The sequence below is a fragment of the Schistocerca piceifrons genome, chromosome X, assembly GCF_021461385.2.
Source record: "Schistocerca piceifrons isolate TAMUIC-IGC-003096 chromosome X, iqSchPice1.1, whole genome shotgun sequence".
NCBI classification, from domain to species: domain Eukaryota; kingdom Metazoa; phylum Arthropoda; class Insecta; order Orthoptera; family Acrididae; genus Schistocerca; species Schistocerca piceifrons.
In genome coordinates, this window is record NC_060149.1 from 109,203,192 (window position 1) to 109,325,087 (window position 121,896).

General features: G+C 40.5%; 1 protein-coding gene across 3 annotated transcripts; it reads right to left on the minus strand.

Annotated features, from left to right (window-relative positions):
* Positions 1–5,270: 5,270 nt before the first annotated feature.
* LOC124721503 (putative transmembrane protein 183BP) lies at positions 5,271–114,213 on the minus strand. Of its 3 annotated transcripts, none has more exons than XM_047246519.1 (7): positions 114,006–114,213; positions 78,175–78,267; positions 76,348–76,497; positions 73,309–73,622; positions 29,723–29,912; positions 28,421–28,558; positions 5,271–6,584 (listed from the first exon to the last, which is right to left on the minus strand). In XM_047246519.1, exons 3-7 carry the CDS (start codon positions 76,372–76,374, stop codon positions 6,549–6,551), a joined length of 705 nt encoding a protein of 234 aa, XP_047102475.1. In that variant the 5' UTR covers positions 76,375–76,497; positions 78,175–78,267; positions 114,006–114,213; the 3' UTR covers positions 5,271–6,548. The 3 variants fall into 3 exon arrangements, with proteins under 3 accessions (XP_047102475.1, XP_047102473.1, XP_047102474.1); XM_047246517.1 differs by lacking the exon at positions 5,271–6,584 and adding an exon at positions 7,077–9,926 and having other exon boundaries at positions 114,006–114,211; XM_047246518.1 differs by lacking the exons at positions 5,271–6,584; positions 76,348–76,497 and adding an exon at positions 7,077–9,926 and having other exon boundaries at positions 114,006–114,211.
* Positions 114,214–121,896: the final 7,683 nt, after the last annotated feature.

The following is a 121,896-nucleotide window of genomic DNA, read 5'->3' on the forward strand; positions in this document are numbered from 1 at the left end:
TCCTGGGAATTTGTCAAGAATGTGACACTGCTCTTCATTATGACTTTTGTCGTGACCGTTTCTCATTGTAGTTGTCCCTCTTGACCATATTCCTTATGCCATATCTGTAATTGTTGAATTGTTCAATAGTTTGCAGAAGAATGTAACATTTCAGTTGAATCATGCCATGAAATCCTGACACAGCATCTTGGAATGCATCATGTTGGTGCCAAGTTTGTCCCATGACTCATGAGTCATGCCCGACTAGTGCACAAAAAACAAAATCATTGTGCTGCCTCATCCTCCGTACTCTCCAGACCTGGCCCGGAGGACTTTTCTTTATTTTCAAAGTTGAAAACCTGATTGAAAGGATGAAGATTTGCAACAACAGACAAAATAGAAAATTCACAGACGGCACTTCGCGCGATTGAGAAAGAGGTGTACCAAGACTGCTTCCGGATGTGAAAATGGTGTTGGGAGCGGTGTGTCAATTGTATAGAAGAGTATTTCAAAGGAGACCATACCCAATAGTAAAATGTAAGTGTAGTAAAATTTTGTGGACAAAGTTAAGGAATTTTCTGAGCAGACCTCGTATATCGACCTGCAATGCACAAGAACTCTCTGACAGTTAATGAAGAAACCCCTTATATTAAATGTTCAGTTCGCGATTCCATTTGCATATTAAAAACTACTTTCTACATGGGCATTTCTGATACAGACTGAAGGCATTTGCAAATAAAGTTCCTGAGTTTTTCAGAAATATAGCTCCCAAAGGAAGGAAGGGAGGTCACACTTTGTGAAACTTTGATTAACTGGGCACATCAGCCTCGTCAATTGATGGGTCTACGTCGTCAGTTACTCACAGCTTGCATTTTAGATGGCCCTGAGAATTTGTAGAGGTGTCTTTCATCATATATTTTCCAAGAGTAAAACTGTAACTATTGCTAGTCAACATTCCTTGCTTGTCTCTCTCTCTACAATGTCAGACCACTACAGCAAAGGAAAATACAAAATACAGTGACACTATACCAATGGCAACAAGATTAATTCCGACAGTCAGAATTCTTACTACTAGGGATGTTTACCACAGTTTGAAGTTCCAGCAGGCAGTCTTTAACCTATTGGAGGCTCTGGGCACATTAGGATAGTGGGGGTCCCTATGACCTTGCAGAGCACTATTTTGTTAGAAAAGCCAAAGAAAGTAGATACGCAAGGTTCTAGATATATTTTTATTTCTTTACAGTCTTATTAAATGAACAGATAATATAACATAATCCACAAAAGTAACTCTTTTAGCATTCACAGGTTAGTGCTTAAAAATCTATGTTGACTGAAGAGGTACCATTCTAGGTTTGATATGGGCACAAACGTTAATCACTTCCCCGAAATCTATATTTTTGAGCATATCATATTCTATGGACATCGTTGATAAACTGGTTACTCTCTCCTGAACCATGAAATTATTCTTTTCAATTTGGAGGAGCAGCATTCCACACTGCAGTTGGTTACCATCATGCTTAAAAAGATTCTCAATGCAATTTATACATTTGGAAACGTGTCTTCAATTTTGCTTTCTTTCAAAAGGTGATATATTTCCAATATACTATTAGTTCCCCCACATTTACTATGAACAATTTTCAAGTATTCTGTTAAATGCAGACATTCCATTTCCTCTTGCTCATTAACACATTCATAATAAATTTCAGCAAATTCTTTGCAACTTTATCTCAGCTCTTAGGAATTCAGAGTTTTCAAGCAAAAGAATAAACCAAAACTTTGACTAATGTTCTCATACGAACTTAATCACTGTTTTAGATGAACGTCCAGGGTATCAGTTATGGGAAGAAAGGTTTTTATTTTGAATTTCTCTTTTCCATTCAGTTGGACTGACTGTCCAGAGCCATAAAAAAAAACTCTGGCATGAGCTAAGTTTTATTCTTTGAGATAGGTCCTTATCAGATTCCGGGTTTCTTTCTTAGGCAGACAGTTCAAAGTCATCAAATTTATCCCCAAGGTTAATGATAAAATCGTTAAGTGAAGTGAACAAATTAGTTACAATGTGCAGTGTTATTGTTTCTTTCTGAAGATAATTACTTGTTTTTTCTATTCTTTCCAATATGGAGCTCCAAATTTCTGTTAGCATTATAAATTCTAGCTTTTCCATTTTGATGGACAGGCCAAGGACTGTCTCTAGCTTCTCTTGCCTGTTCTGAATCTTCTGCAATGGACACCAAAGTTTCTATAATTTGTTTATGACCTTCATGCAAGGCGCTTACTGCATTGCGCAATAGGGGGTGAGAGTGTCACTTATATGATACGTGAGTTGGGGTGGCAGTCACTGAAACATAGGCCGTTTTCTTTGCGGCGAGATCTATTTACAAAATTTCGATCACCAACTTTCTCTTCCGAATGCGAAAATATTTTGTTGACACCCACCCATGTAGGGAGAAATGATCATCATAATAAAATAAGAGAAATCAGAGCTCGAATGGAAAGATTTAGGCGTTCCTTTTTCCCACGCGCTGCTCGAGCATGGAATTGTAGAGAAGTAGTATGAAAATGGTTCGACAAACCCTCTGCCAGGCACTTACGTGTGAATTACAGAGTAACCACGTAAATGTAGCTGTAGATGTAGATACTAAGGTGATTTGTTTATACCATTTCATTTGTATTTTTCTCGTATGTTCTTTATAGTCATTCAAATGTTTCATATAATTGTACATTGGCAAGTTATTCCTGTGTCAGTTGTGTGCAAGAGCATCTAAGTCTCCTGGGTTACTGATGGGTTATCTATATGTTAGTACATGTAACAAATGTCATGCAGTCTCTGAAGCCTTGCCACAAGAAAAGAAAGAAAGGAATAAATACGACTGCTGTTGTGAAACTAGCACAGTAGTTCTAATGTTCATACGAACTTAAACACCCATTCATTGCAACAAGTTGTTAACTAAAGCCCTGTTCACCATTTTAAGTAGCTGCAAGCACTGCTGATACAAGATATACAACAGAGTAGCCAATAACATTCGGAACTTCAAAGAAGACATTTTTTCTCTCAGGAATAACTGAAATGATACTGAATTGGGAACATTTCTTTATTTCCCCCTTCCTCACCAAGGCAGGTGATTTAGGAATTTGTTTTGAATTTGCAAAGCTCAATCAACTACTATGAACATGTAGAAATTTTTGAGAAATAAATAGCCACTTTTGGGCTAGATCCAATTTAAGAACCACTCTTGTCATTTCATTTCATAGTGTCTGCTTCCATCTCCATCACTTAAATTGCAAATTCAAGCATAACAATTTTTAATTACACAGGGTGTCCCATTTATCTTGACCACCCTAAATAACTGTCTGTTCAGATGCAGATTACAAAATATTTCAAGTAAATGTTCTTTAGCCGGCAGGGGGACATCAATCAGCATGATTGTAAAAAACCAAAGCTACAATGAAGGCAAAGATATGAACAGTGGTATGACTTTTTTAAATGGCACCCTGTATTTTTTATTCGGTAATTCATTTCCTCTCCTAAAGACCTATTCAAAAATGTATCACAGTGTACCATTCACTGAAACACAACGTTATTAATTACATAACACAACATTGACATTGAGCCCGGGATCACAAACTCTTCCACTTGCTGGAGTTGTCAGAAAACAAATGAAAACCATATAAAAATGTAACAAAATTGACTTTCCTGTACCATTGCCCAGGAGTAGAACATTCAAAGGTGCTCAAAGTGGTAACCCTGGACACCGATACACTGGTGCACTCGATGAATGAAAGAATTATTTACTGCTTCCAGTGTTGCCTGCTGAAGAGAATTACAAGCAAGCACGATACGTTCCTGCATGTCCTCTGGAGTTGTTGGAATATCGCGATAGACAATGTCTTTAATGCATCCCCAAAGAAAAAAGTCCAGAGGATTTAAATCATGGGACCTAGCAAGCCAAGTAACTGTTCCTCCTTGACCAATCCATCTGGCACAATACCTTCAGTTCAGAACACGACGTGCCCACAAGGCATTATGTGCTGGACATCCATTGTGTTGATACCGCATAAGCATTCTGGTTCTTAACGGCACTTCATCCAGAAGAGGAGGAAGAATTCGTCTGAGGAAGTAGACATATGCTGTGCCATTTAGACTACCATTGATGAAATAAGGGCCAATAATTGTAGCACCAAGCATCCCACACCAGACGTTAACTCTCCATTGACGCTGATGTTCCACCTGTCTAAGCCATCATGGGTTATCGCTGGACCAATAATGCATGTTCCTTGTATTTACCTGTGCTTTGTTTGAGAAGGAACATTCATTGGTAAATAGAACCTTGGAGAAGTAGTTCGGGTTGGCGAGGATTTGGTGCTGTGCCCACTGACAGAACTGAACACGATTCTGGAAATCATTCCCATACAATTCTTGATGCAGGTGTACATGCTACGGATTGAACCAGTGAAATGTAAGAATACGATGTACACTGGTTTTAGAAATGCCAATCTCGTGTTGAAGCTGTCGTGTGCTCACATGTGGAAGCAAGAACAGTAACTTCAGCAGCTTCATCTGTGAGTGTGCTACGACGATTGCATTGTCGAGGGTTGAAACTTCCCGTTTCCTGAAGCATCGCAACAAGATGAGAAAACATCCGTTGGGAAAGTGGGTTCTTGTCAGGATATCACTCTCTGTACAGGTCCGCTGCCTGCATAGCATTTCACCTACCTTCAACAACAACAATAAAAGAAACATTATGTCAATGCAATTTGTAGGAAGGACAGCCTTTACTGTATGCCTACTCTACACAATAATATTTAAAAGGGCTAAACTACTGTACTAAATGTACCCAGACATAAGAAAACAGTATTGCAATTACTGTTCCACTACTTCACATTCCCCATAGATAAGTAGCATTTTCTACCTTCTCTTCGTTGGTGTATATTCTACTCACACAACTCTCAACTGACGATGGTTGATGGAATGTTGGGTGTGCATTCTACTTATGTTTACACTTGTCCTCTGTCAACAACCCCGAGTACCTGCACTAAGTGCTGTGAGAGTCAACGTCAATGTTGTGTTATGTAATTAATAATGTTGTGTTATGTAATTAATAATGTTGTGTTTCAGTGAATGGTACACTATGACACATTTTTGAATAGGTCTTTAGGAGAGGAAATAAATTATCAAATATAAATTCCAGGTGTCATTTAAAAAGTCATACCACTGTTCATATCTTTGTAAAAAACAAAGCTACAATGAAGGCAATCATGCTGATTGATGTCCCTCTGATGGTTAAAGAACATTTACTTGAAACATTTTGTAATTTCCATCTGGACAAGTACCTCAAAAGCACCGTATTTTTGATTTTTATCTTTCATGTAGAAATCTGTTCAGGTATTAAGGGGTTTACGTTAATATCTTGTGCACCATTAACTCACCATATTCGCTAGTCTGTGTGCAGGAGCTGGACAAAAATATGGAAAACAGTGGGAAATGCATGGTTGAACTTAAATGCTGACACTAGCTAATGCTACAGGTTGCACCGTTTTATTTGACCATGAGCAACACCTGTGCAATGTCCTCAATATGTTACAAGTGTCGGTTGTAGTCAGAACAGTTTTCCGTGTAGTTGGGTATGCATTACATTGGAGCTCAGTGCATTCAAACATTGACAATTGTTGGTGCTCATTTGTGGGTGCTTCCATAACCAACGTAGTTGAAGTGTTTGATGTTATGAGAGGCACAATATCAAAGATTTATACTGCATACAGGGAAAGCAGAAAATATCTTCCTCTGTGTCACAATGTGAATAATAGTGTGGCATGGGGTGTTTGTGATGGATGGTCACTGAAGAGGATTGTGCTGAAAAATAAGAGGACATAGCTGCAAATTCACTGCACAACTGAATGTTGCACTCTCAGATCCTGTCAGCACCAAAACAACATTAAGGGACCTCCTTATATTGGGAATTGCTAGGTGAACTCTAATTCTAAAACCACTCATCAGCGATTTAAATGTCCATAACAAAGGTGTGATGCTGAAGCTATGAAACCTGGACTATGGAGCAATGGAAAAATGGCATTTGGTCAGTCACTCTTGTTCCACTGGTATAACACACACTTGAAAACCATTCAGGATCCACATTCATCCATTCCAAGAAAGCTGGAAGCTGTTTTGAATGCCAGCGGGTTTCTTACGCAATATTATGCATGGAAATGTGATGTATTTTTGGTGTTTCCATATTTTTGTCCACCCCATGTATATAACTTTTGCTACATCCATTGCTACGCTAGTGATTGTTGCTGCACCATATCAACCTAACAGCAAATTTCTATTAGTGTTTTACCACCACCGGCTACTCCGTGTCACTGTATTCCTGACAATGTGCACATCGTGCATTTCCCTTTGTACGCATTTCTATCCACTGTTATTGCTTAAATAAAGTTGTACCACAACAGTAACACTGGTAATTGATAGAAAAAATGAACACAATAAATTATTAATCCCTGTAGATTTTGTTCTTCAAACACATCGTTTTTTAAACATTGTGGTCAGCACACTCTTGCACTTGGCTGCTTGGTTACTTCAGTGTGACGACTTCATTTACCTTACACACCTAGAACAACACAAACAACAACTCAACATGTAATCATAAGGATTACAACTTATTTTCTGACAACCATCAACATTTACACATCAAATTTATTAATTGTTACAATATTTCTTAATATTCTGTTGCAAATAAATATGTAATACATATGGTTATACAACACTTAACATTTGGATAATTAAGTCTTACAGAATAAAATTGTTACAGATATACATTCATTTACTACCTGAAACAATCATACATGGAATTTAACATAATCGCTGCTGCTACCTCTAGCTACTACTTTAATTTTCTCCAATACCTTAACAATCAAAATTTACAGACTTAATACTCAATGGATGCAAATACCAACATAATTTACATCTGATGATTGCAGATTCAACAAATATATAGATAATTTATGTAGCTGTAGGATAAACTTTCAGATCATTTTGTTCCAAGCCTTTCACACATTCTTTATTCACTACTTTATCTACACACTGAGTGAAAAGAGGGTGGGGGGGGGGGGGGGGGGGGGGGGGGGGAGTTATCGCACCTTTGCATATACATTGCATTCATCTGGGTTTGCACAACATGGGTGCAACATTGATTGAAATCGATATGTATGTGAAAAACATGGATGACAAGTCTGTCATTTGTACACTAATGACTTTGTTAAGGACTATGATTATCCTGGGTGGTGATGCAATATAAGTATTACCCACACTAATTTGACTGAGTAACATATATGTGCAGAACTTGCGTACTTGCAGAATGAACATTTTTTGTGCCCGAATTGTGGCATGTACAAATGAATCCAGATCATTTTGTTCCAAGCCTTTCACATGCACATTATTCACTATTTAATCTACACATTGAGTGGGTGGGGGGAAGGGGAGGAGGTGCCTCGAATGAATAACACTTATGCACAGAACTTGTGTAACTGCAGAATAAACATTTTTTGTGCCTAAACTGTGGCATGTACAAATAAATTCAGATCAGTTTGTTCCATGCCTTACATACACTTATTATTCACTATTTTATCTACACACTGAGTGGGAAGCCAGGTGTTACACCTTTGCGCACACACATTTTATTCACATAAACTTGTGATTAACCCAATAATTAATCTGGGTCTGCAAAGGATGGGTTCAACATTGACTCAAATGGATGTGTATGTGAAAAACATGGATGACAAGTCTGTCACTTGTACAGTAATCACTTTGTTAAGGACTATACTGATCCTGAATGTGATGCAATATAATTTTAACCCACACTAATTTGACTGAGTAACACATACATGCAGAACTTGTGTACCTGCAGATGAACATTTTGGTGCCCAAATTGCAGTATGTACAAATGAATCCAGATCATTTTATTCCAAGCCTTTCACATGCACATTATTCACTACTTAATCTACACATTGAGTAGGTGGGGGGATGGGAGGAGGTGGCTCAAATGAATAACACATATGCACAGAACTTATGTAACTGCAGAATAACATTTTTTGTGCCTAAACTGTGGCATGTACAAATGAATTCAAATCAGTTTGTTCCATGCCTTACATACACTTATTATTCACTATTTTATCTACACACTGAGTGGGAGGCCAGGTGTCACACCTATGCATACATATTGTATTCAAATAAACTTTTGATTAACCAAATAATTTATAAGAGTCTGTACCCTTTACTGAAATGGATGTGTATGTGGAAAACATGGATGACCAGTCTGTCATTTGTACAGTAATCACTTTGTTAAGGACTATACTGATCTTGTGTGGTGATACAACAATTATCACCAATGCTAATCTGACTGAGTAACACATATGTGCAGAATTTATGTACCTGCAGAATGAACATTTTTGGTGCCCAAATTGTGGTATGTACAAATGAATCCAGATCATTTTATTCCAAGCCTTTCACATGCACATTATTTACTACTTTATCTACACACTGAGTGGGTGGGGGGAGGGGGATGGCTTGACTAAGTAACACATATGTGCATAATTTATGTACTTTCAGAATGAACATTTTTGTGCCTAAACTGTGGCATGTACAAATTAATTCAGATCATTTTGTTCCAAGCCTTTCACATAATCATATTCATTACTTTCTCTACACACTGAGTGTGAGGCTTGCGATTAACCCAATAATTCATCTGGGTCTGTACAACATGGGTGCAACATTGACTGAAATTGAGGTGTATGTGAAAAATATGGATCACCAGTCTGTCATTTGTACAGTAATCACTCTGTTAAGGACTATGCTGATCTTGAGTGGTGATGCAATATAATTATCACCCACAGTACTTTGAGTAACACATATGAGCATAATTTATGTACCTGCAGGATGAACATTTTTTGTGCCCAAATTGTAGCAAGTGCAAATGAATTCAGATCATTTTGTTCCAAGCCTTTCACATAATCATTATTCATTACTTTATTTACACACTGAGTGTGAGGCTTGTGATTAACTCAATAATTCATCTGGATCTGCACAACATGGGTGCAACATTGACTGAAATGGACGTGTATGTGAAAAATATGGATGACAAGTTGTCATTTGTACAGTAATCACTCTGTAAAGGATATACTGATCTTCAATGGTGATGCAATATAATTATCACCCACACTAATTTGACTGAGTAACAAATATGTGCATAATTTATGTACCTGCAGAATGAACATTTTTTGTGCCCAAATTGTAGCACGTGCAAATGAATTCAGATCGTTTTGTTCCAAGCCTTTCACACACTCATTATTCATTACTTTATCTACACACTGAGTGGGAGCCACGTGTCACATCTTTGCATACATATTGCATTCAAATAAACTTGCAATTAACCCAATAATTCACGTGCACAGCGTGGATGCAACATTAACTGAAATGGATGTGATGATGTAATATAATTATCACCCATGCTAATTTGTCTGAGTAACACAAATGCACAGAATTTATGTACCTTCAGAGTGAACCTTTTTTTGCCCAAATTGTGGCATGTACAAATGAATTCAGACTAAGTTCTTCCATGTTTTTCACACACTGAAGGGGTTGTCACACCCATGCATACACATTGTATTCAAACAAACTTGTGTTTAACCCAGTAATTCATCTGGGTCTGCATAGCATGGGTGCAAGATTGACTGGAATGGGTGTGTGTGAGAGAACATGGGTGCCACCAGTCTGTCATTTGTACAGCAATCACTTTGTTAAGGACAATGCTGATCTTGGGTGGTGATGCAACATAATTATCACCCACACTAATTTGCACATGGGCACCTGGATCTGCAGGAGTAGGAAATGTGATACTTCGCAGTACCAGTCCAATGAGCACTAGGGGTGGAGTTGTAATCTGTGAACAGGTCAACTGGGGGAAAAAGAACACAGATTTTATTTACATGACAAGATTTCTCACATTAATATAAGCAAAACAGAGAAAATACTTATCAGTAACCTGAAGTAATGAATTACACTGATAAAAGGCAACCAAATCCTTCAGACACAGAAACTGAGGGAATCAAATATTTCTCCACATTAAAGTTAGCTGGAATGCAAACCTAGCATAAACTGTGAATCTTGTTATGCACTTGAGAAGAAAAATTCAAAGACTTTACGGCTACAGATTTTGTCATTAATTTCTAATGTATAAATGGTGCCATTATTTTCTTTATTTAAAAAATTAAAAGCATTTACAGGGTGATCAGAAAAGGTATGAAAAGCTTTTAAGGGCACTGCAGGGTAGGCTGCATTGAGAAATAATTGGCAAGGGAAAAAAAATATGATATGTTGCACCATTTCCGATTTCATAAGCACTGAAGTTAGTCAGTCAGGTCATTTCGTGTGCAAATTCAAGCAACCTGCCAGAGACAGTGTTGCCAAGTGTGTTCTTGGCTTGGTTCCCTCAAAATCAACAAGAGTGATGCGAAAATTGGACAATGGATGGTAGCAAAATAGAACACTTTTGGCACCACGGCCTCTGGCAGATCGCTTTGATTTGCACCACACAATGACCTGATTGGCTAACTTCAATGTTAACTAAATCAAGAATGGTGCAATATATCAAACTTGTTTTTCTTAACAATTATTTTGCAGCACAACCTATGCTGAAACACCCTTAAATCTTTTCAGACTGTTTCTGGCCACTCTGTGTATAATGAATGGTATCTAATATTGTCTGATACTATTTTATATTCTGACTAAAGCAGCACAAGCCACTGTAACATAACAATTACTCCACAAATTTTAAGATACACACCATTTTTTGTTATTGTTGATCATATGACATGACAAAGTGGCAGTACATAGAGAAAGACCCTGAGCTGCAAGACATAACATGAGCCAAGACGCACAGGATGCCAAGATGAGAAAAACAGTGAATGGGCAGCCAATAGGGCTACACCAAAGGGTAAAAGGTGGAGCTTTAGTGCAACCAGAGGTGGTTATTTTTGTAACATCATTTGCAAGTGTGCCAGGCTGGGTTCTCTCGAGGGAGAGGAGGAAGAGGAAGAGGAAGAGGAAGAGGAGGAGGAGGAGAAATCTGAGTTCTGTACACACTGTCTACAGAAAAACCAATATGTAGCTTTGATTGTTGTGGTAGCATCCATGAAACTCAAGTTTTGTATGGTACATCAATGCTATGAAAAATTTGAGTGCACATTTTTATTTGTATTGATTAGATGAGCTCATCAACACTCCACGATCAAAACTGACAACGTTATGGCATATAAAGTAAATAAATTATTACACTAATTAACAAAACTTAAACTACTGTTACATCTGAATATCTAAAAATGTGCACACTGTATCAAATAATAGCTACTGGTAACAGCTACATTCAGCCAAAATATCTTAGTCATTCATGAAGCACTTCAGACACAACAAAACAATTTAAAAGTAAGCAATAAACAAACTAAACCACAATGCGTGTACATGTAAGATGACAACGTGATGTAGGTACTGCATTACCTGTCTTCCTATGTAAACTTCTTCCTTTGTAAACAGAAGATAAATTTCTTGGTAAAATAAAGATTTAATTGAATTGGCAATTCTGGAAACTGACTAATTGAAAACTGGCAAGAAATGTGTAAAGCTTGCAGCATCAATAAAAAGTGCATAAGTAGCTACTCAAAATGATGTGGACCCTTAATCAGTCAAATAATATTTAGGCAGGTTTGTGTTGTTTCATATAGGTTGATCAATTTACCATTTTAGAGATTAAAATAGATACAGTATATGTAGAACTGACTAAGGTCTCAAAATGACCGACATGGGAAGAAGGAAACAACTGTTGTAGTAACCTTGATGTCATGATTGTCAAATTTACATAAATGTCTTTTTCTAAATTTTACACAGGGCAGTTCAAGATGGTAGTGGATTTGGGGAGAGCACGTATAAGGTGGTGCACCCATGCCTCCCAGGCTGAGTGTTTTTGTGTACACACTGCGTAAGAGGCAGTAGAGGCATTCATGCAGCACGAGAGCTCTGTTTTTTGAGCAGGACTGTCAACACACAAATTTTTCAATTGCCACAGTTTGTACAAAGCCTGTGTTTGCTGACACACAAATTTTCAGAAGAAACAGACTTTATGTTGGTAATAGACTAAAAATTTGCAGGATTCTGTGTTCTCAAGGCCTGAAACCTGAGATTCATGGTACAAAGGATTAATTGCTGGTATACTTGACTACACAAACACTGTTGTGGGTGAACTTCCTTGATACAATATATTACGCACTGATCCACGACTACTTGATGCAGTGATATAAAACATTTGCTCACTAGGGAATGTGGAATACATTTAGTTAAACTGAACTTGATATCATGTTACCAAATTATTACCTGAGAACTTGCAAGTGGGTGTAATCAATAACCTTTGCCTGCACTTACAAGTTGTGGATTATTACTTGTTGACTAGACCTCATGAACAATAACATTAATTTGTAGAATACGGATCTACTGGTAAGAAAAGGGATATGACCTGAATTCATGCCATATGGCACCCCACACCACTATGCCTAGCGTTGCCTGGGTATTCATTTAGTCCAATCTTCTATTGGTCAATTTCCTCTTTCGCCTGTCCCCCCCCCCCCCCCCCCCCCATCTATTCTCCTCTGTGCCTCTCCTAAACATTTGAAGAATGGGGACCTCTTGCCAGGTTGCCACCATATTTGCTGATGATAGTCATCTGTGGTAGTGCAGAATTGTGATTCATCAGTGAACACACAGTGATGCCATTCATCATTACCTGTTTTATACTTCCCGGCCATGGGACCACTCAAATGGCAGCCTAAACATTTGATGGTAACTCCCTTGCCCAGTTGCTGCTAGTCTCTGGCTGACAGTGTGGGACGACGCAGAAGGTTGCAGGAAGTTCATTACTCATTCTTGGGTGACAGGCACAGATGTGAAGGGATTACAATGTGTTTCGTGCACAGTAAGGCACTCTTCCCTTTTGGCAATCGGCCATGGTCAGCCAGAGACTTTATGACAAGTATGCTTACCCCTCATATTCCCATGCAGTCCAACATCAGATCACTGTCACATCTCAATGCCCCACAAATCTGTATTCTGATGATTCAACCAGCCAGCCAAATGAAAACCCACAATGAGGCCCATTTCAAACTCTGTCAGATATTCATAATGCTGTCTCACACGCATATGTGGAATCTCCATGTCCTTTCACAATGATCACTCAATATCTGATGCTGTTCATGCCCCTTTTAGACCCTAAATTAAACACACAAAACTCTAACACACTTTGTTGACCTTTCTACCAGTCTCAGAGAATTGCAACTCTAATCGTTTATATACCCACTGCATTGCAACGCATGTGTACATAAACGAAGCTACAAAGACATCCATGTCTTCTGGATTCTTCACTTTTGGGGTTCCATGCCTCAATAAGTCAAAACAGGATTCTTATAGGTCCACTTTGTTGTCTGTCTGTCAAGACCCCATTTTCCTCAGTAACACATAGAGGTGCTTATTTGAAATTTATGTGAAACTAGCTGAGCCACCCAGCATTGCCTGGGTATTTATCAAGTCCAGTCTTCTATAGATCCACCTCCTCCTCCATCTGTCTCCTTCCCTCCCTCCCCCTCCCCCCCCCCCCCCCGCCCCGCCCCATTCATTGTCTGTCCATTTTCTCGTCTTCCCTTCTCTCTCCATATTATCACACTCACCCCAATAGGAGGCTGGTGGTTCTTACCCCTATAATATTTCTTTCCAGATTGTAACTAGTGTGTGTTCCAAATTGCATTGAAATCATTATAGGGGTTTAGAATGAGTTTTTTACCCATGGCATTGCTCTCATACACAGGTCAAAGATATTTCACATGTATTTGTACACATATTTCACCTCTATGTCTAGTGAATTTCGCCCTGCAGTTTTACTTTCACACAGCTTAACATTTATGACATCATATCTCCTGAACTATATGTCATACAATGATATATTTTTGTTGGTACATTTAGCAGCATATGTTGATACTGCCTGTGGTAAGTGCTGCAAATAGAGTTAGTAGCAACACAGTAATAGAATTAAATGTCTAGCATGATGCAGTACTTTTTCATGCATTCAGTGTTTATGACATTGTATCTCCTGAACTAAGTGTCATACAATGATGTAATTTTTCTTGTACATTTAGTGGTATATGTGAATATTGTTTGCAAAATGTGTCATGAACACTGTCAGTAGTAAGGAAGCAATAAATTAAAATGTCATGCTTCATGTGGCAGTTTTACTGCATGAACAGCAAAACTGTAGTATGCAATAAACTTTTCTTCCTTTCATCATTTTGTGGGGGGTCGTCAGCAAGAAAAAGTTTTTTAAAGCATTGAAATTATGTGTACAGTTTGCTGCAAGTCTCGAAGTGTTCTCATTATCAAATACTGGATAACTGAACCATGAGTATTCTCACATTGTGGGCTACACTGCTTTTTCACCCCCACCCCTCTGAGAGGTGGGTGGTTGTTATCTCCATAGTGACTCTCTCCAGATAGTAAATGATATGTGTACCAAGTCTGGTTGAAATCGTTCCACAACATGTGTGTGCCATCTGAAGATGTTAAGTTATCATAACATGAAGTGGTGGACAGTAATAAGTCTGTTCATAAATTACTCAGCAAAGGAAGAACATAAACTGCTAAAAATACTGAAAAAATTGAAAATAATTTAAAAGCATGCTATTCCCTTCACAAATTATTTGTATTTTGAGACAGTTGAAAATTAACCAAATAGAATAACTGAAAAAAGTGAAAGTTTTTTAAATTTTAAATTTGAATTTTGAATTTTCCATGGCTTAGTAGGCCCAGTTGTAAATCAGAGCTTGCTCCAACTAAGGCTGACAACCTTCGAAAGTCAAAAATGGAAAGGTCCTTCAGTAAAAAAATTCCACCGTCCTGCTCGAAAAGGCAGGAAAAGGTTACATCGGATTCGGTGGGTAGTCAACTAGAAGACAGCAACGAATCGGAGCATTTGCAGCCATCAAAATGCACACTAAAACACAAAAAGAAGATTAAACATGAGCAGATAAATTATATAGCAACACACAACATAAACTCACTACTTCAGACCGGAAAACTCAAGGAGCTCACAGATGAACTAAATAAACAAAAAAATTTAATAACAGGGATCCAAGAAATGAGAAACACCACAGAGGACCCATTCGAATCACAAGGATACAGAATTTATAATGGGAAACCAGGACCGAGGGCACTGAAACAATGTCCCCAGTTTGGAACAGGGTTTTTAGTAAACATAAAAACAACAGATTCAGTAACGGATTTCCAAGCAGTATCACCAAGAATTGCGACTAAGCTTTAAAACAATGAATAAAACCAATACAATAACAAATGCTCATGCCCCAACAAATGAAAAAAATTGTCTAACAAAAACAAAGGAAGAAGTAGATAAATTTTGGGACCTTATAGAAAAAAACTGTGAACAGAGTAAATAAAAAGAATGTAAAAATCTTATTGGGAGATTTCAATGCTCAGTTGGGAGATGAAAGGAAATATAGAGATATAATTGGAAAATGGAGTCCACATAAATTTATGAACAAAAATGGTCAAAGACTTGTAGAACTCTGCAGAGAACACAACCTTATATCTAAATCAACATACTTTAAGAGGAAGCCAAGTAAACTTAAAACATGGAAACATCCAGACTGGAGAAAGGGGGAGTGGCAGCTAGACCATGTCTGTATGGACAAAATTTTTCATAAGGAGATCCACAATATTAAAGTACTGAGAGGAGTATACAAAGGCTCAGACCATTCTATAGTTAAAATTAAAATCAAATTCACTCCGCTAAAGAAGAGGACCGAAAAAACTAATAAAATAAAAAGGAGGTTTGACCCACATCAGCTAATTAAAAATAATAAATACCAACAAATAACACAAACCATCGAATTAACGGATGATCTAGAACAACTAGTGCCTAATCTTAAAAAAGAAGCAGAGAATCTAGCTTCCTTGAACCCATGAAGGAAACGTGCATGGTGGACATCAGAATGTGACAAATTCCATGAAGATAGACACCAAGCATGGTTAAAGTTTCAAACACATAAAACTGAAGAAAATGCCATCAACCTAAAAAATAAAAGAAAAAAAATCACACAAAATATTAGACGAATCAAGAGAGGATTCCATAAAGATATTATAAACTCTGTAGAAGGTAATTATCATAAAACCAACTCCAGGAACTATTATAAAATCTTTGGAAAACAAATACAACAATATGAAGCCCCTACACTAATACTCAAAGATGAAGATGGAAGTATGACACACAGTAACAAGGAAAATGCAGAAATCATGACAAAAGCATTTAACAAACTTCTGAATTGTGAGGAACCCAAAGAACCCTTACAAACCAACATAAATACCCCAATAAAAACCAAACCTAACAAACTAGACCCTCCAAGTTTCCAAGAAGTAGAAAAAATTCTTAAAGAACAAAAAAATTATAAGGCATGTGGAGAAGATCAGGTTTTTGTTGAAATGTGGAAATATGCGAGTGACACAGTCAAGACCTCCTTACACATGGCTCTAACAAAATTTGGGTAACAGAATGAATTCCCCAAACATTGGACCAAAGCTATCATCCACCCACTACACAAAAAGGGAGGTAAGAGCAACCCAGACAACTACAGAGGAATCTCTCTCCTAGATTGCACATACAAAATTCTATCCAAGATCCTATATGAAAGAATCAAGGAGCAATTAGAGCACGAGTTAGGGGAATATCAGGGAGGTTTCAGACCATGGAGAAGCTGTGCAGAGCAGATAATTAGTTTAAAATTGATTATGGCATACTACAAGAAACTGAACAAACCTCTGGCAATAACATTTGTAGATTTTAAGAAGGCACATGACTGCCTCCACAGACCTTCAGTATTAAAACTTTTAAGAAATCTCGGACTCCATCCAAAACTAATTAAAATAATACAACTCACTCTAACCAACACCAAATCAAAAGTGAAGTTTAGAGGAGAAATTTCGGAACAGTTCCTCATAAAAACAGGCTTAAGACAAGGTGACTGCCTATCAACATTACTGTTCAACTGTGCACTGGAATACACAATGAGAGAATGGTACAAGGACAACCTAAAGATGATAAGAATTGGAAGTTCAAAAGATGATATTAGCCTAAACTGCTTGGGATTCGCTGATGATCTTGCTCCCCTAGCCAACACCGTTCAAGAAGCCAGACAACAAGTGAAATCACCACAAGAAATAGCAGAGAAAGTAGGCTTTAGAATATCATTTGAAAAAAATGGAGAGTATGCTAACTGATCCACCACTTGCAAACAAAATTACAATAGGAGGACAGGAAATCAAAACTGTTGATAAATCTAAATATTTAGGCAAAATAATAACATACAATCTAAATGAGAAACCATCATGGCAGAATTGTCTTGTGACAGCCAGAGCGAGAGCACCAGCAGCAGCGAGTACTGTTTGTATAAAGCGTTTATTTTGCATTTTGTTTACGACCATCCACTAAGGAAGGGATTCTATTTGTGTTTATCTGCTCTGCATAGTAACTAACAGTTCTTGATAAATCTTTACGTAGTTTTCATGTTAGATTTCTTAGTGTTTTCTTGATCGTTTAGAACAGAAAGCGCCCTAAAACCGTCTTTTGTTTGTTTTGCGGCCGTTAGCCACTAGTCACTTGAATCAGCAGTTGTCTTGTAACAGCCAGAGCGAGAGCACCAGCAGCAGCGAGTACTGTTTGTATAAAGCGTTTTTGTACTTATTTGCTGCACTTAGCTTTTAAATAGTTTTTCTGGGAAAACCTAGCGTAGTTTTCGCGTCTCGTATTTCAGTGAGTGTTTCTTGATTATCAGAGTAGCTCATCAGAAGATTATCTTGGGAATTTGTCACCGTATAGAGTAGGGTAAACATAGTCATGTGTAGGGACTGTGGTTGTTGTGAGCGGACGCAAGGAGAATTGGCCACTCTTCAGGGGCAGCTGGAGGCTTTGTCTGTTAGGCTCATCGAGCTCGAGGCGCAAGCGTCGGCTCGTAGTGGCGTTGGGGCAACTGTGGTGAGACCTATGCCTACTTCGGTGGCCTTGGAATCACATGGAACCCCTGATGTCGCTGCGTCTTCCGGCAGTGAGCATCTTACCGGTCAGCCATCACTCCAGGGTGAATGGCGGACAGTGGTGGGCTCGCGTGTGCCTGGCCGAAAGGCAAAGGTGGGATCTGGCCGCGTGGCAGCTGCCTTACCCCTTTCCAACAGGTACGGGGTGCTTCCTAGTGGTGATGACATCGTTTCCGAGCCACCACAGGATGCCTCGCCTGTTGGGCCAGTGGCCGATTCTCCGGCAAGGTCCCGACAGTCACAGAGGGCGGGCCTATTAGTTATAGGGAGCTCCAACGTTAGGCGGGTTATGGAGCCCCTCAGGAAAATAGCGGGTAGGTCGGGGAAGAATGCCAGTGTGCACTCGGTGTGCTTGCCAGGGGGTCTCGTCCGTAATGTGGAGGAGGCCCTTCCGGCAGCTATTGAACGCACTGGGGTGTGACCGGCTGCAGATAATAGCACATGTCGGAACGAATGACGCCTGCCGCTTGGGTTCTGAGGCCATCCTTGGTTCCTTCCGGCGGCTGGCTGATTTGGTGAAGACAACCAGCATCGCACGCGGAGTGCAAGCTGAGCTTAATATCTGCAGCATAGTGCCCAGAGTCGATCGCGGTCCTCTGGTTTGGAGCCGTGTGGAGGGTCTAAACCAGAGGCTCAGACGACTCTGCGACTATAATGGTTGCAAATTCATCGACTTCCGTTATTGGGTGGAGAACTGTAGGGCCCCCCTAGACAGGTCAGGCGTGCACTACACACCGGAAGCAGCTACTAGGGTAGCAGAGTACGTGTGGCGTGCACATGGGGGTTTTTTAGGTTAGAGGGACCCCCCCCTTGGGCGAAACGATAAAATACCTGACGGCTTACCAGAGAGGACATTATCATCGTTGATAAAGAACGTCCGTCCTCAGAGACCAAAAACAGGAAAAGTTAACGTAATATTGGTGAACTGCAGGAGTATCCAGGGCAAGGTTCCTGAATTAGTATCTCTTATTGAAGGAAATAGTGCGCATATAGTATTAGGAACGGAAAGTTGGTTAAAACCGGAAGTGAACAGTAACGAAATCCTAGACACAGAATGGAATATATACCGCAAGGATAGGATAAACGCCAATGGTGGAGGAGTATTTATAGCAGTAAAGAATTCAATAATATCCAGTGAAGTTATTAGCGAATGCGAATGTGAAATAATCTGGGTTAAGTTAAGTATCAAAGGTGGGTCAGATATGATAGTCGGATGCTTCTATAGACCACCTGCATCAGCAACCGTAGTAGTTGAGCGCCTCAGAGAGAACCTGCAGAACGTCGTGAAGAAGTTTCGTGATCATACTATTGTAATAGGGGGAGACTTCAATCTACCAGGTATAGAATGGGATAGTCACACAATCAGAACTGGAGCCAGGGACAGAGACTCTTGTGACATTATCCTGACTGCCTTGTCCGAGAATTACTTCGAGCAGATAGTTAGAGAACCAACTCGTGAAGCTAACGTTTTAGACCTCATAGCAACAAATAGACCGGAACGTTTCGACTCCCGTGAATGTAGACGAGGGTATCAGTGATCATAAGTCAGTGGTTGCATCAATCTCCTTCATCATAACCAACATGGATTCCGCAAACAGAGATCATGTGAAACTCAGCTCGCCCTATTTGCCCAAGAAATTCACAGTGCCGTAGACACTGGCGAGCAGATTGATGCCGTATTCCTGGACTTCAGGAAGGCATTTGATACGGTTCCGCACTTACGTTTAGTGAAAAAAATACGAGCTTACGGAACATCGGACCAGGTTTGTGATTGGATTCAGGATTTCCTAAAAGAAAGAACACAACATATCATTCTTAACGGTTCAAAATCTGCAGATGTAGAGGTAATTTCGGGAGTACCGCAGGGAAGCGTGATAGGACCTTTATTGTTTACAATATACATAAATGACTTAGTTGACAACATCGGTAGCTCTGTGAGGCTATTTGCAGATGACACGGTTGTCTACAAGAAAGTAGCAACATCAGAAGACTCGTACGTACTCCAGGAGGACCTGCAGAGGATTAATGCATGGTGCGACAGCTGGCAGCTTTCCCTAAACGTAGATAAATGTAATATAATGCGCATACATAGGGGCAGAAATCCATTCCAGTACGATTATGCCATAGGTGGTAAATCATCGGAAGCGGTAACGACCGTAAAATACTTAGGAGTTACTATCCGGAGCGATCTGAAGTGGAATGATCACATAAAACAAATAGTGGGAAAAGCAGGCGCCAGGTTGAGATTCATAGGAAGAATTCTAAGAAAATGTGACTCATCGACGAAAGAAGTAGCTTACAAAACGCTTGTTCGTCCGATTCTTGAGTATTGCTCATCAGTATGGGGCCCTTACCAGGTTGGATTAATAGAAGAGATAGACATGATCCAGCGAAAAGCAGCGCGATTCGTCATGGGGACATTTAGTCAGCGCGAGAGCGTTACGGAGATGCTGAACAAGCTCCAGTGGCGGACACTTCAAGAAAGGCGTTACGCAATACGGAGAGGTTTATTATCGAAATTACGAGAGAGCACATTCCGGGAAGAGATGGGCAACATATTACTACCGCCCACATATATCTCGCGTAATGATCACAACGAAAAGATCCGAGAAATTAGAGCAAATACGGAGACTTACAAGCAGTCGTTCTTCCCACGCACAATTCGTGAATGGAACAGGGAAGGGGGGATCAGATAGTGGTACAATAAGTACCCTCCGCCACACACCGTAAGGTGGCTCGCGGAGTATAGATGTAGATGTAGATGTAGAATAGAATAAAAAAAAAACTGAACTACACATATTACATTACCAAAACTACATACAACAAAAAGAGCCTATCTATAGATGTAAAATTAAAACACTATAAAACAGTTACACAATCAGAAATAACATATGCAGCTGAAACTATCTTCAAAATAACTAATACAGCAGAAATTGACAGAATACTAAAAATAGAAAGAAGAATAATTAGGACATGTATAAATAAACAGTATAAAATAAACAGACATTGGAGAATAGCATCAAATGAAACAGTATATAAGAAAATAGAACCAGTCATGAGCATGATGAGGAAGAAACGCACCTCATTCTTTGGACACCTGATGAGAACTCCAGAAAACAGAATTAGTAAAAAAATAATACAAAAATTGTGGAATAGCAAGAGTGACATTAAATGGATCACAGAAATTAAGGAAGATATAAAAGAACTCCAAATTACAGTAGATGACCTAAAAAACAAGACAGAGAAAACCAGAATACTGCAAGACCCGCAAACAAGACTACAAATGAAAATCAATAAAAGGAGTACAGGAAGAGTGGTTTCAGATGAAGAAAGAAAGAAAATATCTGAAAGAATGAGGAAATATTGGGCAGACAGAAGAGCAAAACACCTTTCATATAAGAATAGACTAATAATTATATTACCTTAATATCATATTAAGTTATTGTTGAGCCAAATTGTATCCCTGTGTAACAACTTGTTTACAACTTTGTATTTTTGACTAGAGTGGTCCAATGAAAGCCATAAAATAAATAATAATAATAATAATAAAGGCCCAGTTGCAAAAAATTTATAAAAATACAGCAAAATAAAAATTTTATATATTTTTTTTTATCTGTACATTAATGTTGACACATTGCCTAGCCTAAAGCTGTTGCAGTAAGTCAGTAAAAGTGCACGAGGTGTGCTTGTTTTTTTTTTTTTTGTGTGTGTGTGTGTGTGTGTGTGTGTGTGTGTGTGTGTGTGTGAGTGTGTGTTTTTTTTATCATTTCTGAAGGAGGCTTTGGCTAAAAGCTCAACATGTAAAAGTCTTTTTGTTGTATGGTGAGTAGCAATCTATCCTTTGATTTTTTCCAACCTGGACTTTCCACTGTTTGAATCATCAATTATGTCAGTTAGAAATTCAGAGCACCTGGAGGAGGTTTATAATAGTAGCCGATTGATAATAATGCAAAAATAAAGAGAGTAACACCAAACACAGAATGTTAATTTACTCTATACCTGGTTTCACATTCCTGAAGATTTTTCATCATGCTGAAATATACAGACTACGGTGCTCAAGTAAGAAACTAATCAACCTGGGGTTCTCAAGAAGACAAGGTAATGACTTACAACCCTACTAATGAATAATCACGTTCAATGGCTAGTCCTGCAATGATCAAAATGCTCAAATTTCGAACTATGAAATTGTTTTAAAAATTATGGAAGGATTTTTTCACACCTGGCAAGAAAAAGCTAGGGAATCTGAGTGTATGTTCTACAGGATGTCATATGTACATTAAAAGCCCCATCCAATAACTTGTGGCTGTGGTTAGGTGCATGCCCTGTTGTATAATGTATGCCAGCCCCCAGCCCTTAATGTAAGTTGTCCTTATTGTTTTCATAAGGTAAGAACTATGTATCTTGGAAAGTTAGGGTGGCTTGCATGCCTCAACAACACAGACAGCTATGCCATACTTGAGAACCCCAGGTTGATTAGTTTATGGCATACCATATTGGAGAGGTATCTGTAGAGAGGCCACACTGACATATGGTTCCTAAAGAAGGGCAGCAGACATTTCAGTATCTGTATGAGCAAGTCAGGATGATTGACTAACTTGGCCTAGTACCAAAGTGGCCTTGCTATGTTGGTACTGCAAATGACAAAGCATGAGGAAACTACAGCAGTTATATTTCCTGAGGACATGGAGTTATACTATAAGGCTTAATGACGATGGCACCATCTTGGCTAAAATATTCCAGAGGTAAAACACTCCCACATTTGGATCATGAGATGGGGACTATTAAGGCGGTACTTGTCATCAGAAAAAAGAAACCCGATATTCTAGGGATTGGAGCTTGGAATGTTAGGTCCGTTAGCAGGATAGTTAGATTAGAGAATTTAAAAACAGGAATGGATAGGTTGAGGTTAGATACAGTGGGAATCAGTGAAGTATGGTGACAGGAAGAGCAGAACTTCTGGTTGTGAACACAAAATCAAATAACGGTAATGCAGAATCTGGCCTAATACGGAATGTGAATTTAGGAATATAGGTAAGCTACTGTGAACAAAATGGTGACTCCATTTCTGTAGCCAACTGATACAAAGCCAACACCCACCACAACAGTACAAGTTTACATGTCCACCAGTTCCACATACAAAAAAGAAATTTAAAGAATGTATGATAAAGTAAAAGAAATTATTCTGATAGTTACTGCAAATCAAAATTTAATTGTGATGGGTACCTTGAATTTGATAGTATGAGAAAAGGAAGTTAAGGAAAAACAGTATGAGAATATGGACTGAAGAAAGGAATGAAACCAGAAGCCCCCAGGTGGAATTCTGCACAGGGCACACTTTGGCACAAACACTTGTTTTTAAAACCGCGCAATGTGGCTGTATATGTGGAAGAGAGCCCTGCACACACGAAGGTTTCACATAGATTATGAAATGGTCAGACACGGATTTTGAAGCCAGATTTTGAACTGTAAAACATCTCCAGGAACAGATGTAAAATCTGACTATAATTTATTTCTTATGAACTGAAGATTGAAACAAAATGAAATACAGAGAAGTAGGAAATTAAGGAGATGGGATCTCGATAAACAAAAATAACCAGATGTTCTCGAGAGTTTCAAAGAGAACATTAAGCAATGATTGACTGACAAATAAGGAATGAATACAACAGAAGAAAAATGGGTAACTTTGAGAGATGAAATAGTGAAGGCAGCACAAGTCTAACATGAGGAAACGACAAGGTCAAGTAGAAATCATTGATAATACACATGATATTGGGTTTAACTGCTGAAAAGAAGAAATATAAAAATGCAGCAAATAAAGCAGGCAAAAGGTAATACAGAACTAAAAAACGAGATTGTCTGAAAGTGCCAAACTGTAAAGCAAGAATGGCTGGAGGACAAATGCAAGGGTGCAGAAGCATGAATACCTACCAGACAGATCAATGCAACCTATAAGAAAATTAAAGATACCTTCAAAAAGAAGAGGAGCACTTATACAAAATAGCTCAAATCACAAGCTAGTATTAAACAAAGAAAGTAAGGCTGAAAGGTAGACCCTGAAGGACTATCCAAGGGAACCAAACTTCAAAACATTGTTACAGAAAACAAAGAAGCAGATAAAATGAGATGGGAGATATGATACTGTGAAAAGAATACAACAGAGCACAGAAAAAAAAAGTTAAAACAGAGTTCCTAGAGTAGATGATATTCCTTCAGAATTATTAAGGTCCTTGGGAAAGCCAGATATGACAAAACTATTCCCTTGGGACACAAAATATATGAGATAACCACAAACTTCATGAAGACTGTGATAATTCAAATTCCAAAGACAGGTTCTGACAGCTGTGAGTGTTGCCAAAATATCAGCTCCATAAATCATGGATACAAAATACTGCCATGAACTGTTTACAGAAGAATGGGAAAAATTTGTATAAGCCAACATTGGGGAAAATTAGTTTTGGTTCCACAGAAATATATGAGTACATGAAGCAATACTGATCCTACAAATCATCTTAGAAGATAGGTCAAAAGGAAGCACACTTATGTTCATGGAATTTGTAGACTTACATAAAGCTTTTTACAATGATGACTGGAATGCACTCTTTGAAACGCTCAAGGTATAATGGAAATACATTGAGTGAAAAATTATATACAACTTGTACAGAAACCAGACTGCATTCATAAGAGTCACACGGCATGTAACAAAAGCAGTAGTTGAGACCAGAGTGAGTCAGCACGGTACACTATTCTTGATGTAATTCAATATTTATACTGATTAAGTTGCAAAGGAAACCAAGGAAAAGTTTGGAAAGTGAATTGCAGTTCACCAAAAAGAAATTAAAACTTTGTGGTTTGCCTATGACGACATAATTCTGTCAGAAATGGCAAAGGACTTGTAAGAGCAGATGAACAGAATGGGCAGTATCTTGAAAGAGAGTTTATAAGATGAACACCAACAAATGTAATACAAGGTTATTTGAATGCAGTCAGATTAAATCAGATGACACTGTGGGTATTAGATTGAGGAATTACACTTTAAAGGCAGTGAGTTTTGTTATGTGGGTGGCAAAATAAGTGACTTACCAAAGTAAACAGAAGGATGTTGAAGGCAGACTGACAGTAACAAGAAAAAAGCTTCCAAAAAAGATAAAGTTATTAAAATTGAATAAAAATTCGTATGTGAGGAAGTCTTCTCTTAAAACATTTGTTTAGAGTGACGCTTTGCACGGAAATGAAATGTGGATGATGAACAGTGTGGCCAAGAAGAGAATAGGACCTTCTGAAATATGTCGCTACAGAAGGATTTTGAATATTAGATGGGATTGGTTTCGTTATTTTGTTTTAGGGCACAAGAACAACTAGGGTCATACATGCTCATTATTAGATGGGATGATCAACTAACTAATGAGAAGGCACTGAAGCAAATTTGGAGTGGGGGCATGGGGAAATATGGCACAACTTTACTAAAAGAAGGGACTGGTTGATGGATCACATCCTGTGGCATTAAGGAAATATCAGTTCGGCAATGGAGTGAAGTTTTGAGGGAGGATAAACTAGTGTGGAGAGCTGCTTCAAACTACTCTTTGGACTGACGACTATCACAACATCAACAAAATTTAGCTGAGCAATGTACAAAGCACAGCATTGACAGATAGATGCAAATAAAATATTTAATGAATGTAAGGGACAGAATTTAAGTCCTCTGGTTGAAAATCTTTGGAAGTCCAAATAACGGAGATGGTTTTATTTTCACATCCTTACGTGAGGCAAAATCATAAGTTGAATAACCTCACAACATCTTTAAAATTTGGAAAGATAGATTGCTACTCACTGGAAAGAGGACACATTGAGTTGCAGACAGGTACAATGAAAAGACACGCATTAGCTTTCGGCCAAAACCTTCTCCAGAAAAGTAAAAACAAACAAACAAACACATATATATACACTCATTCACACAAGCAAGCATACCTCACACACATATGACCGCTTGTTTGTGTGAATGAATATATCTGTGTGTGTGTGTGTGTGTGTGTGTGTGTGTGTGTGTGTGTGTGTGTGTGTGTGTGTGTGTGGTTTTGTTTTTCCTTTCCTGAAGGACGCTTTGGCCGAAAGCTAATGTGTAAGTATCTTTTCACTGTGCCTGTCTGCAGATCAATGTGTCATCTTTACAGTGAGTAGCAATATCTTTTCCTTGTTGCTGTTGTGGTCTTCAGTCAGAAGAATGGTTTGATGCAGCTCCCCATGCTATTCTATCCTGTGCAAGTCTCTTCACCTCTGAGTAACTACTGCAGCCTACATCGTTCTGAATATGCTTACTGTATTCATGTCTCTGTTTCCCTCTACAATCTACATACATGTCCTTTCAAGACATTGTCCATTCCATTCAACTGCTCTTTTGAGTCCTTTGCTATGTCCGACAGAATTACAATGTCATTGGCATACCTCAAGGTTTTTATTTCTTCTCCCAGGTCCCATTTCCTTATATTCCTACCTTTTTGCATTTTGTTGAGTTATAATCTACAGTTCATAACCAATAAATTGTGGTCAGAGTCTACACCTGCCCCTGGATATGTCTTGCAATTTAAAATCTGGTTCTGAAATGTCTATCTTACCATTATATAAGCAATCTGAAACCTTCCGGTGTCTCCAGGTCTCTTCCATTTATACAAACCTCTTTCATGACTCTTAAAAGAAGTGCTTGCTATGATTAAATTATGCTCTGTGCAAAATTCTACAAGGCACCTCTTTCATTCCTTCCCCCAGACCATATTCACTTATTATTTTCCCTTCTTGTCCTTTTCCTACTATCGAATTCCAGTCCCTCATGACTTAAATTTTCATCTCTCTTAACTATCTGAATAATTTCTTTTATTTCACCATACATATTTCAATCTCTTCTTCATCTGTGGATCTAGATGGAACAAAATATTATTACCGTGTTGGGTGTGGGCTTCGTGTATCTTCCCTACAATAATGCTTTCACTATGCTGTTCATAGTAGCTTATCCACACTCCTGTTTTTTTTAAATTCATTATTAAACCTACTCCTGCATTACCCTTATTTGATTTTATATTTATAACCCTGTATTCACCTGACCAGAAGTCCTGATCCTCCTGCCACCTAACTTCACTAATTCCCGCTATATCTAACTTTAACCTATCCGTTTCCCTTTTTAAATTTCCTAACCTACCTACCGAATTAATGGATCTGACATTAAATGCTCCAATCCATAGAATGCCAGTTTTCTCTATCTTGATAATGACAGCCTCCTACTCAAGAGGATGTCACCATCATTTAACCATACAGCAGAGCTGCATGCCCTCAGGGAAAAATTATGGCTAGTTTCTCCTTGCTTTCAGCCATTTGCAGTACCAGCACAATAAGGCCACTTTGGTTGATGTTACAAGATCAGTCAATCATCGAGACTATTTCCCCAGCACTAACTGACAAGACTGCTGCCCCTCTTCAGGAACCACATGTTTGTCTGGCCTCTCAACAGATACTGTTTCATTGCAGTTACATCTACAGTAAGGCTATCTGTATCACTGAGGCACACAAGCCTCACCACCAATGGCATCCATGGTTCATTAGAGGAGCTGGAATCTTTTTTTTCTTTCCTGAATAGCAAAAGTTTGTATTGATGGTAAACGCCTTAGTATGAGAAAGAAAATACCTACCACCATTCATCGAAGAAATTGTAGCGTCAACCAGTCAATCAAATTAGAAAGTCTAACAAGGAACTTCTACAGCTAATCGTAAAAATATAGCAACACACTGAGAGGTCCTACGTGAAACACTGATAGGTTGTGGTGTTTACTAGAACAAACCTTTGAGGTGTATTAAAATTACATCAAATTGAGACTTGTGGCCTAATCATAACTGTGTTGGAATAGCCGTCAATGCTCAAGGTCCAACTCTCCCAGAGGTTCATGCTTTGCGACATTCAGCTGTTAGCATGTGTTGTGGGTATCTTAAAAGTGGGACTACAAAGAAGCTGCTAATAAGACTACAAAAATTCCAACTCCCACACACAAAAAGTGCTGTTGTGTGCTTCATAGTGGCACTGCAAGTGTTTTTGAACTTCTATATTCATGGAAAACCTTGAACACACACAGCTTCATTTATTAATACTAAGACTACAACAAAAAAATTAAAAAGGAAAAGATGATGATTTTGAGCTTACCATAGAAAGTAATGATACAAATAACATTTATCAAGATAACCAAATAAAAAGCTACTACTTAGTGCTAGAATTTTTACCTTTAATGTTATGGCTCCCTCATCACTATTTGCATAAATATCATCTTCCTTTTCGACAGGTTCTTGTCCTCGTACAGGTATATGCTTCACATCTTGAAACTTGAAAATGAATGTAGAACACCCAATTGCAAAATGATACTGCAAAATAAAACATGCAAATGTTATTTTATTGCTGCAAAGATAACCATATTGTTGACACACTTCCATATACAGAAAGAACTTCCAAAAATTGTGTTGTGTGTTGGTACCGAGTGCTCTGAAACATCAAGGAATGGGAAGAGAGGAAAAACGAGTCACATTAACTTTAAGAAAATTATAGCGATACAAGAAAACGCACCCAACATTAACTTTGTATTTGACATTCAGCCACGTTTTTCTTAATTTAATTACAAAATGCCAACGAAAGAGGAAATTCAGACCTACAATAATAACAGAGTAACAAAAAACCTAGGGTTGGCTTAAGTATTATTGGTAATGTAATAAACTGTACACATGAACTTTCAGAAAACATCAACTTTTTTTAATAAAGGGGAATTTATTGCAAAAATACATGATGAAATGGAAGAAAGTATACACAAATATGACTGCACAGGTAAGGAACACAATAACGGTTACACATAATGGAGGGAGGCAGCTGTGAGAGGTATCACTGGTAATGCTTGTGCACATTACAAGGGAGCTGGAATACAGAAATTCAACATAAGCTGAATGAAATTGTATCCATAAAATTCAGTCACACATAGCTGAGGAAGGTACCAGATGACTAGTGTGAAAGAGCTGCTAAAGCCACAAGTATTTAATGTGCACTAAGTTTGTTACTAGAGATGCCAAATTTAACTGTTCCTTAAAGTGAGCATTCACTCAATAAGTCATGAATTTTTACAATGTTCAGAGTGGGGCAGCATTTGCAAAGTATGTCAGAGCTAAAATCGTTTTACACGTGCAAAAAACCTAACAACAGTGGTGACTGGAATGAATGTTTTTACTGAGCTAGATAATTTTAGGTTGAATTGGACCACTTTAATATGTCATGTGGACAGAGGTTTTTAAAATGTAGTGCAGGCATGTGACACTGAAGGTTACAGCATCAGACTGAACTGAATAGTGTAATTAATTATGCTGCATTATATATGAAATAAAGACAGTACATAATTACCAACAGAAACAATTTGAGTTATGTTCCAACATATCATTTCCAGATAGTAGACAAACATATTAAATTACAAATTGCACGGTGGTGGTGACAGCCCCTCACCAAAACTCCAATGAAAAAGTAATTTTACAATATTTTAAAAATATTACCTTGTGGCACTGCTGCACACACATCTTGTCTAGAAGCCTCGACTCAGAGAGAGTAGGATCCTGAAGCCTGCGAGTCATGGGCATATACAAAAAATACAATGCACGGATCACTCTGGTTCTCAATCCATGTCGCCGAGTCATTGCTGCAGGCTGCAGATATGGCGGCAAGGGAATATCTGACCTATAAAACCTGTCAACATATGAACGCCACCGATAACATGAGTTCAATGTGAATCTTAACATAATGTTTCAGAATATGCATCTAGATTATGACTGCAGAGAAAAAAATCTGTAATTTTCTATGACAGCAGCATCAGTGTCTTGGCAACACAATAAGTCATTTAGTTATAAAAATGAAAACATAAAAATATAATTCTTATACAGGTAGTAAGGAAACAACTTTTCTGAGGACGTGACAGGCAATTATCATTGGACACAAATACAATGCTGTTTGTGACAGAGTTATGAGTATAACAAGAATGCTGAATTACTTAATATAAGGAAGTGATCATTTAGGTAATGTCAGCAACTCCATATGGTAGGTAGTTATAATCATTATAATATTGATATTCTTAGGTTCTGTAGTGATCAGCATGTTGAAGGTTGTGTTATAAAAGAAGAAATTCACAGAAAGTTAAATCACCAGAACATTAAGTATTCTTGTTGGTAATTTTGAGACAATCTGCTCTGCTTTTTAGATACTGAACAGTATGTCATAATACTACATTGAAATTTAAATTAAAATTTCACAAGCATGGATAGTCCATACCAGATTCTTGCCAGTTAATACACCAAAATACATCTAACACCATTTGTACAATTTGAAATCAGAGTTATGGGAGCCAGCAGCACAGCTAATGACAACATTTTTACACTCATCTGCAACAGCAAAATCATAATTTAAAAAATCAACAGGGAATGGTTTTTCAGATAACAATACTCAATGGCTGGCATTTATCATCATGCTACCTGCTAGATATTAAAAGGATTTGGAGTACTGTAAGAGTAATAAATACCTACTGAAAAGATATACACACCTGGCACAAATGAAAAATATAATGTTTTCTGCAGAAAAGTCATATGCTACTTTGAATACTGTTAGCCTAAAAGGAAGGAAGATAAGCATTTAATGTCACATAAGCAACATTGTCATTAGAGATGGAGCTCAAGCTCAGATCTGGAAAAAAGAGGGAAAGGATATCAACTGTGTTCTTTTCAACGCAACTATCCCAGCATCTGCCTCAAGCACTTTAGAAAAACCAGGAAAAACATAAATCTGGATGGCTAGAATGGGACTTCAATCACTCACAAATGCAAGTCCTGTGCCTTACCACTGCACCATCACAACTGGTCATCATAAAAAAAAAGCAACAGGGAAAACAAGCAAGGCAAGAGAAAATTTCTTTAACAGCATACAATAAAATCCTCCCCTTGAGGGAACCTGCAACCCCTAGAGGGTGCATCTCCAGATTGTGGATAGATGAATGAGTGTGTGGTAGGAGGGAAATGAAATACCTCCCACGGACCAACAGGCAATGCAGCATCTGACTCAGGGCGAGGGGCTACATAAGCCATCTGTATCCCATGTTAAGCTGCATTCACTGTCACTAGATGTCGTCCGATAGCATCACCTGACAGAGCATGGTCACGGGGAGGTGGGACAGGGTCAAGAAGGTTAGGTTAGGTTAGAATCTATTCTATGTAGAAGTAGGTTAGCTTTCAACTTCCTACAGTGGGATGGATACCATGTTGCCCCTGTTCTTGGAAAGGAGTGCTGCACTGCAAATTTTGCTATTAAGAAGATGCTGAATGGATGTGACAGCTACATCTGTCCCCAAAAGAATGTGGCCAGTACTGCAACCTCTGTCCTCAGTTATTGGAATTAACATAAAAGTTTTACGAGTATGTGAGATGAGGGGAGAAACTTTCTGTAACATACTTGGCATGATTCATGGTGACCTTGAAAAGCAAGATTACAAACACATTATTTTCCAGAATTTATCTATGAAAGACAAACACCACACTTGCAAACCACTTCATGTAACTGCAACACATTTCTAGCATAAAAATGACAATTTGTAGACAGCTAATGTCAACCTACCACATCTCAAAAACAAAGATCCACAATAGTAACTTTAAGCATCCATTCTCACTTTAACATATTATTTCTTGAGGTTATAATTTACAGGTAAAATATCCAATGAAGATTTTGCCTACTGTTGGTTTTCAATAAACCAACGATTTCAGCATATACATTCTGAACTATATCCCAATATCTTTCATCCTCACAATGCCACAACCTCCTCTTTTTGATTGGACTTATCAGTTCTTCACAGCCCATATTTCTTATCGTTTCGGCTGAAGTGACCGAAGAAAACAACCTGATTCGAATTTCATTGATTGTTGTCCAAAGTCTGTATGTTCAGGTGATGATCTTGGCTATATTGTGACTGCATGTATTGGTTTACAGATCTGGAAAAATCAGCCATCTTGGGCCAATGTCGGTTGTCAGCAGAATCCACTGATATGGGTGCCACTGTGACTGCAACCTTAGAGGCGGCCTCCAGAAATGCAAAAGGCAGCAGATACCACCACAGATTATTTCCCCCACATAATGCAGTTTCAAATTCAATATTCAAAATATGGCTTCCTCTCATCTTACATCAATATCAAGAAGTAAAATAGCCCCCACTCATATCTCTGGAAGAGGGGGAGGGGGGTTAGACACAATGACAACACGACAACTTGAAGTGAGGTACAATATCAAAACAAGGATTGGTACCCAGAATTTCATAACACTGTTACAAGCAGGAAGAAAAATAAAATAGAGACGGAAAAGAATAATATGAACATGGTGGGAATTGCTGAGGTAAGATGTTATGGACTTTCAGACAAATACATTACATACTACTCAGGGGGACAAATAAAAGAAAGGAATGGAGTAGGTGTGATTATGACAAAGAAATTGGCTAAGTGTGTGTAAAATATAGACTATGCAAGTAACAATGTTATTGGTGTAAGGATGAATGGCGTGTAAAAAGATATATTGATTATCTAGGTGTATATGCCAACTTCAGAACATGATGACCAAATCTTAGAAGAAACATAACACCACAGAGAAGATAGTGGATTATAATCAAGGATGATGCAAAATAGTAACAGGTGGCTGGAATGTCATTTTGAAAGAAGGGAAGGTGGGAATCATAGAAGGCAGCCACAGTCTTGGAAGGAGGAACAACAGAGGTTAAAGGCTCATTGACTTCTGCAGGGAAAGACAACTGGTGGTGGAAAACATACAGTTCAAAAATCATAAGAGGATGATCTACACTTGGAAATTACCATGGGCTAGATATGGAAACCAAATCAATTTTATACTGGCGGAAGAAAGGTACAGAAATGGAATCGAGAAAGTGCACACATTACCAGGTGCAGATATTAACAAAAACCAAAATTTACTTATGCAGATGTAGAAATAAGAATGAAAAAGCTGAAAAATGCCGCCATGTTGAAGGTGTGAGAGCTAGAGAAGGTAAGACAGGGGAGACCGAATTACAGAAATTCTATGACTTAATCTTACTAATACATTACGAGACAAAGAACCACCTAGCAATGTCAATGAGTACTGGAATATGTTCAAAGAGAGGACAATAAAGCAGGGCAGAAAAGTATAGCATACATAAACAAGAAAAGGCCAAAAAAGCCACGGGCTACACAGGAAATGATATAAAAGATGGAGGAGAGAAGAACATTCAAAACAAGAACAATGAAGATAAGAAAAATGTACAATGTTGAACAATGAACAGTGTGGAGAAACAGAGAAAGCTAAAAAAAAAGAGAGAGAGAACTGGAGAGACAGGGAAGGAAGATATAATTTACTATACAACAGGGTAAAGACAAACTTGTAATCAAAACAGAACAAGAAGTGCTACTACAGAACACTGAAGATGAAAATATAGTGTGCATAGACTGTGACGACATCCTGCAGAGATGTAAAGACTATTTAAAAAGGCTATTTGACACAGATCACAAACTAACAGCTCTGGAACTTGAATCCATGAAGAGCATAAACGATGACAAGGAAGGATCAACAATCATAATGGAAGATATAGAGAGTGCAATAGCTGCAGTGAAAAATAGGAAAGCAGTGGATACCAATACAATATTAGGAAAAATGCTAAAATGTTTGAACCAAGACAGATTAAGAAAAATATTGAGGTTATGTAACAAAATATATGACAGTGGTGAATGGCCAGAGGACTTTTTGACAACAGTGATTCTGTGGGTACTATGACCCACAACTGAATAAAGGCAGTATAAGTACTAAACAACTACAACAGATGCAAAAATCAAGGGACAAAAATCTCAGAAGAAAACCAGAACGATAATTAAAACAAAGTCATTAAATATAACCAAAGATGCTGCTAGATTGTCCATCACATAGCCACAACAATAGTGCATACTCAATTACATGTTCAAATGCTTGCTTCACCACACAGCCCCTCTCCTGTAGTGTAATTTCTGGGATAAAAGGGAACTTGTGCCAAATTGTCCTACCCATTCTTGTGTGAACTGGCACCAATATTGGTAAGTGGAAGCACTCGGCGAGAGGAGAAGGGCGCGGTGCCATGTGAGCATCTGTGTTGGTTGACTCCATTGACGATGATGGCGGGGAGGCGGGTTGATCCACAGAGTGGAGGCTTGCTCAGCCAGGGATGACCTAGAAGCAAGCGGCAGTCAACAGAGGCTGCCATTGCGCAGTGTCATCTGACAGGAGAGGGTATGCTGGTTTCACCCATTCATTGGAAACCCTGTTCGGTTTGGCGTTAATCAAGAGTATCATTCTTTGACCATCTCTTTCCAAGACTGGAAAGGGGCCAGTGTAAGGCATTTGCAAGGGTGCTATAACAGCACCAGTGCAGAGCATGACATAGGTACAATGAGCGAGATTGTCAAGGAAAAAAAATTGGGTGCATTCACATGCCGAGACACTGTTGAAGGTCAGGAATTTGATATGCAATTCCTCACTTTTAGCACCAATGAACAAAGATCTTCAGGGCAGCTTTCTTGGTGCATGGAGAGTGAGCCCAACAGAAGTCTCAGGGTTTCACTGTGCATAATTTCAGCTGCAGAAGTACCAAGGTCGATTCTGAATGCAGTACACAGCCCAAGAAACACCAGTGGCAGGTAGTCAACCAAGAAGACTTGGGACACATCAACACTGACTTGACTGTCCTGTGCCAGCGTTCCACCATGCCATTGCTTTATGGATGCTAGATGGTGGAAAGATGATGATGAGTGAACCAACATAAATTAGATAGTTTATTGAACAAAGGTGACTCAAATTGTCAACCTTGATCCATTGCCACACCTGTCAGGAACCCAAACCTCAAAATAAATGTAGTCAAAAAGGCATGTCTAACAATCTCCGTCTTAATGCCCATAATAGGCACGATTTCAACCCACCGGGTAGACCTGTCAATAGCAATGACAATATATTTGAATCCTTGCACCAGGAATACAGGCCCTACAAGGTCTATGTGGACATAAAAAAACATAGCATGTCAGCTCTACAAAGGAACTGAGAGGCTTGATGATGTGGCGCCTGACTTTAGCCAACTGCCAAGATAAGCAAGTTTTAACCCACAAATGACAGTCATGATGGACCCCAGCCTGAAACAAATGCTCACACTCTAGTTTAGTACTACTTTTAATCCGTAATGGCTCTAAATGAGAGTAACTGATTACTGTAGAAACAACCATGGCTGCTGTATGAGCAATGAAACCGATGTTATGGTGAGTTTAATTAAGAGGGGCAAATCAGAATTCAGTTAATGTCGAGAATGAGGCAAGCCGGCGTGGATCATGCAGTAGCAGTGTCAAATGCTTCTGGAGTGAGCAGAGTTTGGTGTCGGCATGGGGTCGCAGTGACTTACCCAAGTGAGGAGGTGAAGGAACACAGCCACAGCAGAGGCAAACAAAAACTAGAACACAGTATCTACACAGGCAGACACCTCTCCATTTGGGAAAGATGGACTGGTCATACCAGTGCCCTCCAGCCAAAACAAAATAGCTTTATCACTATTCAATTAAGGTGAGGCAGATGAAAGCATAATTACATAATTTGAGTGATAGAGTGTCAATAATGGCAAGTTACACTCGAGCACGGTCAGTTTCATGAAAAAGATGGTGGTTGATGTCACAGAGGTGCAGAGAGAGAAGGAAGGAGACAGAAAGACCATTGTCATAACTTTGAGTTCTGGTGGCGAACAGGAAGGATGGGCATCAGCAAAACCTAGTCCAAATCTCATAAATAAGCTTTGCATTTCACTCAGAGCCAGAGTGTGTGCAGCCACTTGCACATTGGTTTTGGAATTTTATAATAGTGAATTAAAAGTTTGATTTGGACTTTGATGATGACAGAGGCATACATGAACATAGTTCACTTAGCAAAGCTTATTCCACATAACAACATGGATGCCGCCAGACATAAGTCAGCTGCTGCACTTGCTCCTGTTGCTGTTGCTGTACTTCTTTCTTGTGGTCAATCAATGATTGATGGTAACCTGTTGGTTACAATAATTAACTGTAATACATCTGACCATGGCCACTGTCGCCAACTCACTGCAAGCAGCCAAGGAGAGGTGGGGGGGGGGGGGGGGGGGGGGACACCCTCGGGTGAGCCCCGAGGAGAGGATACTGCAACCATTCTGCAAGCACACAGCGGGAAACTGGGCAGACTCCCTCGCCTTGCTCAAGGAGGGACATGTTGCGAAGGGCCTGTCTGACAGTGAGAAGCGTGCCGAGAACTGATTGACATCTGCAGCCATTAGGACTGAATGCCAAGAATGTATGCATGAAACCATTTGAGTTGTTCTGGCCCTAGCAACAGTCATTTTACCGGCCTTAGAAAGCATGAATGTGCCGACAATTCCAGCACCCCGTGGCCACAGGGAGGAACATACACAAAGTGCGGGGATATGGTGCACGGAGGGACATGAAAGTGTCAGCGTTCTTACGATGATGTTTTTCTCAACAGTAAGGACATTCCTTATAAATCACAGACGCTGGCAGATTTTGAGACGAAGCCCAAACATGAGTGTGTCCCGGCCTCATGCAGAGAGAGCAGTGTTGTGTAGCTGCTCTCCCAAGAGCCTCAGAATGTAGGAAAACACTGTAAAATATGAAATCTTGAGGAAGATGCCGATTCACGAGACACATGCCAGATAGGAAATTTTCATGCAGCACGGAGAGGCATGGCTATGAAATGGCGATCTGTCATTGGGATGCACTGAAAATTTTGACCGCCAATGACAATGCCAAAAGGAAGAATATTTCGAAGAGGAGCTTACTGAGAGATGGAGGAGAAGCAAGGGAAGTCGTGGAGACACCGTGGAAATGAGAGGATGTGGGCACTCTTCCACTATCGCCAACATCCGCCTTCCGACACCTTGGTGGCACAGCTTCAGCCACAGGGCTGACAGTCAGACAACATGGAGATTGTACCTGGGACCCGCTGCAATGCCGCGATTGCTGATGAGGGCAGCCGACTCATGCCACACAGTCCTGAGGCGACATGCCGAGATTTATAATTTTGTATTGGTTTGGGTAAACAGCACGAAAATAAATATATCTCTTTCATGTTATGATCGGACTCCTTAATTTTTTACCTTGTGTATTTGATTTCATTTAACTGTTGATATCAATTAATTATTGGCTCCTAATGGGGGGTTTCTCATCAGTTATCTGTTCATCATTTCACATCTGACAGCAAAAAGAAAAAAATCTCAGTTCACTACATTTTTGGTGCCCAACGTGGGGCGACCTGATCGGTAATTTTCATGGTATCTGATGTCAGAAAATAATTTCTCGAGATCACAACATTTTGGTGCACAATGTGGGGCTTCGATTGGACTTCATTCTCACATTGTTGTTAGTGTGAGAATACCTAAGTTTCAAGGCATGACTCAGGAAGAATTACCATTCCATTATTAGCATATGTTAAACTCGTGTGAGATGCCAGGCGTGCATGCTAAGTGCATTGCAAATGAACATCTAAAGTAGATACAGCAGTAGCTAGTGTAGTCAACTTTGGTTCCCACAGCCTCCTCATATTGTTATGTAGTTTTAGAATGTGTAGTTTGTTGTTGTAAATATTCTGTTCCACAATTTCAATCACTCTGTTTGCTGTTACCAGCATTGCCATTAGCACTGTACTGTATCTGTTCGTTCTGTGGAGAGATTTTAGTTTTTAGTTTAGTTTTTCTGTGCAACTGGGGTGCAGGAGACTGATAAATATGGAAACAGTTAAGCAAGATGAGGAAAGTTTGGGGGCAAGCAAGAAAACACAAGGCATGTTTATGGGGGATACGCGAAGTGAGAATCCATTAGATCAAATTCTCGCGATATTAGAAAACCACACATCACAGTTAACAGCCGTAAGGTGGAACAAACATGGTTTGAAAGACTGGAAACTGAACTAAATTTTTGCAATCAAAAACTATCGGCAGATTGCTGATGTTAGGCACAAATTGGAGACCGAAACCAGAACGATACATATGGAGGTCACCAACAGCCTGGACGAGGCAGGTGAAGAGAGTGAAACAAAGGTTGGCAGCTTAGAAATGTGGGTAAATGTGAAGATGACATAGGTCTTTGTGTGTAGAAGAGGAAAGTAAATCATCCAAGGAAACACAAACATGAGTGTCGGTCCTCGGGCAAGAAGTGTCTGCAATGCGACAAGGTAATGTCCTTGTAACGCAGGTCACACTGACAAATTTGCAGGTCGCATTCCCGACGCAGGTGGTGGACATACGACTGCCCAAGTTTGGCCGAATGTGCAGTACTCACCCAAAGGCATACCTAAAGAATTTAGAAGAGTATCTGCATGCAAAAGGAGTGGCAGAATGTAATGCTTTACTCGATGCACACCAGATGCTCGATCAGGAGGAGGCTGCCTGGTTTGACATTACAATTTGCGAGAAGAGTAGTTACAAGGATTTCTGCACTAAGTTTCTGGCAATGTACTGGATCCTGGCCACACAGGCGAGTGCAAAGATGAGTATATATCATGGACACTACGCGCCAAAGTCACACCAATCCATGGCAACATATGCTGCTCACTGTCATTCTGGCAAGATACTTGGATGACAAAATGTCAGATGAGTACTGGTGCAGTGCGATGCACTCACATTTTCCTGCTCATGCACAACATGCACTCATCGAGGCACTATCAAGAGAGCAGTTCCTCGATACTTTAAGGTCCTTGGATGACTTCGAAGAGCAGGAGAAGCAAAGAACAGCAAATGAAAATGCAATTAGAACAGAAAATGGGGTGCTGCAAAGGTTTGTACATTGCAATGACAGGTGGAATTGGTGCAACAACAGACAAAGGAGAGAAGAGGAGAACAGGTCAGAGCGATATGGACGTCATGGTCCACACCATGGAGAACAAGGCAGGAACGAAATGCCAAACCACAGATGCTATGTTAACTGCATGCAAGCATCACACAATGGGAGAGACCGTGTGAATAATGGAGGTTCACCACCTCTGACCCACCTCACACAGAGGAGTGTGATATTACACAAATGCATTATCAGAGAAAATGAGATATCGCAGAGGACGCCACAGTAGAGAAGGGCCATCACATACTCAACGTGCGGTACTGGCAATCACAAACACAAGACGACACTGATGAGTACTGTGATGACACAGAGTTGCCAGAAAGTGGACAGCCTGTGTCCCCTCATTGAAATAACCATGGTAGGAATTAAGACAACAGCACGTCTACATTCTGGGTCAGAAGTGACAGTACTTTCAATGTCTTTTTACTCAATGCTGGAGGAAAGTGGTAGTAAAGTAGCTGAGATAATCACTAATTGGATATATTTTCAGTTGTAGTAATTAGTACTTATTTACTGTGTTTACCATAGACAGACATTTTCGTGTACCTGAGGCTTGGGACACTTTGTGTGAATGTGGAGAGATGATATGAAGGTTGCATGCGTGTGTATGTGCGCGCGCGCGCCTGTGTTCCGTGCACTGTCACAACGCACAGCACAAGGCGGAGAGGAGCCGCCTGCATTCAACAGTATGCTACTTCCCGTAGCGCGGGAGTATCAGGCAGTTCATGCAAGTGTATTGCCATTTCTGCGTCTTTCAATTTTGTTTGTTTGTTGTATATACAGGGTGATCAAAAAGTCAGTATAAATTTGAAAACTTAATAAACCACAGAATAATGTAGATAGACGGGTAAAAATTGACGCACATGCTTGGAATGACATGGGGTTTTATTAGAAAAAAAGTTCACAAAATGTCCAACAGATGGCGCGTGAAAGATCTCTTGCGCGCGTCGTTTGGTGATTATCGTGTGCACAGCCGCCACTTTCGTCATGCTTGGCTTCCCAGGTCCCCAGACCTCAGTCCGTGCGATTATTGGCTTTGGGGTTACCTGAAGTCACAAGTGTATCGTGATCGACCGACATCTCTAGGGATGCTGAAAGACAACATCCGACGCCAGTGCCTCACCATAACTCCGGACATTCTTTACAGTGCTGTTCACAACATTATTTATAGTCTACACCTATTGTTGAGGAATGGTGGTGGACATATTGAGCATTTCCTGTAAAGATCATCATCTTTGCTTTGTCTTACTTTGTTATGCTAATTATTGCTATTCTGATCAGATGAAGCTCCATCTGTTGGACATTTTTTGAACTTTTGTATTTTTTGGTTCTAATAAAACCCCATATCATTCCAAGCATGTGTGTGTCAATTTGTACCTCTCTATCTACATTATTCCGTGATTTATTCAGTTTTCAAATTTATACTGACTTTTTGATCACCCGGTATTTAACTGTAATGCATTGTAATGGATCCATGTTTTACCATATTACCATGCGAAGCGTGAAAGGGAAAAAGTAGACACGGATCAATATTTGATGAGATATCTATAGCAGCATACAGAGGCATACCAAAGGTACCTTGCAGTTGTCAGAGAAGACATTTTACCTTTGCAAAGTCATGCAGGAAATGTTGACTGAAGCATGTTAGAATTATTTTTCATGTTAGAATTTAAGGGCTGGGTAAAGTATCATGAGTGTACAAAGTACGGTACACAAAAGATTTGTTTTTAGATTATTGATATTCTAGGCATTCTCATGGCTTGCATGCCATATTACACGCCAATAATATCTGTCCATTACAACCCAAATAGTAATTGCATCAAAAACCTGTTTGCTACAACATAAATGTCAGGATCAGCTCTGAGAATCATGAAGCCAGACAAGGAAACTGCCCATAGGTAATTATTTCACTTGCATTCCTGTAGTTTGTTTCATTATGAACTCGTGTCGGTCCTCATGTGCTTCCAATATCACGGCTAGCTGGGTTAGACCCATTCTTGCAGAGAGCACGTTGATTCTTGAGAAATAGTCAGCAACAACATTGTCATTTCCTCGCAGGTGATGGAAATCAATGTGGAGTTGTGCGATAAATTCCAAATGGCAGAATATCCAAGGAGAGAAGGAATTGCAACAGTTGTTAAAACACCAAAGAAACAGATCTATGGTCTGTAAAGACAGTGAACTGGCATGTCTCAACTTGTAGTCACAAACATCTAATTGATTTGTACACCACTAACAGTTTGTGGCCATAGTCATTTCATTTAGTCTGAGCATCTGATGACTTATGGATGACCACAGCCAGTGGTGCTGAAAGCAGGGGGTGAGCAAGAAGTACTGCCTCTCACAAGGAGAACTTGACTTTGTGAAAAGCAGACGACATTTCAGTTGTGCACACAGAGCATTTTCCCCACAAAGTGATACCAGTAAGTGCTGTGAGCAGAACCCGGACTGTTCCTGCATGTGGCAGGTAGTGCCTGAAGAAATTAACCATGCCTAAGAAACAGCAAAACTGCTGATACGTTTCAGGAAGGGGAGTTGATTGAAGCAAGTCCACCTAAGATTGTAAGGGCTTAATACCTTCAAAAGTCACTTAGTGTCCCAGAAAGTCCACTCCCTGCTTGTGAAGCACACACTTGTCAATGTTTATCTTAACTCCATAGTCAGATAGTCTTTCAAAACTATCCCACAGGCGAATTTCATGCTTGATATCAGATACAGAAAAAAATCAACACTTTGTCTAGATATGCAAAGCAGAAATAAGAGCCACAAAGGACCTCATCAATGAAACATTGCCATGTTTTGTGGCATTCTCAAGTATAAATGACATCTGTACATATTCAGAGAGGTCAAAAGGCACGATTACTGCCATCTTTTGCACGTCGACTGGTTCCACTGGAATTTAAGGATATGTCTTTTGGTAGTTACTTACAATAAATATTACAGAGTGTGTCAGAGCAGTTGTAAATTATGACAGTGGGAGACAGGATAGTGATTTGGCTTGGTGTGTGCATTTAGGGCGCAATAGTCCCCACACAGATGCCACACACTGTCTTTCTTTCAAACTAGATGTGGGGGAGACGCCCAAGGACTGTCAGAACATTTGATAACCCCCATAGCCAGCAATCCTTCAAACTCTCTTTGCGGAAGCACACACATTAGGAGCCAGCCAACAGCCTATGAAAGCAACCAGTGGCCCTGGCATAGTGGCAGTATGTTGTGCAGTGTTATGTTGTACTTTTAACTGTGGTGAGGCCTAGGAGTGACGTGATCCTTTAGTCAATGTAGGTGCTCTCGAGCCGTAGCAACTGCTGCTACTATCCCAAACACAGGAGCATAGGGATTCATTGTCTGCGAAGATGTCCATATTCTGTTCATCCACCAACATAACTTTTGAAATTAAATCACTAACACTGTACAGCAAGATAAGGAGCTCCTTTAACAGAGGCATCTTTGCCTCTATCACTGAAGACACTTAAGTTGTCTTACTTGGGGGCTGGTTGTTGCAGACATGGAAGCATCTCTTAGGGTTATATGACTGTGTACACTTCCATAGTTTGTGTCAAGAGTAATGCAAATGTACAAATGCTGGCATCATCACAGTTCCAATACCAAAGAAATAATGGGTCAAGAAAATCAGTAGGCATAGGACAATTAGCCTAATTCTACAGGTAACCAAAGTTTCATTAAGAATAATTAATAAAAGGGTGACAAAGTTAAGGAGGAGAACATGGATGAAGAGAAATTTGGTTTTAGACAAAATACAAATACAAGAGATGCAATAGGAGTCTTGCGAATTTTGGGAGAGCGGTTTATTAAAAAGGGAAGAGATCTATATACATATTTTATAGTCCTGGAAAAGGACTTTGATAATATGGCTTGGAATAAGCTTGCGAGTATAATGAGAGAAGGGAGAATGGACTGGAAAACCAGATGACAAAGATTCATTACAATTAAATCAAAAAGTGTCACTGAAAGTGAGAGGAGAAAGTACGGAGAAGATAGAACTAGGAAAACGAGTAAGACAAGGCTACTGTCTGTCTCCTACCCTTTTCAATCTTTACTTAGAAAATATGACTGATCACTGTCCACTAAATGACAAGGGGGTAAAAGTTGGAGGAAGAAGAATACGGTGTTCGAGATTTGCACATGAAATGGTTCTTCTTGCAACAGGTGAAAAAGAATTACATGATATAGTGCATACTATTGAAGCTAAAGTAAAGATTTATGGAATGAAAATCAATATAAAGAAAACAAAAGTAATGGCATTAGGAGGAAATAAAAAGGTAAAGATAATGCTGAATGGAGTGGTATTAGAACATGTGCAAAGTTTTAAATACCTCAGAAGCAGGATGAAAACCAACTGGAAGAGCAACATAGAAATTAAAATCAGAATAGCAATGAAGAAAAAGAGGCATTTTATAAGAAAAGGAGAATTTTCTGCAGAAATATTGGCAAAGACATGAGGAAAAGGATAATAAAATGTGTGTGGAGTGTCCTACCATACGGTGCGGAAATGTGCACACTGAGAAAGAAAGGTAGAGCAAAGGTTGATGTTTTTGAAATGCGGACATGTGTGAAGGATGGAAAGTAAAAGTCAGATGGATGGAGTGAAAAAATGAAAATGAAAAGAGGTACTGAGAATAATGGGAGAGCAAGGACAATTACATGATATAATAAAAAGAAGAAAATGAAACTGGACTGGACATATATTAAGAAAGATGGTAGGGCTTCTAGAAACAGTCTTAGAAGGGTATGTGGAAGGAAAGCGTATGTGAGGGAGGAAGAGATTTCAGATCCTGGTTGATGTGATGGATGGCAGCAGATACAGCAACATTAAGAAGGAAGCAATGGATCACACAAAACTGAGAGGCAAAGGACCTGTTATCACTGCAGAAAACTGAAGATGTGAACAAAATCAAAGGTAGGCCCCAAATTGCACATAACGCTAACAGAGAGAGAGAGAGAGAGAGAGAGAGAGAGAGAGAGAGAGAGAGAGAGAGAGAGGTAGGTGTGAAGTGTGAAGAAGAGGTAATTTTGAGAATCTTCTAGAAATGAAAATAACAAATAGATGCTGGTGACTGGATTTGAACTGGTGACCCGCTGCATGCCAGCCATTGATGCTAAACACTACTTCACACTGCATGCTGCACAACTCACAGCATTGCTCCCTCTCTTGGAGAAACAGCAACCTGCTTTTTCATAAGTTCATACTGGAGCAAACTACATTTTAGAGCTAAGCCTTTTCAGTGGTCCTCTGTACGGCAGCACTGGAGACTCCTCTTCACTTTGATGGACATCAAAGGTGAAACTTCGTGATCATCAAGCAGTCCTTCAGTTTCCTTGAATGAGAAACCTACACCATAGATTTGCACCTAATAACTGTAGTAGGGCTTCAAAGATCATGTTGACGATTAGTCACAATCCTCAACTTCGTACATGAAGTCCGACAAGTGACAAAGTATATGATATGATCCAAAGTAATATTTTAGTGCCTTTTCCAATAGTCTCACTTTATACAAAGGCATAAAAATCCATACCATGTCACTTGGAGCTATAGGCTCTCGGTCCTCCTCCTGGGACAGTTTGCAACCCAAATGACTTGCTTCTTTGGTCCTGGTGATGTGTTTCCTGCTGTCTTCCTGAGTATAATCCACTTGAAATAGGAACACTCTATTCACTGTTGTTTTGGCCTCATGACCGTAGGGCAGAAAGAACTGTGTGAAGCCTGAAAGTCTTCCTTCGTTGTGTTGTATGTGAATTTAACAATATAGAGAGTATTGTATGCCAATCTCTGTGTTCAACATCAACACACATTAAGAGCGTATCTGCTTATGTTTCATAAGCCTTTAACTATGGGTGCCAAGACAGTAGTGGGCAACACTGTGGATGGCAGACATGGCTGACCACTTGGTTCCCCTGAATGGTTCACAGAGACGTGTGCAGCCCAATTTGATTTTGCCAGTTATGACTGCATTAATCGCTGATATCTTAACTGTTTGCTAGTTGTTTGGTATTTTGTGTTGGTGACATCTTGTACTTACATTACATTTTATGTTCACCATTGTAAGCACTCATTTATAGCAGCATTCAAAGTTTTTCTTTTTTCCCTTTTGTATTCATGTTGTCCGCCCCGATAGCTGAGTGGTCAGTGCAGTGGTCTGTCATGCCAAGGGGCCCCGGTTCGATTCCTGGCTGGGTCGGAGATTTTCTCCGCTCAGGAACTGGGCGTTGTGTTGTCCTCATTATCATTTCATCATCATCAGTGGAAGGCAACGGGAAACCACCACTGAAATCACTTCCCTAGACGCTCGTGGTGGACCTCTCTGACGAGGCTTCCCCCACAACAAGACCTGCCGTAAGGCAGAACACAAAGCTTTTTTTTTTGTATTCACATTGGTGCTGTAGAAAGATTAAAAAACAGTACTAAAATGACACTCAGTTCTGCTGGGAAACCAAGCATACTGTGTAAATAAATGTTATTATTGTGCTTACGTTCATGCTCCGATTTGAAAACTATCAACAATTACATTATTAACACTCGCGCTTTATCATCAGCATCAGATAACACATTTTTCAAATTTTACAAAGTGCTGCATAAGAAATCTTGCCACTTGCAGAAATGAACTTTTTTTACCTTTTTGTTTCCATTTCAAACAAACAATAGGTATATTATTTATGCTAGTCATGAATTTGCACTTTATAAACAAACTCAGTTTCTGCAATAATTTTACACACATTGTTTGCATGATTATGTATTATTTGAGAATACAAAAATACAATGTCTGCTGCTTATGTTTCGAATTCATACAAAAATACAGGCTTAATATTTAGACACATGACATTATCTTACGTATCGTCACCAGGGAATATGTTTTTCGCTTCATGATACATAGCAAAACAGGGAAATTCACATAGTGTCTGCTTTGCTGGTAATACAATGCAAAGTGAATTCCCATGAAATTTAGTGGCTATAAATGTTCCAGCAAGCCCATTAGATATCACCAGGGATGTTCTTTCAATAACACTAACTTAGCAAAATGGTAAACATGAACAGTAGGCCAGACTGCTACAGCAGTCCACCGGAGGGAACGTCTGTCTCCCAACAGACTTCTACAGCAGTCCACCATATGCAAGGCCCAATTACAGTGGACTTCCAGAGAAGTCAACCATACTTAAAGGGTTAAAGTATTCTGTGAGGGCATTCATCTGTGGCTGGTAAGCAGTTGTCATCCTATAGGTTATATCACAATACGATATTACCTCTGATAACAGCCTTGATTGGAGAACGTTTTCATGATCAAAGATCATCACACAAGGTTCTCCATCTTTCACAATTATATCTTCTTCAAGGAACTTTTCAATTTCTGGAGCTTCAGCAGTCAGCACAATTTTAGTTAAGTGTAGTAGGTGAGGAAGAAGTGCAGACCATTATCTACCAGTTCCATATGTCTACTCCAGGAACCTCCCGAAAGGTCTATACCATGTCCTGGAATGGCACTGCTGCAGGCGGAATTGGTATCGAACGACCCTGAGGTAACTGTGATATGTGCTTCCACCACTGGCATTCTTTACAGTGCCTCAGATAGTACCTCACGGATTTATGAAGACCTAGTCAGTGATACATGCTTTTAATTATGTCTAGAGTCTTTACGAATCCCAGGCGACAAAATGTTGGAGCATTGTGACAAAACTTCACAATATCCAGCCATAGATGAGCTAGGATGATGGTCAACCATTTCTGTCCCATCAACAATTTCTGCCCCACCTGATCAGAATTCCTCTTATACAATATTCTGTTCATTAATTAGAATTCTCTTTTGGCTGATTCCTCCTCCAAGGCTTCTATGGTTTTCAGCAGTCCTGGGGCTGCTCTTTGTTCAGCAGCAATGTCATTTAATGCAGTGATGACTCAGATTTCACCCACACCTAGTGCCCTTGCATGTTGTGTCTGCTTCTGTATACCACTGTGATGTGCTCCTGAAGCTTTCGTGTCCATGTGGCCATTTGAATCGGCTGAGACTTCAGACTAGTCAGCCTGCATAGAGAATGGTGGGTTATGGTCTGCAGAATGAATGTGGCTGGAACTTGTTTATGGTCCGGACAACTGCAAGGTACTCTTTCAGTCATAGAATTGTTAATCTCAGACTGAGAGTACTCTGGAAGCATAATTTACTGACTTTTCAGCACCTTCCTGGATGTGCAGTAGAACTGCTAATATCCCATAGCCACTGACATCAATGTGAAGCTATCTCAGCATTCTTATCATACACGGATGCCTTGGTCTGAACACACTTTGACATAGCTTCTTCTTAAAATGTTTTTCAAAACAATGACAACAATGACAATGTCATTCAGATAGCAGAGACAAGTTATCCATTTAAGGTGTCTAAGCATGTTGTCCATCAAACACAAGACAGTGATTAGATCGTTACAAAGTCCAAAAAGCATATGTGAACTCCTAGAGGCTGTCAGCTCTTACAAAAGCAGTCTTTTACCGGTCAGCCTCATGAAACTCAGTTTGTCAGTAGGCTCTCTCTATGTCAAAATCTGACAAATACTTTCCTCCTTCCAAGCAGTATAGGGTGCCCTCAGTGCACAGAAACAGTTAAGACATATTTTTTCACGATTTTGTCTAATCATCTGTAGTCAATGCAGAAATGCCATGAAGGATTTTCTGAAGGTTCACTGTCATCATCTTACAGTATCATCTCCACTTTCTCCTGAACTGGGTGTTATTCAGCTGGTGATATCATACACAAGTGCTGACTGACTGTTGGATAATCCCAACTGTTAATATGGTGCTCTACCACGGACAGCTTTGTCTGTCCTCTCTCGATTTCAGATCTGAGCACATCTGGAAATTGACATAGAATGGCTAACACGTGCCTACATTATTACTTGGCCACGATAGATCCTATTGACAGTCTAATGGTTGCTTCCTCCACTGCACTGTCTGTAGTGGTAGTAGAGTACTATTCTTCATTGATGATGTCCATCCTGGACTGGTCTGGCTGACCCTACTCGTGCACCATTAGGGATAGATGAGTTATGGCTGCTTGTGACAATTAGTGATCCAAATTTCTCCTTTTCCCCATGTAATGTTTATGTTCATTACTAGAATGTAGATTTCTTTTATGAGCTTTACACAATTGAAAAAATCTTCACCTTTAAATGAGGACTGTGATTGATGACTGGCACTTGTCTCTACGATGGTTGGATAATGACATCAATGGCAAACAACAGCCAGAGCAATGTGTATCATATTTGCTTGTTGGAAAAGCTTCAACAATCTCCAGCTACAATCTTCCACAGTCTATTACTGCTTGTGATGCTTGCAAAAAGTTCCATTGGAGAATAACGTTATGACTACATTCTATTAAAATGACAAATGTGAAGGTCTGTGTTCTGTCACTGATAGTTATTATTGCAATACATGTTCCTATCGGCTGTGTGTATTTCCCATTGTGACCTTCAGCACAACAGCTTTCATGAAGATAGTCTTCTTTAGCTGGTGATGATAAGCATTCAACATTACAGGAAAATAAGCGCTCCCCCACCCCCAAGTCAACTAGTGCCCAGACACATTAGCAAGTGTCTGGTATCTCTGTAAAGCTACAGGGAATGGCTATGGCTATGGCTATGGCTTGTTGGAGAGAGGCCTTGTCCAGAGTAAGGTCATGATCTTCATCCCACAAGTCAATTACAACTGTCTGCTCTTGATTGGCATGAGTAGCACTGATGTGTTCATTGATGTTGTGCTGTATTATAGTCATTCAACACTCATCATCTTTCTCTGCACTAATGAACGATGTTGGACACATTGTACATTACTGCAGAGAAAGATTATGAGTGTTGAAAGACTATAATAGTGAAAACATACCACTGTGTTGTTCTACTTCCTCCAAATATATGTTCTACTGCACAGCATTATACCTGGTGGAGGAGTGGGTTGCACCTGCATTGATCAGATGTTGGGTTGTCATTTAATGGCTGTGGTCTAAGTCCAAGTTCACCAGTTCATTCTTCATGGAATGTTCAACTGGTGATGGATATTGGTGCTAGAGACTGATACAACACTTCAACAGTCTCCGTTGCCTACTGAAGTATGGGGTCAACATTCATGGGTTGTATCCGCTGTGTACTCTATCCAACATTTCTGACTGCCATTAACTGCTGCCTCTCTTCTTACGATCTCTCATACGAGAGGGGCTGGTCATGGTGGCCTTCCACAACTACTATAGGGATCACGTTCAGGAGCAGGTCATACCTCTTTCCTGAGAAACTTTTTTGTTGCATTTCCTCAATACATTGACACCACTTGATTAATTCTTCTGTGGTTGTGACATTCTTTACCAGAACAGCTTGGTACATCTGTTCTATGACTCCTTTTATCAAATGTGAGATTTTGTTTTGTTCTTTGATTGTGTGTTCTGCTGCCATATAGTTACAGATCCAATTTAAAAGTTTATAAAATCAAACAATTATAAACAAAACCAGAAATAACAAATCTCCCATACATCAATAAATGCAAAATTGTTGGTTGTTGGGGGCAGATGGGGGAGTGGGGGGGGGGGGGGGGAGGAAGGTGTGTTAAGGGACTAAACAGCAAGGTCATTAGAAATCTCAGAAATTGAAACTGTGGTAGTGAGTAGGAGTGGTAATATTGAGGTACAGAAAGCAATAGTGATGCCAGAGACGACAAATAATTGAATGAGAATTACAAGTATGTGTGTCGGACTGGTCTGGAGTCTGAGAGCAACCAAGTCTGGAGTTGTATTCATATGCTGGAACATCTGATTATGAATTTTATTAGTTGGTTGGTTTAAAGGAGGGGGGAAGGGACCAAACAGTGAGGTCATCGGTCCCTTGTTCCCGGTAAAATAATTACACAAGGGAAAGAAGAAAAGAAAGGAGACATACAGCACAAGAACACGACAATGGAAGAACCAGAACAACAACAGGGATAACAACAGAGCAGATGACCGTGGCTGGCCGACCACGAGAATAAAAATGAAAAGCCAGCCACTCTGTGACGCATTAGAGTGGAGAACACAAAGGGACAAAGGACATAAGCGAAAACTTACGTAGAATGATAAAACCCAGCGTCATGTATAGAACATAAAAATTAATTACCTTATGAGGCACTGTCAGCTAAAATTAATGACAACAAGTCCAGTAACTGAAGAGTCTGTCGCAGGGCAGTCAAAGGAGGACAGCTCACCAAGATATGGGCCACTATCAGTTGGTGCCACATTGACACTGAGGTGGGTCATCACGGTGCAGGAGGTAGCCATGTCTCACCCAAGCGTGGCCAACAAGGAGCCAACAGAGAACCACAGAGTCCCTGCGAGAGGCCCACACAGAGGTCTTCCATACATTCATAGTCTCCTTAATGGCACTCAGTTTGTGGTGCATACTGAGGTTATGACATTCCATTTCCCAAAGCTGTAAAATCTTGCAGCGTAGTACTGAACGCAGGTCAGTTGCAGAGAAGCCGATCTCCATAAGCGGATTCCACATAGCCTGTTTGGCAAGCCTGTCAGAAAGTTCGTTGCCTGGGACCTGGGGTCCAGACAAACACGACTGAATGACTGGACCGTTTCAGGTTGGTTGGTTGTTTGAGGTTAAAGGGACCAAACAGCAAGGTCATCAGTCCCTTGTTTCAAATAGACTCCATTCTGCTAACGGGACATCTCAGAAAAGTCAGAACAATAAAACGGAAAAAGGGGAAACGTAAAAGGGCAGTCACGTTGTCAATAGTAAAAACAAATGAGGGAAGTTGGCAAGAGAACGAACCCAACACTATGCTGAAGCAGCATAGGCAAGACCACCTGTGACTTAAAAGGTATAACTGCTATAATGCAGAAAGTACGTATGGGAATAGAAAAACTAACCAAGCCTTAAAAAGAAGGGGTAAAAACAGAGTAAAAGGGAAAGAAAAGAGGATTCCGGTCAGGGAGGTGAATCGGGAATCTCTGAACACTGCCTACAGTCGGAGACACCCAAACACTCACCGCCCTGCCCCAACACCAGAGGGAGATTAAAAACTTTAAAACTGAGAATAAAAACCACTCTCCCGGAGGAAACCTAGAACCAGAGAGACCATCCGGGAATCGTCAGCCAACATCAAAGGTAAAGTGTGGGGGAGTCTGTACTTAGCACGCAGAGCCAAAAGAAGGGGGCATTCAACCAAAATGTGGGCCACTGACTGGAAGGCTCCACAAACACATAGCGGGGGTGGCTCATCACGCAAAAGGAAACCATGGGTCAGCCTGGTATGGCCAATGCGGAGACGACACAGTGTGGTCGAGTCCTTGCGGGAGAGGCGAAAGGAAGAACGCCATGGGCCTGGATTCACCTTAATGGCACGAAGTTTATTAGACAGTGGAGTAGCCTCCCAAGAATTGGCCCACGACTGTGCAAAGTGGGATTTGATGTGAAGCCGTAAATCCGCTGCAGGAGGGGTTACAGAAAACGGGGGGTAAGTAACTGCTCCCCCAGCCAAACGATCAGCGAGCTCATTACCCGGGATACCCACATGGCCCGGGACCCATAGGAAGTCAATGGAACAAGCAGCACGGTGAAGATCAGCGAGATGGTCATGGATGGCAGAGACCAAGGGATGGCGCGAAAAACACCGGTCAATAGCAAGAAGGCCACTCATCGAGTCCGTACATAACAAAACGCGGTTGTGTTGGGATTGTTTAATAAAGGTAAGGGCCCGGGAAATTGCCATCAATTCCGCAGTAAACACCCCACATGAGGGTGGCAGTAGATGATTTTCCGTTCCAACAAAGGACGTGAAGGCATACCCAACATGATCAGCAGATTTAGAGCCATCAGTGTAAAAAACAACAGCATCCCGAAACTCCCATAAAATTTGGCGGAAAAAGGAACGGAACACCACCGGGGGGGGGGATGGAATCTTTCGGACCGCGGCGGAGATCCATCCGAATTCGAGGCCGAGGAACTAACCAAGGAGGGGTGGAGGGGAGGGAGCGAGGAAGACAGGACAAAGAAGGAAGCCGAAAATCACGGTTAAGAGACGCAAGGCGCAGTCCAACCGGTAAACCCGCCCGAGGGCGGGAGTCAGGCGGGCGACATCCATGGTCTGGGAATAGGATAGAATAGGAAGGATGAGCGGGAGAAGAACGGATAGTAAGAGCATAAGACACCAGAAGCTGGGACCGCCGAACAGAAAGGGGGGGGGATCCCAGCTTCAACCAGGAGACTATCAACAGGGCTAGTAGGGAAGGCACCGGTGGCCAAACGGATACCACGATGGTGGACCGGATCCAGCACGTGCAGCGTGGAAGGGGCAGCTGAACCATAAACTTGACAACCATAGTCCAAACGTGACAGAACTAGAGCACGATAAAGACGGAGGAGGAGGGAACGGTCTGCACCCCAAGAGGAGTGGGCAAGGAAGCGAAGGACATTGAGTTTACGGAAACATCCTACCTTCAGGAGTCTGATATGGGGCAGCCAAGTGAGCTTGTTGTCGAAAAGAAGACCTAGGAAACGAAACTGTGGAACCACAGGCAATCTTTGTGCAGCGAGATAGAGCTCTGGATCAGGGTGGACCGTAGCACGGCGACAGAAGTGGACCACCCGCGATTTTGAAGGAGAGAATTGAAACCCGTGTGAGAGGGTCCATGCAGAGGCACGCCGTATAGCCACCTGGAGCTGCCGTTCTGCAGATGGCATCGAGGAGGAACTAACCCAAATGCAGAAATCATCCACATACAGGGCAGGGGCGACCAAGGGACCGACAGAGGCCACAAGTCCATCGATAGCAATGAGGAAAAGAAGGACACTCAAGACAGAACCCTGTGGGATGCCCGTCTCCTGGGTCCGTGGAGAACTAAAAGCAGTACCAACTCGAACTCTGAATGACCGATGGATCAGGAACTGGCAGATAAAAATCAGGAGTGGGCCCCGAAGACCCCACTGATGAAGGGTTAGTAAGATGTGATGGCGCCAGGCCGTGTCATAGGCCTTGCGAAGGTCAAAAAACACTGCAACCAAATGGCGGCGCTGGGAAAAAGCCTGCCGAACTGCGGATTCCAAGCAAAGTAAATGATCGATTGGAGATCGTCCCTCTCGAAAGCCACACTGGTAAGGAGACAATAAATCCCGAGATTCGAGGACCCAAGTGAGCCGACGGGCTACCAGCCGTTCAAGTAACTTATAACCAACATTGGTCAAACTAATTGGCCGATAGCTGTCAACAGATAGGGGGTTCTGACCAGGCTTAAGGACAGGAACCACAATGCTATCCCTCCACTGAGAAGGGAAGTCACCCTGGAGCCAGATACAGTTAAACACCCGAAGAAGATGGTGCCGTTGTGGAGCACTGAGATGTTGAAGCAGCTGGTTATGAATGGAATCTGGGTCAGGGGCCGTATCGTGAGAAGAAGATAGAGCAGAAAGAAATTCCCATTCAGTGAAAGGTTCGTTGTAAGATTCTGACTCACAAGTGGTGAAACATAAGGTGACAGCTTCAGCCTGCTGTTTTTGATGAAGGAAAGCAGCTGGATAGGAGGCCGACGCTGATGCCACTGCAAAATGGGTCGCAAGATGTTCTGCGAGAACTAATGGGGCCGTACAAATGCCATCTGGGAGGTGAAGGCCTGGGAGGGTGGACTGCCGATGGCAACCTTGGAGAGAGCGAAGTGTAGCCCATACCCGTGACAGAGGGACAGTGGAACCAAGGGAAGAAACGAATCGTTCCCAACATATCCGCTTGCTCTGTTTGATTAAATAACGGGCTTTAGCGCGAAGGCGCTATAAGGTAGAAAGGCTGGCTACAGATGGGTGCCTCTTAAAGTGTTGCAAGGCTCGACGGCGATCACGGATGGCAATGGCAATGGCCGTACTCCACCACGGGACTTGCCGACGACGAAATTGTCCAGCGCGAACAATTGCGTCAGACATGTCACGTAGGACGTCATCAATACAACCCGACAAAGAGGGAGAAAACTCGACCTGTGCAGTATATAGAGGCCAATCGGCGCGGTGGAAAGACCAACGAGGTAACCTCTCCATCGGGGAGCGGGAAGGGAGCGTGATAATCAACGGGAAATGGTCACTATCACAAAGGTCGTCGTGTGGCGACCAGTGTAATGAAGGGAGGAGAGAGGGAGAAGAAAGAGAAAGATCAATGGCAGAAAAGGTACCATGACCAGCACTGAAATGAGTAGGGGAGCCATCATTAAGAAGGCACAGGTCGTGGTCTGCAATAAATTGGTCTATAAGAAGACCTCGTCTAGATGGAAAGGCACTGCCCCACAAAGGATGATGAGCATTAAAATCCCCAAGGAGGAGGAAGGGAGGAGGAAGTTGCTGAAGAAGGGTGGTTAAGGCAGCAGGTGTAAGAGTCCTGTCAGGAGGGAAATAAAGATTGCATACTGTGACTGCAGAGTCTAAGTGGACCCTAACAGCAACCGCTTCCAATGTAGTTTGGAGAGGAATCCACGTGCTAGCAATGTCTGTACGGACCAACGTACAAACGCCACCAGAAGCCCGCAAGGGTCCGACTCGATTTCGACAGAAAATACGGAACCCACGGAGGGTCGGTGAGTGAGCATCAGTAAAATGAGATTCCTGGAGAACCACACAAGCTGCTGAGTAGGACGAAAGAAGGGATTTCAATTCCGGAAGGTGACGATAGTAGCCATTACAATTCCATTGGAGAACCACAGAACGATGGTTTAAATGAGGGCTGAACACGCTAAATCCAGTCATACCGCCGGGTCCCCACCCGTCACCGACAAGGAGGGGGCGACATCCATGAACGACAGGTCAGAATCCGGTTGTGAAGTCGGGGAAGGGACCTCCGGTGACACCAGAGGCTCTGTCCCGGGACTTATGTTTCTTCTTCTTTTCAGGCTGAGATCGAGGAGGGCTGTGTGGCATAATGGAGCCAGCTGCAGCAAGATCAGGAACAGAAAGAGACCGGGCGACCTGGGGGCCGATAGACCGCGGCTCTCGCGGTCGCCGCGCTGCAGCAGACCTTTGACCTGGAAGGTGCCGGGAAGGGGCATCCCGGGAGAGGCGCCCTTGATCGGCAGACGCCGAAGGAGTGGGACACTTCTCCAGCTGGGGAGGGGGAGCAGCGCCCAGAGGAGAAGGTGTGGGAGCCGCAGGGGAGGGGGGAAGGAGAGGGGTCCGGGATGGGGGTAAGGAAGGGGGAGGAAGGGATGAAGATGTAACCAAGGCGTAAGTAGATGTCATGGACACAGGGTGCAATCGTGCATATTTCTTACGGGCCTCTGTGTAGCTTAAACGATCAAGGGACTTATACTCCTGTATCTTTTTTTCTTTCTTATAGACTGGGCAATCTGCTGAACGTGGAGAATGACTACCATGACAATTTACACATACAGGAGGGGGAACACAGGGACTCCCCTCATGGAGTGGACGTCCACAGTCACCACAGAGAGGGTCCTGGGAACAGCGAGAAGACATGTGGCCAAAACGCAAGCACTTAAAACACCGCATAGGAGGTGGGATGTACGGCTTCACATCACAGCGATAGACCATAATCTTAACTTTCTCAGGGAGGGTATCCCCTTCAAAGGCCAGGATAAAGGCACCAGTATCAATACGATTATCTTTAGGACCCTTCTGAACACGCCGAACAAAGTGAACACCCCGCCGTCCGAGATTGTCCCGAAGTTCCTCATCAGTTTGAAGGATGAGGTCTCTGTGAAAAATCACACCTTGTACCATATTTAGAGACTGGTGAGGGGTAATGGACACGGGAATTGTGCCAAGATGGGTACAGGCACGAAGGGCCGCAGATTGGGCAGCCGAAGCAGTTTTTATCAGCAACGAACCCGACCGCATCTTGCTCAGGGAGTCCACTTCGCCGAACTTGTCTTCAATGTGTTCCACAAAGAATAAAGGTTTGACACTGGTGAAAGTATCTCCATCAGTCCTGGTGCAAACTAGATAACGGGGGATAGGTTTTGCCCCTAGAAGACGGGCCTGACCCTCCTCCCAGGGGGTAGCCATGGAAGGGAAGGCCGAAGGGGCAAGAGAAGCAGCACTTGAGGAATCAGTACCATGCAGAGAGACGGCCACAGAAGAGCGGCCAGAGTTTTGGACCCGTATGCGTTTCATCTGCATAGCGTCCGCCCTGATACCACCCACTCCGATCAGGGGCTCTCCTCACGGGCGCCACCCAGCCACAGCAAGGGCCGTCTGGCACGGCGGCCATTGCCGGGAGTTCCGATGCTCCAGGATGACGAGCAACCACTCCAAGGCATGCATGAGGAGGTCACAGCTCAGGTATCAGAAGTGTGATCCCTGTGTGTTCAGGGGGCTCAACCAAAAGGGTACATAGCGATCCCACCACACGGGCTGGCTACTGTGCTGGCTATGCACCCTAGCATCAGACAACGACGTAAAAGAAAAGGTGGAATGTACTAGGAGGGCACACATCGGAGACACTAGGTAAGGTGCTCTTCCCCAAATGGCTCACACTACGGAAGAGAAATTTTGGAATGGAGGTCAAACCCCAGAGGGGGACCAAGGAATGCCAAAAGGAGGAGATGATTACGCAACAAAGCCGGAGTGTAAAACCAACAGAACCAGGAGGATAGCGGGGGCCAACATAAGCAAGGACACCAATAGAGGGAGAGGAGAGGGCGAGGGGAAAGGGGTATAGAGGGGAAAGGAGGGGAAGGGAAAGGAAATGCAGCCCGGGAGAGAAAGAAGGCTGCAATGGCTCGGGGCCCCGTGCTCGCCACGCACGTATCCACAAAAGAGTTGTGGACCCCCTGGGGGGCGGACCGTTTCAGGGCATAGATGGACTCCTGGATGGTCGCTACCACAGGATGACAAGGGTAGCATTTGTCAATAGCTTGTAAGCTGCTCAAGGAGTCAGTACACAGAAGAAACGACCCCCCAGGGCATGAGCGGATGTGCTCAAGAGCACGAGATATAGCCACCAGCTCGGCAGTGAAAACACTGCAGTAATCGGGCAAGGAATGTTGTTCAATATGTCCTCCATAGACATACGTAAAGCCAACATGATCATCAGCCATCAGACCATCTGTGTAAACCACTTCATGGCCTCAGTACATGTCAAGAATTGAGAGGAAGTAGCAGGGGAGAGCCGCAGTGTTAACTGAGTTCTTAGAGCCATGTGAAAGGTCCAGGCGAAGCTGCAGCCTAGGTGTACACCACGGAGGTGTACATGAATGTAACTCAATTATAGGTGGTAAAGGCAAGGATCTCAGTTCAGAAAGAAGGGATCGGACATGAACTGCAATTGGAAGCCATGACCTGAGCCGCCAATGCGGAGGTGAACTGTAATAGGTGGGAAAAGGAGCCGGTAATTCAGATGAGCAGGAAAACTATGAACGTGTGCAACGTAACTGGCCAGCAGTTGTGCACGCCTAACTTGCAATGGAGGGACTTCGGCCTCCACCAGGATGCTGGTCACTGGACTCATACTAAAAGCTCCTGTCACTAGGCGAACACCACAGTGGTGCACTGGGTCATGTAAACACCACCGAACCATAAACCAACAGAGTACATGGCAGCCCTACCCCAATGTACTGGCTACCGTGCTGGATATCAGGTGCAACCAAGCAATGGCTACCGTGCTGGATATCAGGTGCAACCAAGCAAACAAGTCAATTATCATCGTCAGCATAGAAAACGATATTGCACATCTGCTGGAGAAACACACACTCAGGAGGGTGACCTCACCCAACACAGTTGGAGAATGAGAGGAAGTGTAGATCCACGTCAACGAAGGATGCAGTAGATCTCAGCACATGATGGACACGATGCACCATGTAAGGTGCCCTTCCCCAATTGGCCCACTCTTCAGGAAAATTTTGAAAAATGGAGGTCAAACCCTACAGGGGACCATCACATAAAGGCCGAAACATGTGAGACTCCTTTTAGTAGCCTCTTACAACAGGCAGGAATACCATGGGCCTACTGTAACCCCCGGACCCACAGGGGGTTATTTATTAGTGCCTGTGGCCACATTGTGATGAGTCGAGACCCTGACGTCATTCCCAGTCAGTTAAAGGTTCATTATACATGGATCAGCCACATTAATCTGACCACTGCCTATCTTCGATGTCAACATGCAAAAGCTACTCACAGACATCAGGTGGAGCGCTAGCAGTTGAGGGTACATAAAGTGTGTTGCGGGCTTAGGGGGGGGGGGGGGGGGGGGGGAGATGGAAAACACTGAAGTCATCATTGTAATGTGAAAACAAAGCAATTTATCTGAAGACCAAAAGGGCATGACCATTTGTTTTTGTGCCAAGAGTGGAAGCATTTCCAAAATGGCTTAAAATCATAAACTGTTAACAGGCTGCTACGGTTAACGCATACCATGCACGGCAAAATGGCACTATCCCAAACAAGCACTGAGGCAACTGTGGGGCACCTTGGGCCATAAATGACAAGGGTGAACACAACTATGGAGACATGTACAGGCGAATGGATGTACAAATACTGAGCAACTGACCGACCAGATGAACCAAGGGGGCTACAAACTCTGCCTCCTCATCGACTGTTCAGCAAGTGTAGTTGCATATGGGCTTCCACAGTAGGCACCTAGTTCACGCACCCATGCCGACTGCTGTTCATTGGCAGTGAAGGTTTGAATTTGTGTGATAATACTGCAACTGAACATCCACTCAGTGGCAGCAGTGGCCTTTTTAGATGAATCACATTTTATGTGCGTGTGGTATGAATCGCCTGAAAGCAAACTACCTGTAACAATCGTTGGAAGGGTTCAGGCCAGAAAAGGGGCATTATGGTCTAGGAAATATTTTTGTGCATTCCTTGGATGATCTCACTGTTCTGGAAGGCCCAGTGGATCAACACAAGTAAGCAACTATCCTTGGGGACCATGTACATCCTACATGCAGTTCGTTTGTCTCGGCACGATGGCATCTAGTAGCAGAGCAATGAAACATGTCACACAGCTCACATTTGAACTGCTATTGCTTCCAGTAGGTATGGGAGAATCTCCACTCACTGATGACATCTGGGTGAACCAAGATATAATCTGCTCCAGATGTTCTCACAGTGCCAGTACATTTCAGACAGAAGGCATATGAACTTCAGTGGGGTTGGAAAATGGTCATCAATGATATGCATCCCTTGGATAGCAACAAAGATAGCAAAAGAGAACATTAGTTGTTGCAGTTCTTGCAAGTGACAGTACAGTCCATTGCAGTTCCACTGAATTATGTTAAGGGTGGGTTTGTTGGTTGGCTGGATGGTTTAATGAACAAAGGGACCAAACTATGTGGTCATCAGCCCCTTCTACCTGAAACAGACAAAACTGCACACCAAAGAAAGGCCTAGTGTGCAAAACCCAAGGAAAGAAAACCCCAATATCTACCTAAGGTCAACAATACCTAGAGAAAGGAAGAAGGAAAAAGAAAAGGGGGGGGGGGGTGGAGGGAAGAAAGGCGGGTAAGGTAAAGGTATCAAGTCCTGGGAGCAGCCAGAGGCCATCAAAGATAGAAAATGTGATGGGGGCTGTGCCTCCACCACTCACCAGAGGCACCCCACCCAACAACACCCAGAAAAGACTAGTGACATGGACAGGACAAGAGAAGCACAGGAAAACGGAGGAACGAAACAGCTGGTAGGGTGGGGACTGAGGCAGACCACCAAGCCCAGACAGCCCCTGCCCGTTTGCAGCAGAGGTGTCAACAGGGTGCCCTGCCAACCCCTCCATGGGCTAACAATGCCGGGGGGGGGGGGGGGGGGGGGGGCTCACTTAAGAAAGAATGGTACAAAACCCCTTCATGAATAAACCATAAAACCACGTCAGCTGGTGAGGCATCATCCACAAACACCAGGGGTAGCGAGTCAGAAAGATTAAGAGTCCATCGCAGGGTCAAATGAGCACCACAATGACAATGGGGATAGATCCTCGCAACAACAGAGATGATGACCATGTGTCAGCCAAGTATGGCTGATGCAGAGCTGGCAAAGAACAATGGAGCCCTTGCAATAGGCCCACATGGAGAACCTCCACAAATTCATGGTCTCTTTTATTGCTCATAGTCTGATCGGCAAAGTCTGAATATGACATTCCGTATTTGAAACCTGTAGAACTTGATGGCATAATACCAATCAGAGGTCCCATTCCAGAATATCAATCTCAAGAAGGAGCTTGCCAGTAGCCAATTTGGCCAGCCTGTCAGCAAGTTCATTCCCTGAGGTCCCAACTTGACCCAGGCTTCAGACAAAGATCGATTGAGAAAGGGAATTCTGGGTAGTCAGGAGCAAGGGACAGTGCAGTTAACACTGGTTAAGAGCTTGTAAACCACTCAAATGGTGACTACTGCTAAGGATGGACTCACCTGTGCAGGAACGGATATGCTAAAGACCTTGAGAGATGGCTAACAACTCTGCAGTGTTTTCACTGCAGTCATACAGGATGGAGCGAAGTTCATGAATGTAAGCAAAACTAGCACAACTGGCAACCACTGAGCCATCAGTCTGGACTACTTCTGAACCCCTAAACACACTGAGAATGGAGAAAAATTGGTGGTGAAGGGCCTCAAGATGAGACGAGTCATTCGAACCTTGTGATACATCATGACAGAACTGTGGACTGGGGATGCACCACAGAGATGTATGTGAGTGGACCCAGAGAAAAGGTGCTTGAGGGGAAAGCTGGAGTTCAGGAAAAAAAGGACTGGATGTGGCTGGTGATTGTAATCCCAGACCCAGGCTGCCAGTTTGGAGGTGGATCTCTGAAAGATGAGACAGCAGTTCAGGTGCTCTGGGAGTAGCAGATGCTTAACACATATGTGATCAACTGTTGTTGGTGCAGAAACTACAACAGTGGAACCCCTGCCTCTGCTAGGAAAGTGAACACAGGGCTACTAAGAAAGGCACCATTTGCCAGTTGTACTCAACAATGGTGTATCGGGTCCGCATTCCTAACACTGAAGGTTATGCCAAGTCGTATGTGAGACTCCTGTAATCTAGATGGGACTGGACCAAAGCTTTGTAGACCCATATCAGAGTTGATCAGTACACACCTCAGTACTGCTGAGGGGAAGCGATGTCAACCTGGCATCAAAGACCAGTCCCTCCCCTCCTCCCCCTCCAAAAAAAACAAAAACCGATGATGCTCCACTGCCCCCACAGTCCACATTCAGCAACGTCCATCACAGAATAACAAAAATAAATGCAAAATCATCAGCATACAAAGAGGGGGCACCGTAGGCCCCACAACCATCACCAGACCACTAATAGCCACTAAAGACACCTTCAAAACAGAACCCTGCACAATCCAGTTCTCCTATAGATGGGAGGTGCTATGGGAAGTGCCACCCTGTATCTGAAAAGTTTGACATGAAATAAAGTTCTGGATAAAAATCTGGAGTGGACCACAGAGGCCCCACTCATGTAAGGTGGCAAGGATGTAGTGGTGTCATGTGGTATCACAAGATTTATGCACAATGAAGAAGAATGCAAGAAGGTGTTGACACTGGGCAAAAGCCATTCAGATAGCAGACTCCAGGTGGACTAAATTATTTGCAGTAGAGCACCTTTACAATTAGGTTGCAATTGGTATTTGCCTCACACCAAGTGCCACTAAATCATGCTTTCTGTGATCCACAAATGTCCTCATTGCTCATAGCTGATTTATGAAAATCAGCTCTGTAGACAGGTGGGTACCAGTTTAGCATGCCATTGATTCTGGCACAGATATGCCTGACACATCATGAGGATGGATGGAAAGTGGTAGCTCCCCAACATCAACAAAGAATATGGATATAGGGCTGTTTAAGTATTTAGACTCACTCTCTCTCTCTCTCTCTCTCTCTCTCTCTCTCTCTCTCTCTCACTCACTCACTCACTCACTCACTCACTCTCACACACCTGCAGAAAATTATAATTAGTTTCTTCAGCCCTTCCTCCATCATCTTCCCTGTTACTCGCAAGCGAGGAGCTGCTGTGGCAGGATTGGAGGAAGAAGAAGTAACTGCAAAATTATTCATAAATAAAAGGCATTGCACCAGACTCACTGCTGCTGACATCACACTATTTGTGTAAATGGTAAAGATGGTAATATTTATAACACTTTCTTCACTTTCCTGATCAAATCATTACAGAACTTCAACTAGGTATTTAGAAAAAATGTAGTCACAATGAGGGTCAAATAAATACAGAAAGGTGACCACAAAAGCCTCATCTATGAAGGTCTCCTACAATGCTGAATTTACAAATGGTGCATCAAGTACTTTCTAAATCAAAAACATTTTCCCATTAATTGCTGTATATGTAGGAAAAGTCTGTTGAATAGCTGCCCCGAGCAATTTATATTTCTACAAAAGGTCTGTGGACTATCTGATCCCAGTAGTTTGTAATTATCAAGAGCTGATCATTATTTCCTAGACACTTACATTGCAGCTATGGAGCTATGTGATCTCAAGTAACCAGACCAAGTGAAGGCTTATTATCCCCACTCCAAGGTCTATCAATTATTTAGTTAATAGAGTAAGTTTTATGCTTCCTTGGTTTGAGGGGGTGCCAAAATTGCCTCCATCCACAAGACGGGAAGCTGTCTTATGTGTCATACTGAGTTTATTAGTACGAAAGCTCACCACACAAAATGTAGTTTACAACAGCACACTGGTCTCTCGAGATGGTACGGAACTGGTGCCATGTGGTCATGTGATGCTCCACCACTTACATCAGTCGAGAGAGAGAGAGAGAGAGAGAGAGAGAGAGAGAGAGAGAGAGTGTGGACGCACATGCGCGTCAAGTGTGAGGGGAGTGGGGCGAGGGCGGAAGGGGGCACACCGCACGCTAATCAGTTGTATGGAATCAGTACATCAAGATGGGTCACTCATGGAGAAGTGACACCACCACACTGCACAAGTGATTACACTCAATTTCTTAGTGTATGAACACAAACTGTCCAACATGTCTACAAGGAATGGTTTATCACTCACAACCACGTAACATGACATGAGAACTGTGGTCATAAAAAGATCCTAACAGACGAGGACCAGAGACTAGTCTCATGCTTGTGAATGACAATTTCAAACCAGATATGAAACACTGCTGTCAGTAAACTTATATTCACCTCATATTCCAAGCTAACATTATATAAGAACTGCATTCAATGGTCAGGTGGAGTCAGGTAGCTCACAAATGGCCATTGCTCACAGTGTCATTTAAAATTGCCAGTCTTCAGTGGACCAAACAACACAGAAACTGGATAGTTGCTGACTAGAGGCACATATTATTCAACAAATCTAAATTTTGCCTCTTAAAATGATGCAAGATGTCTAGTGCACCGACAGTGCAACGAGTCGTTTGACCGACACTGAGTGGACGGCATAGTTCTGGCCACAGATGGGTCTCTGATATTATTGTATCATGACTTGGATGTTTACTTCAATATTCTTGGTGGACAACTGTTGCCCTTTATTCTACACACTCACAATGAGTATGCTGTGGACACTCCCATCTTCCAATGAGCAGAGAGGCAAAATTCAGCTCCATCATTGAAAAGGGGCATTTTTGGACCTCACTATTTATGGACCTAAGGTTTTACCCATCCCTTTCATGGTGCCAGAATAAGACTGGGAGTTGGCCAGTAGAGGTTATCTCCACTGAAAAATGCTGTACTATTATCTGAGCAATGTCTTCAGCTGTTGTCTAGAAACATCCCTGCCTCAGCACAGGTACTGCATTTACTATAAAGCCTTCTGAAGGATTACCATAGAGCTAGTACACTGGTTGCTTTATTTCAGGAACACTTGCTATGACATTTTCTTACTCTACACGACTGTTACTAGGGCTATTGCCTTTGTCTAGAGCTGCACACCTAGCCCAGATTGAATAGTGGTACTTGATGATGGAAATGTGATCACATCCAGGTTTGTACTCTATCTTGGCAGCTAACAGACAATTGGCTGTTTAATGTTTAAGCTCAGTCCACTGATTACACACCCTGGCCACTTCATTTTGGGGACTGTTCTGTCTGGTAGAGATGTCCAGAGTGGAAAGTTGCCACTGCAATGAGAGTCATCATTAAGTCCCAACTGAATACAATCTGAGAGGGCTGCAGAATGGAACTAAGAGTCCACGACTGAAAATGACCCTGCGGCAGTGCTGAAATGACAAAGTGTTGCAGGTATATAGGTCAAGAGACACAATGAGGCTGTCAATAAGTTGCCCCATGCAGAAATTTTGATATGAGCCCCAGAGCACATTGCAAAATTATGAGAAGTTTGTGCACAGCACAAGAGGCAGTGGTGAGGGTTTTTAACAGCTCGCAGCAGTTAGCTGACTGGGCAAGAAATGTAAAGAATGCAGGTGGATGATTGCTGGATCTACATTTTCTCCAAGGCTGAAGCATGCATGCTTCACTAAAGGGTGGAGATTAAACAATAGTCATTAAGGTGGTCAAAATGAAAGACAAATATTCCATTTGAATATTCCATTTTCAACAAAGTTATATTATAGACCCTACAAACACGATACAGGAAAACCAGGTGCACCAGGAAGTACACAGCAATGAAATGAGCTCATTGCTACTTCAGGCAAGATGTTAGGTTTAATATTAAGAATGCTGAAATTGTTTTAAGTATGACAGATTATAAAATTAATAACTACTGAACTATTGGAGAAATCTGATTGTATGATGTACCACACAAAAGTTGACAACATCAGCAAGTACCATATCAAACTACTTTCCAAATCATGCACATGTATAAAGAATAAGAGAGAGGTTTATAAAATGTTTACAAGCAAATGCACCAATACTATAAATCCTCCATAGTTACAAATAATATTAATGCAGTGCGAGTTCCCCAGATTTCTAATTAATATTACTAGAGGACGAGTACCCACAGTTTACTATCTGATGTAGCAATGCTTTGTGAACATTGTCAACAACTCATTTAATACTGTATTTTTACACTCCTGGAAATGGAAAAAAGAACACATTGACACCGGTGTGTCAGACCCACCATACTTGCTCCGGACCCTGCGAGAGGGCTGTACAAGCAATGATCGCACGCACGGCACAGCGGACACACCAGGAACCACGGTGTTGGCCGTCGAATGGCGCTAGCTGCGCAGCATTTGTGCACCACCGCCGTCAGTGTCAGCCAGTTTGCCATGGCATACGGAGCTCCATCGCAGTCTTTAACACTGGTAGCATGCCGCGACAGCGTGGACGTGAACCGTATGTGCAGTTGACGGACTTTGAGCGAGGGCGTATAGTGGGCATGCGGGAGGCCGGGTGGACGTACCGCCGAATTGCTCAACACGTGGGGCATGAGGTCTCCACAGTACATCGATGTTGTCGCCAGTGGTCGGCGGAAGGTGCACGTGCCCGTGGACCTGCGACCGGACCGCAGCGACGCACGGATGCACGTCAAGACCGTAGGATCCTACGCAGTGCCGTAGGGGACCGCACCGCCACTTCCCAGCAAATTAGGGACACTGTTGCTCCTGGGGTATCGGCGAGGACCATTCGCAACCGTCTCCATGAAGCTGGGCTACGGTCCCGCACACCGTTAGGCCGTCTTCCGCTCACGCCCCAACATCGTGCAGCCCGCCTCCAGTGGTGTCGCGACAGGCGTGAATGAAGGGACGAATGGAGACGTGTCGTCTTCAGCGATGAGAGTCGCTTCTGCCTTGGTGCCAATGATGGTCGTATGCGTGTTTGGCGCTGTGCAGGTGAGCGCCACAATCAGGACTGCATACGACCGAGGCACACAGGGCCAACACCCGGCATCATGGTGTGGGGAGCGATCTCCTACACTGGCCGTACACCACTGGTGATCGTCGAGGGGACACTGAATAGTGCACGGTACATCCAAACCGTTATCGAACCCATCGTTCTACCATTCCTAGACCGGCAAGGGAACTTGCTGTTCCATCAGGACAATGCACGTCCGCATGTATCCCGTGCCACCCAACGTGCTCTAGAAGGTGGAAGTCAACAACCCTGGCCAGCAAGATCCCCGGATCTGTCCCCCATTGAGCATGTTTGGGACTGGATGAAGCGTCGTCTCACGCGGTCTGCACGTCCAGCACAAACGCTGGTCCAACTGAGGCGCCAGGTGGAAATGGCATGGCAAGCCGTTCCACAGGACTACATCCAGCATCTCTACGATCGTCTCCATGGGAGAATAGCAGCCTGCATTGCTGCGAAAGGTGGATATACACTGTACTAGTACCGACATTGTGCATGCTCTGTTGCCTGTGTCTATGTGCCTGTGGTTCTGTCAGTGTGATCATGTGATGTATCTGACCCCAGGAATGTGTCAAAGTTTCCCTTTCCTGGGACAATGAATTCACGGTGTTCTTATTTCAGTTTCCAGGAGTGTATTTTAATAAGAGACAGAAAAATGACCACAATAATTTTCTGTATTCTACCACCTAACAGGAACAATCTAGTATCTTACATGTACAATTAATTATTAATTTGAGTGGTGGTCATTATTTGTCTAGTTTTTATTCAATAGCATGTGACGTCACAAACGGTATTTAAGAGCAGGTGATATGGCATGGGCACATGAGGACTCTTTTTGTTGGTCTGGGTTCTTCTGTCAGTGTCTTTGTACATTGGTTGGTTGTTAGAGGTGACTGTGTGTTGCTGTGCAACCAAAACGCTGCACGAGTTAAGAACTCTGACTTATCATGACCTTTGGGATAATTTTGTGAGCATGAGTTGCAGACGTAACTTTTCACTGAACTTAAATTATATGAATGTGTCTTCGGCAATAGAGTTAGCACAACTGTATTAATTTTAAGTTCTTATACAAATCACCAGATAGCTGTGAACTGTAATTATTTGCTGCAGCTGAAACTTATATTTGTATATGATGGACTTGTTGCACGTTTTTCACAGTGGTTATTCAGTATAACAAACTTTATTTTGCAGTTGATAGCAGGAAGCTGCACATTTAGACTTTGAATGTTTGCTGTCGATTTCCTTGAATTACTTTTGTTGTGGTCTTCAGTCCAGAGACTGGTTTGATGCAGCTCTCCATGCTACTCTATCATGTGCAAGCTGCTTCATCTCCCAGTACCTACTGCAACCTACATCCTTCTGAATCTGCTTAGTGTATTCATCTCTTGGTCTCCCTCTATGATTTTTACCCTCCACGCTGCCCTCCAATACTAAATTGGTGATCCCTTGATGCCTCAAAACATGTCCTACCAACCGATCCCTTCTTCGAGTCAAGTTGTGCCACAAACTCCTCTTCTCCCCAATTCTATTCAATACCTCCTCATTAGTTATGTGATCTACCCATATAATCTTCAGCATTCTTCTGTAGCACCACATTTCGAAAGCTTCTATTCTCTTCTTGTCCAAACTATTTATCGTCCATGTTTCACTTCCATACATGGCTACACTCCATACATATACTTTCAGAAATGACTTCCTTACACTTAAGTCTATACTCATTGTTAACAAATTTCTCTTCTTCAGAAACACTCAGCTTGCCATTGCTAGTCTACATTTTATATCCTCTTTACTTCGACCATCATCATCAGTTATTTTGCTTCCCAAATATCAAAACTCATTTACTACTTTAAGCGTCTCATTTCTAATCTAATACCCTCAGCATCACCCAATTTAATTCGACTACATTCCATTATCCTCGTTTTGCTTTTGTTGATGTTCATCTTATATCCTCCTCTCAAGACACTGTCCATTCCGTTCAGCTGCTCTTCCAGGTCCTTTGCTGTCTCTGACAGAATTACCGTGACATCAGCGAACCTCAAAGTTTTTATTTCTCCTCCATGGATTTTAATTCCTACTCCAAATTTTTCTTTTGTTTCCTTTACTGCTTGCTCAATATACAGATTGAACAACATCGGGGAGAGGCTACAACCCTGTCTCACTCCTTTCCCAACCACTGCTTCCCTTTCATGCCCCTCGACTCTTATAACTGCCATCTGGTTTCTGTACAAATTGTAAATAGACTTTCGCTCCCTGTATTTTACCCCTCCCACCTTCAGAATTTGAAAGAGAGTATTCCAGTCAACATTGTCAAAAGCTTTCTCTAAGTCTACAAATGCTAGAAACATAGGATTGCCTTTCCTTAATCTATCGTCTAAGATAAGTCGTAGGGTCAGTACTGCCTCACGTGTTCCAATATTTTTACGGAATCCAAACTGATCTTCCCCAAGGTCGGCTTCTATCAGTTTTTCCATTCATCTGTAATGAATTCGTGTTAGTATTTTGCAGCCGTGACTTATTAAACTGATAGTTTGGTAATTTTCACATCTGTCAACACCTGCTTTCTTTGGGATTGAAATTATTATATTCTTCTTGAAGTCTGAGGGTATTTCGCCTGTGTCGTACATCTTGCTCACCAGATGGTAGAGTTTTGTCAGGACGGGCTCTCCCAAGGCTACCAGTAGTTCTAATGGAATGTTGTCTACTCCCGGGACCTTGTTTCGGCTTAGGTCTTTCAGTGCTCTGTCAAACTCTTCACGCTGTATCATATCTCCCATTTCATCTTCATCTACATCCTCTTCCATTTCCATAATATTGTCCTCAAGTACATCACTCTTGTACAGATCCTCTATATACTCCTTCCACCTTTCTGCTTTTTCTTCTTTACTTAGAACTGGGTTTCCATCTGAGTTCTTGATATTATGCAAGTGGTTCTCTTTTCTCCAAAGGTGTCTTTAATTTTCCTGTAGGCAGTATCGATCTTACGCCTAGTGATATATGCCTTTACATCCTTACATTTGTCCTCCAGGCATCCCTGCTTAGCCATTTTGCACTTCCTGTCGATCTCATTTTTGAGACGTTTGTATTCCTTTTTGCCTGCTTCATTTACTGCATTTTTGTATTTTCTCCTTTCATCAATTAAATTCAATATATCTTCTGTTACCCAAGGATTTCTACTAGCCCTCATATTTTTAACTACTTGAGCCTCTGCTGCCTTCACTATTTCATCCCTCAAAGCTACCCATTCTTCTTCTACTGTATTTCTTTCCCCCCATTCTTGTAAATCGTTCTCTAATGCTCTCCCTGAAACACTCTACAACCTCTGGTTCTGTCAGTTTATCCAGATCCCATCTCCTTAAATTCCCACCTTTTTGCAGTTTCTTCAGTTTTAATCTACAGTTCATAACCAATAGATTGTGGTCAGAGTCCACATCTGCCCCTGGAAATGTCTTACAATTTAAAAGCTGGTTCCTAAATCTCTGTCTTACCATTATATAAATCTATCTGAAACCTTTTAGTATCTCCAGGCCTCTTCCATGTGTACAACCTTCTTTTATGATTCTTGAACCAAGTGTTAGCTATGATTAAGTTATGCTCTGTGCAAAATTCTACCAGGCAGCTTCCTCTCATTTGTTACCCCCAATCCATATTCACCTACTATGTTTCCTTCTCTTCCTTTTCCTACTACCGAATTCCAGTCACCCATGACTATTAAATTTTCGTCTCCCTTCACTATCTGAATAATTTCTTTTATCTCATCATACATTTCATCAATCTCTTCGTCATCTACAGAGCTAGTTGGCATATAAACTTGTACTACTGTGGTAGGCGTGGGCTTTGTATCTATCTTGGCCACAATAGTGTGTTCATTATGCTGTTTGTAGTAGCTTACCCGCACTCCTATTTTTTATTCATTATTATACCTACTCCTGCACTACCCCTATTTGATTTTGCATTTGTGACCCTGAATTCATCTGACCAGAAGTCTTGTTCCTCCTGCCACCAAACTTCACTAATTCCCACTATATCTAACGTTAACATATCCACTTCCCTTTTTAAATTTTCTAACCTACCTGCCCGATTAAGGGCTCTGAAATTCCACACTCCGACCTGTAAAACACCAGTTTTCTTTCTCTTAATAAGAACGTCATCCTGAGTAGTCCCCGCCCGGAGATCCGAATTGGGGACTATTTTACCTCCGGAATATTTTACCCAAGAGGACGCCATCATCATTTAACCATACAGTAAAGCTGCATGCCCTCGGGAAAAATCACGGCTGTAGTTTCCCCTTGCTTTCAGCCATTCGCAGTACCAGCACAGAAAGACCATTTTGGTTAGTGTTACAAGGCCAGATCAGTCAATCATCCAGACTGCTGCCCCTGCAACTACTGAAAAGGCTGCTGCCCCTCTTCAGGAACCACATGTTTGTCTGGCCTCTCAACAGATACCACTCCATTGTGGTTGCACCTACAGTTTGGCTTTCTGTATTGCTGAGGCACGCAAGCCTCCCCACCAACATCAAGGTCCATGGTTCATGGCAGAAGCTTTAATTACTGTGCAGTTATATTAACTTTGCTCACACTTGTTTCTGTGTTTGGTGTTCTGCTCACACTACGTACATTAATTATTGGTTAATTATTTTTTCATTTGAACCCATAATACATGTGGGGTCACCATTCAAACACGTGCACATTATTCAATAAATATTAACTTGGTTTAAAATATAGAACTCTGGCTTCATCAACAATATTAATACTATGGGATTTATCCAATCATTTCACATACTTTTATATTACAATGAAGAGCCAAAGAAACTGCTACACCTGTGTAATATCATGTAGGGCCCCTGCCAGTATGCAGGAGTGCCACAACATGACATGGTATGGACTTTACTAATGTCTGAGGTAGAAATGGAGGGTATTGACACCATGAATCCTGCAGGGCTGTCCATAAATCTGGAAGAGTACAAGAGGGTGGAGATCTCTTCTGAACAACACGTTGCAAGGCAGCCCAGATATGCTCAATAATTTTCAAGTCTTGGGAAAAAATGAGACAAGCGTGTGGCACTGTTGGCCGGGAGCCCCAACCAAGGAAGTTTGGCCGCAGAGTGCAAGTCTTATTTCAGTCGACACCACACTGGGTCACTTGCATGCTGGTGATGAGGATGAAATGATGACAAGGACAACACAACACCCAGTCTAAAAGTGGAGAAAATCTCCAACCTGGCCAGTAGACGAAGCCGGGCCCGCTGAATGGGAGGCAGCAAAGCAGGAGGACATGTTTGGGGAGTGGCAGTGTTTAAACTCAGAGGAGATTTCCTGGAGCCACTCTGTAGCAATTCTGGATGTGGGGTGTAGCATTGTCCAGCTGGAATTTCCCAAGTCAGTCAGAATGCACAATGGACATGAGTGGATGCAGGCAAACAGACAGAATGCTTATGTACGTGTCACCTGTCAGAGTCTTTTCTAGACATATTAGGAGTCCCATATCACTCCAACAGCACATGCCCCACACCACTACAGGGTCTCCACCAGCTTGGACAGTCCCCTGCTGATATGCATGGTCCATGGATTCATGAGGTTGTCTCCATACCCATACACATCCATCGGCTCAATAAAATTTGAAATGAGACTCATCCAACATGGCAACATGTTTCCAGTCATCAAGAGACCAACGGCGATGTTGACGGGTCCAGGCAAGGCCTAAAGGTTTGTCTCATGCATTCATCAAGGGTACACAAGTGGGCCTTCGGCTCCAAAAGCCCGTATCAATGATGTTTTGTTGAATGGTTTGCACACTGGTTTGTTGATGGCTCAGCACTGGAATCTGCAGCAATCTTCAGAAGGGTTTCATTGCTGTCACACTGAATGTTCTCTTCAGTCGTCACTGGTCCCATTCTTGTAGGATCTTTTTCTGGCCGCAGGAATGTCAGAGATTCGATGTTTTACTAGATTCCTGATATTCATGGTACACTTGTGAAATGGTCATAAGGGAAAATCCCTACTCCATCACTACATCGGAGATGTTGGGTCATGCGGCTTGTGCGCTGACTATACCACCACATTCAAACTAACTTCAATCTTGATAACCTACCATAGTAGCAGCAGTAACTGATCTAACAACTGCGCCAGACACTTGTTGTATTATATAGGTGTCGCCAACTGCAGAGCCGTATTCTGCTGTTTCTCTGTATTTGAATCTGCTTGCCTATACCAGTTTCTTTGGCACTTCAGTGAATTTGCTAATTTGCATACTTACTAAAAATGGGGTGAGGATTAATTCTGTATTAAGTGTATAGGCTTTACAGTGATGGTACACAACTGACACCACCAGCAAATTAGGTTGTGCGTCATTCAAACTGATAGCAGCCTAAAAATCCACCAGTGCACTTATAGCACAGTGTGTTCTTAACTGTCCAAAGACATGAAATGTTTGGTGAAATTTTATTATGGGTTTCATATGAGCCCTGTACTGCACAGCCTCTTGTGGTGGTGTTATCCTATACAATGTGTAAGTTGTACCAGTGACTTCTCTGAAGTCTGTAACCTGGGGGACAGCAGTGCATTGGTAAGAGTCTTTGGTAAATACAGCCATCACATATTTGCCTTGTTATCAGTCAGGACACCCTTGTAGCAGAGGGTTTAACCCCATAGACAGGATTGTCAGTAAGTTTAAAGCAGGTTTCCTGCAAAACCAAAAAAGGGTGGGGGATTTCTATGCCAGGATCTTCAGTTCCTCCATGTGTGTCCTAAAATTGATGTTCCATTGTAAAAAGGGAGTCAGCTTCTTTTTGTGTTTACCTTTACTCATATTGTTAGACTGGAGGTAAGGGGTTTATGGTTCCATGAGGAAAAGATCACCTGCCATTATGTTGTGACAAAAAGTTATTATCAGTTCCATCAGCCACAAACAGTGTGGTGTGGACTGGCTATTTTGGGCCCCATAATATTTTCTGTCAGTTCCTTTTTTTATTAGGAATGATATGGCAGGGAAGAGGATGAAGGCAGTCACCCCGATGAGCATCCATACCACAAGTAACACATTTGGCTGCGTTTCAACAGGACATTTGAGAGTGGTTGTAAAGATGACACTGGTAGCAGCCCATCAGGTTTGGAATGTACTGTCGGACCACAACGACTTCATAGCCTGCTTCGATCTCTGATGGAAGCATGTAAACAATAATGTTGCATCAACCTTTTTTCATTACCCAATGGCCTGCAGTGACGCCCTGACCAGAGAGGTAAGTTTGGATTTCTCCCTCAGTCAGACTACCGAACGGTGTAGTGCAAATGGCCTCGACAAAAACGGGATAGCCATGGAGCAGCAAAGCTCCGAGAGCAGTTGTTGGGCTTGAGAATCACAATTTGTCTCCAGAAACAAGTAGCCATTACGTACACGAGAGAAGGATATCAAGAGGCAGGCAAATCTGTAACACATTTTATGGTATTATCCTTACCTCTTGTATAATGACAACCAAAATGATGCGGATCTCACAATACTGGCACAGTGCTTACAGATTCTTGCAAATCTTTCCACATCTTCTGGATCAATGTAACTTGAGATTTGAAACCAAAAATCTAGAGGATATGGGCAACTACAATTCATGTCAATTACATGATCTTGATCTTGTTCTTGCTCTTGTTCTTGATCTTGCTCTTGTTCTTGATCTTGTTCTTGATCTTGCTCTTGTTCTTGATCTTGCTCTTGTTCTTGATCTTGCTCTTGTTCTTGATCTTGTTTCTGTTCAGGTTCAGCAGGCTGTTGACAACTCTGGAAAAAGAAAAAAAAAACACACACATCACAAAGATTTGGACAAAGGAAGAAACACAACACTCACTCCCTCTGACAACAACCTGACACACACACACACACACACACACACACACACACACACACACACACACACACACTCAACAATAAATGATAACATGAAATTGAAGACTGTGCCTATGTGGTTGAAGGAGTGACCGAGGAAGGGGAGAGGTACTCCAGCAAATAGTCTATAACTAGCTGCACTGCTGAATTTGCGAACATTTTTCAAAGATAGTGTTATGATAACTGATGGGAACCTTCAACAGTAAACAACTCTGTAAATGGAAATCAAACAACATTCTGTACAATAATAATAATAATAATAATAATAATAACAATAATAATAGGGCTGTCCTGTAAAGCAGTGCCCAATTAAGTATATACAAATTTAAGCTAAGGTTTTGCTAATTTGAAAGTTCCATCAGCAGAAAAGAGAATATAACAACTTACATTTCCACATCAGCAAACTGTTCATCCCTCTCACATTAAATTCTCAACTTTCCTGTTGCATTTTACAGAGTATGGACATGAGACATTGCTGGTGATGAACCTTCTATCACACTGTAATAATAAGCTTTGTCAAACCCACAATCTTTGGAGATAAGTAGGCCATGTGCTGACTCTAGGATGAACCCTAACATTTCTTTAGCTCCATACCTTACCATAACTAACAGATACACATGACAGCTGTCCAGAAAGTAAGGACAACACTTTAAAATTAATGTAGAATTATTTTTCCACAATGAGCAGCACTGTGGTTTCTTCTATGGCTTGCATAATGTGCCACATTTCCCCAGACCTGAACTGTTATACTTTAAAAGGGATCTCAAAATGGATATAACAGTTGCAAATTCTGTTAAGTGCAAACTTGACACTATTTTTGGTACATGAAGAGGAAACTGCTGCCAAAATTCATTGGCAGCATATTTCTATTTATGGTTAAATATTTGTACATAAACAAAATTACAGGAAAAGTGATGTCACGTACCTCAAGTGGGAAGATATGATGATGATGATGATGATGATAATAATAATACAAACAAGCAGTAAACAATAGATATGATCACTGACAAAGGAAGGAGAATAGATTACTGTTTAATTGCCCATTGAAGATGAGGTCATAGATGTTCAGCACATGGTCATATGGGACAAGTATGAGGAAGGAAACTGACTGCATCCTCTTCAAAGGATGCAGCAAAGCATTCACCTTAATTGATTTAGGGTAACAATGGAAAATATAAATCTGGATGGGAGGAGGAGACTTGAAACCCACTCCTCCTGAATACAAATCCTGTGTTATAACCACTGTACCACTACTGTTGGTACTGCAAATCAAAAAACTTCAAATGATTGATGTGAGCTGTGAGAGAAATTAATTTCTTTGGAGAGGAAAAAAATCCCTCAGTACTGTCAAAAACTCATGTTCAAGAAATGGTTAAACATAGACTGAACTATCTTCAATTATGCACACACAAAATGCCAAAATAGCTAACAAAAAATTACATATGAAATTGAATGGATGTAGCAGAGGCACTACTTTGCACGTCATTACATGCAAGAAGGCAATTTTGTCATTTTCATTGTGACAGGTGACTTAATCTTAGTAGCTCACGATGCAGCTGATAATTAGCTACAACAAACAGAATAGTGCCACATATTCACCAGCAAAGAAATTAATCAAAATTCCAGCAACATGTCAAAGAACCATTGAAAATTTTTGTGGAACAGAAATTACTTTTTGTATTAAAAACTCACTATTTTGTTGAGTATGATATATAATGAAATTCTTTATGGCTGTAAAAAATAGACAAAGATAACTGTTGTAATGGGAAATTTGTCAATTCTGTGGCAGTGCCGACCTACAACTTGTGCAACACAGTGACCATTGCTGTATTCTGGAGGGGAAGTATTGCCTTATACATCATACAGCCCAGTCCTCCTTCCTTAAAGTTGAAAGAATACGTGAATGGGAGCTTTTTTGCACACAATTGAAGAGGTGGTGAAAAAGTGGTTTTGAGATGATATAAGAAGGGTGAGAAAGCAGGAATAACACTACTACAACATTGGAAAGCTCTTATTAAAGCTCACACAATATTAACACAATATGCACTACGTGGAAACTAGCTAAAGATACGTGCTCACCATACATTAAATTAACACAAAAATAAAGAACCCCAGAAATATTTTTTGTGAGTTTTATCTTTACTTTCTCTATAACCATTCATATTAAATTGCAAAAGCACTCTTACAACCATCCACAGAACAAAGTTACGTCCACAGGTTAGTGGATAATAATTCTATAGAATCTCCAATCTAATTTTACCAAGAAAATTATACAAGACTTGCATTGTTTTCTAAGTTTATTAGTGAGTGAAAATATGAGACTACCCTACTATCTAACTATTTAATATGTGCAGCCACTGATGTTCAAAGGCTAGCATAAAGTGTGGGCAGTGAAGTGAAAGGAATGTAATGCTTGTCACACCAATAATATGTACTGTGATGGTTAGTGTTGCAGAAGAGATTACAGTTACAAACATTCTGAAATGTATATTAGTTAAATTGAAACTAATCACAGAAAAAAAACAAGCAGTATATATTAATAATCTCATTTTATATTCCTTGTTAGTCCAGTAAGTGGATTGCCTCCATTCTTCCTGAATTGTTTTCAGTTTCTTTCTACCTGTAATTTGTGTGTAAATTGCAGCATTTATAGAGGAACTCTCCCCTCCATCTTTTCACATGGTCATATCATCACATTTTTGCTCCTGATGTCTCGGGCATATCTCCAACTCCGTTTCAAGTTATGACACTTTCTTTCACCCCCTCTCTTCTAGTAAACAAAAACAAAAAAGATTAAATTATTTTTTAAAAAGAAAATAATATTTCAAAAGTAAGACTTCCAGTTTATATGTTAAAATCTAACTAGTTCACGACAGATGATAACATAATATATTTTGAAGTGAAATACTTTCTCAACAACTAATAATGATGCCGTACAGGGTGAGCCTGAACTTCAGCGACAAAATTTCAGAGGTTATTCAAGGGCACTTTCTGAGTATTTTGACACAAGACACCCTTAGGCTCTGGTGGTTCATTAGAGAGTAATTGCATTTTGTTCAATTTCTTACCCTCTTTCACCTTTGCATTTTTATTACACTGAAAATATCTCTACTACAATGCAGATGTCAATAGTATGTGCTGTATGTCTTACTGGGATTGAACTTGTTAGACTCACACATGGTACTTCTTGCTGTAAATAGCAAGGCCCACTTTATTCTTTCCTCCAAGCTTGCATTCAGTACTGCCGAGTTCTGTCTCAGATTTGTTGACAGTGTTAGTTTTGTATTAACTCTGAAACACAGCAGTACATAGAGGTTTAGTAATGAAGAGTTGGCTGATACGACCTTGTGTAATGATTCGTTGAATGTGGTAGAAGAGCAGCGTGACAATGCTGTGCTGAACTATTGGTGCAGCAATGCCAACCACATAACAGAACTTTTGCATCTCCACATAGGTGCATTACTCTGTTTTGGGTTGTACATTGTCATGATGCCATATTACAGGCTTTTTCACTGTTATAAGGGAATTTTCACAGAAACAAAGGTAATTTTGGTAACATACTGAATAAATTACAATTACATTATGACTCTGCAATGAGCTACTAGAGACTCCAGGTCCTTAATACCAAAATAACCAGAAAATATCCTTGAGTAAACACAGAAATTTTGTCCTCAAAGGTTGAATTCACCCTGTAGACAACAACTGTTGTAATAACGGACAACATATTGTCATGAGAAATTCCGCAACTGTTCAATTTTTTTTAAATATCCATTATAACAGTGTCAGCTGCAAACAGTCACATTTGATATCTACTTTCAATAATATGGAATGACCATCTTCAAATCTAATTAATCCCAAGTTGTGAAAAGTCGGAAGTTTTTTAAAAAGAACATTGTCAGAGCTGTAGAAGATAGCGCAATAATGCACTTGTGGCAGCATTCTGTGGTATCTAGCATTTTACTTAGAGCGGGAAAATGCTAGATGCTGTCGAATGTTGCCACAAATGTACTGTTATGCTGTTACCTTTATTTTACAGATTTGACTATGTTCTTTTCTTAAAGAATTTTGATTTTTCATGACTCATGATTACTCAGATCTAAAGATGATCACTGCTTGTGACAAACTAGCTATAAAGTGTGATTATTCGGAACTGAGACTGTTATAATGAGTATTTTAAATAACTGTTGTGGTGGGGTTGATGCATTCTTTGATTCAGCGCAAGTGACTAATGTATTTGAATTGACTAGAGACAACAACCACCACCTCCCATTTCCCTTGGCCCCAATCAGTGCCACCACCCTCTCCCATCCCATGTACCAATACACATGTAGTATTAATGAAATGTATTACCATACTGTACCTGTATGGTCTGGGCAAAGAAAACTCAGAATAGTATGACACCTGAATGACAGATGTTATATTTCATGAAATTTGTTTAGATTATTACCATCACGGTCCTGCAGTCTTCAGATGATGAATCACACCCAGACTGTTGTTCTCTACACTATTTTTGGCAAATACCTCAGTATTGGGATTAGACCTGTAGACAAATGTATAATGTAAGTTATCATTGAAACATAATTGGAACTAAATCAATGGCAATGCTATAACAAGAAAGAGAGAGAGAGAGAGAGAGAGAGAGAGAGAGAGAGAGAGAGAGAGAGAGATTTTTTTTTTGGGGGGGGGGGGGGGTGGAGGAGGGGAGGAGGAGTGAAAGGAATACTAAAAAATCCAACTATGTCACTGAGACAATAATTAAATTCAAGTCTATTAGAAAGAAATTGCTGAGCATTCCATTTTGGGTGTGTATGTATATAAGAGGAATGGTGGAAGGGGGAGGAATGATTGACCAAATTAAACATGGCAGATGACTAATAATAAAACAACTTGTTTTTAATGTGGCTTTACGGCAAGGGACTTCCCCTTAGCTTTTTTAAAATACTAAATAACAGTTAAATATACTTTTGTTAATTAAATGCTTGCAGTACTCAAATGGCTGACATGGAAAGTAAAAATAAATAACCCTCCACCCTAAATCTGCAGGAGAACTGTGCTAACCATAGACTGCGTGGCTGGTTGTAACATAATTGCATTGCTTGCAGTGGAGGATAAATGTGGTGACTGGAAGTCTGGCCTCACCCATTTGTCCCAGGAATGAACAAGTGGCTGCTCCTTCAGCAGGGTCCGGACAGGCACATGCAGGGAAAAGTGTACTAGTTGTCAGGAGCTCACATGTTAGGCACTCTGATCAGGGTCCTTTGATTTGGAGCTGAGTGCAGGATCTCAACCAGAGGCACTGTCAATTTTTTGACAGTCTTGGCTGCAGATGATTTCTGGACCTGCATTATAAGGCAGAGAATTGTAGAATTCTCCTTCACATATCAGGGGTGCACTACAAAAATGAAGCAGCTATTCAGGAAGCAGAGTACTTATGGAGTGCACATGCAAGGCTAGGCGATAGTTTGAGGTCCCCCCAATGAACACAAACTAGTCAATACACAGAGAGTGAAATAAGATCAGGTATAAAGTGAAGACACTTCCAACATCAAAGTTTTAACTTTCTATTTAGACAATAAATTAACATAATTTCGCTCCAATACGATGGACTTAGAAGAGCTGTGGGCAAAGTTTATACTGACTTCAAATTGTGCTCTGCTGAAGTAGGTGCCAAGTAAGTGAATTAAGGAGGGAAAATATCATGGTGGTTTAATAACAAAATTCAAAAAATTTTAAGGAAACAGATTGATGCAGTATTGATTGAAAAAAGAACATGGAAATGTCAACAGGCAAAAGTTGGTAGAAATTTGTGTGTTAATAGAAAGATCGATGCATGAAACATACACAACTTCCACCACCATATGTTCGTGAAAAATCCTGTGGAAACTTGAAAAAATTCTGGTCCTATGTAAAATCATTAAGTGTAAGGCTTCTATCCTGTCACTTGCCGATCAGCTCCTTAGAACTCCTGAGGAGATATACAACGAGTTTCTCCAACAGGAGGCTGAGTCAGAGGATGGCAACAATATTGATGCAGAAAACTGTTCAGAAACAGAGGATAATGTATTACCTAATACTGATGACGAGGATGATGTATTTCATTGTGCAGCAGGAGCAGTCAAGTTTGATAATTCTCCAGCAGATGTAGATGATGAGAGAAATTTTGAGCTAGGTAAAGACTTAGAGACAATATGGACCAACAAACCCATCCATTCAAAATTTTCTAGGACACCAGCATCAAAAAACTCATCTCCCTGGTCCACGTGGGGAAGCAAGGGGGGGGGTCACTAGTGAATAGGAAACATTTTTATTATTTATAGATTCTAAAATTATAGAAAAAATTGTTTTGTACACAAATCTTTAAATCGAGAAATCTAGGCAAACGTACAATATGGTCCAGTGATGGGCCTTCTCTTCACGAGTGGTGTCCTAAAAAATTCTATGCTCAGTGTAGATGAGATGTTCACAGCAACCTATGGACCTCCGGTATTCCATTGCACTATGTGCAAGAAAAGGTTTGCATTTCTTCTAGAAAACCTCCGCATCGATGATAAAACCACCAGAGAGGCCACAAAAATCAATGGCAAATTTGTGGCTTTCAGAGAAGTGTGGGACATGTTTAAATCTAACAGTGAAAAAAACTTATAGTCCATCTGAATATGTCACAGTAGATGAGAGTCTACTAAGTTTTCGGGGTGCCTGTCCATTCAAAATGTATATCCCATTGAAACCCAACAAATATGGGTTGAAAATAATGTCACTATGCAATCTACATCTACATTTATACTCCACAAGCCACCCAACGGTGTGTGGCGGAGGGCACGGTTTATGTGCCACTGTCATTACCTCCGTTTTCTGTTCCAGTCGCGTATGGTTCGCGGGAAGAACGACTATCTGAAAGCCTCCGTGCGGGCTCGAATCTCTCTAATTTTACATTTGTGATCTCCTCCAGAGGTATAAGTAGGGGGAAGCAATATATTCGATACCTCATCCAGAAACGCACCCTCTCGAAACCTGGCGAGCAAGCTACACCGCGGTGCAGAGCGCCTCTCTTGCAGAGTCTGCCACTTGAGTTTGCTAAACATCTCCGTAATGCTATCACGGTTACCAAATAACCCTTTGACAAAAACGTGTCGCTCTTCTTTGGATCTTCTCTATCTCTTCCGTCAACCCGATCTAGTATGGATCCCACACTGATGAGCAATACTCAAGTATGCGATGCAAAGACATTCTATTTTTTGCGTGGCATTCCATACACTGGCAAGGACAACAGAATAAAGAGGAGACCTGGAGATTTGTCTTTACCTGCCCAGTATGTTTTGCAACTGACGGAATCTATCAGGGGTTCTAAAAGAAACATTACAGCGGACAATTGGTTCTCCTCACTGGAGGTGACTGACGCCCTCCCCCAAAAGAAACTCACATTTGTAGGTAGACTGAGGAGGAACAAACCACAAATACCACCATCAATGCAGCTTTCCGCTCCAGTAGGCTCTTCAACACTTACGTATCAGGACGAAAAACTTTGGTGTCATTTACGCCAAAGAAAAATAAAAAAAGTTTTACTGATATCGTCTATGCACTTCTCTGGAGAGAGAATCTAACTAAAGGAGGGGTCAGTGTATTAGATATGCTTTGCCACAGCAGGACCACAAAAAGAAAAATCAAGAAGATAGCCCATGCGGTACTTTTATGTTATTTTAGACATCACTGGTATAAATAGTTTTATCATTTACAAAAGCAATAGCAAAATGGACAGCTTTTCAAATGACGCGAGAATATCATTTCTCAAAAATCTTGCGCTCTCTTTGACAAAAACTCTTATGGAAAAGAGGATGAATAACACACATCTTCCCCGTGAGCTTCGTTCGTCTATTGGAAAACTTTTAGAAGAAGAACCAATCGAATTACACAAGCCTACCCAAGCACAGCCACTAAAGAAAAGAAGATGTGATTTTTGTGACAGATCAAAAGATAGGAAGGGGAATGCTTTTTGTAGTAAGTGTAATCGTTCTATATGTGGGGAGCATAAAATTATTATATGCCCTGGCTGTAAAGAAACTGAGATGTGATAAATTGTGCCAAATATGTATTTTCAAGGCTGTATGTGATCATTTCCAGGATAACATTATACATTTATTGTTTGTTCCTACTACATTATCTGTACAAAGACATTTATTATTGAGAACTTTATATTTCGAAACTGCTGACACTATAATTATTTTCTACAATTAGTAAGAGATGTTTCTCATTTAGTTCCTATCTTTAGGAATTCTAAAGCACTCAAGTTCCTAGTTGATGACTGAATCTATTGATTTTTACTATGTTTTCAATAATTTTATAGAGAATATTTCTATTAAGGTATTTTTTTGTAATCAAGTTCCTATTTCTTTCCAAAGTACTTTATATTCTTACTTATTGACTATAAACAAATATTATATGCAGTTAATTGATAATAAAACTTTTTCCCATTATTAATTTTTTATTTTACCTCGAAAAATCGATATTTGGAGGGTGGGGTCTGATCCAACCCCACCTTTCCGTTTATGTCAGGAAACTTCACCTTACCGTTAGAGGGTTAATGACTGCACAGCACAAAGCTTTATGCCTCGCCTAGATCCGTCGACACTGACATTGGACTGTTGATGACTGGAAACATGCTGCCTGGTAGGATGAGTCTCGTTTCAAATTGTATCACGGGGATGGACGTGTATGGGTACCGAGAGAACCTCATGAATCCATAGACCCTGCATGTCCGTAGGGGACTGTTCAACCTCTGTAATGGCGTGGGGCGTGTGCAGTTGGAATGATATGGGACCCCTGATACATCTAGTGACAGGTGACACATATGTAAGCATCCTGTTTTATCACTTGCACCCATTCATGTCCATTGCGCATTCCGACGGACTTGGCAATTCCAGCAGGACAATGTGATACTCCACATGTCCAGAATTGCTACGGAGTGGCTCCAGGAACACTTTCCTGAGTTTAAACACTGCCGCTGACCACCAAACTCCCCAGGCATGAACATTATGGAGCACATCTTGGATGCCTTGCAACGTGCTGTTCAGGAAAAGATCTCCACCCCTTGTACTCTTATGGGTTTATGGACAGCCCTGCAGGATTCATAGAGTCAATTCCCACCAGTGCGAACCATTCAACAAAACGTCATCGATATCAGCTTTCAGAGCTGAAGACCCACTCGTGCACTCTTAATGACTGCACAACACAAAACTTTATGCCTCGCCTTGGTCTGCTGACTTCAGACATTAGTCGAGTCCATGCCATGTCAGGTTGTGGCACTTCTGCGTGCTTGAACGCGCGCGCGCTCGCATGCAAGGGGGGGGGGAGGGGGGAGGGGTGGAGGGGGGAGGGGGGGAGGGAGGGGGGGCTTACATGATGTTAGACAGGTGTAGCAGTTTCTTTGTCTCTTCAGTGTAAAAGCAAATGTTGGGTGACAAATCACTTCTCTAGCCAGATGGTTGGTCAGTTCATTCTTTGGGATAACCACATGACTTGAAACCCAGGGATAGCAAACAGAGCAGTTGCATCATCTAAGATAGAGAGAATATCATTTATTTAGTTATTTATTTACAAATCAAGTTCTGTAGGACCAAATTGAGGTGCAAATCTCCAAGGTCATGGAATGTGTCAATACATGGAATTAAAACATAAAAGTAATAACAGATTAAAATAAATGTTAATGAACCCAAAAAAAGTCAATCCGTAAGTTTAAGTAAACACAATCAACAATACAATAAGAATCAGCTTATTTTTTCAAGGAACTCCTCGACAATAGAAGGAGTGACCCATGAGGAAACACTTAAATTTCAACTTGAAAGCGCGTGGATTACTGCTAAGAGTTTTGAATTCGAGTAGTAGCTTATTGAAAATGGATGCAGCAGTATACTGCACCCCTTTCTGCACAAGAGTTAAGGAAGTCCAATCCAAATGTAGGTTTCATTTCTGGAGAGTATTAACCGAGTGAAAGCTGCTTATTCTCGGGAATAAGCTAATATTGATATCGAGAAATGACAGTAATGAATATATGTATTGAGAGGCCAATGTCAAAATACCCGGACTCGTGAACAGGGGTCGACAAGAGGTTCATTAACTTACAACACTTATTGCCCGAACAGCCCGTTTCTGAGGCAAAGATATCCTTTTAGAATGGGAAGAGCTACCCCAAAATATTATACCATACAACAAAAGCGAATGAAAATAAGCAAAGTAAACTAATTTTCATGTTGAACAATCACTCACTTCTGATACTGTTCGAATAATAAAAATGGCAGTATTAAGTCCTTGAACAAGATCGTGAATGTGGCTTTCCACGATAGCTTACTATCTATCTGAACACCTAGAAACTTTAACTGTTCAGTTTCACTAATCATATGCCCATTCTGTGAAATTAAAACATCAGGTTTTGTTGAATTGTGTGTTAGACCCTGTAAAAATTGAGTCTTACTGTGATTTAACGTTAGTTTATTTTCTACAAGCCATGAACTTAGGCCATATACTGCACTATTTGAAACCGAGCCAATGTTGCACGCAACATCCTTTACTACCAAGCTAGTGTCATCAGCAAACAGAAATATTTTAGAGTTACCCTTAATACTAGAGGGCGTATCATTTATATGAATAAGGAACAGGAGTGGCCCCAACACTGATCCCTGGGGCACCACCCCACTTGACAGTACCCCACTCAGACACCACATCACAGCCGTTATCAACATTGTTAATAATGACCTTTTGCTGCCTGTTGCTAAAGTAAGAGGAGAACCAATAGAGAGCTACTCCCCATATTCCGTAATGGTCCAACTTCTGGAGCAATGTTTTGTGATCAAGACAATCAAATGCCTTCGTTAAATCAAAACATATGCCAAGTGTTCGAAACCTTTTGTTTAGCCCATCCAGTACCTCACAGAGAAACGAGAATATAGCATTTTCAGTTGTTAAACGACTTTTAAAGCTGAACTGTACATTTGATAGCAAATCATGTGATATAAAATGATCAATTATCCTTAAATACACAGCCTTTTCAATAACTTTTGCAAACACTGATGGCATAGAAATAGGTCTAAAATTATCTAAATTATCCCTTTCTCCCTTTTTATAAAGCAGCTTTACTACTGATTACTTTAATCGTTCAGGAAACTGACCATTCCTAAAGGAAAAATTACAAATATGGCTAACATGTGCAGCACAGTTCTTTAATATTCTGCTAGACACTCCATCATAACCACGAGAGTCCTTAGTCTTCAGTGATTTAACTATTGACTCAATCTTCCTCTTGTCCGTATCACAGAGGAGTATTTCAGACATCAATCTTGGAAAGGCATTTGCCAAGAAAGTTATATGATTTCCTGTAGAAACTAAATTTTTATTTAATTCACCAGCAATATTCAGAAAATGATTGTTAAATACTGTACATAAATCTGATTTATTGGTAACAGAAATATTTTTACTGCGAACTGACTTTAAATCGTCAACCTTGTGTTGCTGACTTGACACTTCCTTCACAACTGACCATATGGTTTTCAATTTTATCCTATGAATTAGCTATACTACATACTCTTTGCCTTCCTAATAACATTTTTAAGCAACTTATAATACTGTTTGTAATGGGCTACTCTAGCTTGATTGCGACTAGTTCTAACATTTCGATATACACTCCTGGAAATGGAAAAAAGAACACATTGACACCGGTGTGTCAGACCAACCATACTTGCTCCGGACACTGCGAGAGGGCTGTACAAGCAATGATCACACGCACGGCACAGCGGACACACCAGGAACCGCAGTGTTGGCCATCGAATGGCGCTAGCTGCGCAGCATTTGTGCACCGCCGCCGTCAGTGTCAGCCAGTTTGCCGTGGCATACGGAGCTCCATCGCAGTCTTTAACACTGGTAGCGTGCCGCGACAGCGTGGACGTGAACCGTATGTGCAGTTGACGGACTTTGAGCGAGGGCGTAGAGTGGGCATGCGGGAGGCCGGTTGGACGTACCGCCGAATTGCTCAACACGTGGGGCGTGAGGTCTCCACAGTACATCGATGTTGTCGCCAGTGGTCGGCGGATGGTGCACATGCCCGTCGACCTGGGCCGGACCGCAGCAACGCACGGATGCACGCCAAGACCGTAGGATCCTACGCAGTGCTGTAGGGGACCGCACCGCCACTTCCCAGCAAATTAGGGACACTGTTGCTCCTGGGGTATCGGCGAGGACCATTCGCAACCGTCTCCATGAAGCTGGGCTACGGTCCCGCACACCGTTAGGCCGTCTTCCGCTCACGCCCCAACATCGTGCAGCCCGCCTCCAGTGGTGTCGCGACAGGCGTGAATGGAGGGACGAATGGAGACGTGTCGTCTTCAGCGATTAGAGTCGCTTCTGCCTTGGTGCCAATGATGGTCGTATGCGTGTTTGGCGCCGTGCAGGTGAGCGCCACAATCAGGACTGCATACGACCGAGGCACACAGGGCCAACACCCGGCATCATGGTGTGGGGAGCGATCTCCTACACTGGCCGTACACCACTGGTGATCATCGAGGGGACACTGAATAGTGCACGGTACATCCAAACCGTCATCGAACCCATCGTTCTACCATTCCTAGACCGGCAAGGGAACTTGCTGTTCCAACAGGACAATGCACGTCCGCATGTATCCCGTGCCACCCAACGTGCTCTAGAAGGTGTAAGTCAACTACCCTGGCCAGCAAGATCTCCGGATCTGTCCCCCATTGAGCATGTTTGGGACTGGATGAAGCGTCGTCTCACGCGGTCTGCACGTCCAGCACAAACGCTGGTCCGACTGAGGCGCCAGGTGGAAATGGCATGGCAAGCCATTCCACAGGACTAAATCCAGCATCTCTAGGATCGTCTCCATGGGAGAATAGCAGCCTGCATTGCTGCGAAAGGTGGATATACACTGTACTAGTGCCGACATTGTGCATGCTCTGTTGCCTGTGTCTATGTGCCTGTGGTTCTGTCAGTGTGATCATGTGATGTATCTGATCCCAGGAATGTGTCAATAAAGTTTCCCCTTCCTGGGACAATGAATTCACGGTGTTCTTATTTCAATTTCCAGGAGTGTAATTCCCACTTTGTTCTATAAGATATCCTTATCCCATTAGTCAGCCACCTGGGATGCCTATTACTGCTAGTACCTCATTTAGAATGTTCTAATGGAAAGCAACTCGCAAAGAGCACGAGGAATGTCTTAAGGAAAGCATTGTATTTATCATCTATGTTATCGGCACTATAAACATCCTGCCACTCTTATTCCTTGACAAGATTTAAAAAACTCTCTATTGCTGTTGGATTAACTTTCCTACATAGTTTGTAATTAAATATGACATTGGTTTGAGGAAAAAAGCCTTTTAGTGTTAAAATTTGTGCATCATGGTCTGAAAGGCCAGTTACACTTTTACTAACAGAATGCCCATCTGAAAATGAAGAATGAATAAAAATATTGTCTATGGCTGTGCTACTGTTCCCCTGCACCCTAGTTGGGAAAAAAAATCTGCAGCAGATCATATGAATTTAGCAGATCTACCAACATCCTTTTTCTTGCACCATCATATACAACATTTATAATGAAGTCACCACATATAACTAAATTATGGTACTTCCTACAAAGTGAATCAAGAACCCCCTCTAGCTTGAGCAGAAATGCTCTGAAGTTGGAGTTACGGGACCTATAAACAACAACAACTAGAAGTTTGACTTCACTAAATTCAATTGCCCCTGCATAACATTCAAATATCTGTTCTGTGCAGTGTCGTGATACGTCTATGGACTCAAATGGAATACAGTTTTTTTTATGTAGATAGCCACTCCCCCACCCTGCAAGGAACTCCTTCAGAAACAGCCAGCTAATCTGTATCCTGGTAAAGAAAGCCTCTGAATTGTCGAATTATTTAAGTGGTGCTCTGATATACCAATAATTTCAGAGTCAATATCTAAGCAGTTCACTAACTTTATATCCAATACCTCTTATATTTTGATGAAATATGCTAATTCCTTCTCTACCAGGAAACATTACATCCTCGGAAGGTGAGTCCTTAGTTAGAGGGACTTCCTTTAAGCAGGTATACTTATCAGCTGACTTCAGTCTAAAAAAGGTGCGTCTCTAACACCAACTACTACAGGAATTTTTCCATGAGTGCCACCACCACCACCACCACCACCCACTACACTGTCACCTATAAGCTTAGCCAGCCTCCCATTCCCATACCTATTAAGGTGCAGGCCATGCCTAGTGAAACCCGATCTACTGATAGACACAACTGGCACCACTGAGATGTGACCCATGCGCTCTGCCATCATTGCCCTCCCCAGCCCCACGTTAACGTGCCCTACAGCCACATTAAGGTGAGGCTGATCATGGCACTCAAACAGTTGCACAAAATGCACATTAGTGCCACCGGTTTGAGTAGTTATCTTTACAGGGTCACCACTTACATCATATTCCCCGTCCCTATCAAGATTGTTTCCTGCTCCACCCACTATCACTACCTGATCCTCCTCTGTAAAATTCCTACGTAACTCCCCTATGCTGTCAGTCACTTGAGCCAACCCTGCACTAGGCTTCACAATGCTGGTGACCTGGTACTCACTCCCCAACATTTCCTGCAACTGCTGGCCCACACCGCTACCATGGGAACTACCTAGCAGCACAACCTCCTCCTTTCTGCTAGACTTTGCAACTAACCTAGGCCTCCTAATTGCTGAGGACTGCTGCATGTTCCCTACATCTACAGTTACACAAGGCTCCTCTCCACTCAACACTGACAGTTGGTCAAATCTATTGCATATATACAAAGTAAAACTGTCTGAATACCTTCTCTTCCTAGCTGCCTTCTTGCCCTCCTTTGCACGTTATAATTGCACCTGAAGGGCACAGATCTCCTGCTCCTCTATCAACTTATTTCTACGACAGATTCTGCATTCCCAGGAGAGAATCTCACTAAAATGACCACTGGCTTCTCCACTGCATTCCCCCCAATTAAAATACTTTGAACAAATTCCACACCATAACCCACGACTCACAAACCTACAACAGACCCCACACTTCTCACTCATGGTAAAATTTTACAGTTACTGAGAAAAACTCTACATCTACGTTACCAAAGTTCAGTTACACCAGTAGAACTATTTATAAAGCTAACAATAATGATCTCTAAATTCTCTGCCTATTAAGAAAGCAACTGAAGTGTTGGCAGAAGTGCCAACACCGTGTTGCTAAAGGAGGCCGAAATGCACGCTTTTAAGCTCACGCAGATTGGCGTGAGGTCTGGAACAAGCTAAAGGAATTAATAGTAGCAAATAAAGTACGTAGTTGATGTAATACTTAACTTTAATCCATAATTGGAGAACATCGCTCTTGATGGTACATGCATCACACGTTAAATATCTATTGATAATGGCGCCTTGCTAGGTCGTAGCAAATGACGTAGCTGAAGGCTATGCTAACTATTGTCTCGGCAAATGAGAGCGTAATTGTCAGTGATCCATCTCTGGCAAACTCTGCTGTACAACTGGGGCGAGTGCTAGTAAGTCTCTCTAGACCTGCCGTGTGGCGGTGCTCGGTCTGCAATCACTGACAGTGGCGACACGCGGGTCCGACGTATACTAACGGACCGCGGCCGATTTAAAGGCTACCACCTAGCAAGTGTGGTGTCTGGTGGTGACACCACAGCAACTACTTGTATTAACACTACTACACAACAGCTAATAACAATACGAACAAAACTTCACAAAATTGTTAGCTAAAACCAACAAAATTCGAACGGCCACTGGAACACTAAACGAAGTTTAAACACTGAACGAAAATTTTACTTAAATATTTCACTAGAAACAATAAGAAATGTCAGTTGAAGAACTAAAGCATGAAATTCAGTAAACAACTTCAGTGCACAGAAAACTAAAAAAAAACACAGCGAGCGAACATTTCCAAGAGTTTATTAAATCGTTATTTCGCCACAAACAGCACCGGACACCGCTGAAAACTATTATTTTTAATGACTGTATAACAGCGCACAAATAAGTTTGACAGTACTTAGCTATATAACCACTACAGCTGCAGTGCACGCCACAAAATGTTAACACACTACTGAGGCGTGAGGCTTAGAGGAACGACGTAAGCATCTGGATTCTAATCATGCTGAGGAGGGATGGAGGTGTGGGATAACACAGAGAGCACATTCTAAGGAGGTTAGGGCGTAATCCCTTGTGTGGAAAAGGAATTTGAAGTTGGAAAATTATCTAATCGTTGAGTGGTGATTGCATAGGTACCCTCAGAACTGAAGAGGGAAGATCCTCACTTCAGCAAGGAGGCTGACTGTGGAATAATTCTGGAAGACACCAATAGCCACACTTACTACATGATGATAAACTGTGTCCAACAATTTCAAAGCTGAAAGTTCCTCTGAGCCATAGACATGGCAACCATAGTCAAATTTGGATGAGACTATGGTCCAGTAAATGTGGAGGAGAGTAGTGTGATGTCTGCACCCCAAGGTTTTACATGCCACTAGTATTAAGTTGCAAATACTACACAATCACAACAGCTATTTATCAATGAGTAACCATAAAAATCTGGATTATGCAACGATGTCCAAGTGCTATGTACCAAGACAGAGTTCTGCATCAGGATGGACTGTGGTAAAACAACAGATATGCACAACTCATATTTTCAGAGTTATGCATAAGCCATGTGAAATGGTCTGAGTGGAAGACCCTTCGGACGACACCTTGGAGCTGGCATTCAGCCAATGATATATTTCAAGCTAATCTAAATACAAAAGCTATCACCATACAGTGCGGAGTTGACCAGTGGTCTGATGGATGTCACTAGCTCATTGATGGCGATGGGGATGAGTGTAGCAATCAGCATGGAGCGCTATGTGATGCCCTTCTCTCTGACACAGAGCTGAGAGCTGTACAATCTCTAACCTGAAACAACAGGCTGGGAAAAAACTGACTAACAAAAATCATTAGGGAGTCTCGAAAGTCCCAGTCACAGAGGGTAAGTAAACTGTGATGGTGCCAAGTGGTGGTGTATGCCTTATATAGGTCAAAAAAGGCTGCAATGAGGTGTTGGCACTTAGAAAAAGCTTATCAAATTGCTCTTTCTGACCTAACTAGATGGGCGGTTACACTGTTAGGGGGACAAAAGGCTCTGTGATTTGAGAACACACCACCACCACCACCACCACCACCACCACCACCACCAGGCTACCATCTTTTTCAGAAGTTTGCAAAGCATTTTGGCAAGGCTAGCCACTTGGTAGCTGCTGATGGATATCCAGTTTTTGCCAGGTTTAAGGATTGGAAAAATTATGCCAAGGGGTTGAAGAATGGGGGAATGTCTTCAGCTTATTGTTTAAGCATTTAAAAGGTTGCTGGGTAAGAACAGGATGTCGAAGGTGTCTCAAAGTAGGTTGCAAAGAGTTCAGCAAGAACTGACACATCAGTACAAATACCACCATGAAGAAAGAGACCCAGAACAGTTGTTGACCTCTGGAAGATTACTGAGCTTGACCCACAACTGGGGCAAAGAGATTTACATTCTCAGGGAGTGCTTCCAATATTCCTTCTTATTGCATTTAATTGGACAGCGAGCCATAATGCAAAGCCGATTAAAAGTGAGGAAGGTGGTCTTTGAAGTATGCGACTTGATATGTTCCACGGCCATTGAATGATCCTGAAAAGTAGTTGTACTGTTTTTGGCCCACCATGGCACTGACTGGCAATGGAGGGGCCTCTGTAGAAAGGAAAATAGTAGTACCAGCAGATCGAATTGTCATGTCAGAGATATGTCCCACAACCTTGTTGATTCAGTCTGACAGACGGGGAAAAGGGGAGAGCAGAGGTATACAACTGCCAGCTGGCTCTTCAAAGAGCCCAACAGGGTAACTGGTCTGTCGAGAAGTGACAAGGAAGTAACAGAGCCATTGGGAAGTCGTCACTGTCACAAAGATCAATGTGTAGCAACCACTGTAGTGAAGTCTTGAGATTCAGGGATGAGATCTTAAGGTCAATAGCTGATAAGGTGCCATGGGCAGTTCTGAAGTGGGTAAGACCACTACATCACCACTGAGGAGACAGATCAAGGTTGGAAAGAAGCTGGTCAATCAGAAGTGGTACTTTCACATAGGGGGTGGTGCATACTGAAACCCCAAAATTGAATAAAAGGAAGAGAGTTGTCGGATTAATGTGCTCATCTCAAGGTAAGTAGGTACCCTGCCCAGAGATAAATAAACATTACAAGTCACTGGGGTCATCTGCACACTTACTGCTATTGCTTCCAGTGTGGTGTGGAGGGAAATCCATTCATGACAACATCTGTGTGAATCAGTGTCCAGACACTTCCAGGTGCTCCCTTGGGGCCAGTATAATTCCAACAAAATGAACAGTTACCTCAAAGGGTTGAAGAATGGTCATTAGTGAAGTTTGTTTCTTGGAGAGAAAAAGAGGAAATGAGATGTTTCATTCCAGCGTGTGACAGTAACAACTACTGCCATTCCAGTGGATCATCATTTTAAGGGTGTCCAGGACAGGTTATCACTGAGGACCACTGTCACTAGTACAGAGAAGCTGGGCAGGGAGGGGGGGGGGGGGGGGGGTCATTTCACCAGGGAGATGAAACAGTGTAACAATGACATTGAAGAAAAGCCAATCAGTATCATTAAAGAGCTATAGGAGTCCCTTTACTAGGTCTCCATCACCCCCAATTTCTTCAGGAATTAATGACCCAAATATAGTGTGTTTTGCTACTGAAATGTGGTGCAGTCAGCCCCCCCCCCCCCTCCCTACCAGATAGGCTGCACTTAATGACTTCATTCTCTTCTCTGTTCCCACAGTGTGCACATATTTCCTGGTGTGTGTGTGTGTGTGTGTGTGTGTGTGTGTGTGTGTGTGTGTGTGTGTGTGTGTGTGTGTAGGGGGGAGGGGTTAGGGGCACTCAACGACAAGATAATCAGCACCCATACGGAATTAGTAGAAATGAATGCGGTTAAAAATGGAAAAAAAATTGAGAAAAGGGTTAATCTGGGATAAAATTGCACTCATTGTCCCCCATTCTCACCCACGATCACCTATACAATCTCACAAAGTCATATCATGGAAGACAGTATAAAAATTGTTCAGATGGTCTAAAACTTAAGTAAATCTCAGTCAGTCAAGATGAAAACTAAAACAGATTTCCATAAATGTGTGGCTGGCTGATCACTTAAAAAAAATTGGGGAACAAATTGGGCAATTTCAAAAACCTTAAAGTCCACCCACATTCATCTGATTGTCAATTACAATAAAGGTTAAATCTGTTGGCAAAAGAGTTGCTACCATTGATCTGAAAATAAAACAGCCTAGTAATATGTGGCGTACTGTGATCTGTACGCCACAAGTACCACATATCGCAGGTTCCTCTTGCCGGAGCAAGAAGCCTTGCACCATAGGGCTGTAGACCATGCAAAGGCGAGTAAGGAGGACCTCACATAGCACTGGTGTGGCTGAAAAGAGGAATGCCACATTGTATATTTTACTAGATGCAGCTTATGGTTTGTCACTTACAGCCACTATTCTTACCATTGACGTATGACACACTACCTCAACAGCAAGACACTAGCATGCTTCTTAATGCCCACTGTAGAACTGGTGCTGGTCTTTTCTGTGGCAGCTGCTTGGATTGCTTTATCCTTACTCGCTTTGCCTTGGCATGTTCACATGCAACTACAGGTGTTGGTGGTGGATAGTGGCACACTAGATGTCGTCTGTAGCAAAGCGTCAACCTTGGGAATAGATGTGTACCATGTAAGAACACAAAATGGCACAGACAGAGGGTTTCATTGCCTTACATTCTTTTTTCTTGGCTCCAGACTGGGTGGCTCCCACAGCAGTTGATGCAGATCGTCTGAGATGGGTAGTCACTCCCAGTGTCATGGGCTGCTTTTCCACCCTTCCTGCAGGTTGCTTCATCTCCACAACTCATGGCAGTATAGCCAAAACATGGACATTTATAGCACCACATAGGGTTTAGTACATAAGGTCTAAAATCAAGTCAAAGGAATCCTGCCAGAATATGTTCCGGCAACATCAGATTTGAACGTGAAAATGAAAGTGGCAATCTTTCCACTTCCTCCATTATTCCTTTCTTTTTGTTGCTCCACATTGACTATCCCCTAAGATGACTATTCTTGCTCCAGTTCTGCTATGTCCATGTCCATATCTTCACTGCACGGGGCCAGGCCCTTGCTGGAGTTGAGAGAAGTGTGCATAACAACAACCACCTCATATTCACCCAGTTTGTGCAGTTTCTTAATAAGTTGAATCTGCTTTGACCAGTTAGTTCTGATTAGCAAGGAACCATTATATAAGCATTTAGTAGACTAAGCTGTCAGCAAGTCCTTCCAAGTCTTTATTGATATAGAAAGGAGACACTTTTTTCAAATGTTCCCTCCATCCTCTATCACCAGAAACACATTATTATTTATGATTCCATGAGCCCTGTTACTTTAATTCAGCCTCTCTCTTTGTTTCGTATGAATGGGTGTGAATACTCCCAGGCAGTACACCCATCACACTGGGAGAAGACGAAGATTTCAAAGGTTCCATCTCAGTCGCACAAGCAGCTAGGGAAATAACGGTACACTCAGACAGAGCCTTATACAACTAAGGCGTGGCAGGTTCCCCAGAGGTTGCCCGCTAACAACTGTTCCACCTCAACAGCCATGCATCTGATTAGTGCACAGCACACATTGAGATTGGGGGTTTCTTTTATACAGGTTTGCTCCATCCTTGCGATCTGGGCGGTCAAGCCAAGATCCCTGTGACACACAACATTCCACAGCCACGCCATACAGTGGTCACTGAAGTGGACCCAGAGATCACGTGACAGGGGACTGGCGATGATTATCAGTCCACATCTCAGGAACCCCGGGGTCGCCAAGCCCACACTCGGCAAATGAATGTTAAGCCCCAGAGGGCTAGGATGAAAAGTTATATCAGAATGAAGCATGAATCGATATGACACATTTAGATGCTATTATGTGAAATATCTCAGCTTAAATAAATAGAATAAAATCTGACTGTAGTTTCTCTGTACATGGCAACTGTATCAGTACCTGTAGTTGTGTGTAAGGTACATGTGGACTTCCATTTATTTTGGCTTTATAGTCTGACAGTATCTGAGCCAGTAACATAGCAAAGAAAGACAATATATTTGCTCGCCATTGTTGTATAGATGGAAAATAATGGAAAGTCACAAGATAAAAAATCAATAACCTGAACATAATGCCAAGACATTACAGAATGTGAATTACATGCTCTCAATTTTTATCCTGAAACTATTCTCAGATGATGCTAACTAACACTCAGAAATTTGTTTCAGACCAGACCATTAAGCCAGTAACAACATGTTCAGCCTGCAACACTCCACAAATAATGTGGGCCTGGCCAAATGACAATGCCCATTTGCTGATTTCCAGGGTGATTACATCAGAAAACAAATATAGGAAGCATTGAAAGGTTATGCACTGAACCATCAAACAATATTAGAGTGATTCAATCATGCATTCATGGTTCCCAAAAAGGATTCAAATTTTGAACAGTTACATTCCAAAAGTTCTTCACTAAAACTGGGTCGGCAGAAGGTGATTTCCCACCTCTATTCTTGAATTTAGTGTTATGGAAGTTAGTACAAGAGAATAAAATCATTAAATACAAGTGTATCAACCTACGTACAAAATTCTAGATTGTGTAAATATAGTATTGATCAAACATACCAAAGAACTGGAAGAAATATGCCACACTAACGAAAATAGACTGGCTCACAGGTATCGCAATGAAAAAATGAGTGCTTAAAACTTCATATGAAAGGAAAACCAGTCAAATCCTTAGAACTAGGTAACTGTTTCAGATTCAAGATTCATAATCAGTTAAAATCCTACAAATGAAATAACTTCAGAGACTTTACTAGTCTCTTACAGATATGATTTTATGTATATAGACTGAAGCAGCAAATGAAAATTTGTACCAAGGCCGGGAACTGAAATCAAGTCTCCCGCTTACCATGCAGGTGCTTTAGCCACTAAGCCACCTCGGCACAGGAGTTCACATAACTTCACAGATTACCCTGGCTAACGCACCTGCCTTCTAAGCAGGAGAGACAGGTTCAATTCCCAGCTTTGAAACAAATGTTCACTTACCGCTTCAGTCAACATACATAAAATCAAATCTGTGTGAGACCAGTAAAGTCTGTGAAGTTGGGTCATTTCATTTGTGTAAATACCTGCACCTGGGTTTCGAACTGGATCTCCCATTTACGTTCGACACTGAAGCACTATTCCAGAACGTGTAGACCTTCGGCAAGTCTGTTCATGTGTAATACAATAGACTGGGGCAGCAGTGAGAAATTGGATCAAGGAGGAAGGGGGTGCCAGGGTAATCCTTACAGTTGTGTGAACTGCTGTGCCAAGGTGGCTTAGTAGTTAATGCACCTTCCTAGTAAGCAGGAGACCCAGTTTTGATTCCCGGCATTTGTGCATATTTTCACTCTAAGTGTTTCAGCATCAAGATGCTTTTCTACTCTAACAGCACACCTACACCTAAAATTCTATCTAATGGTATCACAACAAAATACAGGATACATTTGCCTGGAAATCCAGAATTGTTCAGAAACTTGCACAATAATCAAGGATGAAAACAACAAAATGTTTCCACAAGAAGAGCACCGCGAAAGAACTGTGGATCAGTATATAACAAAAGCACATTGAGAATCAGAGAAAAGTGAGTTCTAAAATTGTTAAACAATTTAATATCGCTGGCAAGTGAAAGGCTAAACTGTGCAATACATTAGATAAAATACCAGAAAATGTGATTCTCAGTGTTTGTATTTTATCAAAAATTTGGCATTATTTAGTCACTATGGAGATTGGAACATGAATGCAAGATGAAGTACCCTCAGTCCTCTTGTTTTGTATCCCTGTCTCCAGTTCTTTCTCATCTTGACATAATACTCCCCTTGTCTTTCTCAGACTGGATTTTGTAATTAGTTCCATTATCAAGCCAAGTTTTGCCACTGCTTCTGAGAGCTTCATGTGTGACTTTACCTCATCCCTCAACACTTCCCTGCACACTTCTTTCTGAACTAGGCATTTCTTGTACAACTTTTCACACTCTTAAGTTAACTAATAATAAAATATTTCACGAGTAATTTTCATATGTATGAAAGTTAGCCAAAAAATAGCCACTGTCAAAAAGTATGAAGGTTAGCTTTTTATATCCCCCAACACTAAGAGTGCAATAAACCTGGAACTTTGCATGTTGTGACATACCAACACAAGGTCTTAGAATATAAAATTTAGTTCTCCTACAGTTTTCCAAGAGTTTAGAAAAATTAAGGTCAAAGTCGATTTTTGTGAAATGCCAAGAATAGGTACTTTTGGCCCACTTTTACAAGAAAGTGTATTCTGCAAACTCCTTTAAACTATTTTAACTGGAAAGACCATGTTCCAAACCACCTAAAATGTTGGTTTGGCTTTTTAATTCAAACAAGGCACTCAAAGGCAATAACCAAGTGGAGACATTATAAAAGTACGTCCATATTCTGCAGGTACTCAAATCTGACGTCTTTTATTATATTTTACAGCTGTTTAATACTCTCTGAGAAAGATAATATCAAATCCTGATGAACAGAAAGTGAGGTCGAATCAGAAGAATTGAAAAAGTAAACAAAGGTAGGGCATCTTTTGTCACAACCCACCATCACATACAGAGTTTTTTCTGCTGTAATAACTATAGATTAAAACTATCTACAAACTTTAAAATTTAACTGTACATTACCAAGGAAACAGATCACGGTAGTAAAATCTCTGCAGACCAGCTGCAACACACATTCTATAAAATGCCTTCTCAAATTTTACACCATTGTTGAAGAGCGCAAATTTTAATGAAGTCCATAGCAGTCTGCTGACATCTTTTGGAGAGGATTTGTGTTAATGAGAATTTTGAATGCGTGTCTTTATCTTGCGATTCTATCGATGTGTTAGTTTCGTTCCAGTATAAAGTTTAGCATATTTTGCGTTCATAGAATTTGTGGTTTATGTGAAATTTAAATGTACTGATGAAAAATTGTATAAATGTGTTACTACAGTCCACAGTGACTTAACCACCCCTACTTTTTTATATGAGAGAACCAGCATCCTCATTGTCACAGGAGCCGTGCCCAAAGCTGTGGAACAGTAGCCATGGGAGGTTTCTTTTGTGATCTTAAACTTATGTTTACTCCATGCTACTTGAATTTTTCAGAAGCTTCATTAATTTTCTGTTGAACATTGTCGTGTTGTCTGAACAAGACACAGACACAGCCAGGGAAAAAGCACCACAGGTGCAAAGATGGAAGCTGGTGCTAGTGCCATAGAGACTTGGCACTTGCGTGAGTTCCACCAGTGCTACGGGTAGCACTGAGGCTGAAGATATCTACTTTGCCTCAGCCAATTGCCGGCTGAGTACAATCCACCAATGACCAGGCGACAATGCACAGAAGCCCACTTGGAAGAGAGAAGATCGGCTCTTGCCCACTTGGTTAAAGATCATCATCCAGGGCTGACTTAGATGGGAACATTGTTTAGTGAACTCTTAGAAGTTAAACAGAATGTTTTCGCAAAATTGCATTTGCTACGTACCATGACGGTTACCTACAATTATTTGTACTTAGCCACTGAGAGCCTTTTTTGTGTTATATTACATGCAGTGACAAGTCACAAAGATAAGTAAACCTTTTTAACTCATTTGTGTGACTTTGTAACTAATTTGTTGGAGTGTTGTAGAACCTTTGTTCTCATATCCTGCTACCTGATCCTAGTGCATAGCTGTGTAATAGTGGCACCAAGAAATTGTCTTAACAGTATACTGCACCAGAAACCGTTTCATGAACTCACAAACTTGGGCTACCGTAACAACAGTGGCAACTTGGCCACCTCGGCAGTAATAATGAGGCCTTTACAGAAAATATAATTGTAACTACACAGCCAGTCAGACTACATCAGTGATGGAGTTGGAATAACCACAATAATGTGCTGTTCTGGAATCCAACAGTTGTCACTCTTTGATAGGCAATAAAATGAATATGGTGACCCGTGTGGGTGCATAAAGGTTATTAAGGTGTCATCCTGCTCAATGGATGCCTTCCTGCTGTTTCCAATGCACCACTCTTTCTTCATAAACGAATGCAACATATTGTCCTGGCTGGAGGTATCATATTACTATACCTCCTTCACTATTGTCACTAATTTTGGCCAGAAAATGTAATGCGTTATTTCAAATTTTGCTGACCTGAATTATTGTTTCATCTGTTAGCAAAAAATCTCTAGTTCCTGCTAAAGTATACTCAGGTTTAGATTTCTCCTCTCTTAATGATTTATTTTGTTCAATCTCTTTCTTTGCTGTTGAAACCAAATTTAATGCCATTAATGCTCTCTGTGCAGAAACAAAACAATAGATGTAAGAATCTGCCTATAAACTGGTGACTGCAAGCTTGCTCCTGCTGCTAGTTCGTTGTATCTCCAATCTCCAATGCCATAATATGGTGACTTTCCACTCTTGTAGCAAAATATTCTGTTCCGCCATCATTCCCATCTCTTTGATGGTACCACAAACACAAAATTTTTGGAAGTTGTGCACTGAGCACTAGAGCCATCACTGAAATAACAGACGTGGGAAATTTGAGCAAACTGTTTTTGCATACTTTATCAGCTCCTTGATAAAAACATGAACAGTAATTGTGTCATGTCACAGATAGTTACTGACAACACAAAACTTTGATTTCACCTCGTCATTTTGGGGGAAATAGTTGACAAATGGATTGATTGTTGCTTGACTGTTTCCCCAGTGGAAATCTTGCACTGTATCGTGAATGAGAAATGATAGTTTTGGGAAAATCTATTAGGATAACAAGCTCATCTTAATGGCAAATTTTTGTTCCTACTTCTTCAATACATTCATTCATTGCCACCTGGTTTGTGTCCAGGGTGTCACGACTGGTATGAATCCATTGCTTACACAGTATAATTTCCTGTGAATCGTGCTGCAGGAAATGGGTAGCAATTGCAGGTGCTATAGCTAGGATACTTTTCATAGTGATGTAGCATGCATTCTCTAAATTACAGACTACAAACTGCCATGCTAAGAAGCACAAGTATTTACCTCAAAGTATTAGAGACACAAAGAAATAATACTATCCTTATTACAGGATACTTTATGCCCTTTCACTTTTACAGTTCAATATCTCATTCAGTAAATACAGAACCCTTACAGGATTACTTTGTTGTCCGTCCGTTAAAACCACTTTTTATCACAAATGGGCAGATGTATCAAGTTGAAATTTATGTCAAACACCAAGGTTTACAATCCCTCGGTAGAATATACACATTTAAGCTTTCAATTTTGATACTCGCAAACTTTCTCACCTCAAAACCTACAGGATGAACTACTTACACAATTAAGTTCATACGAAAGCCTCAGAGCACAAATCCTACTTGCAATTGTCCAGTTTTTCTTTTTTCTTTTTTTATATAAAAAGAAATTTATAGAGCTGAATGCTTTAGAAACTTAAGACAACTACTTTTTTTACAGTTTTTAGAATTATTCTGTTTCATGTTTGCTTCCTTATCACTTCTGATTTTCTTTCTCCAGACACTACTAGCCTGTGTAACATAATAAAAATTGAAACTTCCTGGTAGATTAAAACTGTGTGCCAGACCGAGACTCGAACTCGGGACCTTTGCCTTTCACGGGCAAGTGCTGTCACACCATTTTAAAGATGAATGAATGATGTGGTTATCCGTACTTGTGTTGCTGAAACTAAACCAAAGTTACTAAAACTTAATGATGCCTTATCTACATTATCTGTACGGGTTCTGGCCAGAATTTTCAAGTTAATTAGCTCCATTCCAAATTAACAAACAATTGTTCCCAATAACTGAAAAAAAAAGAGTACAGGCCACACCTGCCTATAAAAGAAACAGCAGAAATGATCCACACAACTTCCACCATAATCAGCCCTTCTGTAGGGAGTAGAATTTTAGAACATATTCTGAGTGCAAACCTAATGTCCAGTCTGGCACAAAACAAAGTTCTCTATGGGTTCCAGAACCTTTTTAAAAAACATTCATAGACAGAGGTAACCCTGTTGATTCTGAGAGCTTTTCATTTATTACTCCAAACCCTGATAAATAAAATATTTTCCATGCAGGATACAAGTCTTATTTGTGGTTTAGTTTTGAACCTGTTAATAGACAGAACACAACATGTGATATGATATTTTCCTGGATGAACAGTCATTCACAGATAGAGAAGATACTAGGTGCCTAGTATAACAGATGTAGTGGCGGAGAAAATACAGTGCCATATGTAGTTTTACTTATGGCTCAAACAGGCTTATGTCTGTTGAAGTTATTTTATTGATTTTAACTCAGCCGCTGGGCTAAGACATTTTTCCATTTTTAAAAACTTATGACTTCTGAAGAAGGCTATATTACTATAGCAGAAACCATGGTCAAGGTTTAGAATAAATTAGTGCAACTGTAGGCTGTTTTTCATTCGAGACAACTTCGTAACGATTGCTGATGTTGCTGCCACGATGAAAATAACATCACGGAAAGACTACTGATGGAGGACATATATCCATCTTGGGAGTAGGTTCATTTTATATCTAGTCAACAAGCATACTCATAGTCAACAAAGATGAGAAACAAAATCTCAAAACGTGTGACAGTGGACAGCTTGAATCACAGGAGCATATTACCATGCTGTGTGCAATGCATGCATGCATGCATACATACATACATACATAACAAAGGTAGAAAGGCACTTGTTGGACAAAAATACACATGATACTAATTATTAGTTGGTTTAATCATTGCCAAGTGTTGTAACCTCATTTCTTACATCAGTGCATCTTTGACTACACATCTCTGTACACAGTGACCTTCAACTGTTTTTAATTTCATGTGACAGGATAGGCTGGTAATCATCTTTTCTTGATCCATCCACCTACTAGCTGATCTTTCTCGTGGTCTTGTGCCTTCAGCTTTGCCTAGCAAGATGTTGTTCTCTACATTATCCCCTACTCTTTTCAAAATGTGCTCAAGGAACTGGAAGTAGCTTTTGCTGACAAGGAAACACAAACGTTTTGCAATGCTCAGTTCTTCTATAATGGAAACATTTATTGTTTTTTCTGTCTTTGGAACACGTATCATCATCTTCCAATGCCGAATTTTGAAGGTTTCAATTTGCCTCATTACTAGCTTTCATGGTCCAGGTCTCTTAGCACACAAGAACCCAGAGAATACCAATGATTCCACCAATTGCAGCTTCACTGTTTTGGATATCGCCTTGTTATGCCAGTTCTTAGTGAGTTTAATTTGATTGTCAGGATAAGAGGTGTCATCACACAAGTCAGAACTGTATCTATCAGGGAGACATGAAAATTTATGACATGGAATGCAGAGGACAACACAGAAAGAACAGTGAGAGGAAAGAAGACAACAACTGATAAGAAGGCACAGAAGTGCAGCTGATGCCCCAGGAAACAAGAAAAGCTCACACAAGATAACGGAACATCATGATAAAAACAAAAATATCAACTGACTAATTCTGTGGGTAACAGGTGTTTATTTATTTATTTATTTAGTCATGTTGATTACATATTGTACAACCAGTGTACAAGTAATATAGAACAAGTAAATTGATACAATACAGTAGTACATGAACATTAATACATCACATTGCACAGACATTTGTTTATTTACCAAGAACAATTACCCGCATGCAGTATTAAAGCCTGCATAATGCCAAAAACAGTTTAAAATAGTAGAATAAGTGATAGTGCATATTTTTATGCTACTGACATATATAAGCAGGTATACAAATTTTAACTGCATTCTTTAAGACGAGGTTTAAGTGAATGCTCAAGAGTGTGGGATACATGGAAGTTCACATTTTCTCATAATGACATAGAAAAATTTACATTTTATCACCACAATTTCAGTTAAACTACAAATAACAGCATCACACTTTTTCTTTAAGGGGGTGCTTTCTCAGGCAGTTTCCCCCACTCTTATACCTTATAACTAAGTATTCTTTCATTTTATAGAAAGTTTGTCCAATGAGGAATAATTTTAGTTTCCTTTTCAAAACCTGTACATTATTTATTTCCTTTTTTATATTGATAAGGAGCTTATTGAAGACCTTTATACATGACTCCGTGACTCCCCTGTGTACTTTAGTGAGAGTTGCAGAGTCTTGGTGAAAATTTTTCACTTGTCTTGTGTCATGGTTGTGAATGTCAATTTTTCTGAAACCATTCCCTGTTGTTGGCTACAAATAACATCAGTGAGTATATATACTGACCTGTGATGGTAAGTATCCTGAGAGATTTGAAGAGACCTCTACAAGATGGCCTATTAGGGACCCCACATATTAGTCTCACTGCTCATTTTTGTATTCTGAAGACTTTTTCAACACCTGCAGCATTTCCCCACAAGATTATGCCATAGGAGATAACAGAATGGAAATATGCAAAGTATGACAACAACATTATGTCTCTGTCCACTAAATGATTGAGAGCTCTTAGTGCAAAGCACGATGAGCTACGTTTCTTGACCAGCTGATCAATTTGTTCTTTCCATCTTAGGTGACTGTCTATCCGGATACCTAGGAATTTTGTAAGCATGGTTTCATTAATTTTGTGATTGTTAACGTGTATTTCAGGAACTTTATTTTTTTTAATTTTTTGTCAGAAACTGTATCATATTGGTCTTTGAAAGATTTAAGGTCAGGCTATTCGCAGTGAACCATTTGTGTACTTGAGTAGAAACTGTCATGGCTGTATCCTGCATTGTGGAGTTTGGTCCTTTTACGAGGATTCTTGTATCATTGGCCAACACTACTACTTTTGCTCTGTTATTAATTGTTATTAGTAGATCATTAATGTAGATCAGGAAAATTAGTGGCCCAAGAATCAAGCCCTGCGGGACTCGATACTTTATATTTCCCCAGTCTGATTTTAATGCTGTACCTGTCCCCCTTAGGACAACCCTTTTCTTCCTGTTCTGTAAGTATGATTCTATCCAACTCAAAGATTTGTCTTCTTTAATGCCATAATGTGGAAGCTTTAAGAGTGTGTTGTGATCTACACAATCAAATGCCTTGGCAAGGTCCCAAAATATCCCCGTTGGATACCTTTTGTAAGGTAACAGGAACCAAACATATTCAAGATTAATAGAAATCTGTTGAAGTGTGATTCTCTGCTCAGATGTCCTTGTATGTCCCAAGAAACTAACTGATGTACCAATCTCATGTGCTACAAACTGTTAATAGAAAGTTGAAAAGATACATTTATGTTGCATCATGTTTAAGAAACACCACATATGAAGGATATGTGGAGAACAGAGTGCCCATGTAAGGTTGCTTGTACTAATACCATGACATGATAAGGTAATTAAGTTTCACATTCCACGGATGAATTGTACGATAAATCTTAATGATGTGGAATGAGTATTTTACATTCACATTGCAAATTAATTTGTACATATGGCTACATGCTGAACATTTGTAATTAAAAAAATGTTGATGTCACTAATTCCTACCCACCACCTTGCACACATTACAATAAGAGAAATTCTTCTACAGAATAGAAATTAGAGTCCTCTGCAGTAAGATCAATGAACTTATAATCAATGTCAATGAGCCACGAGGTATAGGTTAAGCCCATGTTCTGTGCTTAAGCGAGCACCATATTAATTCTAGTATGGAAATACTTGTGATAAATAATTATTACTTAACAAAACCATTCTCTAGAAAACAAAGAAAAAGGTGGTGTTGCCATCTATGTTAAAAACAATATCACCTGTAGGGCAACTGATGTGCTGAATTATTATTTAGAACAATATTCGGAAGTTTGTGCCATAGGTTTGTCTTTAAAATAATTCTTGTTTATCAATAGTAACAATACACAGTGGACCTTTGGTGAACATTACTCTCTTTTTTTATGTAGTTAGATGCTCTCTTAATATACATGTTCAATCACAGAAGAGATGTGATAGTTTTTAAGGACTTCAATGTAAACTTACTAACAACCTCCACAGACAGATCAGACCTAAGAAAGTGACTTCTGGGACGACTCTGGGCCGAAATATCGTGGCAGAATGTCGACGGGATCCGGCTGCATACCCGGAAATTATTAGAAGAAGACCTAAGAAAATTTGATATCCACAAACAATCTTGCTTCTGTAGTTATTTTCCCTACTAGAACAAATTCACGTACAAGAACACTAATTGATAAAATATTTATAGACCAGGCCAAAATGGGTGACAACTATCAGATAAGTCCTGAATGGTCTCTCTGACTATGATGGACCAAGAATCACTATTAACAGTGCAAATATCAATGAAAATGAAAGCGGCCCCACTGGAAAATAGCTAGTATAATTAATGAAGAAATCATGAAGACTTTGAAATCACATCTCCAAGACACAGACTAGAGATCTGTGTATAATTTAGATAAGCCAATTCCAAGTACATTTTTTTCAGTAGTGAGGTGGCAGTTACATTTTAAAGTACCACCCCAAAAGGATATGTAAGACCCAACTGAAGAAACTCACCAAAAAGCCATTGATAGCCATTGGTATTAAGATTTCATGCAAAAGAAAATGTGAGCTGTACATCAACTCAAAAAAATTCAGACAACCCCAACCAGTTAAATCACTATAAAAAATATTGTAATGTACAAAGTAAATTTATTCAGTAATCAAAAAGATTTTATCCGTTTCAAAATTAATAAATCTAGACACAAAATCAAAACTGTATGGGAAGTGTTAAGGAGTGAGAGTAATGCAAACTGCCCAGTAGGACCTAAGGCATTGTTCTCAACAATGAAGGTAGACAAAACCAAGAGAGGGTGGCAAAAATTTTTTAATGACCACTTTTTAAGTGTTGCTGAGAAAACAGGACACAAAGGCTCCTAAGAAAAGGAAATAAAAATACTGAAAGACCATAGCCCACATTCTTTAAAACAGATAGGTATAGCCCCAATAACAGCACAGGAAGAAAGAAAAACCATAATTTCCTTTAAAAAGCAAAAATTTGACTGGGGTTGACAATATTTCCTGCTGCAATCAGTTCAGTAAGGCCCTAGCTCATATATTCAATGTCTCCCTCAAACAAGGTATCTTCCCTGACAGGATGAAGTATGCTATTGCAAAGCCCCTCTACAAAAAAGACGATTTCTCAGATTTTACAAACTATCGTCCTACCTCTCTTTTGACTGCATTTTCTAAAGTCCTCAAAAAATTAATATATGCTATGATAGTCATCTACAAACATTGTAAAGTTGCTTACTATATATTGCAGGCACCATTTTGTGTTTAGCATTTGACGATGCCACTATGGCATGTAATATAATGCGCATACATAGGGGCAGAAATCCATTCCAGTACGATTATGCCATAGGTGGTAAATCATTGGAAGCGGTAACGACCGTAAAATACTTAGGAGTTACTATCCGGAGCGATCTGAAGTGGAATGATCACATAAAACAAATAGTGGGAAAAGCAGGTGCCAGGTTGAGATTCATAGGAAGAATTCTAAGAAAATGTGACTCATCGACGAAAGAAGTAGCTTACAAAACGCTTGTTCGTCCGATTCTTGAGTATTGCTCATCAGTATGGGACCCTTACCAGGTTGGATTAATAGAAGAGATAGACATGATCCAGCGAAATGCAGCACGATTCGTCATGGGGACATTTAGTCAGCGCGAGAGCGTTACGGAGATGCTGAACAAGCTCCAGTGGCGGACACTTCACTTCAAGAAAGGCGTCACGCAATACGGAGAGGTTTATTATCGAAATTACGAGAGAGCACATTCCGGGAAGAGATGGGCAACATATTACTACCGCCCACATATATCTCGCGTAATGATCACAACGAAAAGATCCGAGAAATTAGAGCAAATACGGAGACTTACAAGCAGTCGTTCTTCCCACGCACAATTCGTGAATGGAACAGGGAAGGGGGGATCAGATAGTGGTACAATAAGTACCCTCCGCCACACACCGTAAGGTGGCTCACGGAGTATAGATGTAGATGTAGATGTAGATGTAGATGGCTCCAGTATAAAAGTACATGTTCTTATGAAACATATCTGAAGATGGTCATTATTGAGCAAAACCGGTAGTCTGATGACAAAAAATTTGTGACCATCGATGTGAAGTAAAGGAAATGCAACAAAACATCTGCCAACACAGAGTAAAATGATAACCAATTACTTGCAGATGGTCTGAAGTGGTTCACAATAAATCCTCGTTCAATAAATCTCAGGCAAACCGATTACATTCATTTCCATTCTGGTCACAAAAGCCCACAGAGATAAACATCGCACACTGAGAGCCAGTAGATACAGACCGCACATGTTCAAAATTCTTGTGCATTCATATAGATAGCAAGAATAACTGGGATCACCACATCCACCAAACCCTGTAAAGTCTTAGCTCGGCAAAATTTGCCATCCAAATAATAACCAAAATCGAAGAAGTCGATGTTTTCAAAATCTGCCTGCTTTGGCTACCTCCAATCACTTATGCATTATGCAATAATCTTCTGGGACAATTCATCGCTCTTGAAAAAAGTCTCTGCAAGCCAGAGAAAGGTTGTTTGAATTCTGTGCGGAGTGCCCTCTAGAATCTTATGCCTTAATCTTTTTAAGTAAATAGGGATACTAACCAGTACTTCACAATATATCTCTTCAGTCACGAAATTCATGCTTCACAATCCTTCTCAGTATAAATTGATGAGTTACTCCATCATAATGCAAGCCAGAAATGTGACACATACTGTGACCCGAAAAATTTGTCTCTGGTGCAAAAAGGTACAAAATATACAAGCACGAACATCATCTGCGCACTTCCAAGTAATAAGTGTTTATGAGGTAATAATATACTATTTAAAGTAATCTAAAGGCGTTCTTGCTTGAAAAAAGTTTATATTGTCTAGAAGAATTCTTTATCAGCCATAGAATGGATTATTTCCCATGTATTTCTGTGTATTCCCACTAACATATATTGCCACTTTAATTACAGGAATTTGTGTTCCTCAAGTCAAGAAGATGGTCTTTTTACTTTACAAACAACAGTTTAGAGAATATTTGAAAAAATTATCTTGATCTCTGTTTGTGAGTATAATTAGAACTTATTGATTGTGTTTTTGATCATCATTTTCTAACTTGTATTCTTTATATTTGCTTGTGGTTCTTAACGATCTAAACACAATAATGAATTACGTGTTTTGACTTGTTCCACATAAATGCTTTACCACACAAAAATGGATCTATGGAATATATATCACAATAAATAAATAGGGTTGTCAAGGAAAAACTTTTTCAGTTTGTTTTCAGATTTTATTTTGCTGTGTGTAAGACACTGTATATAACCAAGTGATCAAAAATTTTACTTTATGCATTGTGCACTCCGTTTTGTGCTAAAAACACCTTAATGTTGAGTAATTAATATCATTTTTCCTTCTGGTGTAGGCATTATGAACATCGTGGTTCTTTTTGAACTGCTATGCATTATTTAAAGCAAACTTCATGGCAGAATAAATATACTGTGAAGTAGTAGTCAGACTGCCCAACTCCTTAAACAGATGTCTACAAGATCATTGGTGAGCACCACATATTATTCTTACAGCACATTTTTGCACAATGAAGACTTACTTTCTTAAACATTAGTTACCCCAGAACCTTATTGAACGAAAATATGCAAAATGTGTCAGCTTACTGATTTGTCTCATCAAGATTTGCGATTATTCTAAGTGCAAATGTGGCTGAACTAAGTTGTTTCAGGAGTTCTGAATGTCCTTTTTCCAATTTAAATTCTCAAATATGGACACAAGAATTTTGAAACTTCCAACATATTTATTATTTCCTCACCATGTTTACACTTATCATTGCAGTAGCGCCCCTAGATGTGGAGAACTGAATATATTTTTATATTTAAAATTGAGGGCGAGACCATTCGCAGAAAACCAGTCAATGATATCTCAAGAACATTGTTTACAATTTCTTCTGTTTCTGAACTGGATTGATTGCAGTATTAGTATCATCCACAAAAAGAACTAATTGTTGTTGTTCTATATTAGATGGAAGTTGTTTACACACATGTCAAACAATAGTGGACCTACGATTAAGCCTTTGAGAACCCAATGCGTAATTTCCCCCGAAGTGGCCACACTAAATGCGAGGCCACACACTATAAATGGGAATTCATAGATAACCAAGCTGTGATTGGAGCAGCTGGACAAACTCTGGAGCACATCACTAGGAAATTCAGTGGATCAGAAGAGGACTTCATGGAAGCCACACCTCGAGCTATGAAAGGGATCCAAGACCTGGACATCGATGAGTAACCAATAACTTCTAGTCTCGCACGATACATGTCAGATTTCTGTATATCATATCACATTGACCACTTGCATGTATAAGAAACATTTCAGTCACCAGTTCATTGTTTTAAGTATATTTGTATATATATTCCTTTGCAATGTAATGACAATTTTTCTAAACATGCTGCTGGCATGTCATACGATAATAGAAGAAATTCATGTTCATATGACTGATTTTTATGACAGTTGCTCTTTTAACATACTGCCGTGATTTTACTCTTGGAATATTTGTCTCTACACTTTCTACTATATTTACAAAATCTGTCCACTATCTTCAACTCATCAGTTATAGGTCTTCCATTCAGTTCAATAGTTATGTTATCCTGTTCTTTGGCTGCTTGTCCTATCTCTCATTTCACTACATTCCATATGGCCTCAATAGGTAAGTAGATAACATAGTTTAGGAATACTTGTGCATCAGGGAACAAATAACTTTACAATCTGGCTAACTGAAGCAATTCAGCCATGTCAAAACATCTGAGCCTCTGGTAGTGGTAGACGTTTGAGATAAGAAGTGTAATAAATAATTTTATATTAGGTTCCATTTCATATTGATAATTATAATGTACACATGGAAACAGGTCAGGGTTATCATGCAACTTATTTAACAGCAGAGACTATTCTCACATTACAGCATATTCCAGTAAATCTTAGTGTAGTATATGTTCTCAATATGACTTTCTACTGCAAGTTTAGCTGGATGATAAATATTTAATGCTTGATTATTGTGAATAGGCCCTAATAACTGTAATAGCTGACTGTTAATGTATTATCAATACTGGTAACATAACATTCTCTGTTTCACATCCATCCATTAGTAAAGGTACAGGTACGTCTAAGAACAGAAAGGAAAGTACTGTCAATATATTGTTATACAGTTGGTGGCTATGTTAATGTCAAACATGTTAACTGATTTAATTTAAGGAATTTGCCCATATTTCACAACAAATGGTCAATATAGGTGAAAATGTGTATTTTCTTATGTGGTCTGATAGTTAATTTCATTTCATTTTTACCATAAATTCATTTCCTGTGAAAACAGTTTGCAGTTATCTGTTTCAACCCTTTACTAATATCTTAATCTTTGTTTAAATGCATTAGTTGCTTCATGATAACCTGTGTTGAAGGTCTATACTCCAGTTTGTGCCTTCCTTTACAAAACATACGCTAACAAGCTCCTTCCATTGTAAAACTGACTAACCCATAATACCTCAAAGTGTGTCCTTCTACTGAGCCCTCTTCACCATTTTTTTTCCCTACATATTTCCCTCCTATCCATTGCAGGTCAGTTGTGGTTTCACACTCTTCTTTCATGCTTATCTACATATGTCATGAATTCTGAGTGATTTTCACGTTTAATCCATCACTCCAGCATTTCTAGTTAACAAATCAATGCACGTTTATCTTTATTCCACAGCAGTTTCATTTTGGAGGTCACATTTTCCACAGAGTAGCGTACTACAGAATGCAGTTTTTACAGTACAAATCACACAGCTCAACAAACTTTTTTTTTAATTGCTCATACAATATCTTCTAATGCCACCTGTAGATGGTTCGAAGACAATGAGTGTTATTCCATTGATATTCTGCGGATAGGTATATAAAGAAACAATTTCTGCAAAAGTTCTTTGCTAAATACCTAGGTACCTGATGGTAAAGGTATTCTGAATGTTGAGATTTCATCCAAATTATGAATACTAAAAGTGTATTTGCTTCTTGGGCCAATGACACTTTGGATAAAATGCTTTTGGGCATCCTGCCATGCCATTCTGTGAAAATAGACAATAACTGTAGTCTATAAAAATTTACAATATGACACAGCATAACGCCCAACAGCATTTTATTCAAATTGTGTATGTTGCCTTCATATCTAAATAGCTCACACGTGAAAAATACAAACTTCCAATTTTATTTATATTTTATGCCTAGCCCTAGCACATCTCCACGAAGGGGGAGGAAGACAAAGTAGAATTAACATCCTGTGAGCACCTTCAAAACCGCACAAGTATCAATAGAGTTATGGAAAAAAGAGTGTGATTAGATACTAGTCTAGTGACACTTGGTTTTAGGAATGAGCAATGAAACTCACTAAATTGCAATTGTTAAAAATAGCCCAGAAAATACTTTTTTTTAAAAAAAAAGGCAATGTTCTTGGAGAGAAGTATATGATATCTCTAGTACCAATGAAAAGATGGAAAATTTTTTGAACATTTTCAAGCATAACTGACATAGCCTTTCCACAAAGGAAAGTGAATTCCAAAAGCACAGATGGATTCAAAAACTGGATTACATCAGGCATTAGAGTATCTTGTAAAAGGAAGTGGGAACTTTTTCTGCAGTCAAAAACTCACAGCAATCCAGAATTTATTAATTATTTAAAAAAATACAAGTTAGTTTTGAGACGGGTCTTAAAAAAAAAAAAAAAAAAAAAAAAAGAGGCAAAAATTAAGGAAAACAACAAATATATTATGAAGTCATCCAATAAAACCAAGTCCATGGGGAAAGCTGTGCAGGATCTTACGGAGAAGAAGACAACTCACAAAAATATTGTAATATCACATGATGGTAAGAATGTAACTGAGCCTAGGGCAGTTGCAAATAGTTTCAATTCTTATTATGCAACTGTTGCTGGAAAATTAGTGAAGGAAAAGTTTGGAAATCCACCTAATACAACAAGTAAAGAACTTTCATGTATAGAAATAAATAATATATCCATATTCCTCAGTCCAGTAAGCCAAACAGAGTTCCTAAATACCATTAATTCACTGAAGAGTAAGTATTCAAATGGTATTGATGATATTCCAGATTATATTATAAAAAATAACAGCAAGACAAATACTTTCACCTTTATTGGACATATGCAATTCATCCTTATGTGGTGTCTTCCCTCAGCAACTGAAAATGGCAAAAGTAATACCTCTATACAAAAAAAGGTGATCATCAATGTATGGGTAACTATAGGCCTGCGTCTCTATTGTCGGGGCTTTCAAAAATTATTGAATAAGTGTTCCTTTCAAAACTAATTACATTCTTTGACAAGAATAATATTATTTCTGGATGTCAACATGGCTTCAAGACCACTGCAATCAATTGAAACAGCCACTTTCAATCTGATAAACCATGTCTTAAATGCAGTGGACAACCACAGAAATATCTCAGGTTTATTCTTGGACCTAACCAAAGCTTCTGATGTGATTGATCATCCTATACTCCTGAGGAAGCTTGAATGGTATGGTGTAAGAGGTGTGCCAAATCAGTGGATTGAATCATATTTGGAATACTGCTCTCAGCTAACTGAAATTAAGTACATGGAAGGAAATGAACTCCAGGTACACCTTTCAGAACCATGTGGACTAAATCATGGTGTTCCACAGTGCTCTATTTTAGGTCCCTTTCTTTTTTGGGTCTAGATTAATGATTTCCCCATCACACATTAGGGATTCTGTACCAGTACTGTTTGCAGATGACACCAGTCTATTGATTGAAGGGAATAAAGAAGAAAATCTTACTGCATCTACAAAAGATATTACAAAAAGAGTGTCTGACTGGTTTACCATAAACAAGCTATTAGTTAACCCCCCCCCCCCCCCCCAAAAAAAAAACAGTACTCATGGATTTCCACAGATCAAAATAGATAACCAAAACATTAGTGCTGTCAATGTGTCATTTTCTGGGGAAATGTACACCAGGCCATAACAGTTTTCAGGAAACAAAAGGCTATTGCAAGATTAATGAAATGAGTGAGCAGCAGAAAACCAGGCAAACCTTTCTTTAAAAATCTAAAGATCCTACCCCTTCTCTGCATTTATATACTGGAAGTAGTCATGCATGTCAAAAAAAGCATACTGAGAAAAGAAAACCTTTTTCCTCAAAACAAAAGTGTCCATGATTACAGTACCAGGAATCATTGTAACATAACATTATGCCAAAAAGGTGTATATCATGTTGGAACAAAACTTTACAACAGATTACCAAGACATATAAAATCTCTTCCTGAACTACAAAGTCTGTGACAGCCTACCTTATGAAAAAGTGCTACTATTCAATCTCACAGTATCTTATGCAAGAAAAAATGTAATTTGTATCTTTAATTGTAGAAATAAGTTATAAATATACAGTATTTCAGAAATTTGTAATTATTCACTGTATAGATCCAACTTGTCATAAAAATTTAAATCATGTATGTTTGACGTTTGAGAAACCAATAGCTAAAAAAGGTTTCCTGTCCAATATCCTGTGTACAATACATGTACTGAAAAAGAGATTTATATGGATAAATAAATAAATAAGTAAATTTTATTTCACTATTGTAGAAGCACATACACACTGGTGTTAGGGCACAGTAAGGTGTGGAGGGATAATCTTTCCTTGACATAAATACAGTAATTCATATCTGAAATAATTCAAGAAATGTAAAATAGTGTTTTAAGGAAATAAAATTTATTGAACTGTAAGGCCTATTCACAGCAGTTGATTTCTGATGTACATCTGATACAGGTTTACATAAAAATCTCACAAATCATATTACACCAATTAAGTGAAAAATTTCTGATATTCCTCCTAATTAAACAAAATAAGCCACACAGTACTGTTACTTGACGATTATTCGTAAACCACAGCGCTTAAAGTGTTACTGCAGAGAATTTATGTAGAAAATGTTAGCATTTCTTTTCACTACTACGCGTTCCTCATCCAAGTATGGCAACTTATTTAAATCTGCCAGAAATATATACTACAAGATATTTACTGATGCGGTAAACTTTCTAATTTTGTTAGGATACTAACCTCCCAAAAATCGAAGGGTACCGCCTTCAGAACATTTCCAGATTAACTTCGTCTCACATTTGTAAAATCGCTCCTACCGGTACTGTCATAGTTGACACCAGCGCTCTGACTGTTGCTGCCTACTACTCCTCCCCACCTTCACCACTCAAACATCATTGATTTTAACACACACACCCACACACAAATCAATCAATTACGTATCAGGTACACAAACATAACCGACGTAAATTTCCCTGAATTGTAAATATAAAAGTACATGACGTTGCATATACAATCAGCAAAGAGCTATCTCAAAAATTATCGCAAAAGGGAGCATGATTAGAATGCACATTAAGGTATTTGAATTTATTGCCAATTAATGTAGAAAATAATGAACACAGCTCCAGCAGAAACCTAGATAGTGCTTACGGTAACACTGGCCTTCGAGTGCGACGGTGGAAGGACGCGTGTGCAAGTTTTCGTTGCCTATGGAAACACGGCTTAACATACAGCTAAGAAGTCTTGGTTCTTCCACCGACGGTACAGTTATATGTTCGTTTCTTTTTAGTTCACCTTATCAAACAAAAACGTTTGACCAAGCGAGGTGGCGCAGTGGTTAGCACACTGGACTCGCATTCGGGAGGACGACGGTTCAAACCCGCGTCCGACCATCCTGATTTACGTTTTCCGTGATTTCCCTAAATCGCTCCAGGCAAATGCCGGGATGGTTCCTTTGAAAGGGCACGGCCGACTTTCCTCCCCATCCTTCCGTATTCTGATGGGACCAATGATCTCCCCTCCCCGGAACCAGCCAACCAATAATGCTTGGAGAAGTTCAAGTGGCATGCAATAGTGAAAGAGGTACCGAATTTCATAAGTGCGTCGCCGTCAACTGAATTGAATTTAAAATTTGTATTGCGGATTGGCAGTAGTGTCGAACAGCAGATAGAACACTACTTACACCCGTATTTACACTGAGTTTAAAAACTCACATACATACATTAATCCTTGTTCCATAGATCATGAATACGAAACTTCGTAATGATGTAGAATGTGCCACTTTAACCTAAGTCTTCTTTATACAAAATAATTAATTAATTAGTTTTTTTTAGTTACTGCTTCATCTCTAAGAATTCATCTGTTGAGTAGAAGGAGTTGTCATTCATAATTTCTTTTAATTTGCTTTTAAATGTTAGTTGGCTATCTGTAGACTTTTAATACTATTTGGCAAATGACCAAAGATTTTTGTGTCAGCATAATTCTCCCCGTTCTGTGCCAAAGTGAGATTTAATCTATAATAGTGAATATCGTCCTTTCTTCTAGTGTTATAGCTATGCACTTCGCTATTATTTTAGAATTGGGATGGCTTATTAATAACACGATTCATAAGTGAATATATGTATTGCGAAGGTATTGTGAATATCCCAAGTTCCTTAAATAAATAAAGGTGATCTTGGGTAGGCTCCAGACATTATTCTGATTACACGCTTTTGTGCAATGAATACTTTCTCTCATAATGACGAATTGCCCCAAAATATGATGCCATATGAAAGCAGTGAATGAACAACTTTGTTTCCAACCAAGTGTGCAACATACAGGGTGACAATTACTCAACTATATGAAAGAAAAGTGAACCAGTTACAAACTACGGCGTGCATGCTCTTTGTTCAACATGTAAACGTCACTACAGATATTCGGATTTAGATTATGACATGTTCGATATGCCTGCCATCATTGGCAATGATGTGGCGCAGATGAATTCCAAAATTCTCCATGACCCACTGAAGTGTCGGAATATCGATGCTGTCGATGACCTCCTCAGCAATTGTTTTTGGGTTATTGATGTATACTTTGTCTCTAATATAGCCCAGTCGCATGTGTTCAGATATGGAGAACATGGCAGCCAATCGAGGCCTATGCCAGTGGTCTCTGAGACCTAGAATGTGCTCCTCCGGGATATCAAAGACTCTCCTGCTTCGATGGGGTCGAGCTCCTTCTTGCATGAACCACATCTTGTTGAAATCAGGGTCACTTCGGATAATGTGGATGAAATCATCTTCCAAAACTTTCATCTACTATTTGGTAGTCACTGTCCTATCAAGGAATATTTCACAGATTATTCCGTGACTGGACATTGCACACCACACAATCATCTGTTTGAGGGTGAAGACATTTCTCGATCACGAAATGTGGATTCTCAGTCCCCCAAATGCGCCAGTTTTGCTTATTGACGAACCCATCCAAATGAAAGTGGGCTTCATTGCTAAACCAAACCAAACTAATTCACATCATGCCCCATGGCCAACTGTTCATTTTGAACATCGTAACACAAACCGTTCAGAAATTAGGACAATTTTATTTCATATAGTTCAATAATTGTCAACCTGTATCTGCAACTGTTTTCGTTGTTCAATTCCCTGTCTACAAAAGCGACAAACATTTCTACTCCAATCGTCTTGGGAAGCATCTTTGATGTCTCAGACTGTTGTTGACAGTTTGTTTGTGTCGGTGATAAAGAGGATGATGTCATGGCTGAGACGTTTTCCATCTATGTTGATACCTTCCTGTCCCTGAAAATATACTCCTGAATACTTCTCCAGACAAGACAAGTAACTTAGGTGAGACTGTGTGTCTTCTGACGCCTCTTCTGACGGGAACTTTCTCACTGACCCAGTCTTCTCTAATTTTCACATGTAGCTTGGCATCCTCGTAAATGTAGCGGATTAAGTTGGTACATCTGTAGTCAATGAGGGCTCTGTTCATCGCCAAAGCTCTATTCATCATGCACACTCTAGCCCTCAAAACCAGCCTTAAAAAAATTAAAGTCATGAGCCCTGTCAATATTACGGCCTTCATTGAAAACCATTGTTCTGGAGATAGTAAATGAATACAGTTTTTGCGTGACATAAAATCCAACTTGGAAAAGATAACCAGACAGCAGATATCATCTGTCGAATTGGCCTCACTTGGATGACATCTGGGAGGCAATCCGGTTGTCCCTATAAATTTAAAGAGGCCTCATGTGAGGCATGCCAGCAACAATTTACGGTCTTCAAACAATGACACTAACAACAAGCAGCGCAATTTGAATCTGGGTTTGTCGAAGGGTAACAGAGAGTGATATGCTTGTTGGAGTCAGTTTAAGAGACAGGATCAAGAATGAATAGATCAGGATATAACGGCGATCCATGAGGCAGGCGAGCGGATAGTGAGACTGAAATGGCATTGGGTAGGACACGTGACCAGAAACAACTTCAGATGTAGAGAAACATTGATGCAATGGTGTCCGGGGGAGTTAAAGAGAAGTTTTGGACGTGAGACAGCAAGATGACAGCCAATAGCATGTGGCAAAAACTGGATCCCGACCGCTCTGTAAAAATCGAGAAGGAAATCTTTGGTTCTACCAACAGTGACGTTACCAAAGCCACTCAGGCACTACTGTTCTGACATGTATGTCTTTCTCTGGAACAGCTGGCCCTGTCATAGTCATTAGAACTTCAAAATCAGATGGCGATATCCTAGTGAAGTTAAGAAAAGAGGAACTGTTTTCCAAATTCAGCTTCCACACAATATTATTTCCCTCATGTCTTCTATAGTATGTTTTCTGCCACCATATACGAGAAATGCATTTCCCTTCGCCTGGTTACATCGTCAAATATTGTCCAGGAGTGGTTGTGTAGAAGAAAAAAATGAGATTCGTATCGTCTGCTACGTCGATCTGGTGGCAAACATTTCACATCGTGTATTTGCTTCGAGTTATGCCATGATATGTGGAGAGGATGAATTAATGACATGTGGTGCTGCATTAATAATATTCGACTATGTAACCAGGCGAAGGGAAATGCATTTCTCGTATATGGTGGCAGGAAACATACTATAGAAGACATGGAGGAAATAATATTCTGTGCAAGCTGAATTTGGAAAACAGTTCCTCTTTTCTTAACTTCACTAGGATATCGTCATCTGATTTTGAAGGTCTAATGACTATGACAGGGCCAGCTGTTCCAGGGAAAGACATAGATGTCAGAACGGTCGTCAGGATTAGATACCTTCGAGACTAGTTGTGGTGAGTTGATGCTAGTCAATAATGTCTTTAAAGGTGACAAAGATGCCATTATCAGTTCGAACAAGGTTGTGTAGTAGGGCAACAAGAAGCTGGATGTTCCTTCTGCGATACTGAAGAAAGACTTGACAGCAACATAGGCACTGTACATGATTGCTGCCAGTGGTAGTCACGAGAATGTATGGTCGCAAGAACAGTGGAGCTATGGTCTGGGGTGCAATTTCGTATGACAGCAAGAGCAATCTCATGGTTATCCCATGCACCCTGACTGCAATTTTTTACGTCAATTAGGTGATTTGACGTGTTCTGCAGCCATTCGTGAACAGCTTTCCAGGAGCTGTTTTCCAACAGAATAACGCTTCCCACATTCCACTATTATAGACCAACACGGTCAACAGAGTGTTGACACATTGCCTTGGCTTGCTTGATCATCATATCAGTCTCCAATCGAGCACATATGGGACATCATCGGATGACAACACCAGTGTCATTCACAAACAGCATTAACTGTACCTATATTGACCAACCAAGCTTAACAGGTATGGAACTCCATCGCACAAACTGACATCATGGCACCTGTGCAACACAATGCGCGCACATTTGCTTACCTGCATTTAACATTCTGGCAGTTACACCAGTTATTAATGTACCGGCATTCTACATTTGCAGTTGCTTGTCTTGCACTTACATTAACCAGTGACGTTCCAATGTTTATCACTTAAATATGTTACCTAGACAAATGTATTCCCAAAATTTCATTACCCTACATTAATTACTTTTTTGGTGTGATTTTTTTCCATCAGTGTATATACATGTAAGACAAGTGCAGTCAAAACGTGATACCATTCAACAAAACTAAAGTTCCTCTATACTGACAGGGAAATGATGTCAGAAATTATATGTGCAGCACATGTTGCCTATCTCCTATCATCAAATAACATCCCATTGTTTACTAATTCCTAATGCTGTTTTATGGAACTCCATGATTCTGTTAATATCTTTGTATTTAAATATGTTAATAACTTTCATAACAATGGATGGTTGGACATGAAGTAGTGGAGTGACATAGAAAAATACTGGAAGAAAAGAGGCAGAAGCTAATAAATATAATTCTTAATAGATATCTTTAAACTGTATTGATATATTCACATTTTACATGTTTCTAAAACCTTATTCTATTATTTGATATTAATATATTTTTAATGAGTTCAAATTATCAAAATCGATCCCACATACAAAGATGAGAAAGACAAAATGCAAACCAAATAATAGATTCATTTTCTTGTTTTATTTATGTTTTTTTGTTAGAGTCCGTTCAAGTCATGAGTCTGCATTATGATTGCATATGTGAAAGACTTGTACAATGCAAAGTATCAAATAGTTTTTCTTTTATGATATACATCCATATATATACATACAAAAATAAACATAGCAAAATATGGAACATATAAGAACAGATTTGAATGTTGAATGTTCTAACAAAATGAGGTATAGGCATGAAATAGGAGATGAAATAGAGTATAAATATGAATAGCAATTTACAAACGACAATATTTATCAAACTTGAAGCAAACAATTTTTGTTGCATTACCTGATGTGACCATATAGATTTTAGGTTACCAGTCGTTTTATACACGTAAATTACAAGACAATAATCGACTCCCTATGAATAGCTTTCTTTTTGTATCCATTGTTATGAGCCATTTTTAACATGGATTAACCGCTTACTGTTACTGCAATATTGTCACAACAGAAAAGGACATAAACAAATTATTCCAGGACAGCAAATCTCTCAAATTTAGTATGGATGTTATATTTTCTGGTTTAAGACGAAATCGCTGTTTACCACCAAGATGACACAAGAAGGATATAGCCGACACAGTGAAACACGAACATAAATTCCTAGTCTTCATCAAAAGGTTGAAACTTGTGAGTCTGAATTTGATCCTAGAACATAGGTTTTCTGACATTCGAAGCTGTTATGTTGTAAAAACGAGAGCAAAAAATAAATGTGATCCTGACATGAGTAAAAGCTATGAAGAGGGCTGCAGTGTAAATAAAGATTGGTTTCCACAGGAGTTAAAAACATGAGACCAAACTCAAAAGAACATATCCAGGCTACAGCAGTAGCAAAACTGCTTTATAGTGTATATCATGCAGATTAGTTTCTCACTTAGGTTAAGATTCTGAGACAAAATGATTCTAGGCAAAATGGGAAGAAGGGGTTAACCGGAAAAAGCTTAGTGAAAAATTGCCTGGTAATGAAAATTATCCAACTCATAAGCTTTGTTTTTGCCCATGGAGGCTCTAGAGCCTTCTATCAGAAATTGGGACATCGATAAAAAACTAAAACATCTAGTAAAAAATGACTAATCTTGTTGGAGAGCAGTGTTGCACTGTACATTTCCTAGCAGAGCAAGGGAGTTCGTTTACAGGAACAGAAGAAGTTGATGATTTTGGTGATCCAGAGAGTGGCAAATTTCTAAAGCCATTGATCTCCTATCACACTATATATATTGACCCCCTTCGTTATTGTAATGAACGCCACAAGAAAGGGCAGATTAGCAATTTTTTCAAAAATATACAAGATCTGTTCCTTGATGTAGTTGGCTACAAAATATGACAAGATATAACTAAAGGTATATTAGATACTGCATAATTTTCATTGATGTTTGATTGCACTCCAGATATCAGCCACAATGAGCAGATGACTCAAGTAGTTCGCTGTGCCAGGTTAAATGACTCAGAAGTTGTGGAGAGTTTTGTTGACTTTTTGTTATAGTCAGAGACAAAACAGGAGAAGGTCTTAGTTAAGAGATACTGTAAAAATTAGAACAAGGTGGGTTGATCATGAAATACTACAGAGAGCTGTCTAATGGCAACGTGACAAACGTGGCTGGAAAGTACAAAAGGTTCAATTCAAGAAAAGTTTAGAAAAATAATTTGCCCTATTGTGTACCATATGTTGTTCACCCTTTAAATTTAGTAGGAGCACATGTAGTCAACACATCTGCCGAATATCAAACTTTTTTTGGAACTATCCATCGTTTATATCTACTCCTTGTGGCTTCAACTTCAAGATGGAAAAGTTTACAAAAATATGTACCTATAACATTAAAATCCCAGTGTATGAGTAGGTAGTCTACAAGAGTAAAGTTTGTTGAAGATATTTACAAGCTTTTTGATAAAGTTATGAACGATCTGGACAAAGTTTAAACTTTCAACTTGTCAACACCACAGACGAAAACAGAGACAAAATATATTTTAAAGAATATGAGATAACTTAAATTCATTACTTTGACTTGTTTCTGATATGTAATATGCTAATACCAAAAAATTGTTATGTTAACCAGTTTTTGTAAAGAACAGACCTCATGACTGATTAAGTTGCTAGAAATATTTAGGGCCTTTTGAGCTTTCTTGAAGCTTCTAGAGACTCCTGTACCGCCAAAGCTATTTCTGAGGCTGATGTATTATCAGAAAATAATTAGATATCAATGGAATTCTCAGCTAAAAAAGGATTAGAGGAAAGATAAAATGGCTGATGAACGTTATGAAGTTTCTGAACATTCACAGTACGATTTATTCAGAATGACCCTGTTAGAAATAATTGACAGAGCGATAATGGAGCTGACTACTACGTTTATGGCATTGGAAAAGATTAGTGCAAAGTTTAGTTTTTTGTGTGGTGACCAAATTTAAGACGTGGAAGTGGAGGACTTAAATGCCAAAGCAGTGAAACTGGCAAATACTTATGTAGAACATTTTAAGATGAAAGATTTATTTTTGAAATTCAAAGTTTGAAACATCATTCACTGGCAATAGTGAAAGACTTTCAACTTGCCATTG

Excerpts from the sequence above, each read along its gene's own strand:
- LOC124721503 (XM_047246517.1), bottom strand. The coding sequence starts at position 76,374 with ATGCTGCAATTTACACACAAATTACAG. Across the intron at positions 73,623-76,347 it reads AATTTACACACAAATTACAG|AGTTGTCAACAGCCTGCTGA; the intron begins GTAGAAAGAAAC and ends TTCTTTTTCCAG. Across the intron at positions 29,913-73,308 it reads TGGTTGTCATTATACAAGAG|GTTTTATAGGTCAGATATTC; the intron begins GTAAGGATAATA and ends ATATGTTGACAG.